Genomic DNA, 142424 nt, shown 5'->3' with positions numbered 1-142424 from the left:
GAGGGGCAGTACCATGCCGGGGAACAGGGAAATGCAGACAACAAAGGGGGATGCTGGTGGTGGATGGGGAGGGAAGCCGTGGGGTCCCTCTCGTGCGGTTGTTGGGTGGTGGGGACACATCGCAGCCAGGCAGCAATGCCCAAGGCAGGCCCGGGAAGGAGCTCCTCGCCTGGAACCCCGCGAAGCGCCCTGGCACCGCTAGAGGCAGCTCTTGTTTTGTTCTGAGCAGGGAGGAAGCAGCCGGGCGCCGTGCCCAGGGACCGCGCTGCGGGCAGGAGGGATGGAGCTGCTCCTGCCTGCCCTGAGACAGCCCTTCCTCCACTGAGGACCTGCAGACCCTCGCCACAGCTCCTCGGGCTCCCATAGCCCATTCAGAGGCGGCTTTTCTCCATATAAATATACTTTATTTGCTCCATATGGCAAATAAAGTGTGTTAGAGCCTGGGTGGGCAAAGGGACCCCCAGCACCGTGTAGGCCAGTCTGAACCCAGGGGAGAAGGGGTTGTAGGGACGGGAGGGGCTGAGGGGGCTGAAGTCAGCACCAGGAAGCAGCGATGTTTGAGGGAGGAAGCTGGAATGAGAGCTGTGCGCCCATGTCCTGCCCGCACCGAGAGCAATTCCTGCCACTGGCATCCTGCAGCAGGAGGGTGGGAGACAAAAGGAAACGAGGAACAGATTTGGTTTGTCCTTCTTTCTTTGTAGATTAACAGATCCAGCTCTGACTGAGGGATTTAGTAATTACAGCGACTTAATTGCATGGGGAAAACATTTCCCAGCAATTACTTCCGTGCCCACCTTGGCTCGCCGGGTGTTTCCCTTCGCACCGCGACTGCATGTCATGGCACAGTGCCCTGGCACTCGGGGACACAGCTGGCTCCTGGGAAGGACAGTCACAGTTTGGGTGGCACAAGCCCTGCCAGATGGATTCTACCTGTGTTCCTGCCTGCTGTGTGCCCTGGGAAGCCCTGGAGAGGCTGGACCCACTCACCCACCCTCCACTTGGCTCAGGCAGCCAGGCGAGTCCTTGGTGGCCACGAGGCCCTTGGCAGCCACCCACCTCTCTCTGTCTCACCGGGTTCAGCCTGGGTGAATTCCAGCATTGCTCTTTTCATTTCAGTGCAGCAGGAGAAGAGGCTTATGGTCACCTTAAAGGAATAAACGATGCATAAAAATATTTGATCAATTAAGCCAAATGATTTGGCAAGCACAGGCTCCCGCTGTACCCATCCTCCTCACAATTGCCTCATTATCCAGCCCTAAATCAAGCTGTCACAGCTTTTTTTGGCTTAGGGGGGAGAGGGAGGGAGAGAGTGAGGGAAGGAGGGAGCTGCTTTCCAGTCTTCACCTCCAAAACAGAAAATCCTGAGCAGGGAGCGGGTCAGTGAGTCACCGAGAGCATCCTCCCGCCCACCTTTCCCCGCCGCCTCCTCGCCGCTCGCTCCCGATCCGCCTGCGCTGCTGCTCCTCATTAATTTGATTGTGGAGCCGGGAGCGTGATGTGATCGCAGCGGCCGGAGCAAGGGCTGGTGCGGAGGCTTCGAGTTCCTTGCCGGCTCTGCCTGGGACCAGAGATGCCTGGAAGTGCCATTCCCAAAGCCACTGGCTTGATCGCTTGCTACTGCCTGGGAAGCATCAGCATCCCAAGCATCCCGACTTGTTTCTTGCATCCTCAGGACAGTGGAGTATCCCTCACCCTAAACACGGGGAATGCCCTCTCACGAAGGGTTCCTCTCACCCTCTTGCTCTCCTTACGTGGCACCCTGGATGCTGTGCCAGTCCTGTGTGATACCTCAAGTCTAATATATGAATTAATTCACGCTAATTAATATTATTTTATTAATAAATTAATTAAAAACCCATTGATTCACTCTGCTGATACAGTGAAACAGCTGCAAACTCATCTGTTCGTGGGAGCACAGCCAGGCTCACAGAGCATCCGCTTATGCTGTCACCCATATCAGTCCCTTCCACCCAAGAAAACCTTCAACCCAAGAATAAAGAGGGGACCATGTGGTGTAAACACAGACCCTGGCAGACAAACCTGCTCTGGATGGAGTTAACAAAAAATATGTCATTTTCTCCTGTCTGGGAAGCACGCCAGTAGGCAGGACAGGGCAGGGATGCTGGTTCTGGTGGGCAGGCTGGGGCCTCACTCATCCCTGGGACCTGCTGTGCTGCTGGAGCTGCCACCAGTTCAAGTCGACGCTGGGTTGCTGATGCCAGAGAGGCAGCTCATGTGGGTGCCGTGTTCAATCCACACTGTTCAGTTTCTGTGCCTTTTTAGCGCTGTCAAAACATGAGATGCTCCCGCTGTTTTCACAGCTTTGCTAATTGGCTGCAAAGAGCAGATTTCTGTTCAAGTTGCAGCTACTTTTGAACTTTGAACTTGCCTTTAAAATCCAATTCCTGCAGGTTTTTTCTCCCCTCCCCTTGCAGAGCTGCGAAGCAGCACAAGCAACAAATTCCTCCCACAGTCCTCCTTGGAAGACCAAGGGCAGTTCACATACCCTGCAGGGATCCCACAAGGGCTTTTCTTCTCCCATGATGTTCACCTTGGGCTCCTCTAGCCTCTGGAATCTCTGGAAACAGAGGTCTGGAGAGCACATGCCAACCCATTACCTGGAGCCTGCAAGCAAGACCTTCTCTGGGGATCACGTCTTGGGCTGAATCTCCAGTAGATGCTGTGGTGTTTCCAGCCCTTCCCACTCCAGCCTCATAGTACTCCCTTCTCCCTACTCCAGTGACTGTTCATTCCCCCTGAACAAGCCCCTTTGATCCCAGAGATGCTGGTGACGCTGCCGTGCACGGGGTACTGAGTGAAACATCTGCATGAGTCACAGTGATCTCTCTCTGCCTGTCCTGAACCAAGCCCTTTGCTCTCTGCCTGTCCTGCACCCACCTTCCATGCAACCAACTCTGCAGCTCAGATGTTTTCAGATGTTCTCAGCCTGTTTTCCAGCTCTGCCAAAGCTGGGAACGGTTTGAGCTTCACAGCAGGGCTGGAGCCTTCCTGACAGCGCACGACTGGCAGGCTCTGGTTTTCCTTAGATGAGGCCAAACAGGAGCTCTGGAAAAGCCCAAACGAATCCAGCAGCAGCTGGAGAAGGGCTGGTGAGCTGAGACATCTCCAGGCTCAAACTGCAATCCCCTGCAAACCACATTACAAGACTGGCCCTGGCCCAGCCTCTCGGCAGAAGCGATGTGAGGAGGAATGGGGGAGCTGGACAGACCCCCCAAATCCCTCTCTGGTCACCCCTGAGCTCGCACTAATGAAAATCTGGGCAATGCCCATGTGTGCAGTGCCAGGAGGACAAGCCCACGTGGATGGTGCCTGAACCAACGCACACTCACAGCCCAAGCGCTTGCCAAGCCCCCGTTGCTCAGGAAAATGAGCCTGAGTTTGCAAGGAGCTACTTGCCAGAGCAGAAAACATTGATCTCCAGCACATCCTTCACTCAACAGATGTTCCGGGTCCTGTTAAGCCGCAAAAAGCCTGGCCAAGAGGCCCTGATGGGTGCAGATGGGCTCAGCTCCAGCAGCCATCAGTAACAACCCAAAAAGCACTGACCATCATGAGCCACAAAACCACCCTGCTGCTGGGTAGGGGCCGGATCCAGCACTGGGGGCTGCTGGGCACAGGGAAGGAGGAGCTGGACTTGCATGAAAAATCATGGCAAAAGCACCCACGATGGGAACAGTTGCAGCAACAGTTCAGGGTTTCTGCATTACTTGGTAATTTCAGATCACAGATGGAAATATCCAAGAGAAGCATCTCGTAAATCACACGGTCTGTGGTTTTTCCTTTTTCCCCTGCTGTGTTATGATGGAAAATTGCAGGCGGTGTTTCCAAAAGCCATGAAATACTGTGCAGGCCCTGGCAAGTTCATATCCAGCTGAAGCAAACTCCACTCCAGCTTGCAGTTTGCCTGCAAAAAGGTCACTGAACCCAACAGCTGCCTTTTGCTGACTGGAACTTGCACCTTTCCCCCAGATCACTGGGCTGCTGTCACTCCTTTCACATCATCATTGATTTAGCATTGTTCTCGTGCCAGCCTTACACCCCTGAAACACTGAGGAATTTCTGATAGGAAACATGGAAAAGGGCATGGGCAGGCAGCTTTAAGAGAAAAAAAAATGGATTTTTTTTATATGATTTTCCAGTAAAAAGAGAGAAGACAGGGGCTTTGCTAAAAATTACCAATGCAGTACCCAGCAAGAGAAGATACTTGGGCCCAGAAGTTCTTCTGTGCTGCTGCCTCCCTCCATGGCCAGGGAAAAGCATGGGGAGTCCCACAGCAGAGACACATGACAGCAGTTGGTGCCATGGCTCTGCTTTCAGGATCATGTTCTCTGTCTGCTCAATCCCAACAGCACAGTGGTAAATTGTCACCATCCTTCCCCTGATGCTGCCCCACTTCCTCTCACGCCTCTCTGTGCCTGGGGGCTGCCCCATTTACCCACAGGACTCAGGACATGCATTGTCCCATCGACTGGGAGCAGCAGAATCTTTGCACCACAGCCCAGACTCATTGGGGTTCAGGATGTGGCCCCTTGATTACCCTGGAGCTATGCTAATGGATTTCTATTTTAATTACATGGAAGTCTAAAGAAGCTGCAGGCTCTGGCTAATGCTGCACGGCACAGAGGAAGATCTGTGCATCACTGACAGCTTATTTTTTTGCATAAAAAGGTAAAATGACACTGAGGACACGTCTTCTATGATCAGAGGTCAGCAGCCTGCAGGTCCTGAGAGTTGTGAGTGGGAGGGGAGAGGGAGGGAAGGAAGGCAAAGTAAACAGATAAATCCCTGGAACATATGGCCTGTGCTTGGTATCTTTACGCATGAGGCACCCCACTTAATAAAAGTTTAGGATGGAAAAGCCAAATAAAATTGATAATCTGCCCAGGGAGGGTGATTCAAATGAAGTAAGCACATTACAAGGGGGTGACTGATTTACAATTTTCTTCTATTTGCAGTTTTATGACTATTACAGTTATTCTTGTGAATATAATTCATTACTGTGCTATTATTCCCAGAAGTGAAAATCAAAGGTTTATCAGCCGACACCGGCAAGCATGAAATACTGCCCCAACACACAGCTCTGTGCTGCAATCAGAGCTCAAAACCAACTGAGGAGGCAGGAGCCAAGCACTCACCTCTCCCTATGCCCAAGTCCCCTCCGAGGATGCAGGCAGGGGCAGGCAGCTCAAAGCCAGCAGCATCTGAACCAGAACATCACTGGTGTGACTGGGATCTCATCCTCCAAAAGGTGGTGGACACAGGAGTGGCTCAGTTATTTGGAAAGAAGCAACACAGTCATGTGCACTGGTGGGCAGCCTCGGTCTGGCACAGGCAGGGGGCACCTACAGGTACTGAATGGTTCAGGAATGCTGCCTCTCCCGGGGCATGGCAGGCTCCCAGATGTGGTTTTGGGCACAGCATCTCACCATGCTACGAGGTGCTGGCAGGGCAGGGTGATGGGCTTGAAACCAAGAGGGTATGACCTGAAGACAGAAAGCGTGGCTTCAGTTGAGGATTTTATTTAGACTGACAGTTCCAGCTGGGAGAAATGGACTAAGCTGGGTTTTATCCAGCCTAAAAAGCAGTGAAGAGAGTACTGAAATGTACTTTATGTTGCTGCTTGGTGGATACCTGATTCTATAGCCCACATTTAACACCAAAGCCATCATTCCTGTTGTGAGGTTTCTCCAGCAGTAGCTGAAGCCCAGCCCCAGCCAGCTGCTGGTGCAGGTCCATGGTACAGCCCTCCCTGGCTGCATCCTGTGGGCTTTCAGGCTTTGTCAGTCCTGCACACCAGCCTCAGCTGTGAAAACCAAGAGAAATCTCTTCCAGCTCCCTTTCCACCTCTTTTCAACAAGTTTTTGTCTGAAGAGCCACCCTTTGCTTTCCCCTGTTTGGCTCCATGACAGACCCTCATCCCAAAGGCTTCTTTGCAGCACTCCAGATAGTCCTGACATCTTGCTCTAGCACCAATAGATATCAGCTCTTGATTGAAAAAAAAAACTTCCTGAAACTGATGGTGAAGAGAGCCCTGCACAGCACAGAGACCCTGCAATAATCCCTGGTGAATGTGGAGAGGAGAAAGGAGAGAAGAGAGAGGAGAGGAGATGGAGCCCGAGATCAGCACATTTGGGCCAGATCAAGAACCCCTTGATCCCCAGTGCTGGTTCCAGCCAAGAGTGAGTGCGATGGAGAGAACAGACAGTCTTGAGAGATGTTTCCCTGGCATGCACCCATCTGCATCCCTGAGCTTGTCTCGGTGCTTAATAACTCTTGATGGATTTTGTTTCTTCCTAGTGTTTGTCTAATCACTTTCTGAATCCTTGTAAACTTTTGGCATTTACAGAATCTTCTGGTAATTAGTCTCCAGCTGAAGGACATGCTGTGGGAGGAGGTTTGTGCCTTTCAAAGCCTTGATCTGGGTGCTGGGATCTAAGTCATGTCTGAGGATGGGAAACACGAACACAGAGGTAAAGAGTTTACTCCTCATCACTACGAAGTGCACACAGTGGGAGCAGAGTCTCTGAAGTCTGAATTGCTTAAAAGGAAATAAAACTGTGACCAGTTGTGTTGTCAGAGTCAGTCCTTAGCCCTCTGCTCTCTCCTGAAAAGTGGCACATCCCAGAGCAGCTGAAAACAAGCCACCAGGATGAGCCACAATTGCTGTTTAACAGCTTTAGATCAGTGGAAAACCCCAAAAGCCACACTTTAACAAAATGCCCAGTGCACTGGGGTGAGCTGAGTGTCTGCCCACGTTCAAAGTGGAACACATGTCAAGTGCACTGCTGAGAAGTTTGGTGAGGAAGAGCTGCAATAGAGAGATGTGGCCAGAGCAGCAAAGGCTCAGCGTAATGACAGCCCCTCCTGAGGCACCTTGGACTGGCAGAGCCAGCTCAGGCCACTCTTCCCCATCCCATCACCACAGCCAAACACCAGGTTGGGGCTGTCCTTGGCTCCCCCAGCACTCCTGGCACAGCGGCTTCCAGCCAGCATTCCGTGCAGAAGCAGCTCCAACTGGACATGCGCAAAATAAATCCCATTAAGCTGCAAACGGCACGAAGTGAAGGCAGATCAGCTGCATCAGGAACCGTGAACTTTCCCTGCCGGAGGCTGGGGACAGGGTGCAGTGGGGCCCCCAAAGCACCCGGCGAGGACACGGCTCCAGACTGAGCTAATGGCACATGTGTGGCCCAGGGACTTCTGCATCATGGCTAATTGTGATGAGCAATAAAATTCCAGCTGGGGATGAAGGTCCCAGCGCCTGCCAATTAGTCCTGGCATCCTGAAGACAGGCTGTAATGGGATTATTGAACCACTCCTATTATGCACTAAAGCGTTCGGGGGAGCTCGCCGCTGTGCCGCCGGCGAGCTGCTGGGAGCGGTGTGTGCGCAGCACATGTCGGGAAGGGCTGTGCGGGGAGCAGGGGTGGGAACCAGGCACCCGCCCACCCTCCCCACAAAAAATAAGCACTTTTCTCACTCCCTGGCTAAAACACTCATCATGCCAAAGGGGTCTGAGTCAGTGAATCTGGGCAGTGACCAAGATTTTGCTGTTTAAGATAAAAATGGACTTGTTTTCTGTCTTGAACAGCAAACCCAAAGAAGCTGCACCAGCCCTGAGCTGAGAATACTTAAAAGGCAGCGCTGATGCAAGAAGCTGTTTGCTTGGCCATCTTGCTATAATGGCAGGTATTTGTGATTTGGAGCTTTTTCCTTGGCAGCCCTGATGAGATTTCGAGTTTATATCATTACGATTCAGGGCATGAGGATGGATTTCAGTCTGCCAAAGGGCCACTTGCTGTCTCCAGCTCACAGAAGACATTTTGGAGCTAGTGGGTTCACCACAGCAGATGATGCAGGAAGCATCCTGCAGACCCCTCATCTCAGCAGCTGCCAAAAATACGTGACCCTCTGGCTCTGCTTGCTGCAAATGTGGCTGAAGAGATCTCCCTTTGATGGGGAAAAGACCAGAACTGCTGTTTAGATGACAGCAACATGGGCAAACCCTGGGCATGGAGAGGGGCAGATGTGTCTATTGGAAGAGCTGCCTCTGTCAGTGCCTCCCAGGAGGGTGCCTTCAGCAGTCAGCAGTTTGGAGGCAGGAAACACATCTGGGTGTGTACTGGTACCAGAGGTGGGAGAGGATGGGTTCTGGGCTGTGTCTGCAGGAAGAATTAGCAGGACATGGTTTACAGGGATGAAAAGCCTTTTGATTATTAGGGCAATATTTAGTGCCTGTGGCTGCGGGAGAGGAAATGCTGCTGCTTTTCCCCCCTGCTCAGTGCAGCGCAGAGCCAGGACTCATCCAGCCGTGCCCGAGGGCTCACACGACCTGGTGGAGTGCAGCCACCACAGCTGAGGCTGTGCATGATCCAGGAAAAGGTTAGGAAAGGTCCTGCTTCCAGAGCAAGGCTGCTCTGCCCATGCTGAGCTGCAGCCAGTCACTCTTTAAAAAGCTTTAAGAAGGTCTCAATTTTATCTCAATCCATAAGGAGCTTTGCTTTTCCGCCTGGGAGCCTGGCATGAGGTGCCTTGAGGTTGAGATTTATTTCACCTTAATACTCTTGAGCAAGCACCCCCAGGCTCCCAGGAAGGTCTGCTGAGCTGTTTAACTTCAGCTGGCTCAGACAAGATGATGTTCACATCCCAGAGCGACTCAGGGAAATGCCCTGGGAGCTGCCTGTGACCCACGACCTGCTCTGCTGTCCCCACGAGGCCAAGCAACACTGACAGCCCACAGCCACGCTTGGAGCTGACTCTGAATCCATCATTTCCAGTGCATTAATTCCTACTCATTATTGATCACCTTGTACCACGCTGGGACTGTGCTGTGCTCCACTGGCTGTGAGTTATGAACCCATCGATATCTGGCCTTGGTAAAGGATGTGCCCTCAGGAGCCACCCTCCCCTTATGGTAGGAGAGGAGAGGAGAGGAGAAGGCTCATCAGGTGGCAAATCCTAACGTGTCCATTGACAGCACTTACCTGCTCCTAACAAAGCATAACGTGCTTAGCACACGGCTGATCACTATAGTGGATTCTGCTATAGGTAGAGCACAGCCCTTCATTGATGCACTCCCAAGGTATGTGAGAGCCAGAGAGGAGAAGAACGGCAGGGGATATTAGTTTTTATGGTTTTAAAAATTTTAGGGTCAGCAGCCAGGGTTTATTCTGAATCACAGGTGCCCTGCAGGGTCTCCTCAATACTCTCAGCAGCCTTCACACTCACTGCCTCATGGAACATGCAGGCAGCAAGAGGGCAGGGGGGAGGCTCAGTGCGGGAGGGTCTCTCAGAATGCTTTGATTTATTAAAAATTAGATGCTCATGGGCTCAGCTCACACTCAGGACTCAGGTGCAAGACCCACAGACATTCTGTGAGTGGGTGCCCATGGCCAGGGAACACACCATCGGCAACTCCTCTGGATCCTGGAGGTAGGAGGAATATCAGAGGATTTTCCTCTCGTGTCCAGGGCAGGAGGTGGGCAGCAGCAGGAGCCATGTCCCATCAGCAGCACTTTGTGCAATTTAGGTGCATTAAAGGACAGAGCAGCTGTGGCTTCAGCTGCTCTGGAGACACTGGGAGGGAGGGAGCATTGATCTCTGCCTGGCTGACAGTCTCTGTGACTGCAGGCAACAATTTGAGCATCCCCAAGGAGGATGCAGAGCCGACACATGGCACTAATGACAGCGGCAGAGGCAAAAGGAGAGGACTCAGTCTGGGTCATGCCTGTGGTGCTGCACGCTCACAGCTTCACACTGGGGGGCTGAAGCAGAAGGAAACCATGTGAACTAAAAGCCCTGGGGCTGTCACCTGTGTCCCAGCTCTTCCTCGACACCGGGGTGTCCCCAGCCCACTAATGGGGTCCCTGTACTGGGGGAAGGAGAGAGAGCTGGTGGCCTTCTCAGGAACAGGCAAGGAAAGAGTCGAGGTCAGGCTCAGGACAAGATCAAGTTGTTCAAGCAGGGTAGGAGCAGCAGCATTTCCCTCATTAAATTACCTCTTATTTGGCTTTGTCTTTCCTCTTGCCGCTTTTCCTATGGAAGGGCTCTCTGCATAGAGCAGGGAACTCTTCCCAAAGCCCTCACCTTGAAATAATGTGCTGAGACACCACCTCCCTGCCACCTGCTGCTAATGGCAACGTAATTCTGTATTTGAGGATGAGGGAGCAAAGGGACACCAAACACAGAGAGCCAGAACAAGGACACCCTGTGAGATAAGGGGCTTGCATAAAATTATGAGTTGCAATATTTGCTGCACAGACCCATTGGCTGGAGAAGGGTGATGGCTTTCTTTCTGTTAGAAGAGCTGGCATGCCTTCAGGTGACCTGCTGTAAGCTGAAACAAAGGAGGGGACAAGGAGGGCTGGCTTTGCTCTCTATGGGACAAGCACACCCCTGTAATGCTGCTCCTGGCAGAGCTCACACCCAGCTCAGTGGCTGCTCCATCATGGGGCAAAACTGCTCTTGCCCTGAGCAGCTCCTCAGGTCTGGACACCTGAGCAAATCCTCCGAGAAAGCAGAAATCCCCATTGTGGGACACCATGCTGATGGCATGGCTGCCACATACCAGCTTCCTGTTGGTAATATTAATAATTTTTGTTGTAAGTAATTTTTGTGAGCTGCAGACTCAGAAGTGCCAGTCTCTTGCCTTCGTCAGAAACCAGAGCAGCTCCTCATATGCATTAAAACCCAGCACACGCAGTTTGTCTTAAACCACCTGAACTTCTTGTTCTAGTGCAATATCTGCCAGCATCCATCTGCCCTGGGAGGTGTTACACAGCATTTCTCTTTGCAAAGCCCAGTCCCTCAGAGCCTTGATGCTTTAGATCATGTTTCCTCAATAAGACATAAGCTGTTGGAAAAAAAGAGCAAACACACCACAGAAATGACAGGGACCCTGCAAGCACATATGGAGAAAAGGCAAAGCAAGTTTTGGATTTCCCTCCCATGGATCTCTTGAGTGTAATGTTAAATTCCCAAATGGACTGGAAGCAGAGCCATCCAAAGCCCAGATGTTTTGCAACCGGGCAGCAGGAATTGCTCTCGTCCCCACGCTTTCATCACAACATTTTCATCTTTAGAGGCTCTTAATTAGCCACTTCATTGTTTGCCAAACCCTCTTTGGTTTTGCAGGCTGCATGTTGGGATGGGGCTACCCTGAGTGCAGAATCCCAGTATCCCTATTCCCACAGGGCCATTCCAGTTCCCCTCATAACCTTCACGGAAATGCAAAGCAGCACGTCCCCCCAGCCCCCCAGCATGTTTTACAAGTAATTTATTTCTGAAAAACTTAGAAGCAGGCTTAAAAAAATCTCCTTTTTGGCTCCATTACTCTAAAGCACCAATGCTGTGAATGAATGGCAACAGCCTCAAACCTCTGGGCAGAGGCTCCTCCTTTGGGGTGATCCCCTCTGGAGCCAGGCTGCTCCTCGGGGCTGTGATGCTGCTCTCCCAAAAGAGCTGGGGCACCTGTGAGCTCTGTGCTCACAGCCTCTGCCACCCCATGCAAGAGGGGGGGATGATGATGTCCCCTTCCCACTAACCTCCAGCTGAGGAGGGAAAGCGCAAGGATGAAGCAGGACCTAAAGCATCACGGGGCTCCCAAGTGACTCAGAGGAGGAGCAGCCAAACAGCGCTTCCTTTATTGATTTATTTATAGAGAATGAGATATTAATGCAAGACCTGTTGTTTGAACAGGTTTCCTCTTGCTGTGCTGAGAGAGAAGCCCTGCGGTGTGGGGGTGTGTGACTGTGGAGTGCTAATCCCTGCCTGGTCCCCTGTCCCCTCCTCACTCCATCTGTTCCTTTGGATGATTTGCTTTGACTTCTCAACTTCCTTTTCTCCTTTCCCCACCCCGAGCAAGGAGTAGCTGGCAATTAAAATATTAGCAGGGGGGAAACGTTTCATAATGCACATAATTATTCTTTAGTCCAAGGAATTTTAATTAGCTGAACACACAGAAGACCAAGTTTTGCAGGTTGGACCCCACAGCCTGCTGCTGAGACCTCACTGGCTGCCTTCCCCCACCCTAACATGCCAGGGATGGTCAGTTATTGATGGGTCAGAGCTTGTGCCTCCAGATTTTCCTGCAGCTTTAGTATTATTTTTATGTCCTGAGTTTTACAACACACAGGCTTTACAGCAGGGTACTTTTTGTGGTTTTTTTTTTTTTTATCTTGGCTTGGGTTTTTGCTCAGTAGCATAGCGAGATGATGGGATTTATGGTCAACTCTGGGTCTTCTGTTACAGCTTTTCTTAGCAAGATCATCATTTTTGACACTACCCTTGCTGGCCTTTCTCTCTGGCTTTGGTTGTCCCCAAGAGTCACAACCCACATTAGTCTCCAGCTCTTGTTTGAGCAACACAAGCAGGGATCACACAGCAGCTGTTGTAGCTAAATAAGAGTTTCAAGAGCAGCAAGGTTTCAAAAGTCTTCTGAGCTATTTCTGCTGTCATCCATTAACACCAGTCTGAGCAAAGCTCTGCTTACTGGGGACAATGGCAAAAAGCATCCTTGGCTGGAGGGTTAAGAGCTAATACAGCAGTCCTGAATGACTGGCTGGGGGCTGAGGAAGCAGCCAAGAACTGCACAAATCCAGGAGCTATAAATTGGGAAAAGGATGAAAAGGACCAGGGTATTATTTCTTAATGATGCCAAACTCAGGACTCAGGTGAGAAAAGTGTGAGCCAGCTCAAATATGTGCCTGAGCTGCTCCAGGAGGAGCTGCCTCATGGCTGAGGAAGCAAAAGCTCCACTCAGATGTGAATTTGGGGCTGTGATTTTGGGGGCAGCAGCCATGGAGGCTGAGGGATCCCCAGAGGCCACTGGAGGCAAACTTTCATGCAGTTTTCCTATGAAGAGAAGCAAAGAGCATCCTTCAGCTGAGATCATGGTGAGAATTTGGGGAAGTCCCCACCAGGCAGCTTTTTCAGGCTGATTCCAGATCCAGCCCCATCTCAGTATCAGCACTCTCAATGCACAGCCTCAGCTGTGTTTTACTGTAAGTGGGCTAATGAGATTCACTCATTATAAACCCCGCCAGCCCGCCCACCCAGCCAGAGTGTGAGGAAGAAGACCCATCAAAAATCTTCACTCTCGTGATTTTTGGGGAGTTAACACTTGAGTCTTGTGATTTCCTTTAGCCAGTGTCCCAGACTGGGCACCAAAGGACAAAGGGATGCTGGTACTGCAGCCTTGTTCCTTCAGCATCTCTCCAGGAGGGACAAGGGCCACAGCTCTCTTTCCACACCCTCATCTCTGACAGCTTGCAGAGACAAGGACATTTCAATGCTTTTGCTTACACTTTGCAAATATTGCCCCACACGTTTGGCCCAATACTAAATTTTTTTCTCCTCAAGGGAAAAATCTCAGTTGCAATGTTGCCTCTGACAGTGCTAAGACATGTACAGAGACTGGGAGTGTTCCTTACAAGGGTGTGTTTTCTAGAGCTATGTTTTAGCCTTAGCAAGTACAAGATCCTTATCTTGCAAGCCCCTCCCTGGAAAAGGCCAGGGAGGAGTCCCTGGGGGTTTTACAGGAGTGGCACAGCAGGCAGGACCGACCCAGGATGTGTCCAACCTCCTCATGGGCTCCTCTGAGCTTTGCTCCCTCCATTTCTCCCACCAACATCCCCCTCCTTGCCACTAAAACAAAACATGAAGAAAGGAGGAATTTCTAGAGGATCCAATTGCCTTTCCCATATCAGGAACTCACCTTTCAAAGCAGCCAGGGCATGGCAGGGCTGAGTCTTCCTTCCAGCAAGATGAGACAGTGTAAGTATTTTAGCAGCATTATCTCCCATGTCTAAGTGCCCTGTCCACTCCCTGCAAATTCCCTGGGGTCTTGTGCAGAAGCAAAGCCGAGCCCCCAGCCCTGAAGCCAATGTAGCTGAATTGTCAAGGAGAAGTTAAAAAAGTTACAATGAAAAGTTTTTAGGAAAAGTTCTTTGAAAAATTTTCAAGAAAAAGTTTAAAAAAGAGGTGAGTTCATTCATTCTTTACATGCTTCTAAAGCCCAGCCAGGCTTGGCTCCATGTGCAGCTGGGGTCCAGCTGGGATAAACTGAAGTGAGCACAAACCAGCATGGAGTGATTGGATGAGCAGTGCTTTGCTCTGCAGCCAGCCCTGGAGGCATGGCCAAGGTGGTGTGTGCAGGACTCTGCAGTGCCACAGAGCTGGACCTTCAAGGACATCATAGGCACTGGTCCCAGGGATGGTTACCACGGACTCTTGTGGCCATGTGTCATCAGAAGCCGCCTGTGCTGGCAGCAGGGTGAAGTATCACCCACGTGCTGACCACAGGGCTTCCTGGGGCCAAGGGCTGTTAGGAGGCACTGCAGGGACACACATGGCCTCAGTAAGCTGGACACACTTTTCCACAGCTCCTAAACCAGGGAAAAGTAAAAGGGCTCAGTCTGGAGCAGGGAAGGTTGAAGGGAGATGCTGGGATGTTAATCCCTGCTCAAAGAGCAGGGTAAATGGAAGGGATTAAGAACAGAGGAGACAAATACTGATCAGCAATGGCACTGAGAGAGCTGGTCCTGCCCCAGAGCTGAGAGGGATGACTGCTAGTGATCCTTTCCTATGAAATTTGCCTGTGGAAAATAAAAATAACACTACTCCTCTAAGATTCACCAGCAACACAAAACCTACGTCAGCAAGGCACTATCACCGGCTTGCAAAGCCTCCCTGCCTGGAACTGCAACCAGCCAGGCCAGCAAGACATCCCATTACATTTGGGAGTGAGATGAGAAATCTTGTATGGTTTCCCTGCAAGGGACAGAGCAGGTAGGGCTCATTTTCTTGGCAGAGCCACAATAAATGCCAGAGGAGGAGGGAGCCATCCTTTGCTGGTAATGGGCGATGTGAGGCAGGAGCTGATGCTGCTGGAGCACAGCCAAGGCCACCTCCTCCCCAGGCCAGGTGTCTGCAGGACACAGCTGCTGCAGGACCAGAGCCAGGCTGGGCTGGTGCAATGCAACCCAAATCCAATGTGTTAAGCAGGGAGAAACGATACCAGGAAAATGACACTTCCAGCTTTAGCAGAGAGTGTGCTGGAGTTAGTAGGGAGAGGAAATCTCAAAGGGGTGCTTGCTACTAGCAACCAAAAAAAAGAAGGGGCAAGGATGTGGGATAGAAGCAGAGCTGCAGAGGCTGGTAAAAGAAACTTTCACAGCTCAGTATTCATCTTTCCCAAGCTGCTGGAGGACTCAGTCCGACCTGGGCAACTCTGTCCTTCATCCCACAGGAGACTAATAACAACTCCAGGAGGAACAATGCCTGTCCTCAGCAGCCAGTGGTCAAAATACTAATAAAAAAAGAGGCAGAAAGCAGTCAAAGCCCAGGAGAGTGAAGTGAATTTCATACCAGGTAGGAATTTCCCATGGGAAGTTTGCTGGCTGTAATGCCACTCTCATAAAAATGGAAATTTTTCCCCTGGGAATATTTCAAGATTGATGAAAAATTATTAGTTTCCTCTGGGAGAAGGGGTGGGAGAACCAGAGACATTCTCCTAGTCCCATTCCTGCCTTCAAGGAGAAAACAAAATTTATCGGCACTGGTTCAGCAGTCACATGTTGAGCTGAGAAACCCCACTGACCTCTCCTAAAACTTTTTCCACAGCACTGAATATCTCCTCCCATGGAAAAAAAAAAATCTGATACTGCATTTTGCCCCAATTCAGGCAAAAAAAAAATGGCTTCAAAATCACATTCTTGAGCATGGGAAGGGATTTCATTTTCCAGCTGACAGCAGCTGCCTTCTGTCAGCAAAACCTCTACTCTCTGTGGCTTGCTCTGCCCAGCCTGCCCCAGTGTCACCAGTTTAATTAGCTGCTGTCCCCAGTGCCTGCAGCTCAGCTTAACTTTGTGTGAACAAACCCTGCTGTGCTGGCCGAGCTGGACTCCTGCTTGCACGTGGGAGAAATCACTGCCTTTCTCCATGTTTTTCCCCCAAGACTTCATGCCTGGTAGAAATTAAAACTTGGAAGCTGGGCCCAGGTGGGCTCATACATGCCTTAGCCACTCAATCTTGTCTTTTAACTATTGAGGAAAATAGAAAAGAAAGGACCTAAGGGAAATGAATCCTCCACCGAGCCTGAATGCACAGCTTTCCAGGCTGCTGGAGTCTGCCTGAGAGCGGGATTAATTCACACCATGGGCACTTGTGGAGTCAAAGAGCATCCTCACCCAATGCAGAAAGGTGCAGAGAGGGCCAGGAGGGCCATATGAGGCAGAAAACACAAAGACAGGCTGACAAAACTGGGCTTCAGGCTCCAAAAGAGACAATGGGAAGAAGGAGTGGAAAAAGTGATGTCAAGGAAGGGAGGTGTCCATTGTTCACCCTCTGCTGGTTGGGACAAGGTGGGATGGGCTGAAGCAGCAGCAAGAACATTTGGGGTTAGACAAGAGGGAAACCCTTCAAGGACAGCAATGAAACATGGGGCAGGTTGGTCAGGAGAAGGCAGACACGCTGTCATGGTGAAGAATGGAGTAGATGCACTGTCTGTCTCTGGGAAGGTGTAGATGGAGCTGCTCCTGCCTGGACACAGGGCTCTGGACTAGACAAACCTCTGATGTTTCAATGGCTCCATGTTCTGCTGGTCCAGCCCAGGGCCAGACCCTTCCTGACTCCCTGGGGGATACATTTATGGCCACATTTTGTCACTTTGCCACTTGTTTCCCCAAATATCAGCAGCACTCACCCTTGGCTTGGGCAACCAGATGGGATCCCACGGAGGGAACTGGATTTACTGAGCGGTAAAGGAAACCTGTGCATCCTCATGTGAGCTGGCAACATGCATGGCTGGATTCAGCAAGTGGGGACAAAGACACCTGCTTGCAAATTTTGCATGGGCTCAGATAGCAGAGGGGACTGAGAAAACACCTCAGAAAGGTTTGTTGAAGTGACAGTTTTCTTACTTGGCTCCATCAGCCAGGTCAGGAATCTCAGCTGGTATCTCAGAGCACTAAAATTATCTCTTTCCCTTTGGATACATGATCAGCAACATGATCAAAAAAGACAGTAGACAGACAATATATTTTCTGTGAAAAAGTGCAGCACCAGTGGACTGCACTGTATCTATTAGGCTGACCTGCATTTCCCTGCATCCCATAGCCATGTCCTGCTCCTTTTCCAGGGTTCAGACACCAGCCAAACCTGCACCATCCACACCAAAACCCTTTCCCATGGCAATGAGCAGCAGTGAACTCAGGGACAGGGTTTCATCTCACTCTCAGGGTAGAGGAGGGGAGCAGGAGGGATGCTCAGGAGGGGGTAACCCTGCTGCTATGGAGTTTACCAGCCTTTTATGGTGTCTGATTTTTGTCATCTGCAAAGCTATCAGCTGAAAACGTCAAATTAGTGCTGTTAGTCCACTGTGCAGCTCTTATCTGCGTCTCTCAGGATGGAAGACACTTCAAGATGATTATTGTTCCCCACTGCTCCTGAAATGAAATTGGCCCTCCCAGAGTGCTAAAAGGGAACCGAGAAATTGTTTGCCTGAATTTGCATGAAAAGCCCTGGAGATGTAATGAAAGGGGGTGACAAGCCCGGTGTCACCTTCTGCCACTGAAATGACAGAAGAAAATATGTCCTTTGCGTTTCTGCTTCATTTTAGGGCCTTGATTGCCTCTCCTGCCCTTTTCCCCCTACCTGTCCCCAAGCTCCTAAGCTCTTTGCATTCTGCCTGCCCCATGACTGATATGGGAGCTGCCTGTTTTGGAGCCAGGATGATATTTTGCCACCCAAGAAAGTATGGTCTGTTCCTCATGGAGATGTGGACCCTATTCCCAGAACCACAACAGTATCTATGTGTCCAGGGCATGGCTATCTCGACTTCACCCTGGGAAAAAACGGAGCCTCCCTGTTCTGGAACATCCTATCCCACTGTAGCTTTTTCCCAGTTGAGGAAGTCCTGCACACTGGAAAGAGGTGCAGTGACACAACTTCAAGTCCCAGCCATTGCAGCTTGATATTTCCTTTTTGATCAACCTACTTGGCTGTGAGTAAGCAAGGAAACATGGTCCTGCAGGACAGACAGATGGCTGTGTGCTTCCAGGGCTCCTCCTGATTGCCAGGGATCATCAGCTTAAACTTGCAACACCGTGGATGGGGCAGGAGCTTCATGGTGGGGCTTTTCTGGTGAAAAATGCACGGCTTCAAGGCAGGCACTGCTGGAGGTTGTCTGGGGAGAGGTTCCTTGCTGGGCTGACAGCAGCATTTCGTCAGCCAGCTCCTGCAGTGCCCAGATGGGATTCCAGATCCAAGGGTTCACCCAAGCGTGCTCATACACGTGTGTGTGTTTGCCCACACTGGGCAGCAGGCAGGCTGTGCAGGCAGCTGGCTCGGGGGGAGCTGCAGCCGGCTTCCAGGGAGGAATTTGCTCACAAGTCATATTTTGTGAAATTGCTAATTCCCACCAGCCTTGTGGTGTCTGCTGCTTTCTTCCTCCCAGCATTGGTTATCCCTGGTTTGCGGCTTTCCTTCGTACTGGGAGCACCTTTTTAGATTTCACACTTGCGGAGAAGGCCTGGAAATAAATAACTCAAACAGGCATGAAACCTCAGAAACCCAAAGGAAAACACTGAGATCACAGAAAATGGGAATAAAATGTAAAAGCTCGTTTGTTTGGTTTGAGAGAGGAGACAAGATCTCTGCCTTGCTTTGTTGGAGCACTGCTGAGCCGTCTCCTCCCTGAGAATTGTGGAAGCTGTCTGAGAGTCCACTGGCTCCTTTGTTCCCAAAAACTTCATCCCACACAGGTCTTCCCTCTCCTACCTCCAGCCAAAGGGCTGCTCAAGCACCAGTACAAGTGCCTACAATGGTTGGAAATGCCCGGAAGTGCAGCAAGGAACTGTGTTGCAGAGCCCTTTATCCACTTTTTTTTCTCTCTTAATCCATAAACAAGGAAGTGTCCTGGAAGAAGGAACAGCTTTGCTGGGGTGTCTCCCTTCCCCTTTTATCAGCAGGGGAGGCAGACATAAGCCCCTGCTCAGCAGATGGGTGGAAATGACTGTTTAAAAGATGGACACTGCAGCTGTGACCCCCAAAACTGGCCCCAAGGCAATGCCAGGAGGCACTTCCAGCTCTCTGGGTCAGTTCCACAGGATCCACTCCATTACCACACCACTATAGCCTCAAAAATCTTTCTTCTTGGTCAGTAAATTGGTCGTAGCTGTATCTGGCCCTGGGGCAACCAAAGCCACTGTCACTTTGCTGAACCAAGGAACCATCCTCAGGTTCACGTGGCAAATGAAGAAAAACTAAAAAATGAGTTTTGGGATACTGTGATTTAAAAAGCATGGTGGGAGATGGGGTTGGGAGATCAGTCCAGGTAAGGAGTACAGGCAGGAAGGGATCTGTGTGTCCTCCTCTGTTTGGCCCGATTTGTTTTCTCTGCTTTAATGGCAGGCTCAGGAGAAGGCAGGAGCACCAGCCACCTCTGCCAGCTGCAGCAGAGCTTTTTTGAGTGATGCAACAGTATGGCACATGAAGGATGAAAATCTGTCCTACCATGGGTCTGCGTTTAGTGTATTTAATCCCAGCACCTTGCTGGCTGCAGCTCTGTGAAGGACCCAGCTGGGTCTGCCAGCCCACAATCTTTCCCATTTCTCCATCACCCTGCACGGCCAGTATTTTTCATCATTATCCACATTGGTTTGGGGAGCTCTAGAAGGGCTTTAAAGCACAGCAGCAGCCCCCAATCCCAGGGGGAGTTTTGCAGGGCTGGCTTGTGGATGCATCATGGCAGGGAGAGGGTGGGATGAGCACTCACATCGCAAAGGTCCAGTCCTGGGGAAGGGATTCCTGTCCTCAGTGGAGCTCTGGGTGATGAAACACAATGGGGCAGCCTGCATGTGCTGGGGCATCCCTGAGGGAGTAGAGCTGATACAGGCACCATGGGGACCCGGTGGGACATCACCTTATCCATCACTCTCCCACACCTTGACACATCCACCCCAGCCCCAAGCAGAGCAGCACCATCCCCTTTCCCAGATGACATCTCCTGAGTGCAACACTGGCAGCATCTGCAGCAGACACAAAGTCCAACAGGGTGTTTCTTACAGGTCTCTGCCTGCTTTTGACTCCCTGAAGCAGGTCCTGCCCATCTGTGCTAGCAGCATCCCTCCCTGTGCTGGGTTACAGGCAGGCTGTGGAACATCTCACACGGGAGGAGTCACACCAGTGTCCTCATGTCACTGCTCAGAGAAACCATGCTGACACATTCTCCCTCTTCCCTATTTTCCCACTTCCAGCAGTGCAGTGGGAGTTTTCTTGCTGCTTCACCTCCCACAGCCAAACAAAGGCGGGGTGTTGCGTAATGGGAATCATCGGGAAGGGAAACTGAGTCACGGCACGGAGGGTTGGGGGTCACTGGAGGGGGACAAGGGAGGGCAGTGAGTGAGTCTGGCTCAGCTGGAGTTATGTGGCCAGAGGAGCCCACTCTGAACGGGGACTCAGGCACAGCAGGGACCTCCCTCCAGCAGGCATCGTTACCATGGTGGGGAATAAACCTGCCTGGAGCAAGAGAGGAGAATCTGCAAACAGCCATTGCATCCCTGGGAAGGCTCATTTGCTCATGGCTGTGAGGGGAGAAAATCAGATGGAAAAATATACAGCTGGGAATTAGACGGGATCTTTCAGAGTCAACAAAAGCACGAAAAAGCTTGGCTACAGAGTCAGAGAAGGAAACTTGTGGGTCAGTGGTGAAATGAAAGCAGCTATTACAGTGGGAAAATGCATATACGTATATATGGCCACAGAAAACCAAACCAGTGTCTTTTATGTTATGGAAGATGTGAAATGTTAAGAATGCAAAAAGCAAGATGAAAATACCAGGAAAAAAGCATGCCTGGAAGGGCTAAGGGCAGTAAGAAAGGAGTAAAATTCTGTTTGTACTACTACAGACAAATGCTTAATGGAGATGGCAAAATTGCTAATGATACATAACAGGCAGAAGCAGGCAGCAAATATTTCTGTTTGGTATTTGGAAATGAGCAGGCAGCTATATTTGTCTCACGTCAAGCTGCTGAAGCACTTTCTAGTTCATTAATTATGTGGCCTTATTAAATATCATCTGCCAGGAATAAACACTAGAGAAGTGGTAGGTCGGGGTGCCTCAGCTCCATGCCCTGCCTGAGCTGGATCCTGCAGTGAAGCCCAGAGCCAGGGATGCTGCAGAAGGTAAAGGTGAGTTGGCTCCTGGAGAGGGGGCATGGGGTGGCTGAGATCAGTGCTGTCTGCTCAGCCTGGCTTTAATCCTAGGCAAAGTAAAAGACAATCTTATGTAAGATTCGATTAATAAAGAATTAAAGGATAGAAATCTAATTAATGCCAGTCCACGTGGCTTATGGAAAACAATGTCTTGTCAAACAAAGCTGGTTCTCTCCATGCTGGGCTGATGTTGGGTTGGTGGCGGTGACTGCACACTGCAGCTCCCTATGCTTTGTGAGGATCCAGCTCTGAACTGGGGGGTATCCTGGTCCCAAAACTTGATACAATGCCTGGTAGCAAAGGGCATGCAGTTCTCCTTCTCTGCATGTGGAAAGGGAGTGCAAACAAATCCTGTCTGCAGGGATGAGAGCTGTGTTGATGGAGGCAGAGGTCTGTCCACAAGCAGCAGTCAGTCCCTCTGCCCTGCCTGCCCTGCCAGCACACACAGAGCCAAATTTGACCCACAAACAAGGAGCGGGGAAGGGGACAGGCATCCCCAGTCACATCCAGTACTGCCATGCACATCTAGTAATTGGTCTTCACCCCCAGAACAGTGTGAAGCCACACGGGGCTCTGATGGGCACCGGGCAGGCATCGCTCAAATGCCAGGGACAGGGGGTTTATCAGGGACTGCATATTTCTGGCATGCTGCTCATCACTCTGCTTTCACTCTGGAGGAGGAATTATCCTTACAAGAAATATGAAGGTGTGCTACACCAGCTGGTCCCAAAGCATCTGTTGCATCACCTTGAGCTGCAGCACAGGAGGGGAATTGCGAGAGCTACTTGCAGGGAAGCACAGGCTACAAGAGTCTCTTTATAGATGAGAAGGGAAAGGAAAGAATAGCTTCTTTCCAAGGCACGTGAGCAAAAGAGAAAAGAAAAACATAGTGGAGGTCTCAGTACCCTGGTGCACCCTGGTGCCATGAGCCTGGCTGGCCATGATCCCTAATGAGGCCCCATCCCTGCTCAGCTGTCCCCTCCCGAGGGACCATGTCCTCAGGTGGGGAGCACAGAGGTTCATCTGCATCAGTTTAATCTGTGCTCCAAGGCTCAGCCCGTTTCAGCCTCATTGCAATTCCATGTCCTCGTGGCGTCTCCTGACACTGGATCATTTACAATGCCCAGGAGGCAAATACAATGACTCATTATTATTAGTTAATGAAGCATCCAAGCACTAAACCCACAGTCTGCAGAACGGATAAAGAGCTCAGGCTGAATCCGATTTACCACGCATCTTGCTGGCTCCTCTGGCAGTGATGGAGCTGCTGCCTCCTGAAGCCCCCCAGCCCCTCTCCTGCTGTTGTGGATGCAAGCAGCAGCCAGGAGCTGGCAGGCAGTGGGTCCAGGAGCATCCATCCCACTGCCAGAGCTGGTGAGTGGTGCTGGCTGCCCCCACTGCGTCGCATCACAGACCAGAGACCACCAGTAAGGTGCTGGTATCTCCCCTCCTGCAGTGCCATGGGCTTGCCAGGGCAAATCCCTGACACAGAGCCAGCTTCAAAGCCACCAGCCTCAGGGGACAAGGCACCTCAGGGGACAAGGGATCCCAGTTTGAATTTCAAGCCTGCACCAAGGGGTCGAGGTGGGATAAGGGCAGGGGGAGGCATGAAGGACATGACACGTCCTTGGCTGGCAGCACGGATAACACAGAATTTCTCAGGCTGCATCTCCCTTCCCAGAAGAATAAATATTTGATAACAAATTACTTTGAAGATAATCCACTTAATCCTTTGCCATGTCTCCAGGTTTCAATATAATTAAAGTGTGATTAATTTTCTAAAGAAAGGCTAAAACCCCATGCCTCCCCTCGCCTTCTCTACCCAGGGTGCAAGTGATGGGCTCAGCCCATGACAGGGGTGATGGGGTCCTGCCAAGCTCACTGCTGGTGGTCAAGCAAAGCCCAGAATTGGATCCACACACATCCTGCATGGCTTAAATCACCAGGTTTGAAGCTTGATATCCAGATGTGCTTCTGGCACTGGGAAGGGCTGACACTGTCATGCAGTTCCCAGGAGCTGCTCACCCAGATGTGTCCCTGGACTGGGAAGGGGCTTTTGACCCCATGTCAGCTCCTTTCAAACTCTTCCCCAGCCTCTCACTTTCGTTAGACCTTGTCCCCTGCCCAGGGCAGTTGATGTCCCACTGATGTTCCTGTTTTAAGGTGCTGGGGTCTGCAGAGCTGGTAGGATGCCCACCCTATGCTCTTCTGCATCTCCCAAGGGGTGGTACAGCTTCACACTGGGGGTTTCAGATGCTCATCTCTTTAACCCCCACCTTCAGAGAGGCAAAAAATGTATTGTAATGGTTTTGCTCACAGCAAAGAGCTGCCAGTGTGGGCTGGGGAGTGGTACAGAGGGGAGGTGTGTGGGCTGTGCCCTGCTAATGGAACGGGATCACCTTTCTGCTCCTCAAGTGCCAAAACCAGGGTTGACTCAGTTGATTAAAAATAGAGAGTGAGGGGAGGTGTGAAAGCCAGGGAAAAAAAGGAAACCAGGAGAAAAATAAAGAAAAGCCAAACAACCTAAGACAATCTGCAATCGGCTCCCTCAAGGTCCTGGAGCTGGGAGGCAGTGCCAGGCACTTGGGGTATTTCAGAGCTGGTTGATACATCCAGGGAGCCACACTGACATCTTCATGCTCCCAGATGTGGCAGCACTGGTGCCCATGTGGATGGTGGCAGCTCTGACTTGGTGTCACAGCCTGCGGCACACAGGGAGGAGACCTGAGGGATGGGCATAGGGGTGGTGGCAGCAAGTGACACCGCTGGAAGTGAAGGGCAGGACCCTCACTCTGCTCCTCACTTCCCAGTGCAGCTACTGGGACCTCAGACATTCAAAAACACCACGAGGTGCATCCCTCATTCCCAGCTGTGTCCCTTGTCCTGGAGCTGTTTGCAATAAAACCAGGTTGGATTTTCTGGATTTTTGCTGGTTAATGTTTAGTGGAGCAACCCAGAAAGCCCCACCTTCCCTACAGACCATTGCCACAGTGTTCCCGGAGCAGCATGGGCTGAGCTTGCCCCAGCCCCATGTGGACCCCATGGTCCCACTGTCCCCTGACACCAGAGCAGAGCAGAGGAGAGCACAGAGACAACCCTGGCAGAGCAGCTTTCCCAGGTAATACTGGGAGAATGGACATTGCTGCATTCAACTCTGACTCTTGGTCCTGCATGACTGGTACCACCACCTTGTCATCCTCAGGGAATTTCTCAGGACTGAGCCAGCTCCTTTTCTCCTGAGTTTCGAGGCTGGATGCCCTCAAGAGTTCCCAGCTCCAGCACAGACCAAGAGGAGACAGCCAAGCAGCCACGGTAGTAGAACTGCAGGGAGGTTTAGGTGGGAGCTGTCCCTGCTCGGGGACACCACAGCACATCATGGACATGAAGCCACCAGCCTTGGTGCCAGGCAAGCTGAGCTGTCCATGCCAGCAAGGAGAACATCATGTTTTGCCTACATCTAACAGGGATGTGAATCCTGCCTGAAATTAACACCATGACCTCACTGCAACGGTCCTGGCAGAGCCTTCCTTATCATCTGCCCCAGGATAGTTGTGTTTTCAGGTCAAACCTGCTAAGAGAACTTTGGAGCTCAGGACCATTTATTGTAGAGTAAAACCCCCTGAGTGCAGAGAGAGTGGGACAGTGGCACAGAGCCACACTTATCAGATAGTTCAGCCCAGTCAGTGTCGGCTCTAAGGACACTGATAAAGCTGTGTTATTCAGAATATGAGGTTTTGCTATTGAATGTCAGTAGCTGGCCAGTGCTTTTAAACATCAAACAGAGCAGGCGTCTCACTGCAAGCCGGGATGCTGCCTTGGAGCTGCTTCTGCTGCAGGCACGTGTGCAGGGATGTGAAAATCTGCTGAAGAGAAGGAGCCAGTTGTCGAAGGCTGCCAAATTGTCAATGGAAAAAGAGTTACACTGCTAAAGGATCAGTTACTCAACAGAGATGGCAGTTTCATTGCTGGGATGAATCAAAGAGCCGTGGCAGGAGAACTCTCTGCCCAGCAGAGGCTGTGCAGCCGTCGGAGTACGTGCTGCTGGAGGCTGTCAGAGCAATGCTGCTCCACAAGAGCAGGGAGTTTTTCCAATAAAATACCACCAGCTTTTGCATCACGAGGTCCAGGGTTTACATTAAATGATAATGATAAGGAATAAAACTCAGCACATTCCCAGTTTTACTCTTGCAGGTGCTCAGCACAGTGCAGTCTGTGGGGTAAGCGAGCTCTGCTTGGCTTAATTTGCTTTTGTTGTACCCCAGGGTAACCCTGAGGAAGGGAAGAAACAATTGCTTTCATAACCCTTCCTGCCTTCCTCTTTCCTCCTCCTCTTTCCCCTACTGAATTCAGATTTCCAGGCAAAACCAGGCAAAGAAACTCCCATGATGGTCACTGACTGAGCCCACTCCCTTCACCCAGCTGCTGCAAGGAGAGATATTTTAGGAGCATCCTGATGGGCTTTCTCTCTCCCCTTGCAGATCCTGGACAGCCATGTTCAAGAGACAGTGGGAAAAGAGGTTGAAATCAATCTCAACCACCACCTCCAGAAAACATGTGGCAGTGCAGGAGCCCCAAAGGCCCTTCCCTGGCTGCCCTTCCTCACTGTTCCCTGAGCCCCAGCACACCCTTGAGGGCTATGCCCACTGAGGAACGTGGGGTCCACCCAGGGCAATGCCAGCAGGCAAGTTTCATATTTATTTCCCTTGAAAATACGTCCTTAATGGGCACTTAACATTATGCTTAAGTGACAACGAATTACACATTTCATTTAAGAGCAGGCACAAGGAACAGTGTAATTCCCTATAGACTAATGGTGCATTTCTCCTCACAGACAGCCAATTAAATATTTAATCAGTACAATAGCCGCTTAAGTATTGTATATGGCCATAAATACAACCCAATACATTTCCATGCCACATTAAGCTGAAGCTTGTAGACACTTGTCTCCCCAACATCAGGCACAACAGCTCGGTCAACGCATCCTTTGAAAGCAGATTCTATTTATTTTCTGTCATATTAAGCAGACATCATTTCTATCCTGTCCCAGCCAAGTATATTAACTCTTCAGCAACACTGTATGAATAATCTGCATCAAATTGTGGAATAGGGGAAGATTGCCACCTTCCTGCTCATCAGCTGTCTGTGAGGTGACTGCAGATGTATCTGAATAATTTCTCTTTGGGTCACATCCTGGAGCTGCAGCAGTGGCTGGAGGGACATTTCTCTCTGCGCTCCTCGGATGCTTTAGAAGAGATGAAAGATTCAGCAATTAAAGACACAAGCTAGAGAAATAGGGGAAAGAAAAGAATCCTGCTTCTCATGTAATGGAGAGGGCTGGCGTTATAAAAGCACTAAAAATTACATTCTCAGATAGGGCATTGCCAGAGAGAGGCAGGGAGGGCTGGGGCTTATGGAACCCCCCAAGGACACACTGGAACACTCAGTGTGGGCTCTCAACCAGGGCACAGCACACACTGTAGGCATGAGAGGGGTTCGCCATGGGCAAGTGGAGTCAGCCCCAAAGGAGAACAAGGCATACAGGGCTGTGTCCAGTGCAGAGTACAGAGGGAGAAACAGTCATTCCTCTTTCCCACCATGTAGGAGATGTGTTCATTCCACCAGTGTCTTCTTTCAGGTTTGATTTCTATTCAGCTTGCTTTCAGTGTCCACTTCCCAAGCTCTCATCGGCTCAATTACAACTGTAAGAATAAATCTATTTACAGTGCATTGTTGCAAAGAGAATCAATAAACCTGAAGCAAACACAAGGCCAAATCCTCAACAATCTGAATGGCTTTGTGTTGGCTGCAGCGGGTGCTGCCTCCCACAACCCCCCTGAATCCCCCCAGTAAGCGCTGTTTGCAAACACAAGGATCATTCCTGGTACAGAAAGTTAAGAACGATGGGGTTTTGACAGCTGATTTTCCTTTCTGGCTTCGGAGCCCCTTCAGACACAAGTCAAAATCCTGTTCTCCGTTCTGCAAGCCACAGTGATTTGTGCTGGTAAAGCAACAAGAGTAATATAAGCCCTTGCTTGCAGAGACAAGCTACCCTTGGAAAAGGGGTCTTTGCTTGATTTCAAGACAAGCACATAACAAAGGCATCCTGTGATACAGCACCTGAACATGGCAGACACTGAGCAAGAGCGGGATGTAGGGTTAGACAGCAGCTTCCCTGCTCAGGGCATTTCTAGGGCTTTGGAGAAACACAGAGCAGGGAGAAATCACAATGCAGGCAAGGGAGCAGGTGCCAATCTACCCCACACTAAGGGGGAGCTCCCAGACATCTGGGCCATTTAACTAGAGGTGGTGCACCAGGGTAAACCCTGCAAAATGTTGCTGTAACAACGTTTTTCAAGGGTTGTGAGCCACCTGTGTGAGAGCTGGAGACTATGAAAGGGTGGTGTGTAAGGAAAGGTCAAACTATGGGAGGGACACCAGGTTTCAGTTAATTTTATCTGTCTTACAACAGTTTCTGTAGAAATCCATTACATCACATAAAGGTTTTGGGAAAGCAGAGGCTGTGTGACTTGCTGGAGATCAATGCACAAACCAGGCATCCCAGCACCATCCTGGCCCCATGATCAGCTGATGGGGTTGGCTGGGCTGAGAAGGCTCACACCTTCCCAGTAAGCTGTGGTGGCCAGTCGGGACAGTGACAAGGGGCTTCATGACCTCACAGGTCTTCAATCTGACATGTTATTCCATCCTGGGCCAGGCTCTGTGCAGGCTGTTGCTGACTGCAACATCTTGGCCGAAGCAGAGTAAGGCTTTAAGCCACATGGATGCCTTCGTTTCTGTGCTCCTTGCCTTAATTACAACCTGAATTTCATCAAAAGTCAATTTGATCCTAGACACAGAGCGATGGGGAGAAACAGAGCTGGGAATCTGCCTCCAGGTGCCCCCAGACACCCTCACTGTCTTCCTACTAATAAATCCCCTTCCATTAGGAAACAACAGGCAGGTGCTAAGGGTGGTTTATACTTTTCTGTCTCTGTTGCTCTTACTTCAACCTCTGCAACAGCTGCCAGGAGCCATAAATCACTGAGCACAGTCCTGGAGCTGGGGATCACTGTCTTGTAAAACAAACATCTTCCAGATTTTGTAGCACCTGATGCTAGTTATAAACCGTTGCTTGTTGAATTCTTCCTCTTCCATTTATTTCCCAGCCCTTCATCTCTGCTACTCCTTGTCTGCTATATATCTTCTGTTTATTGTTATTTCTTTCCCCCCTTTGTTTTAATAACTCTTTTACTGTGGATTCTTGTAAAAACAGCTGCTCCAGACAGTAAAAAAAAAAAAAGAAAAGAAAAAAATAATATCTGGAAACAGATGCCCTGGCATTGCTTCAGCTGTAATCTACTAGATTTATAATTCCTCTTCAATTCAATATTGATTCAGAATAAAGCAACTCAAAACACACTGGCATCTCACAGCTTTTTGTAGTCTTCTTCTTTCTTCTTCTGTGCCACGACATTTCTCTTCATCCACAAAAATAAAATGTGCAGAGAAACAAACCAATCCAAGCTGTTGAGATACACCCAGGTGCCTGGGTAGAGCAGAGGGTTTATGTCTGTGGAAGCTCAAAGGAATGTTGTCAGCTCATTTTTTACTGTTTTAATTTCTTTCCTCTTGTCCAGCATTGTCTATCTCCTCTCAGCATCCCCCCTCAAGTCTCTACCCTGTATTTCAGGGACTTACACAGTCCCCAGAGCTCACACAGAGGTGATGGCAGCCCAGCAGCCCCAGGGCAAGGCATGGTACCTGCCACAGGATGCAGTTGGGGCCATTCCCCTCGGGTTCTGGGTGCAAGAGCTCAGGGAATGGGGCATTGAGGCTCCTCAGCCCATCTGCCACTGAACAGCTCCACAGGGATTAGCGAGTCCCTTGGCACCACAGTGAAAAGGAAACACGACATTTCCTTCCATACAGTGCCTTGAGAGCCCCCAGAGAAGGAGAGGAGAAAGCTATTAGCACACGTCTCTTGGATCTATGAAAAAAAAAAGCCCATTTAGGATGTATATATTAAATACAAAGCTTATGTCCCCACCAGCAAGCACAATCACCAGGAGCCCCTGAAGCCTGCCTGCAAGTAGCCTATCCACCAGCACACAGAGTTCTTCTGACAGACCCCACACTGATGAGACTGCACCTGAGTGCAGAGAGGAAAGGTTGTCTGGAGCCTAGAACAGGAATATCCTTCCTTAAAAGTTTCTCCACATTTAAGACAATGCCACCCATGTCATATCTCAGTTTCTCTGAGGGTTATTTGCTTTGAATGTCTGGGACTATTGATGCCTGGCTCTTCCCTTCCAAGCCCAGACCCCCTTTTTCCCTCCTAACAAAGCTCTACCAGCCCTACAAGATATTTCATCCCAGCAGAGCTCCCCTTTGGGTACTGTAAATTAGCCTATTACTTTCTTCTTCAGGAGAGGAGGTAGCCTGGGCTCTCTTTAGCTTGTGAAACCCCAGGTAGTCTCCATTACATCTCACCCAGTTATGGCACTCTCCAAGCCCAGCACAGACCCTCGTGTTCCCTGCCCCTCCAGTTGCCTTTCCCTCTGAGGAGATGGGACTAGCCCAAGGGCAGCACATGAAGCCCATCTCTGTGCTTACCTAAAGTAAGGCACTAAGAGGCACAAATTTAGGAAGTGGAAGCAAAGTATCAGTGCTACAATAAGGTGAGAAATGTCACTTCTAGCAGAGCTGCACTGCTGCAGGGCATTTGATATGGGGAAACAAGCTCCAGCTCACCCAGCCCACAGCCAGGCTGTCTCAGTTGGACAAGAAGTTCACTGATTCCCTCTGGCTCTGTCACATGTCAGCCTGGAGCTGAGAAACCCTCAAGCAATCATTTGTGTTGCTGAGCCTGGAATGGCAGAAATGCTCCCAGAGATGTTGCCAAAGGCTCTAGATCAGCAGAAGAGCCGCTCTCCACGCTGTAGACTGGGGTGTTCTGTTCTCCCCCAGCATGGAACCTCACAGCAGGGTGGGTGATTTCTCCAGCAGATGGGAGGGATGAGAAGGCACACGTTTTTAGCAAGCTCAAAATCCATTTTCAGCGTGTTGCCTCAACCTGAAATATGTGCTAGCCAGGGAAAATGTCACAGGCAGGACTGGCTTTCTGTGCTGAGACTCCCTGTGGTCCCAGCTGAATGTCAGGCACAGCCTGCTGTAACCAGACAGCCAATGTCCCCTGCTCTCTGCCCAGGTTGCAGTCCAGCAGAGCACACAGACAACACTGGAAAGCCTCAAGGGAATGGCAACAGCGAATTAATTGAATGCTTTCAGCAAAACAGCTTGGAAGGCAGGGGTTGCTGTGGGTCTGGGGGTGCACCGGCACATCAGCACATCTTGAACACACCAGCAGTGTGACACCTAGAATGCCTCCCTGGCTTTGTACTCAGCTCTCAAAAACAGTGGTGGGTTTTGCAACTTCAAAAGTGTCACATTTTCTGTGCTGTCTCCTCCTTTTCCACAGGAACAGCCACAGGATTGAGCCCTTACGTGAGGTCTGAGGTCTGCCAGCCTCAGAGCTGAGGGGAGAGCTGGGGCCCATCACCTGCCTGAGGTTTGTCACAGCGTCCTTGAAATCTGCCTGTGTGAAACAATTGGGATTTAACCAATTGGCAATCTCCAAGGGGAGAAAAAAATGTTCTGTTGAAGCATTTCCAACCAGCTCTGTGGTCACTATTTTTCTTTCAAGATCTGATGTGTTGGCAGAGATGCACACCCCACGCGCAGTCCCCCAGGGTGGCCTCTCCCTCCCTTATGTCTCCCATTTCTCCAACTCATTTCCAGCATTATTCTCCACTGCTGTCCATCACTGCTGTTAGTTGATCTGCCAGTCAGCACTTCCAGGAAAGCAGAAAGCCTTTCCAACGTCGTCCCCAATGACCACATATGGGACTGGTCCTGTCCCAGCCCAGGGAGGGACAGGGTCCGACAGGAAGAGGGATGATGTGGGGAGCGGCCCTGACAGCCACTGTGCCAGGAACTGGCACACCCATCACCAACCAATCTAGGATTGTCCTAATTTGATTATTTGTTGGCTGCCTTCAGGGTGCCAGAGGACAGTGTACACAGCCAGGACATGCACATGGGTTGGTGATGGACATTCATTAGGCTTATTGCATATGCCATTAGACACAGTTATGAGACTCTCTGTGGCTCTGACACAGCTCTCTAGCAAGATTTGCAGTTGTGTTGCTCTTCCTTGATCTGTCTTTATTTATTTTAGGGAAGGAAGGGGGAGCTGGACATGATGGTGGCTGGAGAAACAGTCCTCATAGGATAGTCCATGCTTTTGCAATCCCTGTGCAAGAAGCAGGGAAATGTAATTTCCCAAATGACAGTATCTCTTCTCTGGTGCTGAACACATTTGCTGTGTGTTCTCCTTCCCTTCTCCCTTCTCAGATAGACCAGCAGCAAAGTGAGATGTTGCTCTCTCAACTCTGGGTCACCTGGTTCCTCCCTTCCTTGCTTTCTTGGGCAAAGCCATGAGTCAGGTCTAGGCTGAAATCCAAGAGTCCCAGAACTGACTTTTTTTTCCCCAGTTTCCAACAAATGAAGCAAGCAAACATCAGAACTGCATCTGGCTGTGCTGAGGCACAGCAGACTATAACCTCCCCCCCTTTTGTCTCTACCTTGGTAATAGGGGACCCCTGATACCACCCTTCTGACCCTGGACCAGCACAACTGTGTGGTCACCACAGCTCTGGCTATTATTTCCCCTTTGCATCTTCTCCATGATATGGACAGAGTTCAGCCTCAGATCTTCCTGAGGGGATGAATTTTCCTGACTCCTCTGAAACTTTTTGGTGTGTTTCCCAGGAGGAAGAGTCTGGGGGAATCCCATGGGAAGTGCTTTGTCTTATAGTGCTATGCACTGCAAGATGATGGTTATTATCACGCTCGAAGCTTTCACTTATCTTTCATCCTACTGTATCCCCTGGGAATAAGGCAGAAACCTCTGCACAGGGCTTTGCTCAATAGTCTTAACCATAAGGCTGCTGAATTAGCAATCCTCACCAATAGTGACAGCAATGGGATGTGACAACCACAGCCTGGGATGTCTCTGGTGTCTCATGTTGGCCCTGCAGACTCACCTTCTAAGCAACAAGGGCATGGGACATGCAGAGTTTTGCTTTCTAGGCTTCCTCCAAAGGCAGCATTACCCTTTCTCCTGTCATATCCCCACCCCATCCCAGTGTTGGTGCCTCCACGTCCTCCTCCCTGCAGGAGGAGCAGAGGGAGCACTGAGAGCTTGTCACAGTGAGTTTTCCTGATGGTCTGCAGATTAATCACTGCCTCTCACACACTCAGCCACTTAAGGTTGTTCTTCTCTGCCCCAGGAGACTCATGACTGGCTGCCTCACTGGGCAGAAGGGGAGGGAGGAGGAGGATGGGAGGGATGGACTGCAGACTACAGGGGGAGGAGAAGGAAGGACATTTGGGACCTTGGAGAAAGGCAGCACTCGGCATGTTGAACTGCATCTCTCCAAGTGTAAACCTCTGGTCCAAGTGAGTCACCATAGCATCTTCTACAGTCAAAAAAAGGGAAAACACCTCCAAAGGAGTGTCTGCTTGTTGGGACAGGGCCTTCCAGGGAGACAGCTGCCTCTTCATTGACCTCTAGATACTCTCTGTGTACTTCTGGATATTAAAGGATAATGGGATTCCAGTTGAACTACAAGGTTCAGCCGATAGGAGGGGAGCCATACAACTCCTTACCCAATGTCTCTGTGTATCTTAGAGGCCAGAAGCTTTAGCAGACTCTGAGGAAATAGAAAGAATAAGACAGCCCTGGAGACATGAGAAAGAAAACGTGAGGTATCCAAATCTCTGACGATAAGATATGAGTTCAGCTCCAAAAGATAAAAAATTTGTAATATACACTGAGCAGCTGAGCAACTCCATCCTTGGCTGATGGCTACCTACAGCCACAGGGCAGCCTGGAGGAGTGAGGCTCCTTGAAGATCTGGAGGACAGTGGTTTTGAGACAGAAAGGACCTGACCCAGAACAACTCATCCCAGGGGCCAGAGCAGCGAGATCCTGGTGGCACAGAGCTCTCATCAATCTCAGTGCATCACCATGGATCAGGACTGTGACTCCAGTGGTCACCTGCCCTCCCAGTATCATCCTCTCATCCCATCCCACACCACACCAGTGTTGCTTCTCTGCTTCCCAAACACTGCTTTTTCTGCCTTTCTTTTTAGAGACAGAACATAAAGGACAAAAGACCTGGTTTCCTTCTGGCTCTTGAACACAAGAGCCCTTGGAGAGGACCTATTTTAAGAAAGGAGAGCCTTCCCCCCGCTGGAAAAGCAGCTCAGCAAGGGCAGGCTCAGTGCCATGCCCTCCAGTTGGGCACTTGAGACACCTGCTAACAGCCACTCCAGCTGTGAAATGCTCCTCCAGCAGTGGCAGAAACCAGTGTCTGCAAGACAAGCTCCAGCAGGATTCATGGGGAGGGGGAGGAATTCATGTGGGGAGAAGCCCTGACCCCACACCTCCTACACTGGCTCATTGTTTGGGTGGCAGCAAAGCCACCTTCTCCCTGGTGTGGGCACCCCATGGGTGATGGCCAAGAGCACCTACTGGGTGTGTCAGGCCCCCTCCAAGGCTGAACAGATCATGCTTTCAATCTAGGGAATGAAGAAGCAGGAGGCTCCCATCAGAAGGGCTGCCCATGCTCCCCTTGCTGATGGCATTTTTTCTTCAGTATGAAAAACCCTGAAGCCGATTTTATGTCTGATGCAGAAGGCAGAGCAAGATCCCGCAGAGGCCACTTGGCACATCTGACTCTGTGCTCAGAATCATAGAACTGTTTAAGCTGGAAAAGACCTTTAAGATCATCAAGTCCAACTGTTAACCCAGCACTGCCAAGTCCACCAGTAAACCAGCCCCAGGCTTGTGCTCCAGGGTCACATCTCACCTGAGAAAGGCCCAGTGTGTCTACTCCAGCCTTGCCTGGCAGATCATTCCCTGCTTTTTTGATTCTCCACTTGGGAAGGCACTCCTTGACATCTGTTCTGAATTTGATTCTCCTCTATTTAGGTTTTATAGCTCTTGTTCCTCTCCCCTTGGTAGGGCTGAATGTAGCAATTCAGATGATATTATCCGTATCACTTATGTTTTTAGTCATTTCACCTAAATTTTCTTATAACCAGTTTTATTTTTCCCTTTCTGTATTTTTTAGTGCTGGGTTAAGCATCTTTATCCTGACTCCCCCTTTCCACATGGTTATTTTTTTAATGGTGTAATCAGAGTTTATCACACTTAGCAAACAACCTGTTAAAGGAGAGTTTGAGCATTTAAGTGTTGTTGATCCACTGCAGATCCACCCCAAAGAATACCTCAAACCCCAGTGATGTTCCTCTCATCCTGGAGTGCATCCAGCAAGCTGGAAGAGGAGCAAACCTGTCCTCCAGGTTCAGCTCAGTGATGCACAAACTAATCCTGTTCACAGGAAAGCTGCGAAATTCCCTTGAAATCAGCTCTCATATATGCATTGGAGGATCCCTTTAAAATCCTCCTTATTAAAACCATGCAAGCCCATGGTGAGCACATTTTAAGGGTTGGTACCTGTTCCAAGCACTAACGGCTGCTACAGGAAAGTCGGAAAAGTGGCGCTGAGGGCGAAGATGTTCAAATCTGCCTTAATTATTAGAGCGTGAGCTTCCAAATCCCTCGAGAAGCACGGAAAGTGTTGGCCTCAAAATTCACGGTGTGCTCAGAGAAGCCAGGAAGCCAGGGAGTTTTGGGGACATCTTGACTGCAGTCTGCCTGCCTGGCTCCACCGGACTTGGAATCAATCCGATTCATTGCAGCAGCTCTGAATTCAGAGCAGAGGGAGCAGACAAGGCTCATTGCCTATACCAGCCAGAAAGGCTGCAACAACAGTTGCGGTTTTCATTTTTCCTTTAAAACAAGGTTACTTGAGTAGACAGCCAGGAATAGACCCCCTGTCTCCTCATCCCTGAACTGAGCCCCACTGATAAATATGCACAAACTGTCAGGGCTGCTTTGGAAGAACAGTGCTAGAACTAAAGCAGCCTGACATGGCTCTGTGCAAGGCTTTGCCTGGAAAATTGGAGTCTTCAGTGACCACCAAAGTCCAGAAGGGAGAGCTGGGACCATTCATACCCTGCACAGTGCAGTAAGAACTTTTTCTCTTCAGCCACTCAAGTTCCTGATGGTTGGGGAGCCTGGACAAGAGGTAGGCAATAGATTCATGTTACTGCTGAGGAAAAGCATATTCCCGTGCAAAGCAAATCTCCAGATACATTGGTGCACCTGTTTGCACTGTGGAATGTGGAAGGCTCACATCCCTCCTTGCTTCATGCTCTGCTTCAGTATTTATCCTCCCAGCAAGCCATCGCTGCCTCATCCTCCAGGACTGTGCTTCAACTTAGATATCAGCAATTTCCCCTGACACAGCCAATCAGTGAAATTACCTGATTTAAGGCCAGTGGAGTTAAAAATCTTACACTCTGGGAAACTCAAAAGCTTTGTTGCTTTTGCACCTCTCCAGGCTGCAGATGGACCCAGTATCTCCTTCTGCTTTGCACCAGGCTGGAGGAGTGACCACTGGCAATGGCACTGCCTTCCAAGCAAGACCCTGAGCCTCCTCCACCAGCATCCAGCTTCAGCCACCTCCTCCTGCCCTGCACTGCTGGGCTCTGTTTGTCCAAAGTAAATGCAGGCAGATTTCCCTGTTGACATAGGAGATTTTCTTGCTCAGGTGGATCACCGTTTTTATTTTATTTATTTTTCTGCTAAATCTGTGCATAGGTCTGTCCTATGCAGATAAACCCTCGAGGCAGTCATGTCACAGATAAATCCCTACCTTGCTTCCCAACCATGGGACAAGGTTTCTTGGATGTTCGTCTCTCCGTTCCTGGGAAGCCTGGTGAGAGGGTTGGATGCTCTCCTGCAGTGACATTGTTGCAATTTCTTTTTAAAAGCCTGTAATCATCTCAATTCTGTGAGCTACTCAAGCATTTACGTTGTTTCTCAGCATCTTGAGTGCCGGCTGGAAGCAGCACCAGGTTTTTGGTGAGTCCAGCAGGATCACTGTGGGGGGCTGTGCTGACAGGCACCCCCACACTGAGCAACAGAGGAGGGCTGTGCTCCCGCTCACAGGTGAGTGGGTTCCTGGGCATCGGGAAACAAAAAAAGGGGGGAAAAAAAGCCCAACAAATCAATTCTGTTCACATGAGATTTTAGCTGAACTTCCACTAATAAACACAGAAGGATAAAGAAATGCTGTGGAAACAAAAGCCATGTTGTGACACAGCCACGGCTGAGGTTCATTCATTTTTTAAAGATTGTTTTTCCTTTTCTCCTCCTGGTTAAAAATGAGATTTGCAGAGAAGAGAAAACAGCAGCAGCATACAAACATCTATCAAAAAACCCACCCAAAGTGGAGGAGCTGACTTTCCCTGCGGGTGTAGCCATCTCACACCAAGCACAGTGCAAACAGAGACCTCCACGCTCCATCCCCCATAATGGCAACATGTATCTGCAGCATCTGGTATTTTGATCCCCATTCCCCCCTTGCAGATATGCCAAGCCTCTGGCAGTGTTTTCTCCCCCTAACCCATGTTGCTAGGCTGGCACAGCAGCTGAGGTTATGGAAAACCAGCTCTACTCTCTCTCATGACCACTTATCAGGAGAGAGGGGATCCCATAACCATCCAGCTCACTTGCAGGTATGCGAAGGATCGCCTGCTTTCCATTAGCCCCCCCTGCAGCGGTCCCAAGGTCAGAATCCAGCCCTTCACATGAGTCAGCCTTTGCCCTGAGGAGCTGCAGTTGGAGGAGACCAGAAGGCAGGAGAGCACTGATTCCCTAAGTCTGTGCCATCTCGTCTCCATGCTGTCATGCCATCTGCGGGCTTTATCCCAGGAACTCCTGCCACATTCACTCCCATTAGCATTTTTCAATGCTCTCCTGCCCTTTCCCAGCATCTGCTGACCAAGTCCCTCTGGTCACCCCTGCTCCTCATCCTTCATCAAGGCTATTAATTTTCATGATGCCATTACCCACTTTTGCTGCACTCTGCCTTGTAGCGTCTCAACACACGTTGCAAACCAGGCAGCCCAGCTCACTAGGAAAGAGAGCTTCCAAGTGGGGATTGAGCTACTATTAATTTATCCTATATTTGTTTTGAAGAGATGCCTGGGGAAGGTACACCATTTCCCTTTCCAGTTAGAGGCTTAAGAGCCACAGGCTTTCTTCTTTCTCAGAAATGTAAATCCATGTTTATTTTTCATGTACCCGATTAATCCCCAAGGCATTGCATCCAACAGGCCAAAATCAGAGCTCTGCCTCCACCAAAACACTTCAGGAGAAAGAGGAGAGGGAAACATGTTCTACCTTTACTAGAAGAAATATCTATTTATTTGGGACTGAGGCAGCTGCATGGAGTATAAATGATTTTAATTGGTAAGCCCAACAGGATTTGCTCCCTCTTAAAGCAGAAAGGAAAGACCTGGAACAGCCATTTCCAGAGTGATCACCGAGGAGCAGCCAGATTCAGTTCCTAAGAGGCTCTTCACAGGGTTTAATTGTTTGGGACGATATACAAAATACTGATCTACCTGCAGCATCAGCCATAATCTGTTCCCAGTTAAAACTGGTGCAACTCTGCTGAAGTCAATTTATGAGGCAAACATTTAATTTAGCAAGCAGGCTCACAATCCTAAATTTAAACATATGTCAAGCCAGCTAGTGGCTTTGTTTTAATTAACTCTCAAACTTTGTGGCTGTTATTTCTTTATATAAATGAGGATGTTCTGCCAAGGGCAGCCTCTAAGCCTGTGTGCATCCCTATGAAACCACCTGCTATTTCACAACCACTTTTCAAAGAGCTCTTGCAGAGGCAAGGGGATGTGGATGTTATGATAAGGGTCCATATGGCAGTACACTGACACTGCAGTATTAAATCAGAGGTATTGTAGCTTTCCAGCCTGGATTCTCACAGTATCAGGTAACGTATATGTAGCTTTATTGTTGTACAATTTTAGTGGCTATGCATTATTCAAGAGCAGCCAAAGTCTCTGCACTGCCGGAGGTGATTCAGTGATGATAAAGGGAATATGCTTTGCTCTAAGGGCAGGAGCAAAGGGATTTCATGGATTGGTATCTTCTCCACCCACGGAGAAACAATGGATGCATTAACATTTCTAGTAAAGAAATCAGCTGGCGACAAATTCTTATCGATAATTAAAACGAAAGTACAGGCTGCCTTAACATGTAGTTAGACTTAGGAACTGTAACCTGCTCTCTAAATTAAATGCTTTCCTTTATAATTTGGCTCTCGCAGCAGGCACTGAAATCTGCTGGAAGATGCCATCTAGCGGGTTAAGGAAGTTTATTTAAGTTTAAAATCCACTTGCTGGTGTGGGGTGAAGGCGGCAAGAGCTGCAAATGCTGGGGTGCGTAATGGTTTACGTAGACTTTTTGTTGTTGCTCTAGGATATAAGATACTTCCCTGCGGGGGTTTGCATTGGAAGAGAACTAATATTTATTTTACCAGTGCCCAGTAGGGCACCGGATTGTCACAGCTCTGCTATTGACACTGCCGAGCCGCGGCTGTTCTGCTGGCAGAGCATCTGCCTGAGCACCGGGGCTGCTGCTCTTCATTAAGGAACGAATCCACTCCCCGTTTTCAGGAAAGCTGTGCTGCCGTTGCTTTCTTTTTCTTTTCTTTTTTTTCTTTTTCAGAAAGCAACAAATAAACCCCGAAAAGCAACAAACCTCCAGAAAACCAAACCCCCCCCCCCCCAGGAAAACACTATCCTGTGCCTATAAATTATCTAGTTTATGGTATAGAAGAAAAGACTTAATTGGCGTCTGAATTAAGAGCATCTCTTTTTAATGGGATGGGGATTGATTTGGAACGATCCCGCCTGTCGGTATTGCCGGGGATGGGCCAACGGCATCTCCATCCTTGGAGTTCTAGGGGCAGCAGCCTTGTCCCCCAGTTGCTGTGTGACCGTGGGGTGAGCTGCAGCCGTTTGGGGAGCACCTGGACCCCCCTAGGGAGCACTCGCAGCCCTTGGGGGAGCCCCTGTACCCTCTGGGGGGCACTCACAGCCCTTTAGGAAACACAGGCACCCCTCTGGCGAGCGTCCTTCGGGCTTCTCTACCCCCCCGCAAGCCCTGGGGCCCCAGTTAACCCCTTTTTAAGGGCTTTTAAGCCAATTTCCCACTGCGACTCCCTCGACGGCGGCTTCGGACCGCACTCCAGCGGCGCCCACCCAGGCACCCGCCGAGCCGCGGCACCCTCGGAGCGACTTCCTCAGGGAGCCATCAAGGGAGAGTCATTAGCGGGGGGTCATTAGCGGAGGGTCATTAGTGGAAGGTCATTAGCGGGGGGCGAGGGCGGGGCCTCCCTGGCGGTGGGCGGGGCCTGCAGAGGGGGCGGTGCCCACGAGGCCCCGCCCCCCGCGCGCGGAGCGGAAGTGCCGGAGTTGCCGCCCGGCGCCGCCGCCGAGCGCGGGCGAAAGTTGCGCTCTGGGAGCGCGGCGGGGGCGGCGGCACCGCTCCCTCCTCCCCATCCCCATCCCCGTCCCGCTCCTCGCCCCGCTCCCGGCGGCCGCCCCGATGCGGCGGAAGCAGAAGCGGCTGCTGCAGGCGGTGGGGCTGGCGCTGGCCGCCCTGGTGTTCTTGCCCAACGTGGGGCTGTGGTCCCTGTACCGCGAGCGGCAGCTGGAGGGCGGCGCGGCCGGCGGGGACGGGGCGGCCGCCGCGGGGGCAGCGGCGGGCGAGGCACCGGTGAGTGGCGGCGATGGGGCGGTTGGAGCGGCCCCGGGTGTGCGGGGGGAGCCGCTGGGAGCGGGCCCGGGGGGGCTCCATCGCTCGGGGGGTGCGCGGGGCTGGGCGCGTCCCTCCTGTCACCTCGGCAGGGGTGGGGGGTGAGGAGCGACGGCCGCCCCCAAAGAGGAAGGGGCGAGGGAGGGGAGCGGTGGTGGGTTGCTGTGTTCCCCAGGAAGGAGCTGTTTTGTGTATCCTGAGCTGTTTTCTCCATCCTGTGCCTGGGTTGGACGGGGAGCGCAAGTACTTTCTTGCGGGAACGGGAGGCTCTGCTTGCCTTTTTTTTTTTTTTTTTTTTGGCTGAGCTCGGTAAGGGAGTAGTGCAAGGTCTTTGCTTTTTGCGCCAAGGAGTAAGGAAGGAGAGCTTCTCCCATCCTTGCATAGGAAAGGACAGCAATTCCACCTTCCAAGGGTGTGCCTCACTGCCACGTCTCTTCACCTGCCTTGGAAAGGTGTGGGGAGCAAACATCACCTGTTACCTGTTACAGCAGAGCTTAGGGCGAGGGCTAGCAGAAAGTACGAGATGGAGCTTGAAGATTATGTCCGTAGAGTGATTCTCCTTTGGGAAAAGAGAAGCGGATAACTCTTCCTTAGAGGCAGAGGATGCCTATTGTATACGTGGCCTCAGGATGTTGTAACGTATGAGAGCATTCTTTTCTTGTCCCACTGGTGTAGTAGTAAATTTCACAGCCAAACCTTTCTGCACAGTGTGTGAGTCAGGAAGGCTGGATCACCCAAATTAGACATTTGGAAGCTCCATTTAGCTGCAGTTACTTTTGGCTCCGTAATTACTTTGTCCCCTTCTGGGTTTGGCTTTGTATCATTAAAAATGATTGGGACTTAAAAGCTTGAATTGTCAGTGTGTAACTATCAGTTCAGCTGTCACTCTCCAAGGCTTTGCTTGTTCAAAACCACTTAAAACTCTTAGTTGTCTAAATCTTTCCCTCCTCGGAGACTTGCTGCTATAACTGCACCATAAAGGTGGAGAAACCTGCTGTGACAATTTCTGCTATGGGGGAGAGAATGCTCTCTAAGAGCTGTAGTCAAAATGGGACTGAGCTCTTTTTTTCCCCCACGAGGAATGCTTTTTCAAATTCAAGCATTTAGTGCAAGTCTGGATGTAACCATGCTTATAGCTTTGTAATGTCCCATGCTGGTAGGGAAAGGGTTCAGCTGTTGCCTACCATAAAACATAAACCTGTAGTGAGTCCTCAGACCTGCACAGAAGTCTCTTTGACATACACAGTGGTCATTTAATGTCTGGTGTTCCTGATGTTACTGCTTTATGCTTGTATTTCCATGGGATGCAAGGAATCTATTTTGCCTGACTGGTAAAAATCAAGCCCTGTGGTCCTGCTCCATGGCTTCATGTGGCGTGATGTTCTGGCAAAATGAAAGACCTTTGTAAAATCATGTGTCCTCCAGAGGTAATGAGGAGGAAGTCGGTAATTATTCTTAGGAGGCTTCAAAGTGACGAGCTGACTTTTAATATTTTTGGTCTTCCAAAATTGTCCTTGTGCTGTGGGCTATGGGTAGCTGTGAGCCAGGCAGTACCTCCCTGCTGATTCCCGTGTCTGTGCAGTGTTCTCAGTATTTAGACATCCTGTGCTGCCCATGTTGTACACAATGTCGACTCCATTTTTCTATGTCTCTTTAAAGTGTGGCAGCTGTCAGTGAATTGAGATCTGCTTTTGTTTTGATGGTGTGTTGAGCTGGGCGGGAAATGTCTGTACAGCAGGAAAATTTGCAATAAAATCTCTCTGCACTTGTGTAAATCAGAGTTACTGGGTTTTAGGCTGAAGGCTTCATCTTCCAGTCTAATTAACGTGGAGTTATGAGCTCCAGGGGGTCTGCGAGTGAAGATATACTTGTTTCATGTGCCTGTTTTTTTGAAGGATTTGGCCCTGAAATGATATCTCTAGTTACACTGAGCAAGGGAAAACATACCCTAAAGGACAATGGGCTGTCTTGGTAAAAATAATTTCAAATGAAGCAGAATAAAAACAAACTAAATGTGATTTTGTTTTTTTGTTTAGTTGTGTGGGTTTGTTTTACTGTTGTCATAGAGGTATCTGCCAGCTGACTGCAGAGAGTTTTTTGGGCATCCTCACATTCAGTGATTCCAGCCTCTCTTTCTTGGTCCTGACAAGCATTCATGGGTTTTGTACTTACTAATCAACTTCCAGCTTGTAAATGAATATGCTGTTTGTCTGCCTGTTCCTGTAGCCATTCAGAAGAGCTGACTTCTTAATAAAAAAAACTCCAGATGAGAGGAGGCAATAATAATAAAAAATTATATTCATAGCAGTCAGAAAAGATTTTCTTCTGTTTCTGGCTTTAATTTGCCTTTTTGTGAAGCGTAATCTTTGAATTGAGGACATTTCCTATGTACTGCAGAACTGAGCTTCTCAATGAAATCTCTGTCCAGGCTCATTCTTTCTCTTTAAATGGTGTCTGCTGTTTCAGTCACTAGTTTTATCTTTCAGAGTAAGAGCAAAGGGGGAAAAAGGTTTTAAGAAACAGCTGAATTAAAGCTATAAAGCAATTCCTAGAACAGTGAGTTGTGATGCTAAAATTCTGAAATTTGAAACCAGCTAGGAGTTCTTGTTGTCTATCTGTGCTGAATGCTACCTTCAGAATAGTAATATATCACTATAGATGATTTTGCTTTATTTAATATTTCTAGTGCCTGTAACAAACGTGTCAGAAAATTAAGCAATCAGAAACCGTGTAAATATATTCTAGGGGAGATTATTCTAAATGGTTTCTGTGGAAGTGCCTAGGCAGCTAATTGCTTCTGTATTTACATGTTCAGGGGAAACATTATGGTGGTTGAAAATAGTGTATTGCTTTAATAAGGAGGGTGAGGTCTGTGCTCTTTCCTTCTACCTTCGGGTTTGTTCTTTTGCAGCTCTGTGGGGCCCTTTTTGCTCTACAGAGAAGGGATGGCCTTAAGGCATGAAGGTCTTGGCTGTCCTGCAGATCTCTTTAGAAAAGCTGATGCATTGAGTGAATCCTCAGTCCAGCTGTGGGCTCAGAAGTGGCCTCTGTCACTATGTACAGTCACTGAGCAAATGAGATGATCTGGGAAGTCCTTTTTTCATGGTGCACGTAACAGGTTTGGCTTTAGATGTGGATGGTGGTAACGTGGTACTGTTTTGCTGACAGCTTAGAAGCTCCTTAGACTTCATGACTGCACTGTTTGCTCACCACTATGAGTGTCAGCGTGCTCATGGAACGCAGATTGACTTTTTTGTCGTTTCATCTTTTTCTTTTTTTAACAAGTATTCAATAAGTAAAAACATATGATCTGTAGGTGTGGGGGTAGGAAGAAGCAGCGAAAGAGATGCAGCTATTCCTTTTGTCTCTTGGATCTCTGCTGTCTGCCTCAGAGACTGCTGAGCATCCTCAGCCAAAATGTTTAATTGATGTGTGTGTAGTGTTGCAGTATGGAAACAATGGACCAGTTGGGTTGTGGGCTGGTGGTTGATGTTTGGGCTAATGCAAGTATTTACATGACTTCTGATGCTCTGCAGAGATACTGCTCTGCACCTCTGTGGTCAGGCTGGAGATCCTCACTCTATGTGATACCTGCTTTTCTGGGAATGTGGCATTGAACTCAGAGAGATACTAAGCTTGAACATTTTTCTTTGAATTGCTGGCTGAAAGTGCTGTAGCAAATTAGCTGCCTTTCATGGCAGTGCGTTTTTATCTGATATGATGAATGCTTTATGGAGTCGCCCTGTAGCTTGTTGTAGCAGTAATTTGTGCTCTATAAATTAACTCAGGAGCATGATGGAAGTGTATAAATCACATCGGTGATTGTGTGGTGCCCTCTGCTGCCAGCAGGCTGAAGTGGGGTGCTCCTGCCTTCTGCTTCCTTGGGAATGAGAAACCAACTGCAAACCTGTGATTGAAAAAGGGTTTGTGAGAATGCTGCTTTTGGAGAGTTTGGAGTCATAAACTTTGGCTTTCGTGCAATTGAGCTTAAAGTTTCCAGCCACTATTGATGAAAATGTAGTCCTAGTGATGAGCTGAGTGAGGAGTGATGCTGCTGCTGTGGCCTCCTCAGCAGAGGAAGATGATGGGCTTTGCTGTTCTGACCCCGGGGGCAGCTGTGAAGTTGTCAGGGTTTGTCAGCGTCATGTTGTTGTTGGCAAAAGCTGATAAGGAAGAGGATGTCTGTTAAACAACAGATTCTGTGCTGCCAAGGCTGTGGAGTGAGGAGAAGGGAAAAGTGAGAGGAAAACCTTTCTGCTCTCTGCCAGCCAGAGGTAAATAGAACAACCAGCTCCCTGTACATCCTGGGCAGATTGCTTTGTCAATTAGACTGGTCATGTCCTAGACCTTCCTGCTGCTCCTGTCTGGGGCTTGGCTCCTCACAGACCTCTTGGAGATTGCCACGTTGGCAGTTGTGTTTGCCAGTCACTCATGAGCTCATGTAAAGGAGAACTTTGAAAAGCTTATTTTCTAAGTATCGTGTAAAACAATCGGCATCTAAGGACTGAAGTGCAAGTGCTAGAGCTGAACAAACCTGTTTTAATTTAAGAGTGACTGATTCCCAGCATGGGCTAGTCTGCAGTTGATCACTTCAGTGCACTTGTGAAACAAGCAGGGTGTCCTGAACTAGAAAAGTATGGCTTGTACTCTTGATTGGCAAAGCAAGCTGAAGTGAATGTGAAGTGTCTAAACCATCTCACAGCTGTAAAGTGCAAAGTAAAATTTGGAAAAAGTGTTTATTAAGAAACTGGAGCTTTCAGTGGCCTTCAGTCAAGGTCTCAGTGTGGTAATCTTCTGTAATGGCAGCACAGGCCTGAATGAACAAATGGGCTCTATTGTAGGTCTCCTATGCTTTGTGAAAATAAAAGGTTTATTATACTTGGTGTTCCTTATTATGGAGCAGGTCCTGTTGTTGGAAAAGTGGTTCTGTTTCACCATTCAAACATGCTCTACATGCAATTCTTAATCACTACAATGGTGACCTCTCTTCGTAGAAGGAAGGTTTCTGCAGCAAAACTTTTTGGTTCCTGGCATCTGGACTACACTTTAGGTCGCTAGTGAAAATCATGTGGTGATCTCCAGAGCTGTGTGTTTTTCCTGTATGAATATGAATCAAATTGTGAGAGACAGCAAGATTTAAGAGCAACTAGAGTTGTAAATTTCCTGCCAGATAACTGCCATGTATTTGACTAAGAGGACTGCAAAACTAACAGGAAGTTTATAACCACCCTGATGAGTGTTGGTGAAATTAGGCAGAAAAATGCTATCAACCAGACTTTTAGTTATGTGGTGTCATCTTCTCCTCCCTGTTTGAGTACAGTTACAGGCATCACTACAAAAAGATGAACTGCAGTGTACCTTCCTGTCGCTCTGTATTTGCTCCTTTGTGGAGCCAACTGTAACCTCACTTACAGTGGGTAAGAACAGATCCTGTCGAACTCAAACAGTGAGGAAATTGTATCCAGCTGTTAAAGCAGGCTGCTCTCTGCTCCTGTTTCTGCTTCTGTGCAACCTTTTCCTGTACCAGGTGACACAGGCAGGCAGCCTTCAGCTTCCTTCTGGGAAGTACAGAGCTGGTGGGTGCATTAGGAGTTGGTAGGAGGGATTCCACTGTGTGCTTGAAATATCACTAGAAAAAAAAAATATGCTGCAGAAATTTGTTTTGATTCCCTATGAAAGCAGATGTTTCAACCTGCAACCTTGTTATCCTGTGGATTTTAGTGGAGCTGTCGCTGGTAGGCTTTTATGGAGTGCACCTCAACTGGAGTGCGCTGTGCTGCTTCGTGGTACTTCAGTGCAGTGTAAATGCTCCTGTAAACAGAGCTGCTGTGATATTTGCCATCAGAGGACACTCTCTTTCTCTAGTGTCCATCATGCTTCATGTTTCCATCCTGTTAACTCTGCAGAGTAACCCAAGTTAGCGGTGCTTTTGTTCAATAGTAGCATAAATAATCCTGCGTACACATTGGGAGAGAGGTGGCTGCAGTCACTTTGTGCAAATGAAATCTTTTAATAGTAATAGATCCACTCAGGTCAAGTGACCTGAGTCTGTGTGTACGTTTTCTTCTGGATCACCTTTTCTAGAAAACTAGAAAGAAATTTTTCCATGGCTGAATGGATCAAAAGCTGGCTGTTCTGGTGGGCTATACTGTGGTGGGAAGCAGATATTAATGATTATTTGAAGAGTCATTCATTTACTTTAGTCAGACTGAGGTAGATTGAGTTGAAACTGAATAGTTACTTTATGTTAACTTTGTATCTATCTCTTCCTATTCTGGAATCGGGAATAGTCTTTCTACCCTACATTTGCACTTTGTCTTAACCTGAGCTATCATCCCTGGACAGAATGATTTCAGTCAGTCCTAGTGCAGTTTGGCCACTCACATATTCCTTCTGAATACAGCTTGGCCTGGGATTCCTCTACTATAAAAAGACATTCTGACTTGCCTTCAGGTCCCAGATCCTGTGCAAAACCAATAGCTGTTGGTGGAGATTTTTAACAGTTAAGGGATAGTGTGAACCTATGTGTGAATCTGTTTATCGGGTTTCACAGATTCCTGAATAAGTCCTGGTGCCTGAGTCACTTTCAAGAATGTAACAGTGTGATGCCTAATTTCCAAATCCAGGGATAATAGCCCCTACTTTCTAATTTTGATTTTTTTATATTCTGCTTTCGGATTGACTTTTGTCTTGTTGGCAGTGAAAAAACTTCCATATTCTCTGTTATTTGTTTAAGTCTGTGTTGAGTCTGTGGCTTTACCTTCCGATTTGGCCTGTTGTCATGACTTCTTACAACGCAGGGAGCAAATAAGTGCTACTGGTCCTGCTTTATTCAACATGAAGCCTGACCTGTCAGTGGCAATGATATCTTTTCTATCAGTGTAACCCACACTCATGGTGGTATTTCCTGCATTTGTGTTACCCTGGCTAGATGACGGATAGGTAACAAGGAATGGAGTGTTTATCTACACAGCTTTGTTAAGAATATAAGTAGTACTGGATATCAAATTATGGCTGACTTGTCAGACTGTGCCTCTTTTGTTAGATTTAGAGGGTCTGGCAAACGATTGGAGAAAGCTACAGATCAGTAAATCAATACATAGCACAATGAGTTGCCAGACAGCCCTCCTTTTTAAATGCCTGGGTAGAAGAGTAACTTCTGCTGTGTCTGAGATCTGCTGGCAGATCTGAATCCAGAGTCCTGTGCACCCCCTAAAATATAAGAAATGGGTCACTTGACATATCTTCTTATTGTTCATAAACTTGATAAAGCTTTAAATTGCAGCTTCAAAGAGGGGAGGTCTACCATTTCTTGGTCCTTAAATTTGCTTTTCTTTCTAAATAATTAGCTCTCTTCTCTGCCCTTTTACAGTTCCTTCATTTTCTCTAATCTTAGCTCCAGGTTATAAGAGAGCTCTCTAGAGCATATATCTATAATTAAGGCTTTTTAACCACAGTTACAGTGGAGTATAAGTGGTGCTCCGGTCTTGCCAATATCCAAGGAAGAAACTTGCTTCATTAGAAAAGTTGTTGATTTCATTACAACTAAAGTCTCCACTATCCCTCTCATGGAGTTTCCTCTGAAACTTCTTCATACCTGCCTGCTTGGGTAAGTTATCTTTCTAAGGCTGATGACCATTAATGGCATATCATCTGTAGCTCACAAGAATAAAAAGGTTTTATGCAGTCTGCCTGTCATTTTCTTGGAAATGCAGGCTGCCAGCTATTGTGAGTAGTGTCCCTCATGAGTACATTCAGAAAACCTGAGAGTTTAAAATGGAAACCCTGTTTTAAGCAAATTCCTGTCACTCCTGTGGATATTATGGTTCTTCCCTTGGCCAGAAGTAGAAAGCAAAGGAAGGGAAGGAGGTTGAAGGCAGCGAGGGCTTGACTGTGTAGTGCTGCCCAGTCTGGTGGAGAAAGTCACTCTTAATGTCACCAAATAAGTTGACTGTCTTCCAGTTGTGACTTCTTATTAATTTTTCAGCTTTAATACTTTTCTCTTTGCGATTAGCAGAAGTAGCAGAAAGCAACTTCTAAAAACTGTCTCTCAAGACAGTGAATGCTGGCATCCTTCCCTGCTAAGCTGAGCATTGCTTCTGCAGGGAGATAACTAATTTCTCTTCAAAGCCTTATCCCTCAACACTAATGTGTATTTCTCATGTGTTTGTCACGTGTAGCTGATGTAGCAGTGAGTGACCTGACGTGTTTCCCTGATGTAGCTTTCAAAGACAGACCTTGTCCTGTTCTGTGTGGTTGCAGATCACAAGGCAACTGCTGAAGTGAAACTTCCCAAAGGCATTTCAGAATACTTTTTTAAATACACAGAAACTGCAGCTATTTACTGAAATAATAACCAGCAAAAGGGTTAAATTTCAAACAAATATTTGAACTAGTGTCTTTATTTAGAATGCCTATAAATGAACTGTCTTCCTGCTGGAGAGCTATTTGATCATAAAAATAAAAGATTCACAGAATAACAGTAAATCAGCCTGTCTCCTGCAGGAACTTTCTGGATGCATGAAATGTTCTTTCTTGTTTGTATACTCTCCCATTCCAAAAAATCTGATTAGATTGGCATTTTTTCTTTGTTAGTCAAAGTCTTGTGATGTTTTGGGGCTTTACCAGATCTGGATGCGCTGTCAGCTGTTCCTCCTCCATGCAGAGCTGCTTTGCTTTTGCCCTCTTGAACAACGATTTTTACAAGATTAGGTTGCTATGAAAAGTTCTGCTCTGCTTGATCTCTAAAGCCTGAAATCCTTTGCTTGCAGTTGTGTGTGCAAGCTAAGGTGACTTTTCAAAGGAAAAGTCATCTTGTTCTCCGTCTTTGCTTATGATTATTCAGAAGATTTAACATTTAAAACCTCTAGTAGCCAGTCTTGTTTTTTTCCAGTGGAAGATCACATAAGCTTGTCTTTGTATAAGTTACCTTTACTTGTGTTCAGATCCATTTGGGAGGTTACTTTTAGCTAGTTCATAACACTAGGGAGATAGTTTTTCTCCATGATGGCAAAGAGGTAGTTTTTCCCTTTCTTGAGCTTCCCTAACGTTTCTCAGCCTTCAGATGAAGTCCAAAGAAGAAATGTTCACAGGGACTAGTAAGCATGAGCTGTTTCTTAATAAATAAAACAGGTGAAACAGAGTTTGAGTGTTCTTAATGTTTAGAGCAAAGTTTTCAAAGATGACTTAGAGTGTGATGTTCCTTTGAAAAATAAGAGTCTTAGTTGACTTTGATCTAGGGTATGATATAAAAATAACCACGTAACCAGGACTGGCATCCCATAAGATTTTTTTTTTTTTTTGGGTTTCGGAGGTTTTTTATTATTTTTAAAAGAGTGAGCAGCTCCTTCATTTCTGCTCAGACTGACTTTAATCTTAACTCTGCTTCCTTGGAAGTGGCTCTCTTTAGAGACTGTACTTGCAGCTCAGGTAAGTACAAGCAAAATATATTCCCTCCCTAAAGAAAATCAGAACCCCTAAAACTAGATAAATACAGACATAATGATGTTGTAAAGGGCTTCTGTTAGGCATGTAAGTTATTTTCTGTAACATTACAGAAGGTCACTTAAATTTAGCCTGACTGTCACTTCATGTTAGCCACTATGTAACAGGCTTATTCAGGATCTCAAAAAGAAGTGAACCCTGTGATTATCTCCTGTCTTCTCATTTGTCTTCCAGGTGGCCTGTTGCCAGTGTTTCATGTGTGATAGCCAAGTAATAAGGGGTAACTCTTTTTTTTTTTTTTTTTCCCCACTCCTGCTTATGTTGGTTTTGCTGATCCACCAAATATACTCTGGACTGCCACTTCCCTTTGATTCTCAGGCCTTGGTTTACTGTGTTAGAAATATCTGAAACTCCTGTTGATGTTTTGCTGCTGCATGCTGCCTATTTTTTATGTGTGTGTGGCCGTTTTGGAAACTGTTTCAAGGTACTAATTTAGCCTGGAAAGAGAAATCTCCCTTCAGAAAACCGGTATCTGCTCACAGGTCTCGATCCCAGCAGTAAAGAAGTCATATTGGTACAATTAAAGTGTTTGGAATGATACTTCTCAACATTATTTTGTTTGTTTGATACTGAGGGCACGGAAGTAAAGTGCAAAAATATCTGCAAAGTATTGGAAGACCTGGGATTTTGGTGCAGAAACTGGCTCAACTGTATGCATGAAGACCAGAAAACTATTCAGATAATCATTGTTGCCAATTTGCTGCTGATTTTTGGAAATGTGGTTCTTTACCCCTTCTGCCCCAGATTGTTTCTGATCTTCAGACGTGAGTTGTGGGCTCTACTGAGGGGGATGTGGAAAATTGGGAAAGTCTTATCTGCAGTGTGTGAAGGTCCTGCTTGTGTTGTCCTTGATTTTGTTTGCTGCAGGGTATCTGTGTATAAAAGATAACAAGTTTTCATTCATCATATTTCCTGCAAATAGGAGCTTGGGCCTGCTGATTACAGAAAAAGAGTCCTTGACAAAGCAATTACAAACTGACAGGAAAACGTCTTGAACCTCTACCTGTGCCAAGATTCTTTTTCATGCATTTTGGACAAAGCTGTTATCAGCATAAACTAATACTGATCATCATGAGTGAAAGGCCTAAGCTCTGGAAACAGGTGATGTCTTGTGGTTTTTCAAGTGCTGATATTTTTATAGTAAGAGGCTGCTCATGGTAGAACTGCATCTGAGAATCTGGGAATTGATGTACGTGAGCAGAGAGCACTGGCATTGCTGATAAATTAGCTGGGAATTGTCAGTCATATAAAAGAACTCAAATATTGGCTTAACCCAAAAAATGTGAAATTAAATAGAAAAGTACAGATTTTCTCTCTGGATATTTGAAAACAATAACAAGTCATGTGAAAACTTGTTTTAAAAATTATTTCTAGAGGGTATGAGTTTTCCAGCCTAATGCAGTGAAGTCTATTTTTATAGTCCTTGAAAACAAAACCTGACAGACCATATTTGCCAGCACTTATATTGCTCTGGTGACAGTGCTTCTTTTTAAAGCATGCCAGAGGAAATGCTCTGTGCTGGAGCATATGTCAGTGATTAGTGGGACCAGTGCTGCAGGATGAAGTGGAAGAAATATGGTTGTGTGAGGAAAAAGCTGAATGGACAGAACATGAGAAATGTAGTGGTTTATGGATCAGTTTTAGGGTAGGAATGGAAAATAGTTATTTTTAGGGTTATCTGTATGTAGCTGACGTGCTGTCTTCCAAATCAGTGAAGGTTTAACCGAGGGAACAACTGGTGCTTTTCTGTGTATGTTTCCCTTAATTTCTTCTTCATTTAGAAAATTATTGTCCCTTTGAATCCGTGACTGTTTCTGTAATGTAAGTATTCGTGTGCTCAGGGTGAACTAGAAAACCCCAGGAAATGAGAGATGTTGGTACCCAACTTTTTGGGAATTTGAGCCTAAGTGGATTTAAGGGCTGAGGCAGAGAAGGATCCTCAGGAATCAGCTGATTTGCTCCAGACTTGACATCGTGGGTCCAGAGTTCTTGCCAGTCAAGCCCCTGGAGTGTGTGCTCACGTTTTTCTTCTGGATAGCTCTTGCCACCTCCTTCTCCCCCCAGAAGCCCAGCAGCCACCCTTGGCATCAAGAACCTCTTGTGAAGGACACTGAGGTCAGAGCACAGCTCTCAGCCCCGAGTTCTGCACGAGCCATGTGGGACTCTGGGTACTTGCATTTGAAGCCCTGAGGTGAAGGGGAGAGGAGGAGGAGGATGGTGCCCTGCTGTTCTTCCTCAGGGATCATTGATGGCTTTTACTCAAGGGCTGCAGTGCAGTAGATGCAGCCCTCAGTTGACTTTGCCTCCTGCTTTGACCATGGAAAATAATAGAGAAGTGTGTTATTTGCCTTCCTGCTCTGTGTTTGAGAGGAACAGCTCAGGCATGAAAGTGTGCAAACAGGTATGAGTGATTCATGTGCAATACAGAGGCCACGTTGCACATGAGGCACATACCCAAGACCAGGAGAAATCAGGTCAAAAGCCTGTTGTTCCCAGTTGTTTTGAATATGATCCTGAAGGTGCCCACACACTTTACTCATGGACACAGGCCCCACTGTGGGAATTGCAAGGCTGAAAGTTGAACTGAGAGTTGCATAGCATGGCAATATTGAAGTTTCTTGTATATTTAGCCCTTGACCTCATAGGTGTAGTCATCACTCCAGTGCTGTGAAAAATGTTCTCCCGCCTTATCCTGTTCTTTGTATCTTGTCACTTATGTTGGATTACTCAGAAATTTTTTCTTTTCGATATAAATGGGAGCAAAATGAAAATGCCCCATTCCCTTTGTCACAATTGATGCCTGTATTTGAACGTTGCCAGTATTTGTTTATGAAAACTGCTGGTTTTCCTCTCTGAAATCTTTTTGTCAAAGCAGCTCAATACAACTTGGATTAAGGGAAGTCACAAGAGGTTAGAGAATCTCTGAAAACTAGAAAAAGGAGGCATTAGACTGCTGCATAGAATTACCCAGCCAGTATCAAAATTAGACTGCTACTTTTTGCAAAGTAGACATTTGACTATTAATATTTTGAAATATAATGCAAGAAGCCAAGTTATATCCAATTAAATCGAAGTTATAAAATAATTGTCTCGAGTTCATTACACCTCTGACTTACCTGCCTTATACTATTTATTTGTGTAGAATTTCCCCTCAGATTTAAGAGTTTTTTAAATCTATTTTAGCTCTGTTTTTTGCTTGCTTTTGAGTAACTCTTGAGATAATTAGAAAAACAGAATTAAATTCTTTGAGCCCTTCATAGAAAAATGATGGGTTCATGAGGTTTGATTTGTATTTCTATAGCACACAGGAGGCTTAGTCAGGAATCTGCAAGGAGAAAGTAAAACAACCAAAGGCAGACTGCTTCCCATAAAGTAACAACATCAGAAAGTATTATATTTATTTTCCATCCCTGAAGTTGCTCTGAAAAAATGCCTTGAAAATGCCTTGTTTTCTGGTACTTGTACCAAAAAAAGGAGCTTCTCAGCAGTGCAGTAATTTGATTTTGTACTGTATCATAAGTACTACATGGATTTCTGAAAGGGACAACTGGATTTTTCACTAGTGACTGAATCTAGTGCTTAAACACCTTTGGTGTTTTCAGTCTGATGTGTGGTGTCTCAGTTCTGTAATTGCTTCATACTTGAATCTGACGGCTCAGGCATGAGATTTCTGGATCCAGTTTTCTCCTCCTTAGTTGTCAGAGCTGTGAAAGGATCTGACTTTGAAACCTTGATTGTAGTCAATCTTTTTGTTTCCTTTACAACTGTTAAAGGTCTAAACATTTAAGAGGAGCACAAGGTTACCTCACTTGGGAGTCACAGCTTCACAATAACAGGATGTCTTCAGCAAAATGTTTTCAAGCTCATGGAAGTTGGATCCATTTGTAATGGATTCACAAGGGGTTTGGCTGTATCTGCAGATACAGTTTGGCTTTTTTAGAAGAAATATGTGTAGAAGTGGCTCTTTGAAAGGCTGCTTTTTGTGGAAAGGCAGTGGCTCTGACTGGAAGATCAGCAGTGAGGTGTGATGTTCATTCCTTCTCTTCTGATGGAAGGGTGTTGAAAGCTGATGCTCTTGCTTGTGAAGTGTTGTGATGCACTAAGGTGGATTTGTTCATCAGCTCCAGTGATCTCTGTTCTGGAGGGGGAAAAGAACACTAAAGGAAATTTCCTTACATCCTGTTTATAAACTTTGTCAGGTTAACATGAATGAGCTTGAACGTGTGCTCAGAGCTGCTGGATTATGCAGTTAGGATTCTGTTCTGGCTTCCTAAACAAGAGCAACGTGTAACAACATCACCATTCAGTGTATGTGCAAATCTGTGCTTTGTCCAGTCAGCAAGGAGGGTCAGGAATTAAATAAAGAGGAGATGAGTTCATGCACCTGGATCTTATTTGAATCAGAGGGTGAAAAGCTTCTAAAGCCTCTAAAAACTCTCAGCGGCTCCTCAGAAGAGGAGGTTGTTTGCCAGAGAACACTCTGAAAGCTGATTGGTTATGGAGTACTCTTAAAATTTAATGAAATGTAATCCAAGATTTTAATTGCATGTCTGGGCTTATGCATTTAATGTTGACTTTAGCAATTCTGCTTAGTACCTAATGGGGCTGAACTCTTTGTGTAACAATGAATCTCCTCCAAAAGATCTTAATCTTAAGAAATACTTGAAAAAGCGTGGAAGGAGAGGCAGCAGTTGCAAAGATATCACCTGGTACCTTGAAGCTCCTTAAGTTTTAAGTGTTTTTTGTGGTTCAGAGTAATTTTGCCTTTGGTTTATGTTATGAAAATTTCCTTCTTACTAGTCTGCAGAATGGCTTGGGCAATCTGTAGTGAGTGTGGAAGAGATTCCTGTGATCTGCAGCCAGAATGGTGGAAACATCAAACAGTGCTGCAGAACAGCTTTCCAAAAGGATTTGGAAGTGTCCATTTCTTCATCCTCTCCTCGGGCAGCATCCTAATCCCAAACTCAGCAGGCAGAGTGGGCTGCATTGGGCAAAACACTTGGCACTAACTCTAGCAAGGCTGGTGGGTTTGTAGTATTCAACAGCTGGCATCTCTTGCATCTGACACAGTGCTTGACATAGTTATTAAGCTGTGTTAATAGAATTGCCCGAGTGGCCTTAGTTTTTTGTTATGGAGTCACAAAGGTGAATGCTTCAGGTCCGTGGGATTGAGTATGTGCTTCGAAGGCTCCCACTCAGCTCCAAAGTGGAAACTGTGTTCTGGAGCAGCAGGTTAATATGCAGATGATGCAGGAGGTGGTTGCACTAAAGCAATACTCTTGGAGGTGATGTTGTGTCCTCTCTTGCTTTCATGTATCAAAATAGCTCTGGTTTCTCTCCTGGTCTACAGCTTCAGGTTGAAAGAAATTGTTACGTGAACACTTTTGTGTGCATATAACAAACTGTAAACGTTGAGGTGTTTTGGTATCTTGCAGTGTAAGGCACCATGTAGAAACAGTGGTATTGGTTGGATGGGCAGCTTTCAGAAAGAGAAAGATGTCTGTGATGTAGCTTTTGCTGCTCCATCTATTTCTATGATCAATTCTATTGCTAGAAGGAGAATGGCTGTGCTTTGGAAAGGTTATAGTTGAAAGAAGTTACAAAACAGCACCCCAGCAGGATATAATCTCCTCAAAGTAATCTCTTGGGAACTGCACGTACTTGATAAGGCATTTCAAGACCTAAGCCTTCTCTAAAGAGTAAAGGAAAGTTCATTTGTATCCAGACAAAGACCCTTTGGCCATCTGGACTTGACTTAATGTTGTCTGCTCCTTGCTCATGGGTGAGAAGGTGCTGTCTGAGCTGTGGATAGAAGCTGCTATGCAATACTTAAGCTCCCTTGACCTAATTCACTGGCTTTGTTACTGGAGCATGGATTAGCAGTGGCTTGCTGGTGCAAAAGTAAGCAGCAGTTAATTCTTGTAAGTCAAGTCCTTTATGACTGTGATTTGAGTAATGCCATCGTTTTGTAAAAAATGGGGCAAAGTCCTCAAATAAACATGATAAAAGAATGTCAGGTGATCCTGGAGCCCAACACTGACACAGCAGGCAAACTGTGTGTTCAGGTTTGGATGATGCTGGTTACTTCTGACTGCTGATTTCCCTCTCTAAGTCACGGTGATCTTGGCTCAGCCAGAGCAGGCTTCCTTGGAGGCCTTAACACATTCCACGGGATTCCAGATCGTTCTGAAAATGCTTTCTAAATGCTGTCTTAATTAAAGATTTCTTTAAGTCAGAATTAAGTTATTAAAATGTTCCAGGCATTTTCTAGAAGTCTGTGAAAGCTGACTGTACATTCTTTTTAAAGTTGATCTACTCCTGTTTTGGGTCACAAAGTAATATTGTGCTGCTTGTGGGTTACAGATAAGTTCAAATAAATAGATGAGTTTTTTGGGGGGTTTTTGACAGTCGTTTGCCTTTATGTGAACTGACATTGCCATTAAGTCACTCTTTAGGATTTTGCATTGGTGGTCTTTTAGCAGTAACATAAAAAAATGTCTAGTGTTCTTGGGAGGGCACTTCCAAAACTCCTGGGTATGTCAGACTAGGTAATGGTGCATAAGGCAATAGACTGACAGACATCAGGCTTTTGCTTTGTTTTGCAGAATCTGTGTCTGTTTCTAAAATACTGTGTGATCACACATGATAGATTTTGTGCATGGATTGAGCCACTGTTGTTGTGGGTTTTTAATTAGGCTTTAGGGTTTTAAGGGCACACAGCAGCTAGGTGTACTCTGTATCAAACTGAAAAGGCTGTGTATTGGAGGGAAGTGAATTTCTGTAACAGTAAAGCAGATTTCTTAACTTTAAAGATACATAATGGAGCTCTGGTTCTACTTCCCCATGTTCTGCACAGATTATGTTCATCCTTGCCTTTTGCAGGTAGTTTGGAGAAGCTTCAGTACAGTTGTCACCTTTTCCTGGCAAGCACAGTTAACTACTGCAGGAAGATGATAATCAGTCTCCCCTTTACTCCTCCAGCATTAGGAAACCTTGGCTGCTGGTTCCAAGATGAAGTCAGTGCACAGGTGTCTTTCTGAGCTTGCAGTTGGCTTTGGCATTTTGCTGTTCAGTTCTATAAAGTTGCAAAAGGTTTTAAAAAAAAAAATAAAATCAGAACCATGTCAGTTTATGTTGCTTCTGCTGGGACCCACAAGCAGCTGTGGAGCAGCTGATCGAGTTGATGCTCCTGTTCTGACTGGAAATTGGAGGAGCATGTCAGATTAGAACTCATCCTGAAAACTAATGTGTGGTTATAGAGAGCGCTGTTGTCATGTACATTATCCCAAAATCTTTTACAGTAAGTGAAATGTTAATTGTTTTCTATTTGCTGTGCAATCTTCTGATCGTGTAATTATCTGTCCTTATTAAAGGTTCTGCAGTGGGAATGGATGACTGTCTCCATATTTGCTGTGCAATTACTGTTGAGTAACGGGAAAGCCTGCTGAGGGGTCACTCAGCAAAAGCATTACTGGGAAACGACGCAGCTGTGGAGCACTTAGAAGCTGAAGACAAATCCTGAAGTGTCTTTTGTGTTCTGAAAGAAAGATGGGAGGCTGTTCTTAGGAACTTTGCACTGAGATCAGAGGCTAAGCAGTGAAGGCAATAAGTGAGTGCATTAATCCATGGGGCTGAGAAAAACCTTTCTTTCCTAAGATAACAAAGTTTGACAGGGCTGTTTATCTCCCTTAAGTTTCCCAGGAGGTATGAACACAAAATATGTTGTGCTCAGCCTCTTCTATCACTGTACTAGATAATTTCTTTGTAAAACATTTTACCTAGAGAGGTCAGGTTTTTAGCACAAGACTTGCTCCTCTGTTCCTGCTCTGTTCTTAAAGTGTTTTGCAGATTTGCCTGGTTTGTGAGAGGTGCTTTCTCCAGAGCAGCAGAGGTTAAGAGAACTTTGGAGCAGCTTGCATTTAAAAGACAAGTCACTATCACATCTCTGACCCACAAAACAACATCTACTGGGAAGATGCACTTGGGGAAGTTTTACAGTTTTTGGACCACTTCATTGCAATCTGCAGTACAAGTTGGAGGATTTCCATTTGCAGTACATCATTCTCCCAGTGCTCGTGCTCTGGATCTGTCTGGTGGACTGTCCTTAGGGGTGTGGTAACTCTGCTCACAAGCCACAAAGCTGTGCTGAGCATTTCCTATTTGAGTTGAACGTTTGTCTGCCTGTAGCCCAAGTTGTTTCAGTTGGCTTCAGCCTTTCCATTCAGGAATGCATATTTGGGCCATAGGAACAGCTAAAATAGTTGTTTTTTCCAGAATATTTTGCTTGAATTGTCTCTAAAGCCAAAGCCACTAAAGGCTTTTTAATATGGCACTTTGGAATGAGCTAATGCAAAGACAGGGAAAACATGCTGAACTGGTGGCAGTTGAGGGCTTGTATGGCAGCACTCCCTAAAGGAAGGGAGAGGCTTTCCAGAGGGCCCTGGCAGTGGCTGGTTGTGTGCACAGAGATGGAACTTTGCCCCTGTTGTGTTGCCTGAAGGGAACAGCCCTCTAAGCCTCAGCTATACCTGTGACACAGGTTGCTCTGCTTTTCCAGCCTCAGTGTTTGTGTGCCTCGTATCTGTCCTGATTTATGGAGCTCAACAACATCTGGAGCAGGAAAATCCTATTGCCTTGTTTGAATGGCTTTTATTCAGAGGGAATGGAAGACCTGGGTCAAAATTGAGTTTCTGTCTGATTTAAAATCCCTGCTCTCATTCACTTTGTTTGAAGCAGTAAGCCACTATTTATTTGAGATGAAGTTTAAATTTAAAACCCACAATGTAAATTACTTGGGAAGGAATGTCATTTTGTGCACCCATAATAGTGATAACTTGCATAAAAGAATTGCAGTAAACTTATTTCTGGGGGAGAAGCCAAGGGAGGTATTCTAACCATGGCACTTTTATGATAACTTCTGGAGCTTACTCCTCTTACCAGAAAGATTATGGATGTTTGACTGGTACAATCAAAACCAGCTGGACTTCGGGGAATTTTAAGGGGTTGTTTTTTAAAGCATTTTTATAAAAACCCAAGAAGTCCAATTAGTAGAATTCAATTCATAGAAGTTAAAAAATTAATGGTAAGTTACCTTATAAAATATAGATCACTTGAGACTAAACTAAGAGCAGACATATGGTTTTGATTTTTTTTTTTTTTCCCTTCAAACACTGGCATGGTGCTGAGGCCAGACAACTTTATTTTCCTGATGCATTATAACCAGCTGCAGATGTTTTAGATGTTATCACTTCTAAATGGGCTCTGACAAATGTCTCCTGGAAGCCAGCAGCTCTAAATATTACATGCACTGTATTCTGAGGAAATGTTGAAAATAAAGTTTTAGGAATTAAATGTTCAGTGTCTGAGTCAAGAAAATTTACTTTGTCTTTCTCAAGGGATTTGCTAGCTGAAAACATTCTTCTGTGAGACAGGCACAGATGTTAGTCAAGATACACGTGGAGACTGGAATAAATATTGCCACAGATGGTCTTGCACGGTGTGTTATTTACTGGCCTTCTATCGATAATACTGGAAGGTGGACACTTGCAAAGGTATTTCAGCATATAACTAAATACTGACCTGAAATTTGTAACAGGTGTATTCAGCATTAAGGGGGAAAAAAATTGAAGAATGTTTTAAAACATATGGAAACATTGTGTTTTGGGCATCAGAGACCATGGCAGGGCCCTTTGCTACAGAAAATTCTGTGATATTTCAGTGATTCCCTTAAGAATTAAAGTAAATTGTTTTAAGTAAAGATTTTTTTTTTTGTGCTTTTTGTCTTTGCTGCATAGCTTTGAATCCTTTGAATCACCTAGAAGGACATCATCACATATATATGGGATACAAAATGTTTCTTGCCTGTCAAAGGTATGGCTTTGGCAGGGGGAGAGGGACTCTATGATTATTGACACGGGAGTTGCATCAGATGTCCTTGACTTCCAAAATTCAGACAGTTTGATTCATCACTGCATTCACTCATTTTTCCATACCCTGAGAGAGATTGGGAAAATATCTGTGCTTTACTGTAGACACCTCATTAACATTCGATTCTGTATGCAGCGCTGTGAGTTTTCAGTCTGGTCAATGCAGGAGGAGAGGAAGGAGGTGTCCTGAGGGGACAGGCTCAAAACTGGGTAGTGGAAATACCCCTTTTGGCAGGGATGTGCCAAACAGGCTCTACATCCGATCAGGCTTGTTTATATGTTAGCAGTTCATCAACTAATGGTGGTCCTAATAGTTTGAAATTGTTGGGAGTTTTACCAGAAATCTTTATAGAGTTTCAAAGAAAGACGGGGATTGCTGAAGTGTTTATCAGTAACTTCTTTTGTGCAGGGACTGTTTTGGTAAAAAGGCATTTCAGAACAAGGTGCCTCTGTATATATAAAAGGTTAATGATGCACCCAGTTTATACCACACAGGGGAACCAAAGGGAATCTCTTTGCCCGTCTGTGTTACCCCTAAAGGGCCTTGCTCCAGCTTTGGTCTGGTTTAAATATAAGCCAGCTTGTGCTCATTGAAATCCCCAGAATCTGCCTGGCACTGGGGAGCAATTCCAAGAGCAGATTAGGGATGGCAGGCATCAAGGGGTAACTGCTTGAGCAGGGACCTGCAGGCTTTGCTCGGAGGGACGTGGCACAGTGCCCTGCAGCGGGGAGCCGAGCCGAGCAAATGCAAGTCTAATGATTTGGATTTTGCTACTTCACACTGGTGTTTAAAACTGCTTAGATATAATCCTCCCAGCAAATCTCTCCTTGCTCGGAGACGGTGGACATTCGCTGCTGCACACTGATTTTTGAGTACGAAGTGGTTACACTGAATTCTTGTGCAGCTGAACAAAGGCTTTCACTGATGCCTGGCAAAAAGAGGAGAAGTTGTCATGTTTGATCCTGTTTGTACAGGAGCATAAAGTGGGTCTTTGTACCGACGTGCTGTAACAAATAAAACATTCAAATGTTTGATTTGATATTTGCCAGTTGTTTGGTGACTCTGGGAAATGTATATATCAAATATTGGGCAGGGAGGAGGAATGCTCCTTTCTGTATAGCTGCTGGTTGCATGTGTTTAGTTGGACATGTTTTCTTGGCCTATAAATTATTACTCAAACTTTACATTGAAGGCTGATGTTCATAATATGAATCTTTCCTTAGTGGTTGTCACCTAAGCCTCAAAGAAGTTGCTTTTCCCCAGTCACCGAGGATGTTTCCACTATCTCTAGAGCTTGCTCTGGTTTCTTGACATGATTTCATCAGAAAAATATCTCAAAGATATTATGTGCCCCTCGGCTGCAGCTGCCTGAATGTACTTATGCTCAGAGGTCCCTTCTCTATGGTGTGTGTGTGGAGCCTGAAGTCCTCACTGATTAAAAGAGAAGCCACAGTTCATTTTCTGAAACATCAATCAAAAGCACGCAGTATTTTTGTGCAGCACTCACAAGATTGATCTGAATACTTTGAAATCCGTAGAAGCAATGAACTTTGGCTTGCATCATCTTAAGGAAAAGAAAATGATCCTACCTTTGATGGAAACTAGCAGAAAGTTGGCATCTATTTAACTTGAAAGAATTTGGGGTGGTTTCTCATCCCTGTGGTCTAAGTGGAATATCTTGGCTTGTTTAGAACAACTACTGCTTTTTTAAAATGTGTTTAAAGGATTTTTGAAGGTTCAAGTATTTGATTTTTCCCATGTCACCACTATGTACTATAATTTCTGCATACTTTCCCCTCTTGGGGAGCAGCAGAAGCTTGCAGAAGCATTTAGCTTACTGCAGTGAGACCTCCTATGTAAAGTGTTCCAGCAGGTCAGAAGAGTTCTTACAGAGGATGGGGGATTAAGTGATGAAAGCTTTTATAACTACATGAGCATTGGGTTGGTTTTAGGTTGGTTTTGATTGTTTGGTTTGTTGTTTTTTTTTTTTGTCATGCAGTGATCTTCCTGAAGCTTTCAAAGAAGGTTACTTAAATGGAATGGTGTTACTGTGGAGTTGTTGTTTATTTGGGATCCTCTTTGGCTGTCACTGAGATTAAAATGTTAACATGGGCTTGATGCAGTTCTGGAAACTAAAACAAGTGCCTGTTTAAATTTTTATATAGGGAAGGTGATTTAAATTGCAACAACTAATTAGATTCAACTGTTTGGAGATGTTAAAATAGGTGTACTAAGCAGTCAAAAATGTGTGGAATTTTCTACCCACTAGTAAAGATTTATTTATTCCTTTAGGGCTGGCACTGAGGTTTCCATTCTGTTTTTACAGAAGCAACTTTCTGCTTTAGAAGGTTTTTAACCTCTTTGGTTTGATAAGCCTGAAAGTTAGGAGGAAGTGGAGATTCATACTCTGTCGTACATGAATATGTATCAAAGTTTGAATTTAAGTTTGAAAGTGGTAGCAATGGCAGGAAGAATAGTAAATTAATTGCCTGAATATACTCTGCTGCCTGGCACATAACGACCCAGTAACCAGGAGGGCTTTGATAGTGTTGTCTCAGTAATAGAGGCGATTTGATATCTTGCCCCCATTTTCCAGCCTACTTTCCCCTCCATTGTGCTGGTACAGCTCTGGATGGGGACTTACTGTAAACTAGATCCATGAGATGAGCTGGATTTGAGACAAGAAAAAAAAGCCTGTTAACCGAGCTCTGCTTCCAAAGATGATGAGTTCAGAATAGTGGCGTAATTCAGCAAACTGTTTTTGCTGAGCTGTGTAGAGCAAAAAGGCTGTTGGACTTACCTCTTCAAAGAAGTTGCAAGGATTTACTTCAGACCATGGACAAAAGTGTCAGGATTTATCAGCCTAAGATTAGCTTTACTTGAAAGTACACAGCAGCCTTGATTTTGTTTTGTTATGCGAATTGGAAAATAATTCCACTAAATTGCATGTATTAAGAGTCTTATATTTTACTTTTTGGCAAGATTGACGTCTCGTCATTACAGAAAGTGTTATGGTCCTTCCTCCTTTTAATGTAATTTGTGAAAATCCAGTCCTACATAGGCTCTTCTGAGCAGCTGTCCCAAATGGGATTACTAAAACATTGACATTTATCTGAGCTTTTCACTTTTATAATTCATAATAGCCAACTGCTCTGGCTTATGCTTTTTGGGATGGTGAACTTGTCTTGCCTCTTTGCACAGTGGTAAATTTATGGAAATACATAAATATTTCCTAATCTGGGAGCATCATATGGACACTTAAGTCTTGAAGTCTCTTTGCTTACTTCAAGTTTCAAGAGATGTTCTTAGAAATAAAAAAGACTAGTTCACTTCATGTGTGGTCCCTAGGGTATTTTATAACATGAGGAATGGGAAAATAGGTCTAGTTGAAGTAATCTGTGAAGGGATACTGAGAGAAGTAAAATCTTGAGGAGGGGTGGAAGTATTTTATTGCTCTGTCTGCGTGGTGAATTTAGATGCATTGGAAAGACCACTCTGGTTGGTAACTTGCTGTGAAATATCAAGACTGACTTTTAGTACGTGTTAGACATGAATTATGAAGTTATCTGAGTCCATATTCAGTGTGCATCTCTTAATAGCATAAAATTATTCAAAGTTGAGTAGTTACCATGCATTAAATATCTGGCATGTTTATGATTTCCTTGCCTTTCTATGAAAGGTGGTAACTTCCACATCTAGCGTTTTGCTTGCATTTTCAGAAGGCAGTTGCTTTTATATATATATATATATATATATATATATCTCCTTAAAATATGTAGCTTGTCTCCGTGGTCTTGCCTGTGCTGACACCGAAAACTAGAACTGTATGTATTTGATGGATTTAGTTTGGGAATTCAGGCTGATGTTCTTGGGTGATGTAGCATCATGTTTCATGATCTCATGGGCAGAGTTTGCTCGCAGGGTTAGGTGTGGCTGACTGTGGTTTGGGCTAAATAATCTGCCTAGTTATTACTACTAGTTTTGGTAAACAATGTGGTGCTTTTTTTCCTGAAGCTTGACAACCAGCCTTCCTCTTGTGGTTGCACTTTTACTTAAAAAGCCATCTTCCCTACCGCAGCCTGTCTCTGCCATGAATCCCTTCCCTGAGAGTAGGATTGCAGAGATGATGTTTTCCACAAGAGGTTAGTTGATTAAATGCTATGACAAATTATTACAGCTACTTGAAAGCAGTTGCTGCTGTCTTTAATTTCACAGTGTCAAGTTACTGTCTTAAGTAAGTGCCAAAACTCTCCAGCTGCCTTTTGCAGAGGTCATTATATGTGGCTCACCTGTAAACATGTCCTCTCATTTGGAGGGGAGAACAGATGTTTCTGCCTCTGAAAGGTGCTCCAGGCACTTGCTGCAGGAGATGGTCAGCAGGCTGTCAGAAGCAATCTTTATGGGCAGGCTGGTCTTTCACAAGGAGATGTGTTTACAGAGCATGAAATGAACATTTTTGCACAGAGGCAAATAATTGCTTACAACAGAGACTTTAGTAGCAGATTTGAAGCTTGAATGGTTATTAGTAAGGTCAGCTGGAGCACACACGATGTCCATCTCCTGAGCAAAGTCATTCAGAACTTTTCAGCTGTTTGTTTATGCTGAAAGGTTTTAAGATGTTGTAATGTTCATGCCTTGAGCTTGTCGCTTTTGATGAAAACTTGTGTAGGCTGTGTTGCTACATCTGGATGTGGTAGGGTTCCTTCAAAATTATTCTTGAATGGAAAATTATTTCTTGACTTGCAGAAAGAGAGGCTGAAACCCCCATGCTCAGCCTTGAATTATTATCTAGTAGTACTCTAGAGTTGGCATGGTTTTTAAGAGACTTTACATGAAGTGTCTGTGAAACAGGCTGTTGTCACAAGCAAAAGGAATCTCTGTGAAAGCTTTCTGTGGTCAGGAGATGGGTCTGAGGGGCAACATGTCTCAGGTAGTGTTGGCTGTCCTGAGCTGCTCTGGTTAATGCTCTCACTCATCAGGTCAGGGCTCTTTCTTGAGCAGTGATAAAAAATTGTTTCCAAGGAATGGCTATTGGCAAAATTAATCAGATTGATTCTTCACTTATGACACAGATAAGACTTGAACTTCAGTCTTCTATGGTAATAAGACCGGTTCATCATCACTAATTGCATCTCTTCCTTCCCAGCAGTTTCTTCAGCCTCCTTACTCCTTCAAGGTGACTTCCTCACCCAGCAGATGCGTGTGTCTGACAGAGCATTTAAAAACCACAGAGCTGGAAGTAGATCAACTTCTTGTAAAAGCAGTTCTGTTTGATTGCAATTAGCCACGTCACAGAACTCAGTGAGTCTGACTGATGTTGACTGTGAGTGCTGTCAAACGTCAGAGAAGAGGGAATGTCTCCTCTCTGCACACCACGGTTGCAAATGGGGCTTAAGGCTCGGAGTGCTCTGTTTTCAAAACATCTCTGCTGCTTCAGGAAGGGGAAAAAAGTTACCAGCACCACAAAGGCCATTCTGAAAACTTCTTTAAAATGCTGCATGTTGTACCCATGGTCTTCCCATTGCTTTTTTTTGTAGGGCATCATTCCTTGGAGGCAGTGGGCCTTCTCACTTCATTCACATTGTGCTGAACAGCCCCAACCATAACCCCTTTCAGAAGAGTTATCCTTGTCTGTGATGAAAGCCAGTGAATGTGGCCTTTACAAGGAACATCCAAGCATTGCCTGAATACTTCTCAGAACAACTGTCCTTGAGTTCTGGGAACACACAAAACCTAGGATACAGATTGTGTCTCACTCCTTGCTCCCATTAAAAGGAGGTTTTAAAATAGTTTATGCTACTTCTGTACAAGACTGAACAGAGATTCACCTTCAGAATTCCTCCAAAGGAGTGCAATGGAGCTCAGTGTTCTGCACACTGTGTGAGCTGAGCAGCAGCACGGTTTTGCCAGCACTGTTTTTGCCACGAGGTGTTACACTATAAATTTTCAGAGGACACGAGAGAGACTGTACATACAATGAATTACTCAGACATTCTGTAACACGACCTGCTAATAGCCTGCCCTCTTTGAAATAGTCCCAGCAGTGTGAACTTAATTCTTTTTTCCTGTTTAATGAGACTTGGTAGAACAAACACCTAAGCAAATCTGGGAAGATTGTATCAGTCATTCTCTGCTGCATCTCATGTATAACCACGCGTTTTATTTCTTTATTGATTTTTCTTTTTTTGTCGATGCTTAAGCAGTATTCTTTCAGTATGGAGTAAGACTCATAAAAATACTGGATATCACACGTTCAAGTCAAATATGGTACTTCTTTATTCTGGTATGAGAAGCTACAGAAACTCTGTTTCAGAGAATGCCCTGCTGTACAGCAATTTTTCTCAGTCCCATGGAGCTTCATTATAGCGAGGTCAGACTATGTGCTGTAGAGAAGAGAATTTATATTTTATCATAGAACTAACTGCTATGCTCTTGTAATGACCCTGAAGGACAGTAAATGCTCTAAATAATTCATCTTCTTTGGAATATAATTCTACTGTGCTATTGGAGCTAGAATAGATCTAAGAAAGTAGAAAATATTGTGGTATATTTTAATGTAATGCCTAAGGGATGCTTATGAGAGTGCTTTGCCTGCCATAGCCCTGTCCAGAAAGTGAATGATGAAGATTTCTGGAATTCTGTTGTTTTGGTGTGCTCTCAAGGGAAAGACCTCCCTTAAGATCCTTGTGGTGAAATGAGACTCCTCAAAGTCTAATTGCCTCTTGGCCCAAGATGGAATATATTAATTTCTCATGTGGCTGAAAAGCCTCTTCCATAATTTCGTGTGTTGTAATTTTAATTTCATGTCTTTCTGTTTTCTTCTTTGCAGCAGTGTGGAAAAGCGTGGAAACTATTTGTAATACTTGCCCTTCCTTTCTGCCCAGTCATCTCTGCCCTTGTCTGCACCCATTTTGCAATTTTCTGTGTGTTGTTTCTGTAAATATCTCATGATGAAATTTGCTTTTTTCAGACATTAGGACATAAATTCATACAGTCATGATGACAGAACAGCTGCTGAACAGCTGCATAAAAAAATCATTGAAGTCCTGGATTTGCACAGTTAGTGCCTTCTTTACTTACCCTTTGAATTGCATCCCAAATTTTTGATGCTTTTTTTTGTGGTCAGGACCGCTTTCGAATTTTAATCCCGTTCTCCAGTTAGCAACATCAGCAGATTTCACAAGCCTGCTTTCCATTCCAGTATTGAAATCGATAGATAATTTTACAGGGTCTAGAAAGATTCTGGCAAAGAATGTTTTGACACATGATCTGAATGTGTGCATTGGAATGTGTAAGTTTTGATTAGATTTGAGTGAATTCTGATTTGATTATTAACAATAACAAGACTCAGTATGCTCAGTTTTACATCCCTAAGTGATGCATCTCTTTTTCTCTCCTGTCAGCCCACTTGTTACCTGTCCCAGAAAGAAGCTGCTTGTTTCTTCATTTTTAATCCTGACACTGCCGTTAGTAGCTGTTTGTCACTTTTAAGGAGACATCCAAAAGTGATTTGTCACCTTTTAGACATGTACAACGTTTTGGTATCTGCATCCCCAGCCCTGCTCTTCCTCAATTCCCCAGAAGCATTCATTATCTTTCAGTTATTGGAAATATCATCTGCCTTCCACAGGTGCCCTGACACTGTCAACCAGCTTCTTCCCAGGCCCAACCAATTTATTTTTCCAGTTTCTGTTTTTCCCTTACTGCACCTGAACCAGGCTCAGTGTGTCCTTTTGCTGTGCTGGCACCTGGAGCAATCTGATAGTTTCTTGCCCCATTACAATTGGCAGCTGCCCATGTGAAGTGGTGATCACTACTAGAGAGCATCTCTAGGAGGGACCAAAGTACCTACACAGGGTCTAGCCTCTAGATTCAGCATTCCAATGTGGATTACTTGATCCTTTCATCGCCTTGGGTCACCCTCATCTCACCCCAGCATAGAGGTGTAGACAATTAAAAGCCTTGGGTGGCTTAAAGATACGTGATGTTCACAATTTCATGCTTTATTTGAAAGGAGTAGAGGGAGGTCTCCTGAGCAGCTTGTTTGGGAGAGAAGTATTAAACCTGGGAAGTGTGATCAGATGGCACATGCAGTGCACAGGAGTGCTGCAGGGAGTTCTGCCAGGGCTTTCCTTGTGGAGGGAGAAGTGGGGACAGGGTGGTAGACACTCTTGTTGGGTATGTGTGCTTGGCACTTCAGCTTTTAACTGCTGAGAAGTCTCTAAACATTACTGAAAATGCCAGTTATCTTTAAGTTGCCTAGAACTTTCCATGGGATAACGTTCCCCATATGGTTCCTGGTGGGTTTTTAGTGTCGTGTGTGTGTTCTCCGAGTCATCTTTGCCAACCCGTCAATGGTGGCTTAGTTTCCTACAAGAAGTTGAAGACTGAATTTGGGATTTTTGTGCTCAGCTCTTTGTTCACAGTGGAATAATGCAGCTTGTCTTTGGTATCAAGGAGCAGCTCGTGCTTCCTGATGAGGAGAACTGCTTACAGGAGCACCGTGGCAGTACCAGAGTCTCTACAGGTACTGCCCAGCAGCTCTGCACTGTGGTGAACAGTGGGACAGCTCCTCACCATCCTGTCTGCTGCCTCTGGGTGAGGGAAATCTGGGCATCCAAACAAAGCACAAGGACATCAGATGAACTGACAACATAAACAGGGGGGAAATTGCTGGTAGCATGGATCAGATTTTTTTCAGTAACTGGGGTAACTCTGAGAGGAGTGTGATGCACCTGGCTTAGATCTGTGCGTTTGCTGGGTGCAACATGTTAGTTGTCTGAGCAGCAGTTAAATAACTTTTTGGAAGAAGAGGCGTGTTAAATGTTGCTTTTTAGTGCTGATGTTTTCAGTTTAACATAATGCCGTCAAGAAGCATCAAGTTTGCCAGGAAGTTGGTAAGGAATTTACTTCAAAATCTTTAAAAGAGCTTAAAAGGAAAGTAGTGTTATTCTGTTACTGAAAACCAGAAAATTGTGGTTTTGCTGCATTGCTGCTGTGCTGAGACTGATGCTATCGGTGTGAATCAGGCAGCAAACCTATTTTGGAGCACTACCTGAAGTAATAATAAATGTTTATTGAAAAAAATTTTTTTTTGGTTGCTAAACTAAAGCTGTCACAGGGTAGTTATGGATCCTGTTGGTTTCCCAGTGTAGGGAAGGCAAGTGAGAAATGTCAGTGCTGAAGGTATTGCCTGACGTGTGTGGAAAATAAAATAGAAAAATGCTTGTGTTTCTTTTTGCTTTATTAGAGTTAGCAGGAACTATTTGGTTCAAGACACGTGTAAGTATTATGTGGATATGGCATTGTTCCTCCTAGGAGGAGATAACTGAAAAGTACAATTTGAAAATACCTGTAAGGCTCTTGATGTCCTAAGTTCTCTCAGGAATCCTTTTGTTTGGGGTCTTTATTGTGTGGGGGGTCCTGTGTCACTTGGCCACGTTTCCAGTTTATTGTTGAACTGCAACCATGATCTGTGTGGGGATCATTCCCTGCACAGGTGAATGCTGCTGGTAGATGACCTGACATCCTCTGGTTTTGGGTTTGATTTTTCCATGGGTGACATTCTTAATCAGATTGTGCCTCCTTTTGAATATCTGGTAGGACATATTTCATTAATTTTATGTGTAACTCCTAATGATAGATAAGGGCTCAAGAAGAAAAAAAACCCTAGAATACAGACTTTTTTTCCCCAGTATCTTTCAAAATTCAGTAGGGAAAAAAACAGTTTCTAAGCTTAATATGGACCTTGCTATGGGAAGCACTGTCTGCTGACATAAAACACAATCTCAGTACCTGGAACAGAACGAAATGGCAGTTACGGTTTTTATTCCAGTTTTTGAGTCATATCTGTCACGTAGGTTTAGTATGGATTAAATATAGTTTTCCAGAGTGAATGTTGGGGCTTTTTTTTACCTTTCTGGAGATTTCAGAAGAGGTGGTATTAACCTTTCTGAAGCCAGTGTACTCTGCGTGCTGACAGATCTTTGCCCCTCACCAGGCGTCAAACTTCCATAACGTGCCCTTGAATTTTGTTTGTGTAAGTTTGGCATCAGCCCAATTTCCATGCAGTAAGGTAAATATCTGATCTGTGCTGTCAGCTGTTGCAGACCTCTGCAGCTCTGTGAGGCTTATGGATGCCTTATGGGCTCTGCCTGCTTTTCCAGGCAAAATCCAGGGCATTTCTGTTTACTATTATGAACTACAACTGTTGGCAAGCTTTCAAATTGCCTCGGTCATCTCACCTCAGAAAATATGTTCTAGCACAGTCTTGCTTGTGCCTTTTCCACAAAGTGCAAGGCACCCTGATATTTTGTACTTTGCACATTGGTAAGGCCCCAAATTGAGTGTTTTTTCTCCTGAAATGTCTGTCTCCATGGAAAGTACTTCTTCCTTTCCATGTGTAGCAGATAGACTTTGTCCTGTCCTTGCTTCAAAGATTATTGGAGCATAGCAGCTATATGTTTCTTATTTGGGTTTTGTTTGTTTGTTTGTTTTTTTAGGTTTTGTTGATGTTGGTTTTTTTTAATAATACCAGTTATGCCAGCTTATACCAAAACTTATATCAGGGTTTCCCAAGGAACTGGTACCCAACCAGGTAGATTCCACTGTATGAAAGGCACAAATTGCGGTAGTTCTTTCATCATGGAAATATTTATAAATGCTGTAAATTGTTTTGTAAACTGAACAAAGTCAAATTTGCAGTTGTGTGTTTGCCAGGTCCACCTACTTGCAGCACCAGGGTTGGCTGAGTGCTGTGAATTTCACCTCTGTGTAGTATTTCTGTGATGAGGATATATGGGATGTTCATTGTGGTGTATCTTTAATGAGATTTCTGCTAGCATAATAGAGTTGGCTTCTATGCTTTTGTGTAAAATATTTGGAAGTCGTGTTCATCTGAGCAGTCCTTGATTGGCTTAACGTTCCTATAATCTGATCTGGAGTTTATAGCTCGAGTACAGGGAAATCATCAAAATGATGGGATTAATAGGTTTTGTATCTTGCATTTTTATTATATCTTAATGCAATTATTCAAGTATTTGTGCATATGCGGCATAACCTGTAAATCTTGCTGGTAAATCAGATTTCAGAAACAGTGCTCTGAAGTGTGTCCTTATAGGAAGCAAACAGCTTGTGTGCTGTTTGCTCGTGTTGAATGGAGTGTGGATTTCTGCAAATATGTGCAGGGTTCTGCTTCAAATGCCCACTTCTAAAATTCATCTTCAAACCAGATCGTTTGCTCTTTCTGTGAATATGCAGCTAGTTGTATTTAGGATGGCTTCAGCTGGCACTAAATTTCATGCTCACTGCTTCTGCCAGGGGTTGCAGTCCAAAACCAGCTCTTGGCCATGGGATAAAACACTACATGTATGTTTGTTCCTTGGGAGAGCTCCCCTAGTTCTAAGTTTCCAGAAAGTTTCTGTAAAGCAGAAAGGGCAGGTGGGAGAGGTGGGAAATCTGTAATCTTGCTTGGAATGGCAGTTCAGAGATTCCTTTTGTCAACATCTTCATTCTGTGTATTTGTTGTCCAAGCCTATAACGGGTCCAGTTAGACTAAAACGATCCCAGACTTGGCGATAGAAACTGGAATAGTTTATTGAACAGGCAAAGCACTTATTTAAGGGTCTTGGGGGCTTGACATGCTAATAAGGAGGCAGGGTTATGCCAAATAGGGGTTTCCACAATCTAGTAGTAGCAGGGGTGACATAAGGAAAAAAAGGGATTTACATTTCTCAGATCCAGTATTTACATTTGGGGGGAAAAGGATTTGATATTTCCAGTAAGCAAGATTATACTGGGGAAGGGTGGTCAGCTTTTGCTGTATTAAGGATTACACAGGGAGGGGAGAAAACAATGGGATATCTGATAGCATCGTGCAAAGTCTCTCCACATCCTGCTGGGGAAGGTAGGACAATCCACAGGAATGGATGCCAGTGGATCTTGTCTGGTGGGTTTTTCCCCAGCCCCTGTGGCCCAAGGCTTCCTGTTTAAACCCAGCAGTTCCTTTTCTGCTGATATCCGAATTTTGGACTGCAACACAAGCCCTTCCTGGCTGTTGTACCTCAGGGAAGGTGAGTAATGGGTTGTTCCCATCCTGATCATGGGGTAGCCCAGGGCGTGATGTCATCTTGGGGAATTTTGTAATGTGTTGCTGTACCTTAGAGCAAGGTCAAAGAAATGCTCTTATTGCTTGAGGGGGAAAACAAGAAGGTTTCTGATACAACTAAATGCCTGCAGGAGCTTATTCCACAGTGTTGAGCAGATCCCTGACACAGGCTACAGTGGGAAATGGAGCAGTTCTGTAGATGAGAAGGGCTGTAAACATTTTAGTGAACGGAAAAGGTGAGAAAGCTGTTTTGGGCAAATGAAATCTAAAACTAGGCCAACTTGGCTTTTAACAGCTGAAAGGAAAGTCTGAGACTGAAACTGCTGTGTCACAAGGTGTGCTAAAATTCGGGGAAGAACTCACTTGTTGGTGCTCTGTGCTGACTTTGGAAGCAGCTGTGCGTCTGCAGGCCTGGGTTGAATTAACCAAACAATAAGTTCAGAACAGCAAACATTGCAAGACTGTAATATTATTTCTAAAGATAAGTGAAGAACAAAGTGTGAAGTGTTTGGTAGAGATAGATGACTAAGCTGGATGTCATATAACTGTCCTCAGCTGATGTCTTCAGACTTGAATTGACTGATGAACCAGGACTTTTTGCTAGAGGAAATTTTGTTTGTGCTCAGGGATTTTCAGCAATTGAGATTGAATAAAACTTGTTAACTGAAGGAATTTAAAGGTGGGGGAGAGAGTTTCAGTTCAAACAGGTACTGTTCTAGCAGTTGACACAAAAAGCTTTCCGCATTAAAAAGTGGAGTCAGCTAAAATTGGGTAATGCTTAAGCAGCAGGCTGTCCCATCCACCAAGGAGCTGGATGCCTGGTGTTCTGCAAGGAACATGTTTCTTTAATAGCTCCACAGTTCCCAAGTGTCCCTGGGCATTCTGCAGAAAAGGCTCTGCTTTGTGCCTGTCCTCACTGATCCATTCATGGTTCTGGTCCAGCTGTGCTTTCATTCACTGACACGGGGTAAGGTCTGATCGAGGAGTGCCCCCTGAAGGAATCAGGCAGGTTATTTCCATACCCTGAAGCATGGCTTTCTCAAAAACAAAGCACAAATCTGAACTTCAGTTGTTTCTGGTTGGAAAGAACGTGATGGCCAAATGTTAGCATCATGCAGGAAACTTTAAGGTCTGGTTCGAACCTGTTGCTTTGGTCTGAGTCACAACATGACTGTGAAGATGAACTTGTCTTTTTTGTCTTTGAAAGCACTTAAACATTCCACATGATGTGCTGCCATTTAGTCCTGCGTTGCCTTTTAATAGTTCCTGAAATTTTGAAGGTATGGATTATGTTAATGTACCTTTTAAATTTTTTATGAACTGAAATAACTTCGAAAATTAACCTTTTGAAAACACTTGGGTAGATCACATGATAGGCTTTTAGCAGCTTTTTTTTTTTCTAGTGGTATGCTGCCTCCTGTTCCAGTAAATGAGGAGCTTTGATTGACTGAGGTTATGCTCAGCTTCCTGACCCAGGCCCAGCCTCCAGCTGATGTTGGTGATATTTTTATTTTTCATTAGCTTGTCTGAAAGTCTCAGCTGTTTTCATGCCAGTACAAAGGATGGAGGCTGTTTATGCTGTTTCGAGTGTTGTACCAGTTTGTTGTTCAACACACATTAATAGAGCTCTGACAAACAAAAAAAAGAATTTTATTTCTTCATGGTGCAATAACACTTGATATTTATTTATTTATGAAAAGGTTACCTACATTTAGTGTGGATGGTCTCATGATCATTAAAACCTGGGCTTCTTGCTGCAGTGAGAGGGGATTCCTCCTTGTTTCTGCCAGACTTGGCTTCTCTGATGTTTTACCTCACATACACCTTGGGTACTGTCATTTTGAAAGACTGGAGAGAATCTGACTATAGATGTTTCCTATTTCTGCTTTGCCATGTCACAGATTGTGACAACTAGGGTGCACCCAAGTGTGTACTCTTGTGTGTTCCACCGAGTTCACCTCAGGTTGCAAGTTCCTTCAGTAAACAGAGGAATGGTTTCAATTTGCTCTCCCTTTCCCTGCCATTTTTCTTTAATTATTTTGTTATCTTCAACATCTTGTCGTAGGATGTAAGTGCAAGAGAGACTTGCTGAGGTGCTGGGATAAATGAAGAGGCCTGGGATGGAACAGATGCTCCCTTTAACACTGTCTTCAGAGATCATAGCTTCTCGGGTCTGATCACAGCTCCTTGTTTCAAAAGAAAATAATAAATCAGCAAAACAAGTGTTTGAACAGGGTTTGAGATCTGTACAGCATCATGATTTGCGTATGTGCTTCGGCAAGTCTTTTTTTCCTCATATGTAGAAAACTCTTGGCTTACATCTCCATCCACACTTCTTTTTTTTTGGCTGGAGCCAGGCACACTAAATAGTGATTAAACAAAAAATTAAAATTCCATTTTTGTGCATTTGGCATTTGAATGCTGATCAATTGCTTTGGCGGCGCGTTAAGTAACAGCGTGGTAGACAACAGAAGGGGCTTATTTACAGCAATCTGTCTAAATCCATTTTCAATGTATTGCTTAATATGCCTTTCTACTTTAGTTCATTTTCAGTTTTTAAAAAATGAAGGCTTGAAACAGGCAGGAGAACAGTTTAAGATATTGCTGCAGAAGTAATCACTCCTTAGTGGTAAACAACATCCAGTTCTTAAGGAAAAGAAAATGTGCTTGAGCTGAAATAGAACTTATGGGCTTGTTGTAGGAGTTAATGGATGGAATTCAATGGCTTGGGCACTTACATAGTCTGACTAGATGATCATAATGAAGCCTGCATGATTTGAAATGTACTTTTTGCATATTGCTTACAATTGACCATTTAAGAAAACAATGATATTTTTGCAAAATGGGTAGCTAACATAGAGCAAAACAGAAAATTGCTGATCTCTTTTATAGGGACAGAAGTCCAGATCCATAATGTCACTTTACCCTAACCATGCAGCCTGGAGAGCTGCAACGGTCAAACAATGGTTGCTGCATTCCACAGTTAAAATGCAGATAAGGGCAGATGTGCTGGTGGGTTTGGACAAAAATGTTATGCCTCCTGTCATGCAGTTAGAATTAATGGAAAATTAGGATAAGAGTGAAAATTGAGATGAAAAACAGCGTTATATGTATGGTATAGCTCCTCATAAATGAGATGCTTGTTTAATAGTTAAAGCAAAAGTCAGTCGTAGGAAACTTGCTGTGTTTTGCAGGTTGCTTGGATATCACAGTCTAGAGCGTCTGTTGAAGGAGTATCATCAAGTTATGTAATTTGCATAATTGAGTCAAATTCCATGCAGCATCCCTGAAGGAAACCACTAAAAAAAGCAACATTCTGGTCCCGGTATGCTGTGTCTGTGTTTCTAGAGCTCAGACGTCTTTTACAAAAACGGGAAGGGAAAAAAAAAAAGGAAAGAAAAGAAAAAAAGAGCTTCCAAAACTGCATCAATGTCAGCAACCTGCCCATTCTCCCAACGAGAGGGACTTTGAGGACATATGTGCACAACTTCCCTCTGCCCATGATGGCATCGTGCCCACAACCCTTCACACTGTTCTGCCAATAGTGATGACATGAGCATAAAATCTGCACTTGGGGAGGGGAGGCAGTGTTTTATCGTTCACACTGACTTTTTTTGGTAGTCTGTTGAAATTAGGTTGGTCTTCAAAGTGTGGTTCTTAAGAAATACAATGCTAATCAGGCTGCTGCAGCTACACCTTCCCTTTGGGGCTGTGTGGATCGTGAGGGCTGGCAAGGTCGCTGAAGCAAAGACATTGATATTCATTTTCTAGCACTGAAAGTCACTTCAAAATTAATATTTAGACACTGTTGACAGAACTTGTCAATGACTCAGCAGACTTTTCAGTTATGGTGTTTTAATAGCGACCTGAAAAACCAATGTAAGCATCGTATGTTTGCTTGCGAGGGATACTGTTAGAAATATTCTAACCTCTTAACATTTACCCAAGTTGAATTAAATCTAATGGAGGATTTCTGAGTTGGATTGGCTAATGTAGCTTCTCTGCCCAAGACCAAAAAAAAGCTCCAGAATGCAGCACATCTGCCATTACCATCTGCAGCTATGTCTACCCTTCAGGATTCTAAAAGCTACTTGGAGAGGTTTGTTGATCCGACAGAGGTTCCTGGTGTGTTTTTCTTGTGTGAATCTCTTTAGGTGTTGGTTGTGCAGGGCAGTAACATCATGAGCTCTGCAGGCAGAGGAACAGATAGTGACTCACCCTGCACAGTCCTCATTTTACTTTGCCAATACCAACATGTGGAGGGGTTATTTCTTGTAAGTCTCCGAGACTAAGAGTTGTACAGAGCCTGTTCCCCAGGACGTAAGGATAGATAACTCTTATTCTGTGTACTTCTGAAGTCCAACACTGCAGTTCAGAAAGGTCTGAATAACTGGTGTGTGTACTTCATAGTTTTCCTTCTTGCCTAATTTAAAGTTTACAAATTGCTGACATGTGTGGCCTTGACATGGTTAGCTTAACCCAGCTCAAAGATGTTTTCATGTGTAAATTTATCCCTGAGAGAAGTAATGCATCTACCTACTCGACTTTCTACTGTCTTCCTGCCTGATTTGTACTGTGTGTAATACAGTGGCAGTCTCTGTGATTTTTTTTTCTGTTTTTTTTCCTCTTTATTTTAACAGCCCTGGAGGATGGCGTGCTACTGCCTGCTTTCACTCAGTATTGCAGGGTTTAAATTTCTTGCATTAGGTCGTTGCTTGCTCTGAGGATGTTTACATGCACACTGCTGACCTCTCTGAAGAATGGCTTGAAGCTGGGCAGAAAATTTACTTCCCTGTTCACATTATCCTGCATTGAGAACACAAACACAAGGATCACTCCAGCCCAGAGCCTGGGGGTGCTCACACTGAGCAGGGATGGCTGGAACTGCTTTTTAATGGCTTTTAGGCTGCTGCTTGGCCAGATGAGCATTGTCTGCTTTGGTGGTACAGCTGTGTAATGGTGAGAGAGGCCCCTCCTGAAACAGCTGATAGCCCAGTGGTGTGGCTTCCCTTAGAAACTGGTGTGAGTCCTTTGGGGTGTATTTCAGGCTTGTGTTGTGAGGCTCAGGGTCACACTGTGTATTCCTCCCTCTAGATCTAGTCCCTGGACACTCTGGCAGTGGTCTCCTGTGCAGTGGTGGGTGGGGTTTCTGGAGTAACTGCTGGTAAGGGATTTTCATGTATTGAATCTCAGCGAATGGCAGAAGGGACAGTGGCATTGTAAGTGATTCTCCAGGTATGCACGTTCAGTCCAGAGTGCTATAAACAAGAGACAAAAAAGACTTAAAATATTGAGGTTTCAGACTTGCCAGTTGTTCCTGTGCCCAGTATGACACTTGTGCACAAGCCTAGCGCTCAGAAAGTTGGCAAAACTCTCCTGGCAAGGAGGTGCTCTGGTCTGTGAAAGCTTTCCAGGGCTTTTCCTGGCAGGGGAGTATCCTGGAGAGGAGACTGGCCAGAGAGCAGACCTGGCAAAGGATGGTTCTTGCAAAATAGAGGCAAATACTTCCCAGAACAGTAGTGTGCTCTGTCAGTTATTTAGTGGGGATGATTAGAAGGGGTGACATGTTGTCCAAACAATTAAGACCCGCTGTGGTGGCCAGACAAGTAGGTGTGCTGGACTATTGCAGTAGCATGGGGTGGCTGCGTCATGGTGCTGCAAATTTTACACCAAAAATAACCAGGCTGCCACTGTTTCTTTGTCACACAGCTGTCATCTAGACCTGTTCACATTAGCTGGCACAAGGTCCAGGTAGAGTTTGTGCAAATTGTCCATGAGGTTGTTAGGTCAGATGGAGCCATGGGTAGATGCTGATGGGTTTGTCTGGTCCTCGCCCACACTGTGCCCTGGCCCATCACACCCTGAGGGAGCATCTCAAACCACCTCTGCTCACACCCACTACACAAAAGCAGCAGTAGTAACCTCCTGAGGTGGAGCAAACATTAGGTTTTTGGGTGGTGTATGTTTTTCAAGGTGTTCTGTGATGGCATTGCTGACACCAGCCCCCAGGACTAGAGGACTGTGTTTCCCCAGAAGTGCTGTTGCCCACTGTGTTCAGTTTGCCCACCTGGTGCTCTCTTGCCCGTTTGGTTCCTGGATCACACATTCATCTTGACACTTAAAAGTACTTTTGCATTATCAGCTGGTAGAAATCTCAGGAGAGCAGTGATGTGTAATGGGACAGCTGGAAAACCACAAGGCAGGTTAAGCAATTCAGTTTTATGCTTATGTTTGGCAAGTTCAGGTGAGCCCTTCCGTAACAGAATTGTGTGGTTCTTCACTCTGCTCTGCTGCTCTGGGGCTGCACTTGCCTTCTGCTGTGTCATGGGAATCAGTGAGGCTTTTGCAGTGCCTCTCATGAAACCTCTCCTTCAGTAAATGTGATTCTTCAACCTATGCAGTCAGAGGTGAGCTGGAGATGTTGTATTGCTCGTGATGACCTTCATTTGCTGACTTGTTTCCAAAGCACCCATTGCTTTTGAATTTTAGGGACAACATCATGAAATAGGAGCTCTAATTGGGTTCACTTCAGGCCTCATGCCTTGTGTAGAATTTGCTTTTAAGTTCAGCAGTAAGAGTCTTAATAAATGACCTTTTAAGTCTTATTTTGATTTTATTCAAGTGTGGTAGTGTGCTCATTAATAATGATCCTGCAATAGGTCTCCCATTACATCCTATTTAATTAACAAAAACGCTGTAAGATGTATTGGATGTTTTCAAAATGAAAATGGGAGTTTTTAATAGATTCCCTGATTAAGAAATACTGTTCTGCATACATGATGGTGCCCTGAAAATTATCACTTAACAGCTATAGATAAAGTACTGTTCTGAGACAAGCAAAACTTCCTTCCTCCCCCTTTCAGGCTACAAGCCACTTGCTTGGGATGAACTTACCCTCAGGAAGATGTTTAATCTCTTCTTACAGGAAGGGGAGGCTGTTAAGGAAAGGTTGCATGTGTTGTGTATTTAATGTGTCCAATCTTTTATTTAAAAGGCATCATACGTGAGGCAAAAGAAAGACGCTTACTTTGCTGATGGACAGAGAAAAAAGGACTGGCATAACAACGAAGCTATAAGGAGGGACTCTGAGCGTGTAGGTATGTAAGATTGCTATAAAAATGGTTTAATACTGATTGTAATTTACTTTTATTTGGTAGGCTCAGTGTAAAACAACATGTTCAGGGTCAAAATGATGTTCTTGACATGATGCAGCAGTTAAAGCCAGTTAATCTTTAACTGTGTTAATCCCAATTAAATTCCTTTTCCCCCAACTCCACAATAACCATTTTGAGGTGAAAATGTATCAGTAAGTATCTTCGGATTTTATGACAGGTGCAGTGTTGATTTTTTTGAAACTTAAAAAAACCAAATAGGTGTGTTCTTCTCCCAGAAGAGATCTATAAAAGAAGAAGAGGGATAAAACAAATGTTCTGGACTATAACATTCATGCAAGTTTTATTTCATAAACTAAGGGCCCATTTTGAACATCACAGGTTTACACTGGTGTGTCTGCAAGGGCTCTGCCCCTCAGTGCAAGAGCTCAGGTTCTAAATGCACATATCCATCTGTGCTGAAAATTCCGACAGTGCTGAGGTATTCAAACCATATGGATTCTTCTGCTGTGAAACAAAAGGTGTTCTATAGATCCTCCACAGCATTGCCATAAGTCCTTTGTCGGCTTCTGGTGTTAGAAGGTACACTTAACTTCTGTGATTTGCACAGCTGAGTGGTTTGTAGCAAAACTACTTATCAGATAAAATTGATAGATTGACATAGTTGACCCGGTGCTAAATATAACACAGAGCACAAAACTAAGGAAGGAATTTTTAAAGGACTGTAAGATGCTCTTTTTTGCTATATGGATTAGTTTCTGGCTAGTTAAGCACTAATTAGTAGTAATGATGTGTATTTATTTTCTGTCTATCCATAGGAAATGGAGAACAGGGAAAACCTTACCCAATGACTGACGCAGAGCGAGTGGACCAGGCATACAGGGAAAATGGCTTTAATATCTTTGTGAGTGATAAAATTTCCCTGAATCGTTCCCTTCCAGACATCAGACACCCAAAGTGAGTATACAGTTTGGATTTCTACAAGTGAAAGTTTGCAAGCCCTAAATTAACACATCTGCAGGAGTGTGTTCTTTTTTTATTACAGACTCTTATACCTTTGTTCATCAACTACAGTCCTTTCACAGCTGGGTCTTACTGTCTCCTTAATAAAGAACAGTGTATAGTAATTGCAACAGGAAATAGAGGAGACCAAATCGGGGGGGGAAAAAAATCCCCTCTTGATTCCAAAAGACTTAAAATTACCAAAGACTTACAGCCCTGTGCAGAAGAGATCTTGAACTTAACCCAGAGGGAGGCTACTTCCTTCACCTCTTGGAACACAACAGTTCAGTTGCTGAGCCCCCTGAGAGAGCCAACAGCTCTTAGCAACTAATAAGGTGGAACTTTTTCTTTCTGTGGTGAAACTGATGTCAATGTCTGACTCGGTCGACAGCTGCCCTAAGTGCAGTCAGGTGATGGCTTTGTCACTAAACACTGTCCCCCTCTTATGTTGGCCATTAGCTGGAAATGATCATGAAGTGCTCAGGAGCAGAACAAGATAGGAGCAGCTCCACTCAGCTGTGTATGAAGAGTTTTATCAGATTTGTGGATTATTTTCTCGGACATCTTCCTCATAAAAACAGCCTCATCACGATTTACAAGTAGAAGCTTGTTCCAGTTGAATGCTGACTTTTGAGTTTGTCCCTTCAGATAGTGTTAAACTGGATTTTGTGCAAACTAGAAGGAGTTTTTTCCATTAGCAAAAGCGCTTCAGTTAGGACTTAGCCATTGTTTAGACAAAACAGAGAGGTTTTTAAATGCTGTGTGGAGTTCTTAATTCTGAAAGCATTGTTAGGCATTTGAATCTAAGCTCGTTTTGTGTAAAGCTGGTTTTATCACAATTACTAAATCTGAATTCAACATCTACTTTATTCACATAATTTCCAGAAGTCGGGTTTTATAATTTAACTGCACAATTGAGATATTACCTCTTCAGCAGTCACAGCAAGCTAATCAAATAGACTGGCTTGGCACCCTTTCTCAATATATACACATAAAACAAAGTAGTGAGTATAGCTCCATAAATATTTCAGACATGCAGCTGAAATGTTTAGATATAAAGATAAATCAGGTAACTGAAAATGTTTGTGGATCAGCCCATACTCAAGTTCTGGGAAATACAGTTTGACTTCACTAACCTAAATTCTGCCCAGCCTCCATTTACAGGGTCTGCCTTGGGCTCTGAGAACTTAAATGTCAGACAATGCCAGTATTTTGCTATCTGAGGGTTTAATACATTACCTCACATTCCCCATTGTTCCCTGAAATTGCTGACTCAGTGTTGCTAATTCTGCTATTTAAACTTTTTTAAAGTGTGAAGCTTCTAACCCCAGCCCCAGTTAAAATTAGGAAGTGAAGTGTCTACTTAAGCTGTGATTAATGATGCTGCTGCAGTAGTTTGCTTGTTGCTTGACGTATCAGTGTAGCAGGTTGTAATTGTGGAGGCCTGGAGGAGAGGATAAACAGCATGTTCCTAATGGATGCTGGGATTAGCTGGGCAGGGAGCAGGGTTATGTACAGTGGAGATATGCAGTAAAGGAATTCATGACTGGAAAGGTCTGCTGTGCATTCGCTGTGCCCATTAAAAAAGATATACTTGAAATGGTGTGGTTTGTGTTACCTGGGAGGTTGATGAGGGCAATTTATAACAAAGTTAGGCTGAGACCTACTCATAAAGACACAAGTCCTTAAAGAGTATTCCAGAAAGAAGGGAGCTGTGTTTTTAGAGCCTCCTACATACAGTGAGGTAATAGAGACTTTGGAAATGTGCCTGCAGGCAGTAGGGAGCGTAAGGAGAAGGTGATCGGGGGGAAAAATGCATCATCTGTCTTGTCCTAAGCTTTGGGGCCACAGATGGTATTCTCCCCAACAGCTGGCCTGGGTGGGGAAGGACAAAGAAGCAGCTGATGCATGAGATGGTTTGTGTGGACTTTTATATAGCAAATAGTGTGTCACCTCTGCTTTCTGTTAATTGTGGGAACCGAGGAGCTGGAGGATGACGTGTGCTGGATCTGCCTGGTGCGCACATACAATTGTTTGTTTCAGCAGTCATGTCTTCCCCTGATAACATTTTCTTTAAGTGCTTCTGGGTTTTTTAATATTAAATACTAATTTTGCAGGTCTTGTAAAGCAATTGTAGATGTGGTAGCTGGAGGGAAGCAATTTCTCTCCATGCTTAATGGTTAAACTTAATAGCTAAAGTTTCCCACTTGTTAAACTGGAACTCTCATTTTCTGACTAACTTTAAGAAGAGTTAGAAAAGATTCAAGGGCTCTTGGTTCATATTGGAACAGAATTACAGCCAGTAGCCATTGGAAGAAGGTTAGGATGGCAATGCCAAGGGCTGGATGAAAGCAGTCCATGCAGCTTCAGTTTGCATCTTGCATCTGTGCATTGCAGCCACAGCCTGCAAGCTCTTGGCAGCGCCCCAGGACAATTCATTACACCCAGAATAAGCTACTGTCCTCTCACACAGGCACCAGAGTAACTTCCTGTAGCCACAGATGTACTGAGCTTGTATAACATACGTGCATCCTTCTCCCTTCCCTGGGAAAGGTACCAGGAAAAAGCTGCCCCTGCCAGAGCCGCTTTCATTCCCGTCTGCCCTTCCGGGGAACAGGGAGGGAATTACTGTGTGTAAGCACTGAATTGTGCACACAGCCTCCCTGAGGGTCTGCAGATCAGCTCTGGTGGCTGTGCAAGAGGTGGCAGGGCAGAGAGCAGAGTGTGACCTCCCTCCCCTGCTCCTGGGCAGGGGGCAGCTGGTCCTGCTGCCACTGTCATTACTACACTCCAGACACCTCCATTCACATAACCACCTCTGTTTTGTACTGGACACATGAGGTTCTAGGAATGGAATAGATTTTTGACCCCAAATGAACAGCTGCAGGTATTTTTTTAACTACAATTGCTCGTTGTGCGGCCTTTGTTACCTGTTTAACAAGGTTCAGACTCCACTTAGGGCCACATGAGCAGGAAATAAACACTGCCCTTTATGCTGCAGTTGGAATTCTCTTTATGAAACTGCCTTGAAAACAACCTCACAAGGCAAGGAAAATTAAGATTAATGCTGTGGGGAAATACCCCAAATTCAAGGGGTCCCCGTCTCTGCAGACTTAACTTTCCAGCTTTAGCCAAATCCTCTGGTGATTTGTGTTCAAAGTCCAGCTACCTTTACTTCTGCCTGCAGAACTGATCCCCTTGGCTTTGTGTGTTGCTAAGTGTCATTGACCATTAACAGTCTCTACTTCACGTGGAATTGCTGGGTCTTATTTTGGCCAGGTAGACTAGATCAGGTCAACACTGGCTTGATAAGTCCTGAAAGTCGCTGGATTTTTTTCAGGTACTTTGCATCAATTTGGGGAGTAAAGAATGAACTAAGTTACTTGATGGTAATTAGTATGGAAGTGCTGGTGTTTTCCCACAGCTCCTTTTGACTTGCTCTGTCTGTGTCCAGCTGCAAAAATAAGCTGTACCTGGAGAAGCTTCCGAACACGAGTGTGATAATTCCGTTCCACAACGAAGGATGGTCCTCTCTGCTCCGGACAGTGCACAGTGTCCTCAACCGCTCCCCTCCTGAGCTGATAGCAGAGATAGTGCTGGTGGATGACTTCAGTGACAGAGGTATGATGGTTTCTGTGTGACAGCACCGTGTTTCCCTGCCTAGGGGATCGATGAACTTGCAAATATGTGTATAATGACTTGAGGTTTTTTACTCAGGCGAATCTTGCTCTAGTACATTTGAAAGAAAAAAAACCCTCATGTTCCATATTCAGGGTGTGCTGGTTTAGCTGTAGCCGACATGAGCTGTCCTGTGATGTGAAGGGTGGTGTGAAAGAAACAGGGAAGCTGGTTTTAATATTCTGCTAAGGGCCTGTGTAGCCCTTATATTTAACCCTGGGGTTAATGCTATGATGCTTGGAATAACAAAAGAAAAGAAGTGAGCTGTTCCCCCCCTCTCCGTAAACTTCACTCCTTATTTTGTACTGTGTTGCCCGGAGTAGTCACTTTGGATTGGGATGAAGGGCTAAATGCAAAAGCCTGGAATTGCTGGCACAACTTATCACCACAAAGGGAACAACCACTTGTCATTGCAGCAGCAGTGTGTGTGTGTGGTTACTGAATCTACTTGTGCTGTAGCAGAAAGGCAAGAGATCTTTTTCTCTGAACTGTTTAAATGCTATATGATGCAAATTAAGCTACACTTTTTCTTGTAGTTTGCATCCTTGCTTCGGTGGAAGAGGCAAGTGAAGGAATAGTGAATGCCTCTATCATGTAGACATCAGGTAGCTGGAGAGATCCCATGGCAAGTCCTCTGAAGTAGCTGGTGTTCTCTTGTGTTGAAGAGGGTACAGTGACTTTAAGAGGTTATGGTCAGATCTAGCAACTCTATTTTCTCCTTTAAAGTTACTAAGACTATTTAGTTTTATGAGCTGCAGAGTTCAAGCCACTGGTATTACTCAGCTGAGGGAAAAGAGCTCTCTATACAGATACTAAAGGATACATCTCCAAAAAATCTGACATGTAGGAAGCTGCTAAACGAGCTTGGAAACAAGCTTGTGTGTGTTCAATGTTCTGACCTTTACTGACTTCCAAATAGGCACTACCCAAAGCTGTAGTGTTTGTTCCAAAGTACTTCTCTCATTAGTTTGGAAGCAAGGCATGCTGCTTTGAACAAATCAATTTTATATGAAATAGGTATTTCTTTAGAGGATTTCTTTCAAGCTAAGCTGAGAGAAGAAAAACCCACCCTCCTAACAAGTTCTCTTTATTGCTACTCAGTCTAGAAGCAAATTAGACAAGCTCATGCTGTAACCACAGCTAAATTGTACAAATGGGGTCCTTTTCAGAGAAGCAGAAGTAATGAAATCTGGTTTCCTGTGGATCTGTTTTCCTTGTTTTCTAGATATGCCCTTCCAGCCAGCCCTCCTGGCTCCCACCCCTGCTGCTCACCAATCTGTACCTGTGCTGTTTGTCCAGCTTGCTCTTGCTGTTCCACCTGTCTCTGATAAGATACAGGCTCTTCTCTGTTGGTTGCCCAGCTTTGCCACAAAGGTTGCAAGAGGTAGCTGAGATCAATTTGTATGCAGCAGCAGTTTATAGGTGTATATAAAAGACTGCTGGTGCTGGACATTGAGCAAAATTGTCAAGGGAAGAGAATGACACTTAGGCAAAGAGAGTGTTAATAAAAACCTGATGTGGGTTTTCTGGTTGTTTGGGGTTTGGTTTTTTTTTGGTTGGTTTGGTTTTTTTAAACAGTATTTTCCTGTTAGCACAGTTGATTTATGCACATTGGGACAATGTTTAGGATGAAACATTTTTCCTTCAGCGCTGTCAGTTTTGTATCTGCATTTTTCTTATTAACCACACTGGGGTTGGCTTCCACATCCCTCACTGGGTTTAAGTAGATCTTATCTTCAGAAAGCATTTAAGTCCTAAACACCTGATCATGACTTGAAAGGTTGATGGTTACAAACTTCTGGTTGTGATTTATCCATTGTATGTATTTAAAAAAAAAAAACCCAAACAACAAAACAAACACAAAACCCCAACAAACACTTCAGCCCAATAACTGAGAACTGAAAGTTTAATGCATCGAACTGAAATGCAGGAAGGAGCAGAAGTTCCAAGAAAACTTTTGCTTCACATATTATATGTTTGTAAAGGACACGTTCTTGGATTTGGACTGTTAGGTCACTGCTCTGGTTATCAGTTTGTTATGATTAAACTGGGCAGATAATAAAAACCCTGTGTCCAAGCTGATGATCGTCACAGCTGTGCCACAGAACTGGTGAGCGTAAACTGGTGAGTAAAAAGAATGAGATTTCTTGATTTTTTTTTTTCTTTTCAAATCGTAATGATTGATCCTCTGCGTTTGCTGCAAAGTGAAATGCTTTGCTTCTGTTTCAAATGCTAGTCCTACAAATTTGTAACAGCATCTTTCTTCTAAAATTATGGAATCACTGTTGGATGTAGTGATAGTAGAGGCCACATTTGAGATCAGAGGGGCATAGTCTGAACAGTAAATGTCATCTCCTTCCCTGAAGAGATCAGTAAATAGTCACCATAAACTCCAGTGAAAAGCCAAAGATGGAAAGAATAATCACTCAGTAAAAATCTGTTATTAGTTTTTTTTATCGAGAGGCTACTCTGACAAGATAAAACATCAGATATCTCTGCTGTACCTATGATGGCCTTTCACTCGAGGGTTGTCTAAACAGATCTTTAGCACTTTAATAACTCTTTAAAGAATAACCTTCATCAACTTGGCCTTTCCTGGCAAAGAGGCTGTATACACTCTCTTATTCTGTTGTTGCACTGATTTCTGTGGGTGGTGATGTTGGTGCTGATCCATGAGCCTCTTTCATCTCTGTGTCTCATACATGGATAATCTTTGCTTCACATGAAGTAAAGACGACTTTGGTAATAATAGAAATAGTAAGTGTGGAAATCTGGCTACTGCACATACAACTGTTTCTCCTAACAGATGTTACTTTCATATGTTTTTCATCTGGTTTTTAGCTTGAGAATAAGGAATTTCTGGTGTGTCTATAAAGAGGATTGAGAAGTTGGCTAACAAAGTGACAGGAGAGTGAAGACAGATTTCTGGGTTAGTTGGTGGCTGCTGTGGTCTGCAGCAAACCTGGGGGGCAGTTGTGTGGCTTTGCATTATTGGAGATCTCGGACAGATGAATCATCATCTGGAAGTGTCAGCAGCCATTTATTTCTTAATTTGTTTGAGAGAGACAACTCTGTGACCTTTAGCAATAACCATTTTTCATCCAAAAAATGCTGTCCTGATGACAGCATATCTTAACAGCGAGCAGCAAAAGCTTTGCAGGTCATGTTTTTGAAACATTTCCTTTGCTTTGTATTTGAAAAGTCAAAATGTGCTGGAAGAACTTGCTGTCTGGGATTTTTTTTTTTTTTTTTGCCTGCCTGCAGTACAATGCAAATGATCAAAATCTAATAAAAAAAAAAGTACTGGAGCCTTCCTTCACACAGATTTCATGCTGGATTCCACGTCAGCCAGAGCGCTGGGAAGGGCTGTCCGTGGGGTCAGTCAGTGTGGTGGGAGGATCCCTTTGCCTTGAGGTGCAGATTGTGCTGCCACCTCCAACAGCTCTTTCTTGACACTTTAATCTTCCTCTGTGGGGTTTCCCTTTGTAGGTTGGGTTGGCTTAAAAGAAGCTGCTTTCCAGCATGTGCCATTGGTCACAACAGAGTAAATATTGCAGGGCTGTTTTTACTTTCTCTATTGGTAGTCTTTGCTATCAATGTAGCATTCCCATTAGGACTGCTATAATGCTTTTTTCCCCACAAACTTACTTGAGATAGAAGAAGATGATAGAAGAACTTTCTTCCCATTTCAAAACAATTGTAGAGTTTTAATGTGCAGAAGAATATAGGTTATATTGAAGAGGGAGGCATCAATTCAGCAGACTGCTGTTGAAGAAGCATTGGCTGCTTCTCCCTGCATGGTACAGAGAACTGCTGGAGCCCCACAGACTGACCTCTATGGATTTGATTAACCTCAGCTATTGCAGACTGGTCCAAAATAATGCCTGTCCTTCTGGATAAGCAGAAATCAGAATGCAGTACATGAGAATTATGACTTTAGAATTCTTGATCATAAAAACTCTTAGCTGTGGCAGTCCTGTGTGGATTTGTGCCTTCACTTTTAATTTCTATAGCTATTCTTTGGGTCTGTTCTCAGTTAAATTAAGCCTTTTCATATGCTGGCTTGCAGGGTACTAATTATATCCCTCTGAGCCTGTTGTTGCCAGAATGGCCCTAAGTAAACTAAAATGTTTTTTCCATGTATATCTGTTTTCTCCTAAGGACTGTCATGTGAAATTTGTTTGCTTTTTGATTATCTAATTACCATGCTGCTGAGTGGGAAGTGGATTCTATTATATCATACAAATGGGAGGAGGAGAAGAGAAATGGAATTGCAGGTCAGTTTGTAACACTGCAGGGTTTTTCTGTCAGCTCTGATGGCATTTTGTTATTGATAGCAGGCAACGAGTAACAGACAGGCAGTTCATGGTTCTTCAGGGTCTGCTTCAGTCCCTAGACCTGCAGTCTGAATTGGCTGTGGTGAGAAATCGAGCTGTTCAGCTCTGGTGTCTGTCGTGTACAAAATGAATTGTTGGTCTCCACCAAATTCCTGTAGCTTGTGAACACCTGTGCTGTATAAGCTGTCTGTGTCTGCATGAACAAATGTAAAGCTGTCCTCTGTCTCTCACTAATAAATGACCAGCCTTAAGCTGAAGGAGTAGCACGTTTTCTCTTTGCAGGATGCTTTTCAGATTGTTCTTTGCTGTTCTCCTGGTACATATTTAGTAGCTCTGTACAGCAGTGGAACATCAAGTGCTACTGGTGAAAGGCAGAAGGCAAACTCTGTTTTGGAGGAGGCATCTCAGGTGCAGGTTGGACTGGAACGTGTACAGAATCACAAATAGTTGAGGTTGGAAAGGACATCTGGAGATCATCTAACCCAACCCCTCAGCTACAGCAGATTTATCCAGATCTTATTTATTCACTCAAGTTAAATCTCCAAGGATGGAAACTCCATAATGTCTCTGGGGCCCCTGTTCTGCTGTTCAATCACTCTTTCAATGACTTAGTTTAAGAAAAAACATAAACATTTTAAGCTTACTGTGTGCTAGAAGGCTGTGACTTCATTGTTGAGTGTCATTTAAAAGAAACAGCTTGCCATGTACTTAGGGCTGACTGTGTGTAGAGAGGAAAGGGTACACGCCCCACACGGGGGCTCAGAAGTACTTTGGGTTTATCTTATTTTATGGCTTAGCTTGACAGAGATCAGTGATAGTGGCTAAGTGCTTAAATTTCATATAAAAGTCACGTCTCTGCATTCAGTTATTTGCATATTGAGTGACAGCCTGTTCTTACTCATTTTTAAGATTACTTTGGTATAAATGACAGTGTTTTAGAACAAATGTTGTCCCTTGTTGAAGAAGAGAACCGCAGCATCAGTCATCTCCAAAGCATGAGTTACATGCAAAGCACTGTGTTGGTACAATAATAAAGCCGAATGTGGCAGCACTGAAAATACTGCAGTCTCCAAACATCAGGATTGTTCTGGAAGTGTTAACCCAGCAGGGCTCTCTGCCTTATGGCATTGTGTGTCTGCACAGTGGCAATACGTGAAAACTGAGCATCCTTCTTAGAGTAACCAGTCAAAATCTGCACCTGTGACTGGAAGGCAACAACAGCTTCAGCCCAAATACTTCAATATATTTTACCCGATGTGACAATGACACAATTTGCAATGTGAACCTCCTAGCTTTTACATTAAATACTGTCTATTTTAGGGAGTGGTTATCCAGGAGGCTGTGCAAATGAGTACTTGGCTGCAGTTGATTTCAAGGAGACAGTTTTGTTCTGAGTAATATGTATGGGATCTCATTTTCCCTTGGGTGGTCATTAGGAAGGTTATGGATTTCAGCTTCATCTTTCTTCCATGACTACCCTGTTACCTTGGGCCTTATCTTAATCTGCGAAAACTTTATTTAGGATTCTATTCTGTTTATTCGTTCAGCCATTTTAAAAATTTTTCTTATTCTTTCCCTACTTTTAATCCCTCTTCTCTTGGCTGTGTGCGTTCAGCAGGGCTTTGTGCAGAGCTGCTCTTTGGGGAACAGCGGAGCATTGTGAGCCCAAAAGCTGGCATGTGGCCACTGCTCGTCTTTGAAAGGCAGCAAGGGGCTTTCAGGCCTTTTAATAGAGGAGTCCAAGGGGTGTGTTACCTAAGGAGTGTCATCTCAGCCCTGAGTTTTGACCAACATATTCCTCTTCCTTTGCCTTCTCCCCTCACGCAGGGCCCATCAGCTTCCTTTGCTTTGCGCCTTGTGCCGTCAAAACTCCCTGTAGCTGGCTGGGACATCCACTGGCACGGGAATCTTGGAGCCCAACTGTTCCCGAGTGTCAGAGGGAGACACAGCCAAACCCCCCTTCTTCCCTTTACAGACAAATCCCCGTGGCATTTTAAACCTCTCTTTATATAGCAGTGCAAGTAATTCTGGAGGTGTGGGATACTCTGAATGGAAAAACAAATGTGAGTAAGGGAACTTGGCTGAACCACGAGCAGCGTAATTTGGTCTGCAGGGCAGAAGTCACTAAGTAGTGGAGTGAGGGAGAAGGCAAGGGGTGATTAATGTGTCATTTGGTGCAGCATCAGGTATGTAGCAAATACTGCTCTGTTCCATTAACCACATCTGCCAGGCCTTAATTGAAAGAAATCATGTTCTCAGTATCTGAAATAGAAAAAGGTTTAATACTTGAGTTCTTTTTGATCTTTAAATGGACCAGTAAAGGATTTATGCATCTAAAGAGATTATCTTTTCATCTTTAGGCACATGCACTGTAAAAGTAATTTTTTTTTTCTCTTAAATGCGATAAGTGCATCTGGTTAGTACATCTCAGAATATGGAGTGACTGTGCTTAGGACAAAGTGGTGAGAGCATTTCTTGCTGAATTATCAATATGATTCTTTTAAAGATTTTTACCTTAACATACTTAGAAAAGAAGAAAAAGCCAAGCTTTTGGGGGGCAGCTATGCTTTTCCACAACCTTTTCTTAAGTGTTGCTTTCAAGGTCACTCGTAGAAGTTGTGGCAACTATTGTCACAAACAACTGATAAAAAGATTATTTTTGTGAATTATGTCACAGAATAAAGAGGCTTTTTCCTTGCTAGGGTGTATTTGTGGAGTGAATTTGTGTACCCACCAATACTCCATTAGTGAGCACTAAGTGGAGCAATAAAATAAAACCTGGTGCAGATGTCTGATTTTAGTTTATGACAAGAGAGGAATTTTTTATTCTCCATTTCTGGCAGTGTCTTGTGGGTGTGGGATACTTCAGATAACAGTGACAGAGCTTGTTTGGATCAGAGTGAGATGTGGATGAGATTCGATTTTATGTTTTCCTTTTCTAAGTGTTCATTTTGAATGTGTCTTTACTGCCTGTACTCACATATACCCTCCATAAAGGGATATCTAAAACCTGCACTGTTCATTAGAAAATGGCTGGAGAGCATTAAAAGTTTATTCTCTAGTGTTTTAAGAGACCTGAGGGCCCATTGCAATTGCTTACTGCAGCTTTGTTTGTGACAGCCTAAATTAACTAACCAGTTTACTTTTCATCATCTTGTATTTATTTCTGTAAGATCAGTTGCTGTGGCTGAAAGATCCTTCTAGAAAACAGATGAGGTGGCTTTCAAAGGTCCAGTTTACTGTGACCCCTTTCTTAACTAATTACTGTGTAGTGAAGGATGTCTGGCAGTCTAAAGTTTAAAAAAAAAAAAATAAATAATTGAAGAGCAGAGTTTCCATTACAGCTCATTAAATAAATCTGAGTGCATTGCTTGCTACTAAGAAACCTTATGCATGTAGCTTCTATCAGAGAAACTTTGCAGGAAAATAGCTTTAATTTTATTCTCCTCACCTAGCAGATGAGGACATGTACTTCAAGGAGTCAAAAAAATCTAGATATCTGCCAGCTGCAGTGCAAATCAGCATTTTAATGCTTTACAGCTGCTTTTCTGTAGAAGTTAATTAGAAATGTGATTCAAACACCCTCTGCCAGTGCTCATATATGGTATCTATTACTGGTAATCATAGTTCCTGCTATTTCAACCTGCATTTGGGGGTGGTGTTAACAAAGCAGCTGTTCCACACAGGGACTTTGATAAAAGGTGGAAACTTCTTCACTTTGAGAAAATTGGAAGGTAATGCTGCTGCAATTGAAAAAGAAAAGTGGATAATTTAAACCACATTCCTTATCTAGTTTTAGCTGCAGTGATGGTTTCTTAGTAAAGAACTGCCACACCATTCTGTCACTGTAGCATTGATTCCCAAGTGCCATGAGGACCATTGTTACCCCCACGCCGGGGATGCTCCAATGGAACACAGTAGTTTCCTGTGCTGAACAGTGGGAGCCAAGGCTCAGGATTTAAAAGCAGGTACCTTCAGCTTTCAGTCCTGCCCTCCCCTCTGTCATCCAGCCAAAATGAATGTGTCAGTTGAAGACTATATTACCCATGAGATGGTTTAGTTCTGGTATCAGCACAGCTGTGAACAGGCCTGGATTTGTGCTTCAGGTTTTAATAGATTTATTGACCTTTCTAGCAGATGTCACTGACTTATTGTGATAGCTGCATTTCTCCTAAGTAAACAAGAGTGTTGGGAACTGATGGTGAAGAGGTCTAGAAGAAGAGTTGAGTGTGAGTTTATAAAATATACTTCTGACATACCAGAGTTTGTTACTACCTGTCAAATGTGTGTGTTTTCCCTGCAGCTGTATTAACAATTTTTTCATTTGCCAAATGCCAAATACTTTGTTTTCTGTTCTCTGACATACAGACTACAAGACAAACATGTTTTTGCTTTGTCATTTGTGGTTATTACTGTATAAGCATTATTGTAGGAATGAAGTATTATCAGTTAGATTTCCAATATTCTTCTACTTGGCTGCAACCCTAGACCAAAACCTTTGTGGGTCTGTGCTATTAATTTTAGGCTTCATAGTTGTTCTTCCTCACTTAGACACTTGAGATCAGAGCCTTTGGGATCCAAAGGGGTGCATTCCTACTGAATCAAAGCCACTTTCAAGTGGGTTACGTCTTGGACCTAACAGACTGATCTCTAACAAGACAAAAGTCTGGAGCAGAATTCTCTGTCAATTCTTGTGCTCTTTCTGGAATATTTCTTTTTTTGATGGTTTGCACAGAGCAAATACTTTCAGGCCAAGAAGTTCTTTGCCTTTATCAGCATTATTCGTGTACAAAGCCAAATCTCTGAGGACTGGTTTGTTTTGGGGTCTTTGTTGGTTTTGGGGTTTTTTTCTTTTTTCCCCAGCAAAACTCAGTGACTTTTAAGGCTTTAATCTCGCAGCTTTGATACGTTCCAAAATATTTCAGTATGAAACGTCTTAACACTTCATCTGCCTGCATCTCTTCACATGATGGTAAGTTTTGTCTTGCTGTTGGTCATAGGCTTTAGGTTCATGATACACCAGGCAGTACGTAGCTGTCAGCAGGGGCTGTATCCTGACACTCTCCCAGTGCAGCTTCTGCAACAAACTTCTGAGATGCTTTTGCACCCCTGCTTATCTCTCCAGTGCTCAGAGAGCAGTTGATGGTGTAGGATCAAGGCAATTAAAGATTTTTAGAGTACAGACATTCCCTTGGTTAAACAACTGGGTAATCAAATCAACTGATGTGGCCTTAAGATGAGGGCACAGATTCCTCGGGTTGAAGGCAGTATTTGGGACAGTAATGCCCTTCCTGCCAGTCACCATGGCTACATCAAACTTGAGCTGAATATTAAGTGTACTGCAAGGAATTCACTCCTGTTTTAGCAGCTACAAAGGCTTTGTAGGCCAAAACCTGCAGCTTTCCAGTGTCTATGTCAGCACAGCAGCTCTGAGGTTAAAAGCAATCAACAGGAAACGTCTGAGAGTAACAAAATCACCTCTTTAGATGAAATGTAGTCAACAGAAGAGGGAAAACCTAAGTGGGTGCTTTAATCTTGATACATATTTAATGAAATGGGAAGGCAGAAGAGTAAACTAATGAGAATAACTGTTTCCCCTGGGAAAGATGGGTTATGGCACAAGAGGAAAAACTGATATTGTGGGTTGGCCAGGGAGTCAGTGTGCAGGAATTAAGAATTGATGCACACCACCACAGGTTGGTTGCACTGCTCCTGAGAAACAAAAGGTGCTTAAACCTTTACAGCATGAAGGAAGGATGAGTAAATGGATTTTTCTGGATTCTCTCAGAAACATGCAGTTGGAATAGACTTTCTTTACAAATTACACTTTCCTGAGAGATTAAGACTTTATGCTATAACTAAAATGATTATTCCCTGTGTACCTCCCTACTAAACTTTCCCTGGGGTCTGAATGTATTTATATGCTAATGCCAGTAAAGGTGCATTTTCTCATTTTAAGATTACACCTTTGTCTCTGTGTTCAGTGCTGGTATCTCCTGAAGCCGTATCTGAGCAGGGTTTGGATGTCTGCTGTGGGATGGAGGGAGCACTGAGAAAGTTCCTTTTGCAAACTGAAGAAGTCATTGATGGTGGACAGCAGAAGTTTATCCCAGCACACAGTGTTGGCTCACACCAGTGGTCTTTGTCCCAGAACTCAGTCTGGTTTATGTTTTGGGCCCAACATTTCCACACCTGAAATGGAAGCTTGGTTTTAAAACGTTGAGAAGGAGAACAAATTCACTAAGATTTTCAGAAAGCTCTTTTAACCTTTGTTAAAGTCGAAACCATGATGATGTATTAGCTATATTAGCTTATGTATTATATATGATATGTATTGGTATATTACCAAGGGGGGTGGTACACTTTCAGCTATTGTCCCATGCTCAGAAACCCTCTTCCCCCAAGTTTTTGTTTGTAAAGATGTGCTGAGACCCAACACTGGTACAGAATGGACAGTGGAAATTGGGCCCCTTCCACTTTTGGAGTCCACCAGAGAACTGTAATCAGTGAAACAACAGATATTGATTCTTTCCCATCCCAGGCTTTTTCTTCTTTGCAAGAAGACAGCTTGGAAAGCTGTGATCAGCCTCATCAGTTTTCTGTTATTGAGACTGGTGCTCATAGTGCAATTTATTAAATCAATTTATTATCCTTCCAACCAGCTTCAGTGATCAGAGCATGAAAACATTGAAAGAAAATTAAAACTAGTGTAAGTGCTGCCTGTTTGGATAACAGCACATTTTGCTGTTTCAAAGGATTACTCATCTACACCAAAACAGAGAGATAAGTTAATTTCAATGATTTAGAATTTTCTATTTCAGGGAGGCCTGGCTTTCACATTGTGATGGATTCAGGAAGAAGTATAATTCATTCTTAAATTGTTAAACAGCACGTTAGGGCTAAGTATTGGAGTAAAAATAAATGGATTCATTTGTAATCTTAAGCATGTGTGTATGAGGGAGGGTAGAGATGGGAGGCTGGGATAACCTGCAAATAAATGCTACATGAGCAGTGGCACTTCAGGTTTTGTTTTTGGAAAGTAGCCAAAATAACCTGCAGGGAAGGGAAACCAGCTCTGTCTACTTACAAGGGAATTCTACAGCTCCTTCAGTCCTCTCCTCCCATGCCATGTGCCCTTCAGCAGGAAAGTTCCCTGAATTCTCAGAGTGCAGTGGCTCTCCCATCTTCAGCCTTCTGTGTAAACTAAAGCAAAGCACCTCAGCAGGAGGCAGGATGCTGTAGGGCAGAGGGAACTGTGGTGTCACCAGTGGCATCTGAGTAACGTGGGAAGGTGTCTGGGAATGTTTCCGATTTCTGCAGTGCTGCTCGTTCTGGGTTGGGTTGATGACACACATATGGCAAAGGGCTCTGGAGTTGCAGATGTGCTGTACAGTGTAAAATTCAGAAACCAAAGCTGATAGTATCATATGAACCATGAAATGTTCCACTAGTAGGACAGGGGAAGTGTTTCATTCATAATTCTTTCTCAGGACATAAATTTCTAATAGTTTCAAGTCCTGGCTGTTACTTAAAATGAGTTAATTTTTTTTCAATGACAGATATTGGTACTCCCTTCCCTGCCAAATACTGCAGAGATGTTGCAGGGACATACATAAAAAGATGTTATGTCTTGGTGTGTGATTTGGGGAAGAGAAAAGGGCACAAAACAGGCCAGGCTTCCTCTGTGAGCTGTCACTACAGCAGCTGCAGCCAGTTGTAAAACCAAACCGTGTGAGCTCCAGGGAGTGAGGTTCCTTTGTGCTGCAGAGCAGCTCTTGAGGCAAATAGCTGTTGAACTTAGGCATGAGGAAAGATGTTAGAAACTGGAGAACTGCTGGATCTCTTCCTCTGATTTCTGTGGGGAAATGCCTTTGGTCAGGGCCAAATCCGTTCAAAGTAGGCTACAAACCTACTGGTGACTTGGCACAAGCCTCTGAGAAAAGGTGGCTGAGCTGATGGGATGTGAAAGAGTCGGGGAGGAGGCAGGGGATGCTGCCTGGAGATGGGCTGCACGGTTTGCTATGAGGGGGTGGGTTGAGTTAGCTGCTGCTTTGACTCTGAATCACAGAATTATCGGGGTTGGAAGAGACCTTTAAGATTGTCAGGTCCAACCATCAACCCAGCACTATCACTGTAAACCCTGAACCCCTAAACCACATCACCCAGCACCAGATCCAGACACCTCTCAAACACCTCCAGGGATGGTGACTCCACCACTTCCAGGATGGTGACTTGGAACAGTTGATTCCCACTGACCCTGAAACTGCAGTGCTACCTTTCCCATAGACCCATAGAAACATTCTCTTGTTTCTTATGTATTTAAATTGTAAAAAAAAAAAAAAAATCCTTGGACCCTTCTGTCCTCCTCCAGCTTCTGCATATGTTTGGTTTTGAATGTCTCAGGTGCCTGTTCAGGTGGTGGGTGTGCAGTGGGTGGAATGAAAAGTCAACTGGACATGAAAAATTCCCATCTTGGAAAGCCCTTGCCATGCTACAGATGCTCAGTGGCATCTGAGGGCAGCTCTGCTTGGATGAGGCCAGTAGGAAGAAGTACAGTAAGACCACCACGGAAATTTTACCTGGGAGGGGGGGGAAATGTCTTGTTCTGGAAAGCATTAGGGCTGCTTCTGTAAAGCAGGCTGGCTGTTGAAGCTTCTCTGCTCTCTTCACACAGTTTTATTTACAGCTCAAAGTAAAGAAAGCAGTAGTTCCTGACTGGTGCTGTTAATGTATATGCTGTATATCAAGTTTATTGCAAAGTCTGTTAGCAAGCTACCAGCCTGGTTTTTAATCTGCAGATAATCTTGTTCTCATTTATATATTTGGGTTGTGTTACTGTGCCCAGCGTAGGCACAGCCATTGGAATCCATCCAGTTCACCTAACAACTTTCATTAAAGAAAATTGTCCTTGTAATAAAAATTACTCAGTGTGACAAGATTCCATAGTATATTTTTTTAAAGCCCCATAAAATTTTCTAGCAGTTAATGCCGCTTGTTTGTTTTTTTTGATATTTTCTTTTAAAAGCAAAAATTGGCTAAATTGCGCCAGTACTTGAAATAGAATCAAATAACTATTTTCTATCTGGGCATATAGAAGCCTGGGTGGTAGGAATAGCCCAGGGATAAGGAAATAAGAAAACTCTGTCTTTGAAGAGTACGTTTTATAGAATTTTGTACATTGTGAGGTTGCCTGGAAGTCTCTGACTCTTTAGTTAGGAAAGGCAAATTCAATAAACTCTGCCTACTTGCAGTTCATGATACAGAAGTCTTAACCTTATAAAATGCAGTGATCAAATGTGGATTTTTCTGTAGCAGTTGGGAACAGTTTATCTGAGCATCATCCCTGCTGGCTGAAGGACAGCACTCAGTACGTGTGTCCCCTGCAGAGCAGTGTGAATACGTGGGTGCTGATGGAGTTCCTGCAGCTTTTCCTTGCTTTTCCCAGCCATCAGAGGCATAATATTCCTTATGTGAGACACTTCTCACCAGTGCAGTGTACAGCAGGCTACCCACTGCAGGTGTGAAATGCTTTGGTATTTTTTTACTATGGAAATGCAGTGAAGAAGTGCTAAAGAACCAAACCCAGCATTTGGGAATGCAGTGGGAAGTCAGTGGATTAGTCTCCCTGCTGTCTCTTTGCCTGAGAAAACTCAGGCTCCTGTACCTTCTTTTCCCTTGTTACACAATAAAAATGGGGAATCTCTCAGTTTTTTGCTACTTGTTCATTAATAGGTATAAAACAACCTCTCCTCAGTCAGTCTGGGGCAGAGCAGCTGTCATTGTCATGACAAATATGGCCAAGCCCAGTGACTCTTTATTCACCTTCTGGGGTGTGTGTGTTCATGTGTGGGACCAGATCCCCAAACATACTCATGTTTGGTAGCAGGCTGAGCGTGCTCTGCTCCTACCCCTGGAGGAATTGGTTCAGCTGCCTTCAGGCATCAGCACAGATGAAACTGCACAACAAATCAGAACAGTTCAGAAAGATACATGATGCTGAAATGTAAAATGACCAGTACACAGATGGAAGACAAACCTCTGGGATCTTTCACGGTCTTGTTTTCTCATTTCTGACAAAGAGTTGCAGAAGTTTTCTATATATTTTACACTGTTTGAGAGCTTTGGATTTTTTAAGACTTTCCAGTGTTTCAGAGGTTTGGGTTGGGGTCTGATCTTCCAAGTGCTGCAGTATCTGTGCCTACTGTTGGGGAATCAGAGCAAAAGCTTCTGTGTGATGGTTCCCTCCTTTATTTTAATGAGCACCAGCAGCCACTCTCATGTTTATCTGGCCTTGGGTACATTAACTAAGGTCTACTTCCTGTCTTGGGCTTAGCTGATTTATGCTTGAAGTGAGGATTGTTTGTTCTCTCTGATGAAACAGTCTATTGTGATAAACTAACAATGGCAAGGGATGAGCTCTGATGTTAAACAGTGGTGGTAGCTTTTTCGTTTCTTGCTCTTTTTTTTTTTTCCTCTTGTTTTAAGTCTACCCAGTGCCTCAGGAGGAAGGCAGCTGAGCTAATAATACGTCTGGTCTCTGTGGAGGGCCCTCATTTGAAAAATCTGTAATTGAGTGGACAAAATTTCTGGTTGCTTGAGAGGATCTATTCAGAAGAGATTTGAAAAGAATGAGGGAAAAGCACACTAGACAGCAAGAAGTCCTAAGGGCTCTATTGAGCGGGGAAACCTGTGTAGATATTGTGGGACAATTAGACTTGCCAGGCAAAACACTAAAATGGATTTGTGAAAAGAAAATCCTGGGGAATGAACAAAGCTTTGAACAGGGCAAAGAGCTTGCTAGGAATACCTCAAAGGCAAGGAAGTTGATTTGGGTGATCTTTGAAGGAAGGCGGGCGATGGCTGCTTCAAAGGGAAGGTGCAGAATGTGTGTTAGTCAGAGGGATTCTGCCTCTTTCCACAGTTGCCAGGTCAGCACCAAGGGGGAGAGCTCAGAACTGGGTTAAGTTTATTTGCTCCTTTGCTCTTTCCAGAGAGCTGTTCCAATGCCCGGCCTCCCTGGTGCCCCGTTCAAGGGCACTTCATGCTGTTGGCCTTTCCAGCCCCTGCCTTTCATGCCTGCTTTGGAAGCTGAGGAGAACTGTGCTGTACAGAATGGAGTGGATGTGTTCCCTGCAGTCAAGACAAATAACCCTGCGAGGTTACTTGTGTTTCAGTGATTGCCTCTACTCAGGTTTTGTTGTGTGAGATTTTAAGACGTTTGCTTAGATTTAACAAGCTAACTTTTGCCCAGCAAGGTTTCTTTCCTCCATGGGTTGCTGATGGCAGTGGGTGCTGTGGGGCATTAATGAACAGTCCCTGGCATGCTCTCAATGAGGTTTGCTGTCAAGTAAGTCAAAGCTTCAGATGCTGAAAGATCAACCCATTAGTGATGAGGCCAGTGTCAGCTCAGCCTATTTTTAGGTTTTTCTTTGCTGCTGCACTCTTTGATGTAAAGACAGCTGTGTGCCCCTTATTCTTTATGTAGACCAAGCTTCTTATCTCCACTTTGGAACAAGCTGTCCGTTGTTTTGATCACTCAGTGATCTTCCTCTGCAGCTCTTCTGTTTGAATTCTTGTTAATCATGGTGACTGCCAGTGTCTGTGCTAACTCAGATGTGGCTCCAGTCCATGTTCAGCAGTGTAAATATTTCCATATTTAAATGCAAATATCTCCTCTGATAAGCACATAACAAAGCCATCCCCATACCCACTGTGGCTGTACCTGCCTTGTGGCTCAGAGGGGTGTCTGACTAGGCTTTTTGCTGGTTTTTATTTATGCATGAGTGGATGTCATGTTGTGTGTTTTGAAGAAACCAAACACAACTTAAAAGCACTGATGCACTCAGTGCAGTTTACTTCTGAAAGTAAATTGCCCTGTGTCTCTTCTGGTTTCCCACAAGTGTCCAAGAATCCCAGCTGAGTTCTGCCATCTGGTTTTTTTATTCCTTTTCCTCTTCCTCTGCTGCTTTCTTTCTCATCCAGCACTCCTTCGTCTTCTCCTAGTGCCTTTTTTTTTTCTTTTTTTTCTTTTCTGTTTAATTGCTTCTAAGATTTTGGAACATCTTCAAAAGTCTCGCTTAAGCAGTTATTTTTAAACCTGGAATTTAAAAGCAATTATTCTTACTTCCTTTTTCCTGTTACTGCATTTGTTAACTGTTCAGGTCGTACTTCCAAAGTCATCCCCTTCTGGTAGAGACGGAGCCGCATTTTTAAGAAATTAGTTGTTACAGTGTTCAAATTTCTCCTCTTCGTACAGAACACCTGAAGAAACGCCTGGAGGATTATATGGCCCAGTTCCCAAATGTACGAATCCTCCGAACCAAAAAGAGGGAAGGGCTGATCAGGACTCGCATGCTGGGGGCCTCTGTGGCCATAGGGGACGTCATCACCTTCCTGGATTCCCACTGCGAGGCCAACGTGAACTGGCTGCCACCCCTGTTAGGTGAGTGTGGGGGGGTTAAATTCGGTTTATTTCCACCTGCTGCTTTCCTCTCATACTGTAAATGGACAAAAGGAACACGAAACATCATAAAAAGGAGAACAGACCAACCAAAAGACTCAAGTGAATTGTTGGCAACTTGTAGCCTTTAATACAAGGATTTTTCTGTTCCGCGGTCCTACACTGTGCAATAACCCCGTCATATGCTTTGGTTAATTAGAGAGCAGAGATCATATTCTTCTCATGCCTCACTAAATGAAATCTTAAATAATTTACAGCTTGTTAGAAAAGTAAACTATCACATGGTCATTCAGCAGCTTGCAGAGAAGAATGGCTTTCTCATACAGAAAAGATCTGTACATACAGGTTTTGAGTAGCTTTTAGAGGTTTTATCTCCTATATAACTATATTTAACTTTGTAGTCTGCAAGCCTGTGGAAAATACTTCTTGTGAATGAGAGCTGCTGGTATGTATTTGTAGAACAGGGGCACTCTTTTCCAAGGCAGTGCTTCATCTTTAAGGAGTCATCAGTTTGACAATGTCAGCTCTTTTCAGAGATGATTAATTGAAGGGACAGTGCCATCTGTTTCTGGTACCTGTCTGCCTCTGGCCAGTACCAAACTCCTCTACAAGCCCATGGCAAGTGACCTGCCAAAGCTCTCTCTGAGGTGTGACTTTGTCACATAGGCTTTGGCAAAAATAGTCAGGTGGAGGTTTAAGAAACACAAGTCAGATTTGTCTGCAGGATTGTTGGATGGTTATCCCCTTGCTTTCACTACAGCTTATATCTGGCAATAGTGTAAAACATTTGCAGCTTTATGAGCCCCAGGGAGGGAGGACAGAATTAGCTCAAATGTCATTTAAATGAGAGCACGTAGAGTATGCTCTGATTTTAAAGCACAGAAAGGATTTGTGTTAGACGTGTTTTGGAAGCTGAGACATCATTTGTCGCCTCTGCTCTGAAAGTTAACTTCTAACAAGAGACTGTCTCACTAATAAAGTATTTAAGAAATTCCAGATGCTTATGCAGGAATTAATCCTGTGTTGTTGTATTTGGTTGGAAGAAAAGGTTGAGGGGAGGAGGTAACACTTGCCTTTCTTGGGCCTGCTGAGAGTAGTTACGCCATTAGTCTGAAACGCTTTCTGCCAGATCCTGGTGTAGCAATTAGAGCTGGGTGGTGCAGTGAGTTGTTTCCCTGGATTTGGATCCATGCAGAAAGGGTCACACCCCAGTTGCTTGTGAAAATGAGGACTGCTCAGTGAGCACAAGAGGGTCTGGTTTTAGCCTGGCAGTGTAGATATCTGTTGTAGTGTGCCTCTGGCCTCCTATTCTGCTTCTGGGTGATGATTGCCTGGTGTTTTTATCTCAATTATTAATTACTGCATAAGTAGCAGACAAATTGATATAAATTGGAGCATCTGCCCAAAAGAGAAGGAATGGGAAAAAAACTGTGTCGTTCCTGGACAGCTTCATATTTTGACGCTCTTTTTTTTGTAATTTCGTGGTCAAAGGAGCCAACTGGTGCGGGTTTTCTAACATGTTTCTCCAATCTTCAGATCGCATCGCCCGAAACCGCAAGACTATCGTTTGCCCTATGATTGATGTGATTGATCACGACCACTTTGGATACGAGACTCAGGCTGGAGACGCGATGCGAGGGGCATTTGACTGGGAGATGTACTACAAGAGGATCCCTATTCCTCCTGAGTTACAGAAACCTGATCCCAGCGATCCCTTTGAGTAAGTTACTGAAACACAGCGTGCTAAGAGCCAGCTAATGAAATAACACCCTGTTACTGGGTTGGTTTACATCTCAGCATAGTAAAAGTCAGAAACTGGTGCTAAGCTACTTGCTTTTTGGCAGCCTTTTGCTTTGTTGGTTTAAAAGAAATGCATTGTATAGTAGCTGTGAACACTCTACTTTTCATTGCTGGTTTTTTTGCCACCTTAATTCCCACAGAAGTTAACATTTCATTGAAAACTGTAATGGGTAACATCTAATGTGGTAATTTATTATTGAGATCTTTCAAACATAACTTAGTATCCCTAATGCTCTGCCAAAAACAACAAACCAATGGTGGTTTATATGTCATTCTCAGGTGTGGGAAGAAGAAAACCTAGCAGAATAATTACAGCGATTTTGATGGTTGCAGTGCATTGCAGACATAAATCTGCAATGAAGTTGTGTTCTGTTGTTGCTGTACTTGCCACCACTGAGACAGTTCTGCTGTCCCTTATACAGTGTTAAAAAAAAAAAAAGTCAACAAAACTCTTTTTGAGGTTAAACTCAATGACTTGATCATACGACTGAGGCAGAGCACCACGTGTGCAGCACACAGGTCCCTCTGGGAGAGGTTGTGTCCTGTCACTTAATGGTGAACTCCTGCCTGTTTGGAGGAGAGGCATTGGCTGGTTCTGAAGGGACCCTAGTCTGGTCCTCCTCCTCCTTTACAAGTGGGAAATCAGTAGATAATGCCAAAACAACTGTTTGTTGCTCTGACAGGGCTGTAAAGGCACCGGGAACACTGGGTGGTGAAAATATTTGTCAAATCTTGCTTTGTTTTTTAAATGTTTAGTTAGAGATCTGTATCTTTAAATGTGTTTGTAATATGGAGTCTGGTTTTTCCTTAAGGTCTCCTGTAATGGCTGGAGGACTGTTTGCAGTCGATAGAAAGTGGTTCTGGGAGCTGGGAGGGTATGATGCAGGTCTGGAGATATGGGGAGGAGAGCAGTATGAAATATCCTTTAAGGTGAGCCATGTTCTCTGGAAATTACTTTTGTTTTGAAAAGTAAGAATTGTTCTGAGGCGCAGAATGTGAATGATCTGTCTTGTCCTTGCTTTTGCGTGTGACTAAAGGTGAAAGAGCTGGGAGTAGTAAGATAGTGCACAGAAGAAACAGCGATGGTGTGACCAGTCACTTGGGAGGGTCAGTTTTGGAGCATGATTAGCTGGGGTGTCCTCACTCTGTGGTCACAGATTCCGATGCATGCACTCCTCCCAGCAAGGGTAAGTCAGCTTGTGTGGAGCTCTCTGACTCTTGGGCTGCTTAGTGCTCACCCTGGCAAGATGATGAAACACTCCCCTCCTTGAGGGAAGAACGATTCCAGCAGCTCAGTGTTTGCCCATTTGAGTACCTCAGCCCTCAGCTCAAGTTCCCAGAGCTGAGAGCAACTTTCTGTCTGTAGTCAATCCATCTGACTCCTGGCTGCGAGGAACTGGGTCTGTTAATTACCCAGGAAGAAATCCCCAACAACTGGAGTAATAGCACTGTTGCTGGCAATGACTTTGGATCATTATCTGCCTGGCTTGGGGACAGTTCTGTTACTCACTGACTGACTGAGCTGCTCAGTTGAGGGCTTTAAAATTAAGAGTTAGCCAGCTGACTCAAAATGCTTACTAGTAGTAACATGTCACTGTGACCCAGCAACACCGCTGGTACCTGTGTTATCTTGCAAGATGGCACTCTGAAATCCAATCTAGGAAACCCACTGGAACATCCCAGGCGTAGTCTGGAATCCTTTCCATAGCTGGAGTAAAGATTTCTACGTTAAACCTTGGGGTTTCTCTTTCAGAAGTTGAATATATAGTTTTATAGGTGTCTGGATGCCACTGATCTAAGCTGGTTGGCCTCAGCACAGGGCTAGAAGATGGCAGCACTGCTACTATAGTGCAGTTTAGCTTCAGCAGCTAAAATTCTGCAAGTCTCCCCTGAAAAGTCATGGCTGGTCTCTTCCAAGACAGATTCCTAAATCTCAATGCCCCTGTGCAATTCAGAGGATATCAAACCACAGCAACCCATATTGCCATACATACACCCCGTGAGCTACTGGGCAGCAAACAGCGGGAGAAAAGACATTGTTCTTGAGGCAGTCTTTTCTTCCATCATTTACTTATAAAAAAAATAAAGTCACCTTGGAGGTCCCGTGTCCTCTGTAATGGTGGCAGAAATTAGAGCCATTTGCTCTTTGGGTTGCATGTAATGAAATTGTGTAACACACTCATTCTCTGCGGGAGGGGCAGTGTCAGTATTCAGCCTCTCTTCCTTTCTGAAAATGCTGGTTTCCAAGAGTGATGACAGTGGCTGGGTAAGCCCTTTGTCTCCAGTGCCACAGCAGACAGTCACACTGCTTGATCTGCAGGAAATAAGACTACTTCATTCATCTGTTTGCTTATCCCCTCTGAAACACACTGTGGTTTATTTCAGTCCAGAGACGGTAATTTATGGAGGGATAAATTTGCTTTAATTAATCTCTGCAAAGACCCCCCTTTTTCTTTCATTGTGCAACAGAAAAATGAAGGTTTCACTGAAAGAGGCTCAGTGTATTTTCAGAAATTAAGATAAATTGATACATTCATCTGTGGCTGATAGATTTAATAATTCTGCTGGAATTGCAAGAATAGAAGGTTTGTTCATAGAATTTATGAAGCTATGACATTTCCTGGCGAGCTTAGAGCTACGATTTTACCTTTAGAAGCAGACTGAGATTTTTGTAGTTAAAGGTGCGCTGTCAAATAATTTAAAGCTCTGGCTTTAGGCGTGGGGTACCTGCTTTCACATTATTTATTATCACATGGGATTTCAGATTCTGAGCGTGCCAGATTTACAGCCCAGCTTTAACAAAGAATCCATCCCTGTGTCTGGGCATTGTGGGTGCAGTTGTACTGCTGGTCTTTAATCCATTGCGTAGGATCTGGTCTTCTTGAGCCTCATCAGGAATAGAGGGCTTTTGGGGGTTTGTTTCATGATGTTTTGTTTTTTTTTCTTAAGTATATTCCTTTTTTGGCCATGCATGGACTGTTCTTTACTGGATTTTGCCTTTATTTTAAAATCCAGGGCTCTGTTGCTGAGAGACTGGGAATAAACAAGTTTATTTAGGAGCCTCTTGCCTCTCTGTTTGGGGATCGTATGTATTTCTGTCATCAGCTGGCTCTGCTTCCTCCTGAGCAGAAATTTTCAGGCAAGCCAAGAGAGAAATCATCAGTGTTTAGCACCTCAGAAAACATTTAGCTGGAGGCTGGATCAAACTCTAGAAGCCTTGCTCCTTGTATGAAATGTGTACACCAAACATCACTAGAAAACACTTGCATGCAGGAGGTACAAAAAAATTTAGGTGAACTTCACATTAGAAACAAACTTTCTACCCCTGACTGCTGGTTTGTAGTTTTGTGGGTTTTACCAGTCCCTTAAAACAAATTTCTTGATTAGAATTGAAGGAGTTATTTATCCTTTCCATATTCAAGCAGAAAACAGGCATTTCTTCCTCCTCTTGCCCTGTGTATATCCAGAGCAGCTCAGTGCCTCTAACCCAGCACCTCTGCAGGTTAAGGTCTTCCTGTGTCAGGTTATCCCCAGACACAGCAGGCAGGTCCCAGGCTCCAGTGCTCCTTGCAGGTGTTGCCTGTGTTCAGATGAGCCTCCTTTGCTCCATGAGCTCTGCTTGCTCCGGGCAAACTGCTCTGCAGATCCATGTTCTGAGAGAACCATTCTCCTCCATCTCCTCCACCCCAGCTGCTGCCTTGGAGTATGTCCTTGTATTTTAGAGAAGGGGTAACAAGCATTCACAGCTGTCTCTGTGGGGCACTTTTCACCTTTCATTTCTCCCTAACTACAGCCGTGGTTCCTCTGTTCAATGGACTTCATCGAGGTGGATTTTCTTGCTTTTTTTGGAGTCACTTCTATGCTTCTTCTCTCTTACAGCTTTTCCTGGTCTTTTTTATCTTCCTGAAATTATGTGAGCAAAATTAAATGCTTTACCCAAAGTTACAATGGGCCTTTCCTCTTCTAAACGCAACTTAATAGCTGCCTACGTAACCACTTCATTTTTTTTTACACAAATGCATTTAATTTGGAGTGGTATATATGGAGCATTTAAACTGTTCCTTCCTGCAAATGCTACTTTTTACAGCACTTATCTACGCTCAGTTTCATTTGAGATCATGTTGCCTCTTTTCCAGTATTTTTTTGGCTTCTCTTCTGTTTGGCTTACATAATCTTCAGTAAACTGCTTCACGCCTCTCTTCCATAAATATGTTGTCTCTGATTTTTTGGGGTATGGGGAAACAGAAGAGTAAAAAGGGATGTCTCTGGCTCATATAGGCATAAATATAGCTGTACTTTGTACTTCAGATCTTGAGTGGTGTGGTAGATCATTGGATTTTTCCAAATCCCCTTCCCAAAGCATCAACACGGATTGCTTCTGATTTCCAACAAATTCAAGTGCTTCATAGCTTCTGTTCACAAGTCTAATGCCTGCATCTCCTGTGCCCCATATCAGCAGCACATTTCTTATTCCCATGTTGCCACTGGCAGACATGTAGTTCGGGTGCAGCTGCCAAGGGATCCCTTCTGAACATTTCCAGTTGTGTCGCTGAAGTTAGTGCTGATTGTGAGCCTCCACTGCTTATTCCAGGCACATCCTTGCACCACTTTCCAGCAGCTCACGTTTGCCCACACTGAAACAGGCTGGGCATTCTGCTGCTTTTTTTGGGGGGGGTTCTTTTTAGCCAGCACATGCTGCTTAATTCTAAGGCTCTCAGCTGCAGTACAGGGTGGCTTCTTTCTCCCTCCCTATGTGGTGATGCACAGAGCAGTTCCAGATCAATGACTTGAATTTTTTGCCTCTGTCCACCCTGTGTGCTTGGTTCAGGTTCCAGAGCAGCCTCCCACCAAGCAGCAGCAGGAAAGGGCTCCCCTCCACTGTCTGATTATTGGAAAGTGCTCTCATTACTCTTGAATGCTCCAGACGATGAGGAGGGGCTGTGCTGGTGTGTGATGTGAGAGAAGGTGCTGTGCAAACACGCAGATCCCAGTGCCCCATGAGCTACCTTAATCTTTTATAGACCACTAAGTCCCAGCTGCGGGAGCAGCTGATGCTTCTAATACAAAGGATTACAATTTTCCTGAATTATTGGTTTCCCTTACTTTCATCCTCTCACCTTCCTTGTTATGCAGAGAACCCCCCTGACTTATTCTCTATGTCTTTTTCTTCCCACCTTTCAGTGTGTGCTCAGACAACCAGCCAGCTTCTCTCTGTTGGTTCATCCCATGGTCTTCATTTCTGTTGTGCCTTGCAGGAGCCGCTTTGTTCTCAAGGCTTAACTCTCTCTTTTGTGTTTTTTCCCTCTCTTGGGAAGCATTGGCTCATCATGGTGCAGTCTTTGGAAACCATAAACCTTGTATTCCCAGATAATGTGTGTTCACACACCAACTGCAGCATTGTATTGTGTGTTTGAGAGGAGAGGTTCAGCTGTCTTACCTGACATTGTTTTCTGAAATTGCAGAAAGGGAATTGGATCAGCATAACATTCCCATGTAGAGAATAGGTGGCATATTATCTGCTGCTTTCATAGCATACTGACTGAGTCAAAGGCTCAGACGTTGCTTAATGAATATGGAGTTACAGCTCTCCGGGCCACTGGGAAGATGGAAGTAATATCACTGGTGCTGTTATTTTATTTCCCTTGTGTACATTTTTATTATTAGGGCGAGATTGTGGCCTTAGCTAAATCTGTTGCAGTAGGCCCATTGACCTCAGTGTAGCCAGGTTTTCCCTTAATTTCCCTGTCAGCTGCTGGATTCCAAGCCCAAAATGGAGATTGGCAAAATTGTGCCTGAGGAGGAAGAGAAATTTCCTGTTCTCTCCTGATGAGAATCTGATCAGATTATTGTGTAAAGCACTGTCTGCCTGTCCAGTTTTAATTCTTGTTCTTACGGTGTTCTAGTAAATGGCTGATTGAAATCAGGTGTGTCAAGTTCAGGCTGTGATGTTTTACTGTCATGTCAGCCAAGGAGTGAGGCACCATCTCACCCTCTGTAAAACAGCAACAAGAAGAAGCTGGCTCCCCTAGAGCCTTCTAAGGAGAAGGCAGTCAGTGGCAGTCAGTGTTGTGGGGAAGGCATGAGGTGCTGCCCCACAGATGAGCACCGTTCCAGCTGTCTGACAGCATGGTATTTTTAGCAGTGTAAGTTTTGGTGTGTCATGCCTGGGAACTGTATCCTTGTTTAAAGACAACCAAATCTCACTGACTGGAAGCATTCCCTTAGTGAGCACACAGCTATTTTGGGTTTTCTTCCCTTGCAGTTATTCCTTGACAGACCCTTGGATGCGATTTCCTGACCTTTAACTCTGGCTTTCTTATGCTTTTGTTAGCTGTGTTTTACCAATGCACATCACGCTCTTTCCCTCTCCCCCTTCTTCCAGTTGTATAGATAAGGACTGGTAATTGTCTTTATGGAGGTTGTAATGAGTTCTGTCACCACACAAAGCAGCTCACTAATAAAATAAATCAAAGCAGCAACGAATGAATGGAAAGCATGCTTTTAAAATTAGATTTGTACTGTGGGTGCCACACTGTCACTTGCAGCGTGACACACCGTTAAAGAGGCACAGAGTTGGTGAAGTACCTTGAAAGGGTCACTGAGCTCTGCTAGAAGGAATTAGGAAGCCTTCCATTGCCTCCATTGCAGCATCATTTGGAAGGAAATATTTTAAAGCATGATCAGGAAAAGAGTATGTAAAACTGATGTTAGATTTTACTTGTTCAGTAACTCAGTTAAGCAGCTTTTCTGATCATATAGTTAGTTACATGTGTTCACTTAATGTCATCTTCTATGCCTGGAGTCTTGTAGCAGTTTGGAGCTCCTGGTCCAGCATACCATCAGTTCTGTCCAGTTCCTCACACCCTCTGCCTCTCTCCAGCAAAGGGCTCTGGGAATCAGTGCTGTCTGTTTTCACTTCACAAGATCTGCAGTGCAAGGACAGTGCTCTCCTCTCCAGCTGTACTAACTGCAGGGCTCTGCTGCTCACCTTACTATAGGGACATCATGTTTCAGAGGAGAGATGTATTCACAGTGGCCTGACTTGGAGGCAGGGCAGGTGAGGCATCCTCTGGGCAGACAGCAAGGATAACAGGCTGGTGTTTGCACTCAGGCTTGTGTTACACTAAAATGCAGCTGCTGTGAACCTTGTCAGGCTTGCTTGATGCAGGGTGCAGGGAAGGGTAATACAGGTTGTCGAGGATTGTGTGTGTGTCTATGCAACTGAGCTCTGGGCTTCTGCTGCTGCTTCTGCAGCTCTTCATAGTTCCCAGATCTGTTGCAGCTCTTACAGCCTTACACAAACCATTTCTGTCATAGAAACGCAAAACATGTCCAAATTCCTGTTTCTCAGCCTATCTCTTCATGTCCCAGCAGCGAAATCGTGCTGTGGCCCTCTGCAGCCAAAAGCAAGGCAACTACAGAATAAGAAGGATTTCTAATTCCCTGAGAAACTTCACAGAAGCTGAGTGCTAGGTTTTTTTTCATCTCTTCCATACCAGCCTCTCAAGACACAGCAGGGACAAAAGGAATGAAATCCTGTAGCAGGAGTGTTTGTCAACTTTCTTCTTGTCTCTCTCGCCATAACGACATGTAATTAAATACCCTGAACTTTAGAAGTTGCCTGTGAAAAATATTCCTCTAACCGAGAGCAACCAACCTCCATTAAGTTATACACAGTCAGCAAATGACTGTAATTATTGGGGCCAGCAGACAGAGCTAAAACTCCAGAGGACTTCAGTGTCAGAGCTAATAATTATGCAGCAGCCTTGGCCAAATATTTCTCTTCTGAGCTAAGTATTTAATATTGTCGCTGTAGAATATTAATGGAATTGCCTGCAATGTGTGAAGCTGTTGACTAAGCTCGTTGTACAGTGAACTGCTGTGGCTCAAATTAGCCACAGTGAACGGGGGGATCAAGAGCACTGCAGCACCAGCCTAAACAGTGCAGCCCTCGGGGCACTGCCGTCAGATCTGGGGACAAACTGCAGGGCAAGGCAGTGCCGTGCTTCAGGAATTCAGAAAGTCGTTTGTTTGGCATTCTGAAGGGTACTTTTTCTTTAAGTCTTTTTGTGAAGCATGTGGATATATTTCTTAAAGCTAATGAAGGAGATTGGCTGGTTCAGGAAACATCTTTTCTTTCACTCGGACAAAATTTTTACATCTGTGCTATAAATAAGGAATAAAAGAATGTTGTTGCAGAGTGCTGGCACAGAGTCAAATCTTCCCAGATGGGGAAGGAAGCTTCTGGGCCTAATCTAGACATTAACCAAGCATCAAGGTAGTCATCTCCAACTACAGTGTGCTCTAGTGACTTCCTGAGGGCTTTTTTAAAGCTATTTGTGTGTTACCAGGCAGGGATTTCCAGTTAATTGTAAGGCTGCAAAAGCAATGAGTGAATGTCAGCAATGAAACCATACGAGAGCAGTGATATAACCACGGGAAAAAGTAGCAGTTTCTTCTGATTTCTGGCACTTGAACAGGCTCATGAATTCCCTGGAGCCTTTTGCATAACACATGACCACCTGTACTACAGAGATGGCCTCCCTTTTACAGCATCGTTACACAACCTACACCCAGGGTTTTTATGGCAGCCCAGTTTAACTGTTGTGGTTACTATGGCTGTAATAATGTATATCAGTTTAAAGTGAGGTGTGTGCTGTTCTCTGGGTGCTCGGATTTTTTTCCCCCTGTTCTTTTCTGTGAAGAAGGCTTGATAGCACTTGTGCTAAATCAAGGCTTGCTGCATGGCTCTAAGCGGGTAGTTATAGGATTTGAGACTAAGGCAAGGAGGGGAGGGGATTTGGGAAGAGTGTACTTTAATGTAAAAATCTGGGTTAAGCTTTTTCAGTACTTGGAAGTCTTTTTTTTTTCTTTTTCAGTTTTCTCCGTAAACCAAGATTGAATCTGTTTCTCTGCTGTTCCACAGGTATGGATGTGTGGAGGTCGCATGGAGGACATCCCTTGCTCTAGGGTTGGTCATATCTACAGGAAATATGTTCCATACAAGGTTCCCACAGGAGTTAGCCTGGCAAGAGTAAGTGGTAGTGGCATTCCCCACTACAGATGTCTGACTGCAACATGACCATGCTGTTGTCTCCTCTGACCTCTCAATGGAGAGGCAAATGTAGGCTTTGTGGTCTGTAAGTTGCACTGGTACAGTGTAAGTTGAGCAGTTTTGCAGTGGTGGATGTGTAGCACAAAGGGAAGAGAGCCTGGGGAGCTGCAAGACGTGTGCTGACAGCTGACAAAGGCTACTGTTGGGTGCTGGGAAGGGACTCTGTGATCAGGCACTGGCTATAAAAACAAGATATGGCTTTATTTGTATAATACTTCAGTCATTTTATAGCTGTGCTCTCCAAGAGCAGCAGGCTTCAGCGTGGTGATTGCATTTTGGTGATTGAAAGACCTCTCAACTTCAAGCATCACAGACCACTGAATGGGCAAGCTGTAATTTTCCACAATGGAATGTTCACTGCCATCTTATTTCTTAATCTAGTGTAGCCCAAAGAGGAAAGAGCTTTTGCCTATCATGCACTGGGTTTCTCCAGTTAATTTTTAAATTGAGAAGGGACTACATTGCCCTCTGGTGGGAGAAAAAAATCATAGAAGCAGGAAGGCTGCAAAACTAAAAACCACAAAAAGGTGCCCTGCTGTTCTGTAGTTTATAGCTTGCACAGTGTTAAAATGCTTTCCAGTTTAATAGCACGGCCCTGGTTATAGATTTGGATTTATTCCTCAGCCCAGCAATGACCTGTCAGAGCGACAGAGCACTCTCCTGTCTGTGCCATCTCTTCAGGAAGGAGCTGTATTTCTTTTGATTCGGTATTTGGCACTCGTGAACTCCCACAGTGCTTGAAGGAGATGGCAGAGAGGTGTAGCCAAGGCTGTTTCTTGGCATCTAAGACCATTTAGTCACCTTGAGATAAACACCTGCTCTTGTTTGGAGGCTGCATTCAGGGCAGGGTCAGCACACTGCTCACTCTTAGCATCCTAATTTTTTTGGTAGTAAATGATCACTGCGGGACTGACCAGCTTCATGCAAGGTGGGCAGGGCAGTGTTGCTTGGTCACTGGAGTAACAACTGCACATGGCAAGTCTTGGCACCAAGAATGTGCCTGATGTTGCCAGAGAACAGTCCAAGATCCAGCAGTCTCGAGGGTGCTGTGACAAGCAGGTTGTCTCGAGAGGGTGGTGTTTATTGCTGTCTTGGAATTGCACAGTGGATTAAGCTTTACAGTAACACATGAAATGTACTCCTGCCAGGAGGTAAACCCTTTGCTTCTGTTCTGAAGGGTCATCACCTGAAAGTTCCATATTCCTGAGGTATGTCATAGTTTTACCCAAGAAAATGGAAAAATAGTGCTAAGAAAGAGTATTGTGAACTGAAGCTTTCCAGAAGGGAGTACTGCAAATCCCATTTCTAGATGGATATAAAAGATGCAATAAGAAGGATTTAAGAAAGCAGCTTTTTGTCAGAGACCTTTGAATGTCCAGTGGTATTTACCAGCATCATGTTCTGACTAGTTTCTTTACAGAAAAAAAAGGAAAAAACCCAACTTTTGATTAATGTTGTTTTTCTTAGCCACAAGGAACTAGATATAATGGCCAAGTGCCAGGATTCTTTTGACCTCAACTGAAAATATCTTTCTAAAAGTCCCTTGGAACTAGAGAATAATAAAAATAATCTTTGTCCTGAAGCTGGAGAGAAAGAGTGGATGTGAATGAAAATCCTTTCTGAGCGAAAACATGCGAGCTGCTCTGAATGCTAATGTCAGTGGTCTGTGCAGTGCTCTCAGGTGGTTTTCCTTCTCGTTCTCACCCGTGGCTGTTGCCCACACAGAACCTGAAGCGGGTGGCTGAGGTGTGGATGGATGAGTACGCCGAGTACATTTACCAGCGCAGACCAGAGTACCGGCACCTCTCCGCGGGGGACGTCGCGGCCCAGAAGGAGCTTCGCAACAGCCTCAACTGCAAAAGCTTCAAGTGGTTCATGAGCGAGGTCGCCTGGGACTTGCCAAAGTTCTACCCACCGGTGGAGCCTCCAGCAGCTGCCTGGGGAGAGGCAAGTTTGTGCTCTGACGTCTGTGATGGGCAAACAGGCTGCGGTTTGGTTTTGTAAGGTCGCCCGTGTGCTCCGGTACTGGGTTGCTGTGAGTAAGGTGCAAGCGAGTATTTCAAGATCTGCTTGATATGTTTCAAAGCCCAGAACTCCTCTACCATTGCAGTGGCCTGATCAAAGCAGGCAGTTGGGCAGGCAGCTGCTTCTATTAATGCACAGCTACAACGAGAACAGAGACTTGGCTTGTTCTGCACGCTGTGTATTTAGTAGGAATCAGAACATGCCAAAGAGAGGACTAGGGAGAGGAGGCAGCTGAGCAATAATATTTCCAAAGGGCCTCACAACTATGTTGAGCTACTTTGCTCCTTAGCTTTCCCATCTGAAAGCCAGAAATCCCATCCCTGTTTTTGAAAGTTGGCTGTGTTCTGGTTAAAAAATGACCCCAGGAGTGAATTCGTGGATTGCTACACACAACTGTGGCAGACAGTGTTTCTGATAAGGTCAAGAGGAGCTGAGCCCTGGTGCTGTTTGTCAAGGCCAAGGCCTAATGAGCATTTCTGAGACCACAGTGTGGGTGAGGAGGATGCACCATCACAACATCACAGTGGGCTCTGCAGTCCTGTGGGTTTTGCTGTGAGATGGAGGTTATGGTACAGCTGGCAATGGGTCCTATTTTGAGTTCTGTGCTTTCTTTCAGCTGTTACCTGCCAGCTCAGACACACAGTTAAGTGAGGAATCTTAAAAATTGTCTCCGTACAAATACTGCTGCTAATTGAGGCAATTTGAGCCTTCTTTCCTGTCACCTGGTAGGAGTAGGAGATTCAGTGACTTATTTACTGTTTCAGATACGCAATGTAGGAACTGGACTGTGTGTGGATACTAAGCATGGAGCCCTGGGATCCCCATTGAGGCTGGAAAACTGCGTGAAGGACAGAGGAGAAGCAGCATGGAACAACGTGCAGGTAACAATCCGTCTGATAAATCATCGGCCCCTAAATTTGGGGATGGACAAGCTACAAGAACCAATGTTTAAGGAAGGCCACTGCAGAGCTGTCAGGTGCACCCCAAAGCTCACATGCTAATTGTACTTGATGAGCTGGTAGCAGGATGTGGCTTGTGCTTGTGGCAGGGTCTGGAGCTGGCAGACTCTGAGCAGAGCTTTTACCTCTGCTTTGAAGTTCTCAGAGCGAACAAAAGAAATCACAAGGAAACAATATGCCAAAACAATAAACCAGTAACAAGGCAGCTGTAATATGTAACAAAGTGAATATTAACTTCAAAGGTTGTGCTGAAAGAAGTGATAGAGGAGCATCATGCATATTAATGAACCTGCAGGAGCATTCAATAAGCGCTCACTATCATCCTCCTGACAGGAGGCAAATGCATTATAAACACGCAACCATTGCTGGAGAGAGATGATACCAGCCGGGTTATAGATTCACCCTCTCAACATATAAGGTGCCAGAAACGACAGCTTTATTGTAACAGAAGGGAGGAAAATATTAGTTTGTCTAAACTGTAGCAGATGAGCTGAGAAAAGATCAAGAAAACAATGCCTCTATTACAGAGCCATGCATAACTCTTCAGGGAATGGCTTCAGTAGTAGGAGACAGAGGGTTGTTGCATATCAATTTTGATGCATGAAAAATAGAAACAAAACCAATTTACTCAGGCACAGTCCAAAACTAAGCCCCTGTGTCAGGAGGATCTTGAAAATTAACGTTGGCTTTTGTTTAGGAAGAGAATGTTGCTTGAACTTCTGTGGAGTGTTGAGCCTAAATGATTGTGGTAATTTCTCTCTCAAGAGGGGATTAAAAGAGAGGCAGGAAGAAAGTGGCTTCTGTGTGCAAAAGTTTTTAGCCACACTGGTTCTGCTAGCAGCACCCTGATCATTACTAGTCTTTCTTAATGCCCCATGAGGTATCTCTGAAGAGAGAACCATTCCTCCACATGCCTCCAAAGGAGCCCACAGAACACCCCTTCTCCTTAGGGGCTGAGATGGAGGAGTGTTGGCTGTAGCCCTGCAGAACCACACTGGCTAGTGCTGGTCACAGAGGACACTTTTATCAAGGCCACAGCATTGCCAGGCATAGGTTGTGTCCCATTTCTAGAGCTAAACCCCTTTCTCTGCTTGTCTGTACTGTCCATCCCTTCATTGCACCTGAGAACACTGAGAGTTCATTGCAGGGTCAGTAGAGGAAAGTGCCAGGAAGCATTGCCCACGTGTTTGCCCTTCTGACACTCCTGTGGGGTGGGAAGCTGTGGGCTCCTGGTCTCTTGTCCCAGAAGGTGTGGGACAGACTTCTCAAGGTGACTGCAGGCTGGCTGTGCAGACTCGGGTGTTTACTGCCAGCGTGAACTCAGAGCTCCTGTAGCTCTCTGCCTTTTTTGCTGGCTGTGAAGGGCTGTAATTGGTCAGCTGCTCATTTAATCCTTGATGTATGTCTGCATTGCAGAGACACCCAGGCTGACCAGCATGGCTGGCTGCAGCAGCACGGGCTCCTTTCACATGCTGTGGCAGCTGGTACAGACTCCCTTGGTCAGCAATGCTTGTCCCCAGAGGTGGGAGTAGTTTTTCTGTAGAAGTTACTGTCCTTTCCCTGAAATCACCCCGACCCTGTGGGGACAGAGAACAGCCTCCTGCTGGTGAAAACATCATGCCCAAGTACCAGCCACCCTGAGGGTCCTGTTTGTCCTGGCAGGTATTCACCTTCAGCTGGAGAGAGGACATCCGTCCTGGGGATCCTCAGCACACCAAGAAGTTTTGTTTCGATGCCATTTCCCACAGCAGCCCTGTGACCCTCTATGACTGTCATGGAATGAAGGGGAACCAGCTCTGGAGATACCGAAAAGTGAGTCTGTGTGTGGGCGTATTCGTATTCTCTTCTAAGGTGTCAAATTGCCTGTAGGCACTTAAATTTCTTAAAATGTCACCACTCATGTTTTATTCCTTCTTTCCAAGTAGCTGCAGACAATCTGTTGTCATTGTGCCATTAATTACCCTTGATTAGAAAGAGGTCACTCCCCCATTCCACTGGTTAGAAAGGTGAGGACTCCAGGGCTCCTGAGCAGAAGGGACACTCTCTGCAGTGTGTCCACAGCTGGCACCGAGGTGAGGCAACACCTTTGCAAAACCCGTTTGCAAAGAGGTGTTCTGAGAGTTGGTTTGTTCTGGAAAATCGTGCCAAAAGTAGATAAGGATTTATTCATCCTCCTACTAAAGCAAATAAGCTATTGTGGGCAACAGGAAAGTAAATTCTTGTCTCAGTGCCCGATCCTAGTCCTCGCAGTCTGCTGGCACAGCGCCCCGGAGTGATGCAGTAGGATGTCAGCCTGGAGAGCCTGTGGCTTCAGGGACAGCTTTAGAGCTTCCCAGTGCAGGTGTGAGGATTGGGCTGGATTCTGTTGAAAGGGTTGGGAATGAACTCAGACACTTGCCAACCATGCAGGTGTGGAGCAACTCTGGATACACCCAAATGACACAATAGCTTGCCTTGGTTTTTAAAATTTCCTTCTGTTGGTTTTAAAACAGCTTTTTTTTTTCTGCTTGGCAACCTCACATCAAATTTCTCTTCTCCAGGACAAGACTCTCTACCATCCAGTCAGCAGCAGCTGTATGGACTGCAGTGAGAGTGATCGAAAAATCTTTATGAATAGCTGCAATCCTTCATCTCCAACACAGCAGTGGATATTTGAACACACAAACTCAACCATCCTGGAAAAATTTAACAGAAATCTTGATCTTTAAAAGACTGAGAAAATATATATATATATTTTACAATTATAGTTTTTACTGGGGAGGGTTACAAAAAATTTTTTTAAGAATACTTTTTTTTAAACATTTAATGAAGGTAAAAGGGAGAATCTCAGGAGAAGGTTAACGAGCAGGCCAGTCTTTATTGTGAAGATGCTGCATCCTTCTCTTCTGGGGATGGTGGAATTTTAAAGGCTTTGCCAGAGCCAATTCTGTGCTGAGACTGAACAGAAACTCTGTTTTTAGAGGAGTCTGAATGTGATTCAAATGGATTTTTTTTCCTTTGTTTTGTTTTATTTCCCACCTGGGTCTTGTGTTAAATGATTTTGTTATCCAGGACCCTCCAGGACTTTTTGTAGCTGCTATACCACCCGCTGAAGTGTTCCCACAGCTTTATCTTCCAGACGCCATATAAGTAAAATCCTGACACAGGATTTCAACATCCTATCAAAAAAAAAGGAAAAGCCCATCAGTGGAAAATGAAATGAAATGCATATTTTTTTTTGCCCTGGACCAAATATATTTCAAACAGGTTGACATTATTATTTTCCAAATCATAGCTCTGATGAAGGAATGAGCTCTCGTGGAAGTGCAGCCAAGTGTTGGGAATATGGCTGTAGTTATTAGCAATGAGAAATCTGTGTTTCTGGTCCATTCACTTTGCAGTCAGTTTGTCACTCACTGTTGAATCTTCAAGGTGAAAGATTAGCAGAGGGTTTTTTAAGTAAGCACAGTTCTTACAGGTGAGGACTTTTGCTAAGAGCCTTTGGATATCAGGTTCCAAATTTGCTTCTTATTCATAATCCTTTCAGCACAGACACCTCCAGGGTTTCTCAGAGTTAAATCTACTACATGCAGGCAACTTCCATTCACAGTTGGTGTGAGCAGATTAATCCAGGATAATCAATTCAGGGCTCAGATTAGCCATTGGTCTTTATCCATTTGTTCATCAGTCTGTAATTTGTTGAGTCCTGTGGTCAGTAGTGTTCTAGGCTTGTGGGAATGTGCTATTAATCTCTCCTCATGTCCCAACATCCACGGCACTGTACAGTTTACTGTGACTGGAGATCTGTTTGCTTATGCAGAGATGTGGGATTGATGGACCCATTTTACTGGTACCCTCTCCCTTGTGCAGTCAGCAGTACAAGGTGTTATCCTTCTGTTTTGGCTGTGGGATCTGCCAGACCATGAACCAGGATGGTCTCATCCTAGGAGCTGGAATGTACTGATACTAAAAGATGAATGCAAACTAGGGGACAACTGTCTGCCTCTTGAACTCTCTATTGTGATGTGCTGACAATGGATCAAAATCATCTCTCCCTCTCTCATCCTCACAGCTGAGGCCATGTCTAGCTTCTATTGCCATCTTACCTGGTCCATGCAGTCATGGAGCATGGGAAACATTGGGTGCTGCATTGCAGCTGGGACCAGGCTGCCAAAATGTGTTGTTGTCTAATGTTTTGAGAGTGAAGAAAAGAAAAAAAGCTCTAGGTTTTCCTTGTGACAGTTCTGCAGCAGTATTGTATGGAAGTGAGACCAGCATCAAGCAGAGATGACATCTTATGTTCTCAGTTACTACAGCATATCTGTCATTAGGATCCCTTTTCATTTCTGTGGGAGACAGAGTCACCTTCCAGTGCTTTGTGTCTGGCTGCTGCTTTCCTTAAGTTATTAATGCTCTCATTAGCCTGGTAGTGCTGACTGTGGAGCACTAGATGGCCTGACTAGATGTCTTTATGAATGTTTTAATACCTGTGGAACAAGAAGCTGCTTGTCCATGAACAGTGATAGTTTTTTAAAATTGGGACACAATCAGCAGATTCTATAAATGGACTGTAGGTTGTTCTGCTTGCAGGTTGCAACTTTGTGTGTCTTAGTTTTCTAATGAGAGGAATAGCTTCTGTTTCTAAAATGCATGGCTTGCTTTGTACTTGGGCTCACCTTGTGAGCCTGCTTGGCTCACAGGATGCTTCAGGGAGTGAACTGCAGTAATGAACAGGTCTTTTACCACTTGGAGATCTTAATTTGGAGATAAAGGTCAGCTCTTAGTAATTTGCACCAAAACATTAGGTAGTAGTTGAGGCAATTCCAGTTTGACAACCTACCACCAGTACACAGAAACTGGAGCTTTAGTGTGAGTGGTTTTACCAGCTCCGTCTTAGTGTGGTTTATCTGTTTCCTGAAGGTTTGGTATTTGAGTGTGATAAGTGCCTCACAAATTCTCTACCTTTCTGACTAGCTCACTGGGCTTTGAACTATTAATTTATTTGCATCAATTATACTTTTCAATACCCTAGAGGCTTTGCTGACTAATGCAAAGACCTAATATAGCCAACCGTCCACTGATTGAGAAATAGAAGCTGTATTTCATCATCTGCATCTTTAACTGAGCCTTTGCTGGGCAATCTGGTTAATTATTCCAATTAATTTTGGTTATTTGTAAGCAAAATTGCTAAAGCATGAATACATAAGCAAATCTTCACATCTGCATGTGAGTCAAGACTGGAGATTAAATACCGGTGATTATCTAATGCAAAATAAATGTTTTCATATTTTTTCCCCAAAAAAGTATTGAAACACCCCTCTTTTTATGTCTGCATAAGTTCTGCTGCTTTTAAGTATCAGAATCCGAGACAACAGAGGGATCCCTGGGTGTGTGTTGTGTTGCATAGAAATACTTTGATTTGCTCTTGAAGCTATTTGTTGATCTCTACTGGTGCTAATCTCTAAGGCTTACAGACAGTAAATAGGTTTGGGGCTCTCATGTGTGCAAGGTGTCTTTTCTCATACCTGGGAAATTAACTTCCTTTTCCACACCACAAGAGAAGAATGTGGGAGCCTTCCCGAAAGGGGAATACAGCGTCATTAAAATAAAGATGTGCCTTTTTAAATGTAAATGTACAGCAAATGCTTAAACTTGAACCATTTCCTAGTGCCTTGCTGGACAAGAGAGGAGAGGGGAAGGAGTTGGGAGAGAAGGATGTAAGAGAAAGCTTGACTTGTGCAGTGTTTGTGTGTGTTTTTTTAAAATGTCTGACTTTCAGTGCAAAATTTGTGTGAACGACAGTAATTCAGAAGCTCCTGGTTTTCCTCTGTTAAATCAGTATCGTTAATGATTGGAGGGGATGTTGTCACTCCTAATAGGAAGACTTGGAAAGGATGGCTGCTTCCTCCTGGCACGCTGTAGCAACTGGAGCTAGGCTGGAGGATGTCTTGGGTTACCTGTTGGATGTTTCACCTCATGGTGAAGGCTCATGATTTCACTGGCATGCAGGATCCTGCATTTTATTTTCTAAGTATGCAAATCATAAATAGTCCCAAAAGCTTATAAAATCTGTAGCCAGAAGTGTCTTTCAGAAAAAGTCGATGCCTTCCATCAGTGGGAAACTTTTTAAAGGGTGTGTTAACAGCTCTAATACAGAAGTAGCAAGAAAGCAATTTCTCATCCTGACTTTCTTCCTGGTTGGTTTTACAGCAGCCTGTGCACAGGGCTTTGCTTTCCTTTACTGGAGAGTTCCAGTCAGCAAACTTTCCTCCTCCCTGCTGCACTGAGATCAGTATACTGAGAGTCAAACAGGCACCACCAGCATTGCAAGAGCACAGTGCTCTGGGGCTGCTGCAGGGCTGTCACAGCAGCTCTGCTGGCTCACATCACCCTGGGGAGAGATCTCCTAAAAGCCATATTGGGCAATTATGGAACTGCTGGTTGAAAAGGGAGAAGATTATATTTTAAATTGTCTTTCAAAGATATGGACAGGCACTTGAATGGTTTTCAGGCATCAACCTGTCATGCTTCCAGTCAAAATAGCCCTGGTAAAACCATGTCTGAAACAGCCTGGCTCTGCCAACACAAGCACTACACCTGTACTTTGCATCCCACATCCACTCCCAGCTCCTGTGGTTCATGGATAAACTGTGTGGTTTCACAGGATACACAGCAAAGGGGAGCTAGCTTGGGAGTCAGGAGCACTGGGTCCTGCTCCCAGGCTACTGTGGCCTGTTACTTGATCTTAAGCAGGGAAATTCTGTGTGCTGCAATTTCCCAGCTTGTGTGGGATTTACCTTAAAGTGCTTTAGTTTCTGACCTAATGAGTGTTGAGTCCAGATTTTAAATCAAGCTGCAAGTCCTCAGCTGGTTCAAGTGGAGAGGAGAGATGAATGGGTGGAGAATGGGAAATGAGACCCGAAATTTCCATCAGCATTCAACACAGACTTATCAATTCATTTCATATTCCTCATTAACCGTTCAGATTGATTTATTGACATTATAAGTTTAAAGTGTAACTGAAATAAACTCAAGTCCTGCTCCGATTGCTCCTTAGTAGTGCCATGCTTTAGCTTGGAGGTCTGTATGGAACTAGGCAGTGATAGATTATGGAAAACCTAATAAAAAGCCTATGACTGTTTTTGACTCTGCCTCTGCTAGCTGAGTACACTCCTCTACTTTCTGCATTTTGAGCTTTCTTGTTGCTTCTGTATATTCAAAAGACTTCAATGATTCCAGCAGATGTGAGGGATTTGGGAGTTTTATATAAAGCCACTGGATCTATGTGGTCTTAACTATACTAGCTCAACGCTAGTTGAAAAAAGTCCTAATCCCAATTAGTGAGCAAGGAAATGTGAACTTCAACCACAAAACAAGATAAAAACTGGTCAAGCTACTAGCCTGAAACCTTAGCCCTTATGATAACAACAACAAATAGCTTTAGCCTCTAGGGTGGAGAAGGGAATTGGTTTCAAAATGCATTCTCCAGGATCTCGGTGATTAGGTCTAAGTTTGTCTGTTCCTTGTACTGCATGCATTTTCTCTGTAAAACTGGATGGTGCCTCTTGAATCAGTGTGTATTTATTTTGTGCATATTAGGACCAACAGCCTAATATCTGGGGGTGGTAAAGGACTTGTAGCACTTTAATGTAGTAGCTTTCATAAATTGGGAATCATTGATAGAATGCCTAGTGTTTTTAAAGTTGAATGGACTTCCTTTTATAATATATTTAAAATAAATTTTTAATGTGTTTTCTGAAATCTGTGTGTGCAGACGTGACTGTCCCTGCCTGTTTTGCTCCAGTGATGTGTTTCTCTTCTCTCTATTTATAAGCTCAGTTATCCCTTGTCAGGTGTTTCCCCAGCACAGGCTTCCTGCTGTGCCACGCACTGGTGTCCTCCAACCCCCTTGGGAAACGTCCTTCCTGGCTGCCCTTTGCATTGGGAATAGAGCACAGGATTTGCTGTGTGTACACACGAACAGCCAAGGAGCTCGTGCCCGAGTGCTGTGTTGGGTGGACAAGGAGGCTCAGCAGCCGTGGGGAAGCTCTATGTCTGCCTCTCACAGCTGCTTCCCAGCAGCTCTGAAACCAAAGGGAACAATCCATCATGTCCCAGAACTACAGCCCAGCAGGGGATCCTGCAGCACCTCAGCTCAGAGCTGAAGGAAGAGCAAGTGGCAGCCACGAAGGGAGGAGACAGGAGGAGAAATATAAGATGTGGGCAAAGCTGGAGTGGACAAAGCTAGAGGAGACAAGGAGGAGACATGTTCATGCAAGTAGGTGCCCAGGGGTACTGTCCTGGATGGACCATGGCTGTGGTGGATGATTTGTGCCCAGGTAGAACCTGTACCCCTGAGGGATAGTTGCCATGGACAGTCCTTGGTAGGGCACACTGGGAAGCACAGAGGAGCGGAGCAAAGCTGTCATTGTCCTTTCTGTGCCTGTCTGCCTTGGGAGAGACTGCTGGGAGATCCATCCTACACCTCGGTTTGCAGGGCTTTAACAGCTCGGGGCCCTGTTTGTGTTCTGATTTCCATGTGGGGAGAGCAGGCTTGGCCCAAGACAAGGAAAGTTTCTCAGCATTGCTCATGTTCCCACTAGGACCCTCTGTGCTTTCTACTGTCACCACTTCATTTCTTCAGCAGCCTTCTCAGCACTCCTTTTTACTTAACTCCTTTGGGTGAAAAACAGTGGAAAAAATGGATGGGAGACAAGCAATGAAATGTGTGAAGATCCACGTGTGGGGAAAATGAGCCTGTGTGAGGGAAAGGAAAGGCTCTTTCTGGGGGGACCAGCAGATAACTGCAAGGTTAACTGTTTCCCCCGGGAAGGCTGTGCTGTGATTCTTGGCTGTGGGAACGTTGCCCAGGGTGAGTATGTGCCAAAAGCTGTGACAGTTTAAGCATTTTAGCAGGTTCAATATGTGCCACCCTAGAAAAGTGCTGAGGAGAGTGGGAGTCCGGGGAAAGGTGCCAGGGCAGTGCTTCCATTGGCCCTCAAGGTGCCGAGAAAGGAAATGGTCTGATTTCTGACTGGGAGTACAAAAAAATTTTTAAAAAAGCAGCTTCCCAGGACATCTCCAGCAGCACAGACCGTTTGGAGAGAAGCATTTCTGTCCCAAGCCCCCCGAATGGCTCCATTAAAACAATAAGTTCCACATGACAGCTACACCACGGACTTATCTTTAGAGAGTAGTGCTGCTCCAGGTGAGATTTACAGGCTAGTGCAGGTTCCCCTAATTTGATTAGAGGGTGACTGGGATGGGCAGGCCATTACCGCTTCAGAGGCACTAAAGCTGCCTGGGTGCTGATGGGTTTATGAAACATTGTTTCTCACTTCATTGCAGCTCCCACAAAGAATTATTGGATCAGGTTAGTGATAGATACCCAATAAAGAATGTCTCTATGAGGCAGTTTATTTCACAGCAAGCTTGTTCCGGACTACCAGACTGTGAAATCTGGAGGTTCCCATGAGGATAAATACGCTGAAATAAACTGCAATTATAAAAACACCTCCATGCACTGTTTTTTTTATTTTGAAAGACTGTAAAAAGGTGTCATTGTGTTAGCCTGCGAAGGGAGGTAATTAACATTGAATTAGCAAAGAGACAAAACCAGGGTTTTTCCTTCTACTGGGCATTGCAAAACGACTTAAAATCTTTTCATTTGCAGGGATGAGAGGTTGCAGCCCAAGAAGAAATACAATCTGATGGTCAGTACCAACCTGTTCTGGCACTTAATGGTGCCTGTTTCTCCAGCCATTCCTGATTGCCATAGAATAGTCCAGGGACCACCTGCAGAATCTCGTCCCCATGGGGACAGGAGGAAGTCCTACCTGTTATGGTCATGTTCCCTTTTATCTCGTTTGCTCCTATTATCACCTGTCCCTACAGTCCGTGTTTACAGCTGAGTGTCAAGATAGTCCTTCTGCAAGATTTCCTCAGCCTGCCATTTGATCTTTATTGGTAATGTTAAGATAAAGCTGGAAAGCTTGGTATCAGGAGATCCAAGATCACTCTCAGCCTTTTGTGTTTACTCTTTCCCCAAAACAAGGGAATATCTATCTGGTTTTGCCAGGAGGGTATTAATTCAGGCAGGCAGATCCCAAGCAGTGTGGCCTGGGGCTCTAATAAGCAGTGGCGTTTTGCGTATTTAAATCTCTTTGCTCTTCACTAACTGCTTGTTGGTCTGTGGGTAAATTCATTTGTTTTCATCAGCTTCCCATGAGAACGGCAGGCTCCTGGGAGCCTGTCCCCAGGAGGGTGCACTGTGGTTCCCTACCAGTCACATGGACAAACAGCAATTACCAGTTGCCCGAGGGCACCAGCAGTAAAAGCAAAGACAAGAGGCAGAACTGTTGAGGAGTATTAAGTCCCTTCCCTCCACATTTATTGAGACATGTTTGGCAGTGTAAAGAACGCCTAGAAAATACAGATTTTGGCTTTTCTCAATTGTCTTGTGCAGAGCAGGCAGAACAGGTTGCAGGGTGCCTGTCAGTGTTACTGTTGAGCAGTCAGAGCTGATGACCAAGGGCTTTAAGGAGTCTTTCTTGCTAAGGTATTTTGTGTGTGTGATTCAGCACAGTTCAACCGGTGCTCACACACATTGTTCCACGTGCAGGGTTTCAGACTCTGAAGTAATTTTAGTCTATGGAACCTTTCTTCTGCTTGTGCAGAAAGTCTCTTCTTGAGGAGGATGAAATCCTTTTCCCTTTAGAGCTGCTCACACACCTCTGACAATGGGATTTGCTGTCTGATATTGCAGAGGTTGTGGCGTTTCCAGAAGGTACATCTTTTCTTCACAGATCAGTAGGAATTTCATTCCACACCCCCCCCCCCAACTTCTCCTCCCCCTTTCTTCCCCCTTTTTTACTTTTTTGGGTTTGTGGGGGTTTTGTTTGGGTTTTTTTCCTGCAGATGAAAGAAATGTGAAGCTTAAAGTCACATTGCTTTGGGAAACTCTTTTCCAGGTCCCATCTTCTCACTATCCCTGCCTTGTAATCGGGGGGGGCAGGGGAGAAGGGAAATCATACATTTCTTATAATATATAATCTTATAATATAAAAAAATATATATTTCAGCCAGGAAGTCTTGCCTACGTGACGCTGTATCCAAGAACAGGCATTTGCGGCTGTGCCGACCTGAGCCGTGTCCCAGGGCCGCAGGTTCAAGTCTGTCACAGGTTCGGCTGTTCCAGGAGCGGTGCCGGCTCAGCCCCGGCCGGCTGGAGGAACCCGCGGTCCCGTGGCTGGGCGCGGGGTTCCCGTGCGGTTCTGCGGAGCAGGGGACGCCCGAATGCCGGCGGGGCCGGGACGCTTCCCTTCTCGTCCCGCAGGGCCAGTGCGGCCCGGCGGGAGCCACCGGGTCCCCCCAGGGCCGGGGGGGCCGAACCCAGACCCACCGCTCCCTCCGCGCCCCGCACGGCGACCTTCCGGCCGCGGAGGCGGGGCGGTAGCGGCTGACGGGCAGCTCCTTCGTCCAATGGGCGCGCGGAGCGGCGCGGGGCGCCCCGCCCCTCTGTGCGCCCCGCCCAATAGGATCGGCGCCTGCGAGCCAGGGGGCGGGACTTCCGCGGCCGGGGAGGCGGTTTTGTGTGTGCGGGCGCTGCGCGGTCCCGGCTCCCCGCGGGCGGCGGCGCTTGGGGGGCCCGGCCCGGCCCCGCGGGCAGCGCTGAGCGCCGGCGGCCCAGGGGGGTCCCCTCCCCTGCCGCGGCTGGGGGGCCCCCGCGGGGGCGGCGGGGTCCCCCCGAGGGCGCGGCGGTGACGGCGCGGCTCGTCCCCCCCCTCTCCCCGGTGGTCGGCTCCCCGCGCGGGGTGAGGGGCGGGCAGGTGGGCGATGAATGGGTTCAGCACCGAGGAGGACAGCCGGGATGGGCCGCCCGCCGCCCCCTTTTACGGCCAGAGCTGCTGCCTCATCGACGACGGGGACCGCTGCGTGCGCCCCGCCGGCAACGCGTCCTTCAGCAAGAGGATCCAGAAGAGCATCTCGCAGAAGAAGCTGAAGCTGGACATCGACAAAAGTGTGAGTGAGTGCGGCCTCCCGCCGGGGCCGCCGAGCCCCCCGGAGGGGCGGCCGGGCCGGCCCCAGCCGCCACCGCACTGCGGAGCCTCCGGGGAGCGGCGGATCCGCCCGGCGAGTTGGGCTCCGGCTGCCCGGGGGGGTTCGGTGCTGCCCCTCGGGGAGAGGGGGTGAGCTGCCGGGCTGTGAGCGGCCAACACGGCGCCTCGGCACCGCGTTTTCCCCCTCCAGCGTTCGGGAAAGGGAAGGGAAGGACGTGCCTGGATGCGGAACCGGCTTTTCCCCCGCTGCAGACGCGGCTTTTCCCCGTGGCACGGCGAGTCTCGTGATGCGTGAAACACAAAACACCGTGTTTGGGAGGCGGGCGATGCTGAGCGAGCTGCCCGTGCTCCGGAGGCAGGGACGCTGTTTCCATTGCGGTTTCGGGTTGGAAACGCTGGCGCTTGTCAGGTGAAAACAGCACTCGGTGCTCCAGCGAGGCGTCGCTGACGCTGCTGCTTTAATTGGTAGGAATTGGTGCTGTAGCGAAGCAGGTTAAAAGATGAGCTGGCGGCGAGATGTGATGCCGCCTCAGCAGGGCTTGTTCGCACACCAAACAGCCCAGTTTGGTGCTTAATGACATCGAGTGGCGGCTGTCAGCTCTAGAGAGAAGCGGGTCGTTCGCCCAGCAGAGAAATAGGTAGAGCAGAGCAGCCCGAAGGAATTTCTCAGAAGTGACTCGCTTAACGGAATCCAGCTCTGCGCGCTTTTCTTACCAGATCTTTAAAGATTAAAACCGCTGAAAACAAAGGGGGAAAAAAAAAAAAAAAAGGCTGAAGTTTTGAGTCAGTCTGTTTGGCAGCTTCCCCGGTTGATTGGGTCCCTTCTGAACAGCTGAATCGCATCGTGTCACGGAAAGAGAGTGACTCAATTTGAAACATATTCTTAAAAAATGGAGTATTTCTCCTCGCTGTAGTCCTCAGCAGATTGGCCTAGTGGCATAGTAATTTTTTGCATTTCAGAAATGAGTCTTTGTTGACAGATGTAAGGCTTTAGAAACAAAAAGGGGAGATCAGACTAAAGAACTCAGAACAAAGGGAAAGTGTGAAGCAAGGCTGCATGGAGGGATTTCGAATGTAGGTTGCCTGTGTCATCTGAAGATATTTTAACCTTACAGATACCAGATGATTTTGATCACTTGAAGTCCTTTGTTTTGCTAACTAGTGAGATAATATTTGTTAAAAGGGGTGTTCCTTGGCTGAACAAGCAGTAGGAAAGAGACAGTTCTGCTTTTGGGTTTTTTGTTTTATTTGAGGTAATTAGCCAACTTTTATTTGGTCAAGGTGTTGAAACACTTGCATTAATAACCTTCTGTACTGTTCAAGCCAGAAAATTCACAAGAGTGGAACAGATTAATATTTTTCTTAGTAGTTAGCTGACGGTAAGTCCTGAAGCAAATGCACTTCCTCCAGACAAGGATCTGTTTTTTTCTGACATACGATTGCACCCACAAAAAAGAAATGTATTATCTGCAGAGGTTCAAGTTCAGGTGAAGCTCGAGTCCTTAATTTTCTGCCTTTAGTCTTTGTAATGTAAATTATTTGTAGCTCAAGAGCCTGATATCAGGCCTGTGGTTTAAGATTAGAAATTCCTTAAGGCAGTCAGTCACACCAGTCATGGGGATGGATTCTGATACTGGTGTCTAAATGACTGCTGTTGGATGCTGTTTCACAGAACCTGTTTTGATTGCTCTTTCACCCCTTCTGTTCTTAGGTGAGACATCTGTATATTTGTGATTTTCACAAGAACTTCATTCAAAGTGTGCGAAACAAAAGGAAGAGGAAGACGAGCGATGATGGAGGTGACTCTCCTGAGCATGACACGGATGTTCCAGAGGTTTGTGGGCTGCTTTACCAATTCTGAGCATGCTGAAGTTTCACTTGGATGGTTTCATGTATCGGAAAATATTTACATTTTAAATTGCAACTCCACTGAAGCTGCTGTAGAGTTACTCTCACTTTCCAGGTGGACTCTTTTCTCATGTGCAATGTCCTAATTTTCTTCTTCATTCCTGTATGAGTTCCTTGCCCATGTAAAGTTTTCTATAAAAAGAGGTGTGATAAGGTAACTGTACAGCTTCATGTATGTACAGTTAAAGCTGTATTTGGTCCTAATTCTTTTTTAAAGGTAAAAATAAGTTATTTTTGGTGGTGTCTGAGGCTCCAATATGATTCTTTGTTACTTAGGATGCATCATTCTCCAAATACACTAGAGAATTCAATCGGTCACTGTCTTTGATTGGGTATTTGATATCCAGGGATATTGACCTTCTCCAGACCTTTGTACATATGGGGTTTTTTGGGACTATTTAAAACTACCTCTAAATAGTTTGTAACGCCTTTTTATTTTCAGGAAATAGGCCTGGGGGAGGTTTTCTGTGATACAGAACTCTAGAATAATCCCTTCTCTGTTCCATTGTGTGCTGCATTTGCCTCAGTGATGTTTCGGGTACTGTAGACACCGCAGAAAGTTGCGCAGAGGTGATAATTGGGAGAAGCAGAGCTGTGGCCACGTCAGCAGAGCCCTCTGCTGGAAATGCCAACCCTGTTGGCAAAGAGCCTTTTATTTCGGGGGGGGGAGAGGGAGAAAGCCACCAGGAGTCATTTTGCCAGCAAAGCTGTGCCTTGGTGCAAAGCTGTACGCACACGTTTCCTTTGTGGAGGTGTTGAAAGAGTAGCAAGTTTTTGGTGTGGTGTTTTTTTTAAGGATACCTGACCTTTTGTTATCGCTGTTGATATTTCCGTTCAAGGTTCTCCATCAAAACTTTCCTATTCAGGCTTTACAGTAGTTGCCAGGGTGATTGATGAGGACCCAGCGGGCATCTAAAAATGGTGCTGTAGAGCACAGAGGGTACTTGGTGGCTTAAACCTGAGGGATGCACATCACCCAGCAGAGTTCCAACAGGCAACTCTGCATCATGTCAGTTTTAATGTAATTTTCCTCTTGCTTTTCAGCACAGATTCCTTTTGTCTTTGAAACTTGGCATTTTCCACATGATCTTCATCTTTCTTCCTGTAACCTCCCTACCACCCCCTTTGGTTTTAAACTGTGCACTTCCCATTTAAGTATTTGAATTTCATTTCATCTCTGTGCTCTGTTTTATGTCACAAGCCATTTGTTCAATGCCTGCTAAATTGATATTTCATGTGTGAGCTTTTTAAACCTTGTGGGAACAAAAGGTTCCCCTTTGCTTGGAGGTTGCAGAGGTGTAATTGAGAGCAGAAATTGGCCAGCAATTCTGTTGACAGCATGTGAACCAGAACAAAATTTTCTATTTCCCTGAGGCTATTTTGGTCCTTTAGCATTAACAAATACAAAATATACTGAGGTTTGTCAGTAAAGCAAACCAGTGTGGTTCTGAATGCAGGCAAAGAGCAGTCCTGTTGAGGAAGTAGTTATTTTTAGATAAAATAACTGCTCATAGAAACTAAAGGTAGTGCTCATCCTCTCTGCATCACTTGCAGGTTGACTTGTTCCAGCTCCAAGTGAACACCCTGAGACGTTACAAGAGGCATTATAAGTTGCAGACTAGGCCTGGACTCAACAAGGCTCAGCTTGCAGAAGTAAGTGATGACAGAGGTAGCGTTATCTCTGTTATTAAAAAACTTCTTATCTCCTCTTTTCAAGTGCATGTTTTGTGGACACTCATACCTGTGCGACTCACTGGTATGTACCGAGTGCTCTGCGAAGGGTTTCAGGGGATGATGCCAACAGAAAGCTGCTTTCACCTGGGACAGGCATGGAAGGCATGGAAGCTGGCTCTTGAAAGCATGTTTTAGTAACTTGGCTTGTCTCTGCTTCCTTTCCTGCCTTGTCTATAATCATAATCAGTGACCTTTAGGGAGAAGAAACAGAACCCGTTTTCTGTGACCTGGGTGTGATCTGGAGATGGCTGTTTGACTGAAACTCAGACTTATACACTACTGATCTCCCTAAGTGCCCCTGTTAGTTCTTCTTTCCTCACAGTCACTTGAACTGGTTGGAATTGCTTATTATTAAAGGCAGAATCATTGACCGTGACTTCAGGTTCCTTATTTCCCTCCCTTGTCCTGATTATTCTATATTAAGTCAATAAAAGACTTTTTCCTTAAGGGCCTCTGCTACTGCTTTCTCACCATATGGGTACTTGTACAGAAAGAACTCTCTGTATCTCTGTGTTATTTGGGTAAGTTGTGCTTGGTGTGCATCTGCTCTGCTCTTTCCTGACTTGCTCTGATGACGTGCTGTGAGAAAAGTCTTCTCTAAACTGGAAAAAACTGTAGCAGTTACTGAATGGTAGCGAGGTTGATTTTGTAAGTTGTGGTTTTCACAGCTGTCTGCCTAAAACTGTCCACTTTGCTTTTACTCTTGCTTTAAAGAATAAAAACCAGCAGACCAAAAAAGTCAGCAAGACACTGTCTTTCTCTCTTTCAAAGTCACCTAGGGAGTGAATATACAGAATATAGAGAAATTGTAGTGTAGTGTCTGTAGGGGTAAGTTGAAGAAAGCATGGTGAGGGTATCCCTCATTAGTAGTTCTGATTTGTCATGTTCAACTAAGCAGCTCATAGTCTGTCAGCTGCCTCCTGCCATGAAGAACTACCTGCTTAGGGAATTTACCATGAATGTTCCCAAGAGGAAAGCAAAGATCAACTACTATGCAAGAGGAAAATAAAGGGAGCCTAACTTAAAGTTGTCACACACTTCCCAGATTTCCTGTGGAGTCTGAGCAGCTTTGACCCTACGCTGGATCCTCGTCCAGCTCCCATGTTTGAATCACTGCTGCCTGAGGCTCTTAGACTCCTGCTGCTATCCCACCGTAAGGAAAACTCAGCTTCCATAAATCTTCTTGGAGTGACTTATTGCTCAACCTGCATCAAAATCCAATTCTGGAGCTGTGTTTGGTACCAAAAAACAGCTTCTTCCATGTGAGAAGCAGATTTCATCCGGCTTCAACATATTTTCTACGTTCATTTTCTGAGGAAAAAGCAGCTAATGGTTCAGGGCTTATGACAGTGGCAGAGAGGGGTAGCCCTCACCAAATCCTAACCTTATGAGTGCAAATTCGATGGTATCCCTTTCAGTGAAAACTTAGAGTCCAAAGGAGAGCTCCCTGGATAAGACTTTGCTACATCTGTTTCACATAGCAAAGTGTTGCAGTGTTTCCTGCACTCTCCTTTAAAACACGGAGGTGCAGAGAAAACTTGCTCGCCAAAGAATCTCGGCGTGAACTGTCGCTCAGGAGGAGCTGTGCTGCTTTGGCAGGAGGACATTCTGGCTTCCAAATTCCGCTTTTAGGTTGGCTGCAAATCCTGCTGACACAGCAAGACTATGCTATGTTCGTACACACATTCCAGCTGTAAAGAGAGAGGGAGGTAAATGAGGACTGACAGTTGGAATCGGTGTATGTTTGACTAAAAGTATATTGTGCTCAGTGGCCGTAAAATTGGTTTTGGAAAGTGAAGACAAACCCCATTCTAGTTATTTCTACTGTTTAATTTCAGCATTTCTGTCTCTTTACACGTTGTCCTTCCAGACTGTCAGTCGTCACTTCAGGAATATTCCAGTGAATGAGAAGGAGACACTCGCATATTTCATCTACATGGTGAAGAACAACAAGAGCAGGCTGGACCAGAAATCAGAAGGCAGCAAGCAACTAGATTGAAGGTTAACAAGACTTGGAATAAGAGAGACCTTAAAGGAACATATGGTATTGTGTATTTTAGGTATATAAGAACTGTTAAAGTATATTGTAAATTTTTTTTTTTAAATGCAGTGTCTGGATGACAGAAAAAAATATTGACATTCTTATCAGGAGTATTTGAAAACATGTGTCCAACATGTTTCCGAAGACTTCTTCCCCTCATTTCAAAGTCACATTGGAATAAAGAAATGAGGATAATGGGGAAACCAAGTAAACCTGTAGGACTGTGGAGTTTGTCAACTTGGTGTTTTAAACCATCTCTGGAAATCTGCATCTCAGTGCAATTCAGATCCCAGATGGAATTTTTTTCACTGAATTCAGACTGCATCACAAACCACCATGCAGTTTGTCTTGGTACAGGACTGGAAGAGCAGCAGAGATAAAATTCATTCTTGAGGTGCATGGGTCAGAAGTTTGTCTGAAGCTTGCTCCTCACCTACACATGCTCTGTCTTGCCTTGAGTCAGTGCTTCAAGTCCCAAACTTCTACAAATGCTCCAGCTCACCAGATCTACTCCAGTGAATGCTACTTGACTAGTCTGAAATTGATACGTGTTTTTTACCGTTTTTCCTCCTGACCCCGTCTGACATGGATGCCAACCAACTCTCTGCAATCTCTTTTTCTCATTTCTTTTGTTTAACAGCTCACTAATTAAATTGTCTGTAAGAATTTTAAAACTTCTGCATTTCCTCAGAATGTGGTATTAAGGCAAACACAGCTTATTTGCTGGGTCTGATCATGTTGGTAGAAATGCTCGTTTAATTCACTTATACATATTTCAGTGATGGTAGGTGAAACAATGGCTTGAGACATCAGTCTCTTAATTTCTGTGTCAGATCAGTATCAGTCACAAGTTTTGTGAGTTCTCTGCTGAAGCTGTAGCAGGTGTCACAAAACTGTTGTGTGGATTCAGGGGCTCTGCAGTCTCTGTTTAGTATAAAGCAGAGTTATGGGTGAGGCACCATAACCAGGGCAGTGATCTGACTGGAGCATTTTGTGATGCACTTCATCTGTCTTTGCAACAGGCAAGAAGTATCAAAGCATTTGCCTTTCATGAGCATTTCATGAGAACTGTGTGAGTGAGGGTAGCACCCTGGTGCTTCCTAACTGGGCACTGTAGGAGGAGATCACCCTGAATTTGTTATTTAAAACCAAGGTGTCCTTACAAATAACACAGTGGTTATTTTGGCAAAAGGAGCTTATAAAAGTATTGGTCATGACTGACTGTTCTCCAGTGACCTCAAATTCTCTTCAGGGGACCTCATGATTTAAAGCACCAGTATGTTTCTTTGCTGTCCTAACCAATGTCTCCATTCTGGTACAAGATGCCAAGACTCCACATAGAGAGGATATTCTCAACAAGCCTTAAGCAATGAACTGAGCAGTAGAAAACTTCGGCTAGCATTTTGTAAATGGCAGGTTTTAATATTTCAAAACTGAATGGAGCTTTGTTGAAGAGCTAAACACACAGGTCATGGTCCCAGCTTAGTACTGGATTGTGTTTCATAAGGCATGAAGGGTTCACTTAGTGAAGCTCTTGTTGAAGCTCTCCCAAGGTCTCTTTAAAAATCAAGTCACAACTTAAACAAGTTGTTCACATCATTCTGAATTGTTTGCTAATACTCCAGAAACATGTTCAACAAATTTCAGTGTGTCTGAGTCCTGTGTTGTGTGCAGAAATACTCTGTTATGGTACACGTCCCATTTGTGACGTGTGGGGAGTGTGATTGTTTCAGCATTTCCTTGTTCGATTCAATATGGAACATCAGACAAGAGAGAGGTTCAAGGAATGAGGAGAGAATGTCTTGTGTTGGTATTTCATGAATGTTTAAAAATTTCCTAATTATGATGGTCCTTTCCTTATTGAAAGGGTGGAGTAATTCCCACATCAGTCAACACGATCCGGCTTCTCTCATTCAGGACAGATCACTAAAAGGGTACATTCTCTGACTGCACGTTAGTCTGCAAAGTGCTCATGTCATCAGAGGATATTACCAAGGGAAAATGAGTTTCTGAGCTGAGAGGGTTATGCCTCACAGTGATTCTTCCCCTGTACTTGGCATTGGTGGGGCACCTCGAGTCCTGTGTCCAGTCCTGGACCCCTCAATTCAGGAAGGACATTGAGGTGCTGGAGTGACTCCAGAGAAGGCTGGTGAAGGATCTGGAGCACAAGTCCTGTGAGGAGCAGCTAGGTGAGCTGGTATTGTTTAGCCTGGAGAAGGGAAGGCTCAGGGGTGACCTTATCACTCTCTACAGCTCCCTGACAGGAGGGTGTGGCCAGGTGGGGGTCAGCCTCTTCTCCCAGGCAACCAGCGACAGGACAAGAGGATGTGATCTTAAGCTGCATCAGGGGAAGTTTAGGTTGGACATTGGGAAGAAATTCTTCACAGAAAGGGTGATCAGACATTGGAATGGGCTGCCCAAGGAGGTGGTGCAGTCACCATCCCTGGTGGTGGTTAAGGAAAGACTGGACTTGGCACTTAGTGCCATGTTCCGGTTGACGAGGTGGTGTTCGGTCATAGGTTGGACTCGATGATCTCAGAGGTCTTTTCCAACCTGATTGATTCTGTGATTCTAGACCAAAACTGTAAAAATGTAGTTTGTTTGGGATTTACTTTTTTTGTCGTTGTATTCTATTTTGTTTTATTTCTAAGAGTAAATAAATCTGTTGGGGTGCTTTAGTAGCCATCAGCAAAATGATTCTTTTCAAGGAAATATGGTGGCAGGTTCCATCTGTTCAGGTGTATTCACTGGAATGCTTTTGTGCAGAGGTGGTATCCAGGAAACTTTTTATTTCTTTTTTTTTTCCTGAAAATAGTCAATTGATGTGAAATGTGATCCTTGTTGGTTTCACTTCTAAAGCAATTATACTTTTTTGAAAAATATTCTTGGCGAAGTGTGATGATGAAGAGATGTTTACCAGCCATTAGCAGTTGTTTATAAGGTGGAAAGCTTGGAGGCAAGACACCAAAGAAACAGAAGAATCTTTGGCTGTCGGACCCCACGGCCTTATAAACCCCTTGCAAATGCCTTATTACCTTGTTCTCAACTTAGCTAGAGCAAAACGCCTTGAGCAACAGAAAGCCGATGTCTCGTTGGAAGGGTCAGCCGCTTGATGGCTCCCGTGCTATGAACTAAAACCACACGTCAATTCAGTAGCAATATCCATGTTCAGGGTGCCTGTGATTCTTGAAAAGCATTTAGTGTCTAATAACCAGAAAACGCAACAATGCAATTGTCGTTGTGTACAAAACCGTGCTGTGTGTTCGATTCCTTATGCTGCATGCCAATTGAGAAAAAAAAAGACTTTCCAACTTTTTTTATTTGAAACTTCGAAGTAAATGTGTTTGAACCTCACACTTGTGAAGCCATGAGGTGGGACATTTTCTCAGCACTTTTAGATGGGACTTGTTGGAAAGGTGTAAGACCCAAATCGCTTTGGCTGGTATGATAAGATTATTTTTTTTCCTTTTGCATTTTGCTTTTCACAGATGGGCCTTAAATTCTGTCTAGCTTTGAACCATGGAGCACAAGCCTTGGGGGCATGGAGGATGACCAGATGTCATCTTCTATTTATAATAGTGGAAGCTTATTTCTTACAAGCCTGCATAGGTGACATTCACCCTGGGGCAGAGGAATCATCTCTGAAGGTCTCCAGCCGTTATACAGCCTAATGCCATTCCATAGCCTAGCTCAATTCTCATTGAAGAGCTGCATTAACCTAATTAGAGTTCTGACTAGATCCGAAACCATTAGTATGCAATCCAAATAATGCAGAAACATCTCTTCTGGGGTTAATTTCATCCTGTATGCTGACCCTCTGCTCACTTCAAGGGAAGAAGAAGAAATCATTGCTGGTAGTTACGGGCTTGAGCTCAGCTCAAGGGAGTTGGAAGCATGCAAAGACTCAAGTTGTTGGCAACTTGATGGCTGAAAAGTGCAAATATATCCAAGGAGGCTGTGTTAGAATGCAGTTTTCAAAATTTCTGAATCTCAAAGGTTATTGTCTATCAACCTGAAGTACACAATTGCATTAAAAGGTAATGTTTCTTTTACCAGGCACTTTAGATGCTCAGCCTGAAAAGAGCAGAGCGGGCAGGTTTGTACCACTTGTCCCCAGCATTTTGGGTCCCAGTTTTTCCTAGAAATGTGGTTGTAAATCACTAGATACCCCGGTGTGCAAGACTTGACCAAAACACATCAAGTCTGGCATTTCAAGTGAGTCTAAAGTGCAGGCTGGGTTCAGAGAGGCTTTGAATACAAGAGCTGAAATAATCCACAGTTAATGGGAGTTTGCATGTGGGTCATGGTGGCACAGAGAGCATGAAACAGGGCATGGCCCACAGAGACTGAACAAAACACACGTCCACAGGCAGCAGCATGGAGGACGATTTGTTCTGCATCAGCTCTTGTGATGGATGTTTTATGAGAGGGGGAGGAGGGGGAGCTGTGCACTTTACATCTTTTGGTTGAGCCAAATGTAAATACCAATGGGAGATCTTCAGCAGTAACTGCAGTAGGAGGGGAGGGTCTGCTGAGGGACTGTTTATTTAAATTGGCAGATGGTGGTACTTCCCTAGAGCACTAGAGTCACTTTGCCTCTACAGTTTAGAAGAACGGGTAGTACAAGGTGGCCTCCCGTCCAGAAGGAGTCCCTGTACTGCCCAGATTATTGACTGAAGAGTCCCAAAGGTGAAGGAATGTTATTGATGCCTCACTCCTCGTGTCACTGATATTCTTTAGCCATCTGTAGCTTATCAAGTTAGGGAGTTTTCATTTCCCACTTTAGAAGTGCAAATGAATTGTTACAATGTAAGATATTCCTTGCACTTTTCACAGCTATCCCTTGACTTGCCTGTGAACACATCTGATTGGGATGAATTAAATGCTTGAAGAAAGTATGGGGAGAGGGGGAGGCTCCTGCCTTAAGCCTGAACTTCCCTTGCAAGCAGCTCTGCAGGCCATCCTGTACATCAGCAGGCTCCAGGAGCCTCTGAGCCCTAACAGGGCTGGGTTTACTCCTGTCCTACCCACAGCTCTGCTCCTCAGCTGGTTGGTGCAGGGGAGATGGGTAGCAGGTAACTTGCAGAATGGTTTGGAGTCTTTTGGCAGGCTTACTGGGAGAGAAAAACTGTGTTCCCTCTTCTGTTTCTGGCCTCCATGTGTTGTGCTGATCTTATGCCAAATGTTTTGGACACCTTGTATTTTTAACTGTGTAATATAGCTGTGTATTGTTAAAGCAACTTAGTAACTTATAGCAAAAGCTGTAGAACTCATTTCTCTGAGGTGTAGGAAATGTCCTGCTTCCACTGTGTATGAGACTTTAACTCTGTACTGTCTGACAAAGATAAGATGCTGAATTTCACTTTAATAAATGATCTATCTAGCAACAAGGCCTACATTCCCTTCTGTTTGCCTTTCTGCCCTTGGCACTGATGACTCCAGAGCCAGTGGAGTTCTGCTTTGTATGGATGTTTGTTTTTTTTGTCAGACTTCTGAGATTCACCGTCTCTTCCCACCCGCCTCCCCAGGGCTGAAAACTGCCAACAAAGAGCAGAGAATGGCACTGCTGACTGGGAATGCCAAGCCTGGAGCAGAAAACTCAGCTGATGAAATATTTTGTGACAAACCCACGTGGGTTGTACAGGTGCAATTCTTTTGAATGCAACAAAAACACAACTCGCAAGAAGGATGGAGGTTGTTGAAGAACCACGTGACCTTGCATTTTGGAGTGTTGGGCTTTTCTACGATGGGGATCCTCCCCTCCAGTGTCATGTCCAGTCAAACAAATGCGGCTTCTCTTTTGATTCATGTTTCCTAATGAATCTTCTTTATGTCTAGTTCAGTCCTGTGCTTCTGCTTGCTTCTCAAGCACAGCCTTGGCTTCGTTTTACACATGACTTATGGCCCATGTTGTCCAGAGTCAAAGCTGCGTGTCCAGCTGACAAGGTGGGTGCTGCACCAGAGCAATACTGACATGTAGCATCCTAGTGCTTAAGATCCTTTCCCATTAAGTGCTTTGTTTCATTTCTTTCTCCCATATTGTGGTTCCTCCTGATCATCAGCCTTACAGATAAAGGTGCCTCACTTTTTTGCTGCAGTGAAGAAGTGAGTGATGCCAGAAACTTGAGTACTCATTCTCCTGAACCCTGTCATGGTGTTTCCAAAAACTGTGCTGGCACTGGCTTGAGTCATGCTTTACCCATGATTTTTAGCCAGGAAAGAAGTAGTATGCTTGGGCCCAAGTAGACACTTGGGCTCTCACAGAGGAGGATGATTGAATGTTGAAAACTTTATACCTAAAATACAAGGCCAGAATTTATCACTGTCAAATTAAATTGGACTCAGTGATCCTTGTGGATCCCTTCCAACTCCGCATATTCTGTGATTCTGTGAAATTGCACTGTTGATGTGCAGTAGAGATTTGCACAGATAATTCTCCCTGAAACAGTCCCACAACATCTCCTGTATCCTTCCTTATTCCTTGGTGCTGTCCTACAATCAAAAGACCTGTCTCCTTATTGTTGTTAAATGGGAATATGCCTATTTATACTGCTGTGGCCCTTGTAGGGGACACTTGCCCCCCTCACCCCATCCTGCATCCCAGGGTAACTTGTGATAGAAACAAATGCTGCCAGTTAATCTGTTTTTTGCATAGACTAACGAATAATGCAACTTAATCTCATGTTTGCTCCCTGCCAAGAGACCCACAGAAGAAACTCAAAACCGGGGCAGAATCTGCTCAGTCTTTTCCACACTGAGAAACTGAGGAACCAGCAGATTGATCTGATGAGCTGAAAACTGCACATCCCTCTCTACACTGCCGGCTGCCGTGTGAGGGCAGTGTTAGCTTAGGAACACGGGAGGTGGGTGCTCGGCAGCTGCACCTCCGAGCCCGGGGCAGCTGCCGGGGGCACCAGGGCCGTGTCCCCATCCCAAAAATGCCTCCTCGGCAGGAGCTGGCTGTGCTTGTCAGAGACCGGAAGCGGGATTATGCTGTGCTGGGATGTGGAGATCATAAAAATGGTTTGTTTGGGTTTGGTTGGTTTTTTTTTTTTCCCCTGGTTGGACGTTGAAATTGAACACGTCCGATCCTCTGCGTGAGCCGCCCTGCGGCCTCCTCGCAGCCTTGATGGAAACCAGGCATCACTTGTGCTCTCCCCAGCAGAGAGGGCAGCACAGAGGACTGGGGGAAAATCTGAATGTGGATTTAATGGTTTTGTGTCTTAGAGATGTGGTTGAGCAGGAGTGTGTGAGGGACAGCCTCAGGGTGCCTTTTTTTTTTTTTTTTGTAATTTATTTATTTCCCCTCTATCCAATAAGAGATAACTGCACAGTTCCATGAGCACTCAGTCTCTGCCAGGAGCTGGAGTCAATTTCCCACCTCTTACCCTTGCAAGCAGAGTTTTCTTCTGTAAGTACTTCAACCCCCCCAGCGTGCTTTTACTTAATTTTTTGGGGAACATTCTGCACGATCTGTTGCCTTTATGTATTGCAGGAAGCACTACATGATCACCACAGCACCCTTAGCAGGGAACACTATGGTGCTGTGGGGAAGAGGGAAGTGTCAGGCAGCTGAGATGGCTCTGCTGCTTTTCCTACCACAGGTATGGACTGCCAGGGACCAGAGAGCACGGTGATGGGCATCCCATTAGCATCCCACTGGTCCAAAATGGGACTGTTGAGCTCTTCCTTGTCCAGTCCACCTTTCCAACAGAACCGGGTTGTTTAATTTTTTCCTGCAATTTCCACTTTACTGGCCATAAACCCTGCCTCCCTTGTAAATGCAGAGCCCTTGGTTCACTACTGCTGGCCTTGACTCACCTCAGCCCTCTCTGGCTCCCTTTTCCCGGGGGTGAAAAGCAGGTTGAAGGCCTTCACTGGCACAGTGATAGCACTGGGTACTGACAAACTACAGTGCCAGGGAGATGCTGTCCCTCTCCAGGCTAATCCTTGTCTTCTTCCCTTCTCTCCTTTTCCTGATCCTATTTTCCCCACTCCTCTCAGCTGCTCATCTCTCCAAGTCCTTCATCACTCCCCAAGGCAACAAAGGTATCTCCACAAGGGCCTTTCCACCTTTTTATACCACATTCTGAGAAATCTAAAAGATCCTTAAGGGCATTGGGTATGGAATTGTGTGGGTTCAGCTCTAAGCAGCTGCCTTGGTTCCTGGGCATTTTGTCAGGTGAGTTGTTGAACACAGCAGCCCAGGCTCAAGTTGGAGCCAAGCTGATAAGTCCCAGTGCGCAGCCTGCCCTCCTCCTCTCCATCAGCCAGCAGACCAAAGCAGCAGAAGCCAGTGGAGGTGAGCAGAGGAGGGAATTTCAGAGTTGACACAAGCTCTGTGCACTAACTCAGACTCGTAACTCCTTCCCACATCTCAGCTTGGGAAGGAGCTCCTGGCCAAGGCAATTAAACCAGCCTGCTCTGGTCCCTGCTTCCCCCTCAGCTGCTCCTGCGGGTCAGTCACAGGCCATGAGAATTTTGTCAAGGTATCTCCAGTCTAAGGAAAAAAAAAAACCTTTTCCTCTCAATCCCTCAGCTTTCAACCACGGGTGACGCCATAAATTCCCCTACTCTGGTTACTGTAAAGTCTTTCAGGGTGGTCAGGACCTGAATTCCTCACACAAAAGAAGAAGCAGGGGAAGAGGAAACTGCAAGCAAGGACCTTCCCCACCTCAGGGATCTGTCACAAGGACTCAGCAAGGCTCCAAGGGTGGTTTCTTGCTCTGCAGTCTCTCAGCTCAAGCCTCCTGGGTAACTGTCCCTCACTCTCTCTCACCAGTGAACACCCTCCTCCCAACCTGTGCTTCCCACTCATGCTCCAGCAGCTCCATCTGGCGCCTTGGCCCCTCTGATCTGCAGATTTGTTATTGCACTTCAGCTTTGGAGTAACTAGGAGAGGCAGAGCTCGTCCAGCATCACAGAGCTGTGGGAACGGCACCGAGTCCTGCCCTGAGCTGTATGGCACTGGTGCTCCACCAGCTCCCAGCCAGCTTCCATCCTGGATCTCAAATCCAGCTGCTGTGTGAGACACAAGTGGGCTTCTGTGCCACCCCACACCGCCCAGCTTCACCTGAGGGCCGTGCTGAGATGTCATGAGAGAAGATTAGTGAAAAATCAGCAGCCAAGTGCCAGCACTGCCAGAGAAGGTCCTCGCTAAGGCAATTGTCCACAGAGCAGGATGAGGACAGGTCATTCTGCAGAAAACCATGGTGACCATGGCTAACCCCACCCCAAGCATGTGACTCTTGTGAAAGGAGTAAATACACACTTCTCACAACCCTCTGCACTGGGGGAAGGGCCTTCTTGGAATAAAGGAGCGATGCAGGTTGGCTTTGGAGGGGTAGGGACGTGGGATGGATGATTAGTTTGTCCATTGTTTGAGGAATGGGGAAATTGTCCCAAGGTGCAGGGTTCTTGGTCTTCTCCCAGCACAGGCAGCTGCATGGAAAAATATACCCTGGGCAGAGCTCAGTGCTCAGTCCCAAGCAGGTACTGCCATAGGGGTGAAAACCCAATGAGTTTGGATTTGGTTTAGAAAATAAAACAAAAGCAAGAAAGTAAAGAAGTTACAGTCTTCATCTACCTTGTGGCTCCAGAGTCTTCCCATGCTTGGATATAATTTCTACAGCTATGGATTAGAAATGCATCTTCTCTTCAGACAAGTCTCAGAATCATGTGACTCCAGGAGCACAGAGATTTGAGGAAGAGCTGTTGTATGTCATGAACTTCGCATCTGGGGGGGGCCTCAGCTGGATAGAAAATCTTCCCACCTGAGCAGTGCTCCCAGGAGACAGTCTGACTTGGGAGCCGGCAACTGGGCTAAGAGGCTCCGAGTGTTGGGAGAGGATCAAAAAGCTCCCCTGGCAGTAAATCTTTCACCTGCCATGTGACTCACTGGGGTTTGTGGCCATTCCTCCGAGGTCGGCCCCGGGTCAGGATTTCTCCTGTCTCTTTAGCCCCCAAACCTGGAGATTTTTGTCTTATCTTTGACGCCATCTTGACACCGAAAACAAATTATGGCCCAATTCCCCTTACTGAGAGGGGCTGGGGGTACCTTAAGTGGCCTGAACTCGCAGGCGCTTCCTTAAGAGCGGTAATTAGTGGGGTGTGGGAGGGGGAGAGGGCAAGGACTGGGGGTACCCCTGACATGGGGCTGCCCTTGTTCCCCTGCTTGGCATGGCAAGAGAGCACATCCCACCCAGCCCCATGCTATCTTATCCCATCTCATCCTACTCACTCTGGCTGAGCCCTGCTGCATGCCTGGGCTCCAGAGAGGCCAAGCAGAGGTGGGGCTCTCTGCTGCTCCCTGCCAGGGTGGTGTCCGAAGGGAGCTGCCCCTGTCCCACACCTCCCCCAGCCCTGTGTCACCGGCTGGGGCCAGCCCAGAGGGGCCCCCTGACGGGAGGCAGCAGTGCTGGCCCTGGCCGTGACCTTCGGGATGACCTCGAGTGAGTCCCTGCCAGGCTGGGGCCGGCTGTGCCTCTGAGCCCGAGCTGGGACACTTCTGTGCTCACCCCAAGGAAACAGTGAAGACCAGCATCACAACAGAACGGCTGTAACGACCGACCTGAAACTTTTTTAATTAGTTTTTCTTCCCATCTTTCAGGGTCATTACACC

General features: G+C 45.3%; 2 protein-coding genes across 8 annotated transcripts; both read left to right on the top strand.

Annotated features, from left to right (window-relative positions):
- Positions 1-39760: 39760 nt before the first annotated feature.
- Positions 39761-121822, top strand: GALNT10 (polypeptide N-acetylgalactosaminyltransferase 10). The gene is made up of 12 exons (XM_032703042.1): positions 39761-40018; positions 78589-78691; positions 79525-79663; positions 83163-83329; positions 99980-100165; positions 101720-101903; positions 102796-102913; positions 110910-111017; positions 112824-113045; positions 113888-114004; positions 115745-115894; positions 116623-121822. The coding sequence occupies exons 1-12, from the start codon at positions 39848-39850 to the stop codon at positions 116788-116790; spliced, it is 1833 nt and encodes a 610-aa protein (XP_032558933.1). The 5' UTR covers positions 39761-39847; the 3' UTR covers positions 116791-121822.
- Positions 121823-125790: 3968 nt separating this feature from the next.
- Positions 125791-141157, top strand: SAP30L (SAP30 like). Of its 7 annotated transcripts, none has more exons than XR_004359785.1 (9): positions 125791-126082; positions 127832-127954; positions 129583-129681; positions 131633-131806; positions 137332-137447; positions 139124-139214; positions 139299-139407; positions 140394-140557; positions 140685-141157. XR_004359785.1 is itself a non-coding variant. In XM_032703043.1 (4 exons), exons 1-4 carry the CDS (start codon positions 125897-125899, stop codon positions 131759-131761), a joined length of 537 nt encoding a protein of 178 aa, XP_032558934.1. In that variant the 5' UTR covers positions 125791-125896; the 3' UTR covers positions 131762-137190. The 7 variants fall into 7 exon arrangements, 1 of the variants encoding a protein (XP_032558934.1); XR_004359784.1 differs by having other exon boundaries at positions 140666-141157; XR_004359782.1 differs by having other exon boundaries at positions 140394-141157.
- Positions 141158-142424: the final 1267 nt, after the last annotated feature.

This window comes from Chiroxiphia lanceolata, chromosome 15, assembly GCF_009829145.1.
Source record: "Chiroxiphia lanceolata isolate bChiLan1 chromosome 15, bChiLan1.pri, whole genome shotgun sequence".
Lineage (NCBI taxonomy): Eukaryota > Metazoa > Chordata > Aves > Passeriformes > Pipridae > Chiroxiphia > Chiroxiphia lanceolata.
Note: the sequence above shows the minus strand (reverse complement) of the source record. Positions and strands in the feature narration are given on the sequence as shown.

What these genes read in the sequence shown, in the direction of transcription:
- SAP30L (XM_032703043.1), top strand. Translation starts at nt 125,897, where the DNA reads ATGAATGGGTTCAGCACCGAGGAGGACAGCCGGGATGGGCCGCCCGCC. An exon ending in AGCTGGACATCGACAAAAGT is followed by an intron (nt 126,083 to 127,831) that starts GTGAGTGAGTGC and finishes TTCTGTTCTTAG; the next exon opens with GTGAGACATCTGTATATTTG. An exon ending in ATGACACGGATGTTCCAGAG is followed by an intron (nt 127,955 to 129,582) that starts GTTTGTGGGCTG and finishes CATCACTTGCAG; the next exon opens with GTTGACTTGTTCCAGCTCCA.
- GALNT10 (XM_032703042.1), top strand. Translation starts at nt 39,848, where the DNA reads ATGCGGCGGAAGCAGAAGCGGCTGCTGCAGGCGGTGGGGCTGGCGCTG. An exon ending in CCAGACATCAGACACCCAAA is followed by an intron (nt 79,664 to 83,162) that starts GTGAGTATACAG and finishes GTCTGTGTCCAG; the next exon opens with CTGCAAAAATAAGCTGTACC. An exon ending in CAGCATGGAACAACGTGCAG is followed by an intron (nt 114,005 to 115,744) that starts GTAACAATCCGT and finishes TTGTCCTGGCAG; the next exon opens with GTATTCACCTTCAGCTGGAG.